Source organism: Camelus bactrianus, chromosome 36 (assembly GCF_048773025.1).
Source record: "Camelus bactrianus isolate YW-2024 breed Bactrian camel chromosome 36, ASM4877302v1, whole genome shotgun sequence".
In the NCBI taxonomy this organism is placed as follows: domain Eukaryota; kingdom Metazoa; phylum Chordata; class Mammalia; order Artiodactyla; family Camelidae; genus Camelus; species Camelus bactrianus.
In genome coordinates, this window is record NC_133574.1 from 8,442,232 (window position 1) to 8,586,410 (window position 144,179).

A 144,179-nucleotide genomic window follows, 5' to 3' on the forward strand; every position below is an offset into this window, starting at 1 on the left:
AAGAGTTTCTCAAAATTATAGAGAGACCAAAGACAAACTGCAGAGTGAACCAAATTTAAAAATATATATGAAGATCCCCCAGTCTCCCCTCCTAAGGTTAACAGCATAAAGCAAAAAGATCTTGCCTTTGATCACCAAGGAAGTTGTCACCCCCTCTCAGGTGGAAAGGACAGTTATTCTTTGAGCAGGACACAGAAGTGCTCCATCGGATTGGACCAGGGCATCTACAGTCATTCAGCAAATGTGTATAAGCTCCTACTACGTACAGGAATCTCCTAACTAGACCCATTCACAAGGTTCTCGGGCTTTATCAGTCAACAAAATAGACATGACTCCCCATCACTGGGGGCTCAGAGTTTTAGTAGAGGAAACAGGCAGCATGTTGGGGGTAGTAAGAGCTTGGAAAAATTAAAAAAAAAAAAGAGTGATATGAGCAAACTCCGGTGATGGCGGTGGGGTGGGAGGCAGGCAGGAGGGAATAAGGCAATCCTGGCAGATCTCACGGAGTAATGAACTTGAAGCAGAATAGATCCAGAGGAAGAAGGAAGAGCCAGAGCCAGAGACCCCCAGAGTGAGGGGGAGAGTGTGGGCGGAGAGGCAGAGCATGCTGGGTCCTGAGGCCTTTGTGAGGTCTTTGGCTCCTAATGAAATGATGACCCGTTTAGTGAGTTTTGAGGGGAGGGGTGATATAGTCCAACTTAAGCTTTTGTGTTTGTGTTTTTTTGTGGGAGGTAATTTATTTATTTTAATGAAGGTGCTGGGGATTAAACCCAGGATCTCTTTTTTTTAACATTTTTTATTGATTTATAATCATTTTTGAACCCAGGATCTCTTGCATGCTAAGCATGCGCCCTACCACTGAACTACACCCACCCCCTCAATGTATGCTTTTGCAGGCTTCCTCTGACCCTGTGTGGATGAGAGATTGTAGGAAAGCAAAGATGGAAACAGGAGGCTATTGGTGTCCAGGAAGGGCTGAAGGTGGCTCTTAGGAGGGCGGGGAGCAGGGAGCAGGTGGTTAATGAAGACAGAGTAACCAGAATTTTCTAACAAGCTGGATTTGCTGTCTGTGTGTGTAAGAGAAAGAGAGAAAGAACATTGTTCCAACATCTGGACCTGGACAATGGGAGGGATGTCCTCTCCATCCACAAGGGATGGGACAAGGTGGGGCTGAGCAGGTGGAAAGGGGATAGTATCAGCTCAGTTCTTCAATGTCATGGTTAAGGGGTGTATTACATATTGCCACAGAAATGCCTAATAGGTAGAGGAGTCTGTTTTCTTTTTCTTTTTAACATTTAAAAAATATAATTTAAATGTATTAATTGTATTATGTGAATGATTTGGGAAGTTTGTTTCATGCCAAGGTATATGTTATATATAGCCAAATGGAAAATATATCAGAAAAGGGGAGAAATGAGGGCTTTCACATAAACTGACTGTCCATAACGTAGGTAAAATTTCAATAAAACCAGTCTTCAGTGCAAAAACATCATCTTGGTGTTACATAAAAATAAATGAAAAAGGATTATGTTGATGTATCATTATTTCATGTTACATAATAGCCCCAAACAAACACACTGTGTAACTATGAGGCTTGTAGAAATACTATTCGCTTTTTTCACATAAATACAGAAATGCAGAAAGGTTCTAAGGTAGAATAAGCACCTTAGTGGAAATAATACAGATTTGAGCATTTTACATGATATATATATTTACTGATACAAAATTTGGAAAAGTCATTACATAGTAGAACATATGTATGAATGTGAAAGCAAGATTAATGAAAAAAAAGAATGTGAGTCTCAGGGATAAAGGTCCAGATGGAAAGGGCAAATCAGGGAGTTTTGGAGAAATCGAGAAATTGATGGCATGCCAATTTCCAAGGCTGGGTTGCTTCCACCAAAAAAATAGCAGAGAGAGAGATGAGAGGCCCAGGAGCCAACCCTGGGGCACACCCACAGTGTATGTTTGGGAAAAGAGGAGACATTGGCAAAGGACCAGCCAGTAGACCAAAAGCAGAAAGCAGACAGAGTGATGGGCTGGAGTTTGAGTGAAGCAGGAACACGGGGGAGGAGGGATGGAAGAGCTGGGTCAAATGCTGCTGAGGGGTTACGCATGATGAGGACTGAAAATTGACCGCTATATTTAGCAACGTGTGGTCACTGATGGCCTTGACAGGGCAGTTTCCATAGAGCGAGGGATCAGGGGAAGGGCCAGAGTGGGTGTAAAAGGGGATGGCTCAAGAGAAGATGCAGACAGTGAGTTTAAACAACTCCTTAAAGATTTGCTGCAAAGACACAGGGTGGCAATTGGTGGGGGCGAATTAGGGTCAAGGAGTGCTGTTTGTTTCTTTTAAGAAGACGGACGTTTATATACTGATTTATATACTGATGGGAGCCAACTAGCAGGAGAACAAAATAGATGAGTTAGTGAAAGAGAGGATGGTTTTGGGAGTGACAACCCAGAGAAGATGGGAGGGATGGGGCCCTGGGGACTTTTCGAGGAATTGGCTTTCGATGTCACCTGTAATAAGAGGTGGGGCACCGAGAGTGAGGTCACAGACAACAGTAGGTGAGCGGATGTGCTGGGAGTTGCTTGTGAAACTTCTCTTCTGTTGGCTTGTTTGCTTGTTCAAAGTAGAAAAGTAACCTTACCAGCTGAGGGACGAGGAGGAAGAAAGAGTTACTGGAGCCATGAGAAGAAGATAAGAAAGAGCCTTCCAGGGAGAATGGGACAGTGAAAAGAGCAGGGGGAGACGGGGCAGTGTGCTCCCAGAAAGTTACATTTTCTCTTTAACGTCCCCAAATGTGTGATGTGGGATTACCCTTCCTGCTGTCTACAAAATAAAAACTAAGTATGGTTCAGTGGAAATGCTATTTCATTCTAAGAGGCTACCTGTTTCTCAGGAATGGCCATCTTAAACTGCAAGTATTACAAAAAATGTTGAAAAGATGAACCTGTGTACCTAAAATCCACTATTTTCTATTAATCTGGTTACTATTTAATTCCTCTATCAATAACTCATAACCAATACTGCCATGATGGATGTACACTGATGCTTAAAAGGAAATGAGATCTGTATCCTTTTCCTAAATTCCATGTCTTCCTTAATATGCAGTTCCCCTTGGAATTTAGGAATGTCTGGTATAAGAAGTGAGAAACAGTTTGAGAAAATCCCGGCTCAGAATTACACAGCACAACCGCATCTCAGAAGTATATACAGCCGCAAAGAATTTTAGAAGCAAAACTCCGTAACTACTCTTAAAGACTTTTGCAAACCTGGGCCTGCCCAGATGTTTCCAAACTGGAAAGGGACTCCAATCACTTGCCTGGTACTGGACCAGAGGCTGGCCAGCCTTTTCTGTAAAAGCGAGAGAGTAAATATTTTCAGTTTTGCAGATCATTTTGTTGTAACCCTGCAGGTCTGCAATAAGAAAGCTAAGAGCACTGGGAGACAGGAAACAAATGGGCATGCCCACACCCTCCCTTCCACTCAGGGCAGCTTCTCTGTGGTGGGCAGTTTTGCCACAATGACTTGCTTCTTTGTTTCCATTGGTTTCTTGTTTCCACCTTACTGCTCAAGCTCAGAAATTCAGGTGGGCCTGGTCCTTCAGCATCCATGCAGAGAGAAGGCTGAGCGGGGGTGGGAACCCCACCTGATGGAGAAGAGAGATTGCTGGGAGGGACACTACGGTGGCCACCATGACACGAGACAATCACACCTTCTGTGGTGAAAGGGAATGAAGACAAGGGAGGGACACAGCAGTGGGACCCCTAGGTCGCCTGCCAGGCTTTCTCTCCCTCCACAGCCACCCTGGGTGCCTGGGGGTGTTGGGATTCAGCTACGGTGATTAGGCTGAAGGGACTCAATATAAAGGACCATCCAGTTCCTCACTAGGTTCCAAACGCAGTCCCTCTAACTCTACCCTCTTAGTTTCTGGAACTCAGCTGGAAGAATACATGAGCAGCCCAGACCCAGAGCCCAAGCCAAACACGACGGTGGTCACGTGGGGTTGTAAACCCATGCTCAGTGGTAGGGGACTCCTTGCAAATCTGCAGAAATCCCTGTTCCACCTCATTCCTGGGGGAAACCGCAGATCTCCTCCTGCTCTGTCTGTTCTTCTCTTGAGGCTATTGTCCTGGATGGATGCAGAGTCCTTGAACCTGGCCCTCCAAACGTACATAAGCAGCCTGTTCAATAAAACAAATTATGCACTTTTTCACATTTGCAAGTTTTTTGATTCCAGAAATTTTGTGGGACTCATTCTCACAGTCTCCTATGCCCCCACCACTTGGTGGCCCTCTGCTCATGGAAACACGATTTCCCACAACTGCAGCCTGCCTCCCAGCTGGTCAGAGAGGATTGTCCCACAAAGACAGGTGTTTGTGAGAATCCTGCCCCCAGCAGAAAGCCTACTCCTGGAGCCACGGACAGGGATCTGGCCTCCTGAGCCGCTCAGCTCTAATTAAAAACCTAAACTGGGGGCCCCGAACATTGCTGAATGAATTTCTGAGTCACCTGGGCTGGAGGGGCCTGATTTTTCTTTCCAGGAATGGATGTAGGGCAGCCTCCATTTTCAGGGCTGACATTGACGATGGATCTAGTTCCCCCCACTGCACCGCAGGAAGGAGAGGCCCTTCCATCCCACAGTTTGAAAACCCAGCCCAGGTAAGTTCTGAAGCAGTGTTTCGCTGCCAGGTCCAGCATCCCTTCAGAGTGGCCTCTGTCCCTGAATGAGCCCCTTCCCTGGGCCTTTCCTGCACTGACACAACCACACCCCAGGCTGTGCCAGAGATCTGGGGCTCTGCGTGTCCAGGGCACACAGTTGGGACCTGAGCCAGGTGTCCCCTAGGCCTCAAGGGGGAGAGGTCTGCCTCTGCATCAGGGGAAGGTGATCCCACATGGCTGGCAGGACGTTCTCAATATGGACCTCCAGGAGCCCAGGGAGCTTTCCCTGCAGGTGTTAGAAGCCATCATCAGGATGGCAGGCCCCTCTTTGTGAAGACCATCCCGCAGTGCTGGGCCCACGTGCTGACCACAGAAACCTACATGCCCCCAGGTTACCCCAGGCAACCTCACAAATTCGTCAGTTAGTGACCTGGGTACCACGGGCTCATTGGCCATCCCATGAGGGTGGTCCTTGCAGGCATGGTCTCCATGTGCTCCCGTTAAGAAATCCCCCTGGGTTTCTGTGGTCACAGAGCCCACACCAGAAGATTCTAGAACTGCAGTGACCCCCACAGCAGTCACCTCCCCTGTGCATGTCCAGGGACAAATGACAGCAATTTATTGCCAGGAATCGTGATGAACAAGGGGGTGGGATTGCATACTAAGTTCAGGATCATGGTAGCTCACTCTGCACCCCAAAAAGCATCCATGAGAAATGTGTGTATTGGGATATATTTGCCCCTAGAAGAGCTGTTCCTCAGGGCTCCTGGGACCCTCCAGCCCCTCTCAAGGTTCTCAGAGCTTGGGTCTAAATTTCTATCTCCCTCCTTTGGTGTACAGCCACCTGTGTCTCGTGATCACGGGTCACTTTATTGCATGACTTGGCATGTTCTTAGTGCTCGTCCTCCACCCCTGCACTAGACTCCCACGATGTTCCCACTGACCCTTGGCTCCCTGGGTGGGTCAGGGGTCCCTAAGTCTGCACCCTTCACTCTCCTCCTCTACCCCCAACCCTGAGGCCACCCCTAGGTGGACTGGAAGGTGTTTGTAAATGAGTCTTGCACAAGGACATGACTGGACAAAGCAGGGCCCCACCCCCGGAAAGCACACCTGCTCCCTTCTCTGAAGAGGACCCCACAGCCCCACATTGCCTCCCAGGGGTCTACTCAGCACACAGTCCCCCAGTTCTGGGCAAGGTGTCTCCCTGGAATCCTTGCTTCCAGGCAGAGTCTCTCTGTCCTTCTTCTGAGTTTAGAGTTGTTCCCATGTTCCTGAGCACCAAGGTGCCCAGCACAGGCCCTTCACTGACCTGTAGAGACAAGGAAGTTATGTGGCCACAGGTCTCACAGGACACACCTGCTGGGACCCCAGGCCAAAGGGCCGTCCTTCTGCCTTCTCAGGTGTGGATCCCGTGGTACCTTTTTGCAGGGGGCCCAAATGGGGAGTGGGGCCCAAAGCAGTTCATGGGGCTCTCTGGGCAGGGAAGACTTGGGCCAGGCAGCCTTGCCTGGTTTCCCTGCTGGGGCACTCTGAAAACCCCCGCTCCTCTGGCTGTGGCTGGAGGCCCCCCAAACTTCAGGGCGGGGCCCTTTCTCTCAGCCTCCACTGCCTCCAAAGCCACGCTTGCGCTGGCGTGGGGAAAGAGCTTTCTTGCCCTTTTGTGGCCAAGTAGCCAGAGGTGGATGCTGCGGGGAACTGGAGAGAGTTAGCAGTTGCTCAGATGTGAGTGGTTAGGCAATTTGACACCTTGTCAACTAGCCTTAAACATTGGAAAGAGGGCTTTCCCGGGAAAGCTGGAAGTTACTTTCAGTAATTTGTTTAAAGATTTCTTTTTTTTTTTCCCTTAAAGACTCATAAAACCTCTCCCAGGTCATTCCTGGTATGGACCATTATCCAGGGATCAATCGGGAAATGCAGGAGGAGAGGGGTGGGGGTAGGGGAGAGGGGAGGGGAGATCAGAGCCCACAGAGAGGAGATGCCCCTCCCAGGAGCCACAAACTGGGCAGTGGCTGCTGGCATCCAGCTCTCCTGTTCTCAGGCCCATTTCATCTGCGGGGTGTTTCCAAAAGAAACAATGGTGGAAGGGCCATGGAGGACACCTAGACCTCCCAGAATAGACAGGGGGAGCAGAGTCACCATGCTGGCCCAGAGCTTGGAGACAGACCTGCAGTGGAGACCACAGGTCTTCTGAGAAGCCAGTTTCAAAATAAAGGCAGTATGCGCTGGAATACCCATTTCGAGCAATTGCTTCATCATAGACATGTAATTTACATAGTTCTTCTCACCACGAAACACTGTGTTCCCAACACGCTACGTGAATGACGGCTTCAACACACATTCATTTCTGAGATGTGAACAAGTGTAGAGCCGCTCTTTCATCCAGCATAATGGGCATGGTTATACCTAGGAACGCTTACCAAGATTTCTCAGCAACAGCCAATTTCGAAATAAAGGCAGTTTGCGTGGGAAAAGCCTGTTGGAGTGAGGGCTTCCCCATACACATGTAAGTTATATAGTCCCCCTCACCATGAAACGCTGTTCCCAACATGCTACATGCATGAAGGCTTCGACAAACATTCAGTTCTAAGATGTTAGCATGTGGAGAGCCGCTCTTTCATTCAGCATAAAAGGCATGGTTACACCCAGGAAGATTTACTCAGATTTCTCAGCTGGTTCCTTCACCCAGATTCAAAATAAAGGCATTTTGTGCTGGGAAAGCCTGTTGGAGCGTGTTCAGAGCTGTTTTGGGCTCTGTCCCAGCTGGAGGGTGCAAACCCCAACCTCCAGAAAGAGGGACCAGGACCCCACCGGCCAGGTGGTGTTGCATTTGCTGGGGAACAGTGATCTTTGGGTTATATATTTTGCAGCTCTCTCTAAAACCTCTTTTGACTTAAGTTTGCATCCTAGTCACCAGTTTCAGGGCAACAGAAAAAGCATATCCTACGTCCCTTTGCACTGAAATCTTCAGAAAAGAGCAAATATTTGCCCATGAAAATACCAGCTGCTCTTCTAAGGCCCCCTAAATACCCAGCAGTGTGGGTGGTGCACTCTTGATCAGGAACAGGATGAGAGGGACCAGCGGTCTTCCAGCAGGCTTGGCCTGGTGTGGCAGCTGCGCTGTGGGTCCATGGTGGGAGGGCCATGCAGGGAATCCTGTTTGAGGGGCCTCTGTGCACGTCTGCATTATGCTCTGAGGTTTCATACAAGGCTCCAGGCATCCTAACTGGTCAGATACAGCCCCCACCCTATGGCTGGAACCACCAGGACCTCAGTACCTGTAACAGGGACAGTGCCCAGTGTGGGGAGAGGTCATGGGACACTCCGGGGGCAGGGGCAGTGGTGCTGGGGAAGGCAGGGGATGCAGTGAATGGTGGAGGGAGCAGGGTCCCTTGCTTGGGGGTGAGAGTTCTTGGGGAGGCCACAGAGCATGGCACACACCATCCCCACCCCATACGCCAAATTCCTAGGCCCGCCAACACAGGGTCTTCTCTGAACCCTCTCACCGTGGCTCGTCTGTAAGACCGCACCTAACCCGGCATCTGGCACCCCTGCCCTAACTCCCTTCTTGGGACAGATCCCGTCTCCTTGGAAACTGCCCAGCAGCTCGAATTCAAGGCCAGGAGCGGGCCTGGCGGATCTGCACTTCAGGTGCCCTAACTGGCCAGCTGTTTGTGCCTTGGCTCAGTCCTCTATCTTGCCCAACGGAAGCCTGGGTCCACGTCCGGTGCAAGGGGAGGCCGCGGATCCCAGGCTGAGCCACACACGGACAGGTGAGGGTGACCCCGCCCCGCTGCCCCGCCGCCCCGCCGGCCCGCCCACTGGTGGCAGCACCGCCCCAGCCTCCGGTCGGCGCCAACTGCAGGTGAGGACGTCTGCTCGGCCCCGCCCGCCCCGGCCCCGCCCAACTGCCCCATAAGCCCCCCCCAGCCCCCGTCCTGGCCGAGCCCTGGCTCCCATTGGCTCCGCAATTTCTGCCCTCTCACGTCTAGCCTCGGGAGGACACAGACGCAAGCGCTAGGGGAGGGCCCCGCGGCGTTGCCATGGCTACATGCGCCGCGCTCTGCGCGGGCCGGTGTGCGCTTCTGGGGCGGGCAGCGGGATCCGGAAGTGTGCAGCTGCCCGGGACCATGGCGGTGCTTGCTGCTGGGGCTGGCGGCTTGCTCGCCTGGGCGACTAGTTCTGGCCTGGTCAGTCGGCGGCCGACATCCTGTCTGGGGCGGGGTCCCACAGACGGTAAACGTACGGCCGCGCCGTTGGCGGGGCCAGTGGACATGGACCGGGGTGGGATCCGGGTTGGTGTGGCTGCCGGGGAGGAGCTGTGGTGCCGGGGAGCGGGTTGGGGCGGGGAGGACAGGGCTGGGGTACAGCCTAGGGCTTTCCTCCCCCTCGGGCACTGGGGCTGGGACCGCGAGTCCGGGTAGCCCTGCTTGGCCGTGGCCTCCAAGAACCCCAAGGAAAGGCAGGCGGAGGACCTGTCTTTTATGAAGCGGGGCCTTATCCGGGTTTTGAAGAGCCCCAGAATCAGATGTTGGAATGCGGTGGTTTATCAGCCTTGTTTATCTGCAGGGAAATTTCAGTTCCATCCAGATGTTGGCTCCTTCAGTAAACCTCAGGAATAAGACAAGGGTCAGTGCCGATTAGCAGTTATCTAGGGCTTGACTCAAAATAGACTGTGCGGGGTGTAGGGATGGTAGATGGGCCTTCCCTCTCAAAGTTGGCAGTCTTCTGGGATTAGAGGCCCCAGTTGAGGATTACATCCTCATCTGCGGTAATGGAGGTTGTGGGAAACATTAACACAGAGAAGGGAGGAGTGTGGCTGCGGTAACTCATTAAAGAAGCCAGGACCCTTGCCTGGCTCTTGTGTAGGAGAGTCTCGCCTAGGGTAGGGCAGCAGTTATCAAAGTGTGTCTGAGGCCCCTGAGATGCAAGACTATTTTCGTAGAAATGCCGGTATGTCACCTGCCTTTTGCACACTCTTGCACTCCCGAGTTTCCTGTGGGGATTTCCAGGGAAAACCTGGTCTGTGATATCACAAAACAGGGAATGTAGAGGCAGATAGAATTCAGCTCTCACCAGTCCAAAAGAGATTTGCAGAAATTAAAATTACTGCTATTTTTCTCATTAATAATTTTTGTTTAGAAAAATATACTTATTTTTTGCTTAAGAGTATTAATGGTAACATGTAGTAGGTTGTTATTATTTTTAAGTGAACTCATAAGCATTTTTTAAAGTTCTTATTTAAATTCTAACACAGGAACTATTGATAGATTTAACCCACATAAACAGCAGCCTTTCGGAGTCCTCAGTAATTAAGAGGGTACAGGGGTCTGTAGGCCAAGAAGCTTGAGAGCCCCTGGAGAACAGGTGCTCAGGTACTAGTCAGGTGCTTAGCGTTGTTAGACAGATGCCAAGATGTCTTCTGCATGTGCTCCCGGACTCGAAGTAATTGGTCACATGGAGACGGGTGGGCAGTGCCTCCACTATACAAACCAGAAGCTGGTGAACGTGTCTTGAGTCTAGACCATGTGCTGTGCAGGGATTCCCATTGAATCTGTTCTATCTAAGCCGGGATTCATGTGCAGAGGCCTGGCCCTGAAGACCCGCTCTCCTTTGCTCCCTGCCAGGTACCTTCTGTGTGACGTCAACCCTCCAGAGGGCTTCAGCCTCCGTAGGAGCGTCTGTATCCACATCGCCTTCCTCCTGAAGACCCTGCTGAAAATGGAGGAGTCGGTGCTGGTGATACCCCCTTGGGGCCGCCTCTACCATTGACAGAGCCTGGACATCCACCAGGTCCGGATCCCCTGGTCTGACTTTTTTGATCTCTCAAGTCTCAACAGAAACATCCCTGACACTGAGTACGAACAGTTCATTGCAGGTGAGATGGTGATCATTTAACTGGGGCCAGACGGTTGTTGTTCTGGTTCCGATGTGAACATCGGGCCGTCTTGCTTCGGGCTTGTCAGTCTGCTAAGGGGTCCTGCTCATGTTTCCCACACTGCAGGTGAATTTGGTCTTTCCATAGTTTTTCTCAGGAAATAGATCTGAAGTGTATGAGCTCTGTGTTCCCTCCCCTCTGAAAATCCTGGCCTCCTGGTAAGATGGAGCGGTGACAAGAAGGCCACTGCCACACAGGCCTTGTCCCAGGAGGACTCGCTCCCTGGGCAGTAAGGGCCATTCTTAGCTGAAGGAAAACACTATGTGAGGGTGTAGCATGGGCCACGTGCTGGAGAAGGTATGTAACCTCTCATTCAGTATAATTTGGTCCTGCTCAAGCTTCCCATTTTACTTTCTGTAAGAGGTAAGAGTTGAAGATTTTCTTTGAATAAAGGTATTTAGAGCTTATCTTTTTTTTAATTGAAATGTGGTTGATTTACAATGTTTTGTTAGTTTCAGATATACAGCTGTTTTGTTAGTTTCAGGTATACAGCATAGTGATTCAGTTGCACATATACATAGTCTATTCTTTTTCAGGTTCTTTTCCATTATAGGTTGCAAGATACTGAATATATTCCCCTGTGTTCTGCAGTGAATCTTTGTTGTTTATCTATTTTACATATAGTAGTTTGTAATTGTTAATCCTAAACTCCTAATTTAGCTAAGTCTGTGAGTGTGTTTTTGTTTTGTAAATAAGTTCATTTGTATCATTTTTAAAAATTCCACATACAAGTGATATCATATGATACTTGTCTTTCTCTGTCTGAGTTATTTCACTTTAGTGTGATAATCTCCAGGTCCATCCATGTTGATGTAAATGGCATTATTTCCTTCTTTGTTATGACTGAGTAATATTCTTCTATATCTAAATACTACATCTTTATCCAGTCATCTGTCAGTGGGTGTTTAGTTTGCTTCTATGTCTTGGCCATTGTAAACATTGCTGCTGTGAACATTGGGGTGCAGGTATCTTTTGGAATTAAGGTTCCTTCTGGATATATGCCCAGGAATGGGATTGCTGGATCAAATGATAAGTCTTTTTTTAGTCTTTTGAGGACTCTCCATACTGTTTTCCACAGTGGCTGCACCAAACTACATTCCCACCAACAATGTAGGAGGGTTCCCTTTTCTCCACAGCCTCTCCAGCATTTGTGGTTTGTGGATGTTTGAATGGTGGCCATTCTGACTAGTGTGAGATGATAACTTATTGTAGTTTTGATTTGCATTTCTCTGATAATTAGCAATATTGAACCTTTTTTTCATATTCCTATTGGTCATTTGTATATCTTCATTGGAGAATTGCTTGTTTAGTTGTTCTGCCCATTTTTGGATTGGGTTGTTTATTTTTTTTTCTTATTAAGTTGTATAAACTATTTATATAGTCTAGAATTTAAGCCATGCTCAGTCTCATCTTTTGCAAAAGTTTTCTTCCATTCCATAGGTTGTCTTTTTGTTTTGCTTATGGTTTCTGTTGCTGTGAAAAAGCTGATAAGTGTAATCAGGTACCATTTGTTTATTTTGTATTTTATTTCTGTTGCTTGGGTGGATTGCCCTAGGAAAACATTGCTTAGATATATATCAAATAATATTTTGCCTATGTTTTCTTCTGAGAGGTTTATAGCGTCTTGTCTAATGTTTAAGTCTTTAAGCCATTTTGAGTTTGTTTCTTTTTTTTTTTTTTTTTTGCGACTCTATTGTATGCTTTCGATTTGTGGTTATCTTTTTTTTCAGGTATATCAATCCATTACTATATCTATTTCCTTTAGACTGATAATCACGTAGGCTCAAACACATGCTAAGAATAATGAGAAAAAAAAAAGAAAGAAAGAGAAAAAAATCTATCTTTTCTTGCTACCGTCTTCCATTACCACCTTTTTGTATTTTGATGTACTTTTTCTTTTTTACATCTTCATGTTTATTGTCTTGTAACTCGTTATTGCATTTCCAACTATGGTTTCCCGTTTGTATAGCATCCTGCTTCCTTTCTGTTTAGAGTAGAACCTTTTAATGTCTCTGTTTGGTTCAATAATGCTGAATTATCTCCCCCCCCTGCGTCTCTGAATCCTCAGTCCAGGGAAGCCAAACCATCCTTGCCTTCATCGGTTCTGGGAAAGCAACCTTCAGAGTGGGAAAGAAAACATTGAAAAATAATATTCTGTGTGTTGCTTTCTACCCTTGCCCAGAGAGTGAGAATCACCTCTGAAGGCAGAAGAAGAAAGTTGGAGGTGCGGGGCACAAAGTCTTTTGTCCTTTTGCTACTGAAAAAATGATTGCTTTTGTAATTAGTGATGATGCCCTTTAAATTGGTGAGATCGAGATTCTACAGCTTCAGCGCCTGTGAATAACCAGCCGGGAGAAAGCTCTCCAGGGCCCCTGCAGTGGGAAAGGCAGCCCCTCTGAGCACCTGTTGTTCTGTATTCTTCCTGACTCCACATGGGTTTGCTAGGCACCGTGCAGGACGATGCAGTTACCCGAGGTGGAGGACGGGGAGACCCCTGCTGGGTGGAGAGCCACAGGAGCCCACATTTGAAGGACAAAGTGAAGAGTAGTGGGGCGGGCATAGGAGTAGAGGATGGTTGAGACCCAGGATGGTGTCCTGGAGTCCAGCAGGCGAGGCTGGCGGGGCAGATGGGGCCCTGGGACTTGGGCAGTCCTTGAGGGATCTGAAGCAAAGATATGAACCAAGAGACTGGATTCGTGTGGGGGTACAGTGCCCCCTGGAGGCCGCGGGGCAGTGCAGCAAGCCCAGGAGGAGTGGGCAGTTCCCCAGAGTTGGGTTGACAGGTCACAACCAATTCACTGGGGACTGAGAGGTACCGAGATATTGTTAACTTTTTGTCCCTCTTCCTGGAAAAAAGCTGCTTCCTTTTGAATAGCCTGTGTCGTTAGTGAGAATTAAAGTCATGAAGCAACATTTCCTCAAAAGTCATCCATTGTGTAGTTGTTAATAAGGGTCAAATGCAGACTTGAATAGACTAAATCAAACATTCATCATCAGATTTTAGAATCCTTTAAAATAAAAATTCTTGCTGTCTTTGTTCTTCATTTCAGGGTTCACTTGGTGATAATAATAGTAACCAAAGCAACAGCAAACCCTTACAGAACTCTGTCGTGCTGTTCCAGGAACTCTGTGTTCACGACAACCCAATGAGGTGGCACTTTACAGGAAGGACAGTCATTAATCACACAGCTAGTAAGTGGCAGAGCTGGGACTTGAACCCAAGCTGTCTGCCCCAGAGCCCCCTCTCAGGCCCTTCACTGCAGCTCATCACTTGGCATGCCCCACACAGGCCAGCATTAAGGAGCAGCGTGACCTTGGCCAAGGCTGCTTCACTGCTTGGTCTCTGTTTCCTCATCTGTAGAATGGAGGTTTGGGCAGTGAACTCTGTGAGCTCAGTGGTCACTTCCTCCAGCTCTGCTATTCTACTGTTTTAAGTTAATTTAGTAAGTATCTGAGCCTCTGAATGGGCCACGCTGGCGCTTTGCTAGGACCTGGGTTACGGAGAAAAGTAAGATCAGCCTGCTTCTCCAAGGAGCCTGTCTCCCTCCATGGGAAGCAGCTGCGAGGCCCAGGCTCCCTCGCTGGCGGTCGGGGGCTGGGCAGGGAAGTATGATAGAAGATGGAGGCAGAGCCCCTCCGAGAACAGTGTTGGCCACACAGCTCTCAGGAACAGGAGCGTCTGTCGAGGCTGCTGAAAGGGGGGTCCTCATGAGGCCAGTAGCCCCCCCAAACTAAGCCCTCAGGACAGAGATCCAGCCATCCCTGCAGTGTCACCATAGAGCCGGTCCATCCTCATCACTGTGCCTCTGTGCTCCTTTGTCCTGGGGCCTCTCTTCCCACTACACCCAGAAGACTCTTCTCCCTCTATTCTCTGAGTGTCCCCTCACTTCACCCGTGGTCCTTGTTTCCTGGGCCACCATCTCTGTAGTTGACACTTTTCCCCCTCACAACCCCCGTTTGATCAGGAGCCTGGGTTGGCCTCCTTGTGCTCACTTTCCCCCTTCAGATGATTGCTCCTCCCCTCGTGGGAGCACCTGGAAAACCCAGATCCATTCCTAGCAGTGCCTGCCCCCCTGGCTTCCCTGCTCATCTGCCTCAGTCAGGAGCACCTGGACCACCAGCTCTGTATTGCCTCGCCTCCTACCATCAAGACTTCAAAGTTCATTCTCCCTCCACCAGCATGTTCATTTTAGGGTCTTCTTCACCGTCAGCCTGAGCCAGCCATCCCCCATTCACCCTACCCACGGGCTCATACCCGGGCGTGTCTCCACCCCAGGTCCAGCCTCTCCCCTTTAAGTGCCCTCCTCTAGCCGTCCAGCTGCTTCTCCACCAGCCTCCCTGGCCCCCCTTCACCCTCACTGGGGCATCATGCGCTGACTCCTCTGCTTTCCTGCCTGTCCACGTTCCTCTTACTTCCACTTCCCCACCTTCCAGCTCTGCATCCACAGTCAGCACTCTCTTTATGACAGACAAAACCCCCTTGAGCCTTGACCTTTTCAGTTCCTCACCAGGCCGACTTCCATCTCGGTTCACCCAGCTCTACTTGTTCTGAGCCTGCAGGCAGCAGGCTCTCCCAGCACAGGTTTCTAAGACTACAAATCAATGCCCACCATGTTGCCACTGCCAGGCAATCCTCCAGGATTTCTCTAGTGAGCACATTTCCCCACTTACCACTCAGTGGTGTCAACATTCTCTGCTCTCTGCACACCTCTAACCTTCCCTCTGTCTCTTCCCTGACTCCCAGCAGATGGCCTTGCCTCCTGCTTCAGAGAGAATGGCATGTCACTGGAAAGGAACTCGCTCACCTGCAGCAAACCTGCTCACCTCACCTTTTATCTGTCCCTCTCCCACCTGGACTCTAGCTGTAGTTGTTCTTAATTCAGTGAGTTTAGTTGACATATATACACAGTTAAAAGCATAGCACACTATTGGCTACATTCTAGGGCTTACTTTTTCAATTTAACATGGAGTGTGTGATTCACCCACTTCATTGCATGTACCTGCAGTTCACTTGTTTTAACTGATCTTAAATGTTGTGTATGTGAAAGTAACACAAGGCAAGGGGAAGCCAGGACTCGGGATGCTGGTTACTTCCTGTGAGAAGAGGCCAAGAGCAGGATAAGACACAGTATGTCACTGTCAATAGTCCTGTTATGATGTTGAGTGATAGGTTCACAACTGTTTCTTATAATATTAAGTTTAATACATTAATATTTCTGACAGGCACCTAAGGTGAGAATATGTCATGAACCAAGACATACAATGGGCAATATTACATCATTATTGTTATGTAATCTTGTTATAAAATATATTAATCATAATCCTACATTGTTATGTGTTATATATTATATAGATGCATGAATTATATATAATGTATATAAATACCTACATATATATTATATACTATCTGATAATAAATAAACAGAACATAATATGCTAGTATATATTACTATTATGTATTATTTAATAAATAATAACATACTATATCCTGTTATATGACATGGCACCTAATCTTTAATCAAATAAAAATATGCCACTATATGAAATGGTAATTAATAAAATTAAATGAAAAAGCCCGCAGCTTTTAACACCAACACCGCTACAGCTGTCACTGTCTTTTCTCTTCCCTTTCATGGCCGAGGTCCTCACAGTGCTATCTGTTCCCCCTTTCATCTCCTTGTCCTGAACCTTCCTCCTCCTCCCATCCGATGCTGCCTTCTGCCCTGTGGTCCCTCTAGTCACCAGCGGCCTCTGGGGCACTGATTTCCGGGGACGGTCTCAGGCTCCAGCTCACCTGCCTGTCCGCCACCTCTGCCACCACTGGTGGGGGCGGGGCAGGGGGCAGAGTGCACCCCTTTTCCTGGAAGAGAACACAGCACAGACTGTGACCAGCAGCAGGTGTGGCCGGGAACTGCAGGACTGGGGGGAGAGCCAGGCTGTCTGCATCCAGACCTGGGGCACTTGGAGTGTGAAGAAGCCCCGTCCTCACTGCCCCTGAAGTGAGGAAAACACCCTCAGGTGAGTTAAAGTGCTTATGACCTAGGTCTGTTGGCTGGAAAGGACAAACGGGCCCCTAAGGGGAGGGCAGTTGATGTTCCAGGCCCCACCAAGGCCCTAAGGGCTGGCGGGGAACCAGGCTGGACGCTCCACTGGACCCGGTGCCCCCACGGAGCTGGGGCCTTCGGGAACAAGCAGAAAGCCCTCTGTCTCTGGGGGGAATGGGGCAGTGTGGGAGCATCCCTGCAGCGAGTCAAGTGACGTCAGGGCCTGTGGGATCCGTTTGTATGGCCACATCGAGCCACAGCAGGAGTGGATTCCTGTCACTCCAGGTGCCATCGGGTCTGAGTGACAGGCTTCAGACCTAATCCCCTGGGGCGCTATGACAGTTATAGACATAGGAGGCTTGGGGAGGCCTCAAGAGGGCGGTACTGGCCTTCCTGCCAAAACGATTACACAAAGATCAATCAATCGATGGGAAGAAAATAAGAAGCATGGTCACATCTGGACCCGAAGCTTAGACGTGGTATATGGGTGACATTTATCGACAATCCAGCGAGGTTCTGGTCAGAGCTAGAGGCCAGGAGAGCAACATGGGAGTGGCACTAAGGAGCATCGTGGTGCAGAGTCTAGACTGGGGGTCTGCAGGCTCCCCCCAGGAGGAGACTTAGTGTTTGGGAGGTGGCTAACGTGCCTGCTTCGTGTCACCAGCAAGTGATGCCACCTGCGGAAAATCAGCTATAATCCTGAGCTTGGTCAGCCCTGGGTGATGTGATAAAGACCCCTACAAGAGGGAGCGCCAGACGAATAGTGAAAGAACAAACAGGCTAATGAGTTTCTTGCCTGTGTTTATCGTGCTTTTGTAGCCAAGAATGAGGAGAGAGTTGAATATCTCACCATGAAGATTTTAACAACTTAAGAGGGTTCCAGGTCTCACTGCATTTCAGTGTCACCCATAGGAATTCAGGAGGTGTTTAGACCCAGTGGAGACTAACGGCCTGTTGGTTCCTCATCAACCTGGCAAACCCACCAGCCCTCTATGGCCAGACCTTGGCAAGTGCCTTCCCTTGTTCTAACAAAACCCTTTCCACCCACGCCTGTGGTATGCTTTTATTTTTTTTTTTAATTAATGGGAATGAAGATACCTTACATCCTCCTCAGACCGTTCCTTAGGGCTTCTGCCCTTAGACCCTGGCAAGGGGGCCCGCTGCCTTGAGTCCTGCACTACAGAGGGTCCCTATGGCCCTGACACTTCCTCTGGCCATGCCCTCCATGGGGTGGAGTTAGCAGGGCCAAGGGGACATGGTCATTGGCTCCATCCCGTGCTCTAGAAACCCAGGACCCCAAATGCCCTGTCTCAGCAGCCCCTGACCCATTTCTAGTGCCTGCACCGGCTCTCCCCGGAGTTCAGATTCCTAGGACTCACAGAGAGGCCAAAGGGCAGCTGTTTGCATGGAGGGTACGAGCAGAGCCCGGACGTAAGGTCTGAGTGTCCCCCTGTGCACATCCAAGGCCCCTTGTGGCAAGGGATGGACCCAGCATTGGGAAGAAAAGGATCAGGCTAGTGATCAGAGTCTGGGGATCAGCTCTCCCCACACGCTCACTTTCTTTGCAGGACTCCCCTGTGTCTGGGAATTCTAAATTTGAACCTGGCCTTCCCCCTTGTAATGAATGTATATTTGTAAAGGCAGGAGTTTAGAACCTACTGCACTAAACATGTTTACATGTATAGGATGTGAGCTCCCAGGTATGCTCTGGCCCCGCACTTCCAAAGGTCCAGAGCAGTTATGTTGGCTCTACTGAGACTGTAAGTGGTAAAGATCATCTCCAGAGAGGAGGGACTCCAGCTTCACGCCCCAAAGTCAGGATCTTCTGAGTGGGTAAAACAATGGACACTGTGACCCTCAATTGTAAATTGATTTAGAATAACGCCAAAGTGTGTAAGATGTGTGTGTGCACATGCGCACACCTGGGGACGTGTGTGGTACATGACTGTGTGTGTGTGTGCGTGCGCGCATGCCTGGGGATGTATGTGGTTCTGAATGTTATGTATGTGTGTGGGCCTGAGGACGTGTGTGGTTGTGTGTATGTTATGGGTGTGTGTGTGTGTGTTAATTGAATCCATGTGTGTGTGCCCGTGGGGATGTATGTGGAGCAGAGCCAGTGTGTCTGCAAGTGTGTTTGTGTGTACATGCATGTATTAGTTTTAATAGTAGAAGCTGTCCTTTAGAATTCTGAAGTAGTAAAAATTGTATGATGTCCTTTGCTGTATAATTCAAAATTAAAATAATCTTCAATCACCAGAAATTTAATCCCCCTCAGATTCTGATTTTTTTTTCCATATTATGTCTTAATTTTACTGATGAGGAAACTGTAGCTTAGAGATGTTAACTGACTCAGCCAGGGGCATGGAGCTCACGAGCCCAGGACCAGGACGCAGTCCAAGCAGTGCTGCTCCAGAGGCCTGGAGCCCTGCTCAAGATCATGCGTGGCCTCTTGGCGGGGGAACAGATTCTGATGGTCTCTGGCCAGCGTGCAGACTGCCCAAGCCGGGGACTCGGGAAGCCGGGCGGAGAGTACCAGACAGCAGACAAGAGTGAAGGGCTGCTCAGAAGTCAGATAGGTTCCTAGGTCTTGGATGAGGAAGGAGTCTCACTGCTCATCCTTGATCCCTTTGCTGGTGGCTAAAAGGGACCAAGGCCCACAAGAGCACTTCTGGGAGCTGCCTGCCAAAAACCTGGAAAAGGACTACTCAGGACTGGCTCTGCAGTAGGAGCAGAGGAAGGAAATGTCACCTCCTGGTGGACATCATTGGTGATGGCAGTAGGAGGGCTAGCAGCCTTGGTATAGAGGTGGCAGGACAAGGTCCTAGTGGATGATCGTTTTCACGTGTCTTAAAAATCATTGCTTCATATATTTTATCCATTTTGTGGTTTACTGTAGGGTGGTAAATATGGTCAGTGTTACTCCATATTACCTGGATTAATTAATTTTTTATTGTTAATTTTCTCTTCAGTGATTTGGAAGCTATATTACCTCTTAATGAAAATTCTCTCTAAATTTTTATAAATCATCTCTTCTAAGTTCGTAACTTTATATGCAATTGGAACATTATTCCTATAAGAGTCTCAAAAATGAAATAATCAATTAGATCCTGTTCCTCAATAATGAAAATTTTAGCATATTTTACCTCTCTGCTGTTCCAAATTGTGTGTGTGTGTGTGTTTGTGTGCTCCAGTTGTTACTTTTTAGACAGTTGCTTTAAGTTTGTTACATTAACAAAGAAAATATAGGTATAAACATCTTGGATTTCATTGCTCACTACCACTATTTAATCCCATATCTTTCCCACTTCTGAGTTATTTACTTATCGGGATTTCCCAATCAACTAGACACATGATTGGCTAATTTTTTTCTAGTGGTGGACTTGGAACACTTACATATCCATATGCAGATTTATGTTCTCCTCATCAACAACTCTCAGTGTGTTGTTCATAGCCCAAACCTTATTTTAAATTAAGGCATTGTTTTTCATCACCAAAAAAAAAAAAAAAAAAAATCTTAACTTAATGTGCTGTCTTTTTATGGCTGGCTAGTCTTGTATGCTGAATGGATATTAATAGAGATTTCCTTAACCTTCCTCCTTCTTTTTGCCATAACTCGAATTCATTGAGAAGCATGTTTTTACCATTTCTCAGATGGGCTTCCACTTTGACTTCGGCTTTAAACCATCACCCCACTCTTTTTCTCCGTGCTTATTCCTGAAAAATTGAGCTCTCTATCGGATTAAAGGTGGTTCCGTCAAAGATGTTTGGCTCCCTATAAAGGTCCAAAGGAAGAGAAAAGGAAAGATTCCTGTTTCTGGTAGTTACATTTTGTCAGGTTAGAGATCTAGTTATCCGTGTGGCTGCGGTGGAATCTGCAATATCTTGGCTCAGAGTTTCCTTTTTCTGGCTTACTAGGGGAGCCGCATTAGCTGGGGTCATGGCGCTCTGGCCGTTGTCAGGATCCCGGGGCTGAGGCAGCCCCTCTCCCTCCTTGTTATTTTGATCTTGCAAACTGGGTCCCAGCTATGTGAACCCTGTGCCTGGCGGCCAGGATTGCCCCCCACGCGACGTGTCCCCAGTTCCTCGGCGACCCTCACTGCTATCAGCTAGTTCCAGTAAGGGTACGAGCTGGCTTCCACTGCGGTCCTTCCTCCTTCCTCTCCAGGCAGGCCCTCCTTTCCCACTAGTTGGCCCTAAGCCTTCTCTCCTGTGCTACATACGCTGACGGAATTCCTCAGGGTTTCCAGCAGGTAGATGGGGCTCTTCTATGTTTGGACCCCTTCAGTGCTTTCAGCGGAAATTTAGGAGGTGGGAAGTAGGAGCTTGGGGGTTCTCCGTATTTAGGGGCTCCCTATCCAGCAGATTCAACTAACTGTGGATTGAAAATATTCGGGAAAAAACAGAAAGTTTCAAAAAGCAACACTTGAATTTGCCATACACTGGCAACTACTTACATAGCATTCATGTTGTATTAGATACCATAAGTAATCCAGAGATAATTTAAAGTACACAGGAGGACACAGCAAAAAAGAAAGTGACAACAAATATATGTGTATATTCATGTATAACTGAAAACATGTGCTGTATGCTGGAATTTGATACAACGTTGTAAAATGACTATATCTCAGTAAAAAAGTTTCTATATATAAAAAAAGTAGAAGGGAGGATGTACATGAGTTCCATGCAAGTTCTGTGTCATTTTATACAAGAGGCGTCAGCATCCATGGATGTTGACGTCTGTGGGGAGTCCTAGAACCAGTGCCCCATGGTTAACAAGGGATGACTGGAGGTCCAGGCTCCTTATCCCAGCCTGTCATGTCCCCACGTTGTCTGAATCCTACCTGTACCACACTTCCCTTGTCACTCTCCTCCAGCCGGCAGACTGCCCTCTGATTCTTGAACATGCCACACTCACTGTGCTTCATGTCCGGCCCCTAGAAATACCCGTTACTTTCTGAGCATGGCTCTGCTTTCACAAAATGGGCTGCATTGTCACTAGAGAAGACAGTGTGGAGGTTCCTTTAAAAAGTGAAAATGGACTTAACTCATGATCCAGCCTTCCCACTCCTGGGCATATATCAGAAGAAAACTCTAATTCAAAAAGTCACATTCACCTCAATGCTTACAGCAGCACCATTTATAAAAGCCAGGACATGGCAACAACCCAAATGTCCATCGACAGCTGACTGGATAAAGAAGTAATAGTATATTTATACAATGGAATACTACTCAGCCATGAATAAAAACAAAATAATGTCATTTGCAGCAACATCGATGGATGTAGAGATAGTCATTCTAAGTGAAGTAAGCCAGAAAAAGAGAAAAATGCCATATGATATCACTTCTATGTGGAATCTAAAAAAAGGCACAAATAAACTTAACTACAAAGGAGAAACAGACCCACAGACATACAGAAACAAACTTATGGTTACCAGGGAGAGAAGGGGATGGGAAGGGATAAATATGGGTATTCGAATAGTGCCCCTCTTGGGGAGTGATGGAAATGTTAGCTATCTTGATAGTGGTGATGGTTTTCTGGGTGTAGACATTTATCAAATTCATCAAATAGTACATGTGAAATATGTGTAATTTACTGTACAGGAATCATACCACAATAAAGGTGCCTGTAAAAAAACCAGAAAAGTTTGGCGGCATTGTGTCCTGCGTCTTTATGTGTCTTCAGTGAGTGGGTCTTCAAGTGTCTGGTCTGCCATATTTTCTGAACCAGAAGTGCCCTGCTTCCCTTTTCTTTGGTAAACTGTCAGTGGGTTGCATTTATTCCCGTGGCTTCAACTGCTCTCTGTCCACTGATTAACTGTCAAATCTTTTCCAGCAAGGACATCTCATTTCAGTCCCAGAAATATACTTATAATTGACAAGTAGACATTCCCAATTGATTAGCCCATAAAAATCTCAAGCTCTGTATGTTTGAATTTACACTCGCTCAGATCTAGGTTTACTTCTTCAAACAATGGCATCACTATCCCATCTGTTTTCCGTGACATACATCTGGGAGTTTTTCTTTACTTTTCCACTCCCTCACCCCCGTCAGTACTACAATTCTATAACTTAATATCCCCCAACTAAGTCCCTGCCCCTCACTCCCCACTGCATTAATTCACACCAATTGCTAGTCTCCCCAGTGCTGTTATTTAGAGTGAACAATCCACTTTGCTCACTTTTAATGACTAATCTGTGTAACTCTCCTCCTTAAAACCCCAAAGAATTCCCTGCTACTTATGTGAGGAAGTCTACACTTCCTGATTTAACGTCACACCTTCTCATCACCTAGTTGCTGCTTTTTTCAGCCTCAGCTTCCGTTAGTTCCCCACAGCCTCTAGCCTCACTGACCTTCCTTCCCTAAGTGCCAAGTGCTCTTAGACACGACCAGGCATCTGCATGAGACATGCAAGCTGCCGAGAATCCCGTGCCCAGCACGCACTCTCCTGGTCTAGAGATTTGCTGGAATCCTTCAGATGTCAGTGCAGAAAGCATTTCCTCTCTGACACCTTCCCTACCTTCCAGAACCCTGCCCCAGGCAGTGCAAGAGCCCCTCTGAACATACAGTATACATGATGCCAAGGGCCTCTTACCACATTGTTTTGAAAACCTATTTAAATTTGTCTCTTCCACGACACACTGTGATCTCCTTGAGGGATGGGGGGCTGTCTGGTATTTGTCTAGACAGCTAATGTCTGGCACAGACCCCGGGCCATCGGAAACAGTCTGCTGACTCATCAAGAATTGTCATCTTTGTGACGTAAGATAGACTACATGATCTCTGATCTTACACCATCCAGCAAGGGTCCAAATAATTTCACATAGAACTACACAGGCAAAATATGTGTATTCTTTTCCTCTTTGTGAGCCCGAGATCATAGGCATCCTGGAACGGAGGTGTCACTCTAAGCTGTCTGTCCCCTAGGCTGGCATGACCAGTTTCAACATATTTTTTAGAAGTTGTAGGGATACGTGTACATCACCCCGTATTACAGCAAATGGTGCTTCAGCCTGAACAAGTTTAATGTCCATATAAAAATCAGAAATCTTCCAAACTGAAGCCTGAAGAAACATTTCCTGTCTCTCCTTCCAGTCTGTCTTCCATCTGCATCCCACATCCCCACTGCTCATCTGCGTCAGGCCACATTCTTCCTAGAAACATTGTCGGTGGGACACTTGGATGAGAACTAATTACAGCAGTCATGAAAATGGCCCAATGAACATAGGCTCTGCACAACAAGGATGTTTTGACGGGAGACCTCAGCCGTGGCCTGCAGGGTCTGTTCACGTGTTCTGCCTGGCTTCCCTGCAGACGTTCTGCAGAAAATCAACCCTGCAGTTAAAGTCATAGAAGGCCCAAGAAATCCAGAAAAATAGAGTGAGATTCATGTCCTTGGGAATATTTTTGAAAACCACCCACTAATAGGAAGAAGAGCTTTAAGAGGTTCGTTTCAGAGCAGATGATGTCCAACTGCAGGTGGGTCAGTTTTGTCATCGTTGCTTGCTAGTTGGTTTTCTGCTGCTTCTTACACGCTGCTGTTTAGAGAAGTGGCCTGAGTCGGCCCTCAGAGCAGAAAGGTGAGCTGGGCCTGGTGACAGCAAAGCTCCTCTGCTGTGTAGTGACCTGCTGAGAAGGAAGGGATGGCCCAGGGCTTCCTCTGACTCTCTCCCTCAGTTATAAACTCTATGAAGGGAAAATGGAACAAAAAATCTTAATTCAATATGGTATTGTCAAAGTATAAATATAATTTTCTTTGGAGGGGATGGTATAGTTCAAGGGGTAGAGTACGTGCTGGGTTCAATTCGCAGTACCTCAATGTAAAAAAATAATAAGAAAAAGTCTTTAAAATAAAAGAAAAATAACAAATAAGAAAAGAGTTCTCAAACAACCCAAGTTTAAAAAGAAAAAATATCTTTTAAAAATAGTAGTCAGCTCGGTCTTTTGCTAGATTAGGAGTTTGGGATTAACAGATACACACTACTATGTATAAAATAAATAACCAACTCCCAGGTCCTTAATAACCTAGTTCAACCTGAATCCTTTCTCTTTTTTCCCCTAAGCAACCCGTGGAAGCATCTGAAATTCTCATCTTATAAAAGAATTCATTTAAAGGCAGTTTGAAAGTTACTGGTTAAAAGAGGTATTTGTGGTTCCATGAATATGGGTCTAGTAAGAAAGACAGACAATAAACTAGTAAGCAAATAAATGTATGACGTACTGCAAGGGACTAATAATTGCCACAAAGAAACATAGAGCATATTAGGAGAGAAAATGATTGAATAGGAAATATGTGCATGCAATTTTAAATAATGTGGTCAGATAAGTCCTCTCTGAGGGTAAAATAATTTGAACAAAGTCCTGAATGAAGCAAAAGAATAAGCCACGTAGGTAACTGACAAGAAAAGCCTCCCAGACCAGGAGAAGTGTAAGTACGAGACTTGGAGTTACAAACACCGCTGTCCTGGTGGGGACCATCTGGGCGGTGAAGATGGGCTGGAGCAGAACGGTGAGAACTGAGGCTGCAGAGACGGGTGAGGGACCGCATCACACAGGGCCTTGGTAGGGACTCTGGATATCCTTCTGAATACAATGGAAAGTCATGAGATTATTTTGCAAAGCAGAACAACTTGATCCAATTCATACTTTAATCAGAACATTGTGGGTAATATATGGGGAATAAGCAATGGAAGCAGGGCAAGGTAAGCTGATGGGAAGCCAGTGGGAAGAGTCTTGCTGACCTGGAGAGAGAAACCGAGGTTGGGCTGGGATGATGGCAGGAGACGGGCTGAGAGGGGACACGATTTGACAGTAACGGTCACAGGCCTTAATGCTCGAGTTGGACACAGACACAGAGTGGTTCAGGGTGATTGGTATGTGATATTTGGGGCTGAGCCACAGTTTTTGTGCAGAGACCTGACAGGAGAATAAAGTGGGGACGTTGACGTCGGTAAGAAGGGTTGGTCGGTGTTTAATTCCCCCTAGAGCCGCATCTCTGTTTCTCTGTAGATGAAGTCAGCAGAGCAGGGATGGCTGTTCCTAATTCTGCAGTGAATTGCGTGTCCTTCTCATCGACAAATTCGTGAGGCCGACCTGCCCATCCAATTGCAACATTTTGAAACTGCTTCTTTCTATCCAGGAGGAGATTTCCAACTAAGATGCCAATCAAAAATTCCCCTGTCCAGAGTTAGAGCTGTGTGCCTTTGGGATGATCTCAGAGATGCCTCCACAGAGGCTATGTGTGCTCTCTCTCCCTCAGAGCACACAGTTCCCTTCAGTCTGCTGGGTCTCAGCAGAGAAGATTTCACAAATAGCCCCTCTCAGGCCCTGGGGACCAACCTCCCGCTTGGCCGAGCTCTGAAAATGAGCACAAGTTCCGGGCAAAGGGCCATCTCCAGGGCACCATCTGGCAGATTACATGAGGACAGTGTACAAAAAAGTGGGAGGATTGATGGTATAAATGGATTTTAATTTTTGCTCTGAATCTGATTCTGTCCTTCCGTTTTGTTAAGGAAGTGTTCTTAGGCCAGACATGATTCTCCTTTTTTCTTTCTATTTGATCATCCAAGAGGTTTAGATAGGGTATTTGTTTTAGGGTAAGGATCTTTAAAAAAAAAAAACAAACTTGCAAATAGCGTCTTGTTAGGCATTTGGACAAGTAAATTCTCCCAGCAGTATTGAACCCCCTTGTTCCTCCAGGGGGTCTCCAAAGGTATACATGTTCCAAATCTGACCCAAAACCAATGAGCCTTTTTTTTTAAGCACTTCACCAGGGACAAAAGATGTCACTAAAGAAGGTGAGAAAAGAGGAGGTCCCCAGCATCCAGAGTCCCTCCCAAAGTGCCCACAGAAGTAAAGAGGAGATGAACGAGAGAAATGGTTTATTTATACGCACGCAGGAGCCAACCAGAAAAGTAACTACCATGTTAAATGGTGAAAGTTAAAGGCTTTTTTATCAACCTAACTTAACAGGGCAAAGGGATAGGAGAGAATTGGCTTCCATGACAGGTTTTCTTCTACATCTATTGAATCTCAGGTGTCTTCAGCTTAAAGTGCTTTTGTATTAACCATGGGTTCCATCTGACTTTCCATTCTTCGAAGTTTGTTTTCCTTTTCAAGATTCACTCATGTATTCTGAGCCCCTGGATTTTCCACGTGAATTTTAGATTGATTGTCAATTTCTGCAAAACACCACCTGGGATTTGGGTAGGCATTCTTTGAATCCTTAGATCTATTCGTGGACTATTGTCATCTTAGTAGAATGAAGCCTTCTGCTCCATGAATATGGGATTACTCTCTGTGAATGTAGGTCTTATTTTCTTTCAACAGAATCTCTCATCTACTGTAGTCTTCAGTGTCCAAGTCTGGTACTTCTTCCTCACCTCTATTGGATGCTGACTCAGAAGAGACACGACCTCCTGGAGAACCTCTGCTGCCACGAAGCTGACATGGAACTGCGTCCTGAGAAGACTTTAAATTCTTTTAAAAATAGGATTAATGTACTTTAATTACTCCATAGATGAGTAATGAATGGGTCACATTAAGATAGGATTTTAATCCTTTTAAAATTAGTAGAGTAATACAGAAGCAGTACAAAAAATTGAAATATTGCCTAAAAGAGAAGAGATTTGTAATTTCCACCCACAGAGGTGACTGTCATGAATGATTTGTTGCTTATGTCTTAGTCTCTGTGTTTCTCAGTATGTCTCTCTCCATCTCTGTCTCTCACACACTCACAATCAGATCAATTTACATCTATATTGATTTCACACATATGTGGTAGTGCAGATGGGATCCTGGGTACAGACAGTGGGTCTGCATACTTCCACCCTGAGGCCTCCCTTGACATTGGGTTGAGACCAGACACCCACTTTTCCAACTGCACAGCATTCATTCATCCACATGAACCAGAATGAATGGACCCCATCCCCTATCCATCAACATTAGTGTTGCTTTAATTCCGACTGTTTCAACCAGTGCTGTGATGAACACCCTTGAAAAGGCATCTTTGAATAGGTGTGTAAGGATTTTAGTGGGATGAACTGTAAGGATCAGAACTTCTGGGGAAGAGCTGCGTCTGTGGCCCTTTGATGTGTCCTGCACCCTCTTGTCCTGAAGAGGAGCGTCCCTTCTTTCTTCCCTCCAGGGCATCTGCTGGAGCCTCTGCCTGCTTACATTGTCACCAGGGCTGGTTGTCACCTGACTAAAGACCCGCCAGTGTGATGGTGACCGGTGCTCTCTCTGCAGTGTTTCCATCTGCCTGTGTTTTCACCTGAGAGGTCAAGCATCTCTAACACAAACTGGCCACCTGCATTGCCTCTCATTGGAACTGCCCATGCCTGTTCTGTTTCTGTTTAGAACACTGCGTTTCAAAAGGGTTTTGGACTACAGGGATGGGAATCCTTTCTCCAACCTTGGGTTATGAGGAATGTATTTTCCAGGTTGTGGTTTGTCTTTCAAGCAGGTTTTCTGGGCTTTTGCTAATTTTTTGATTTGTTTGATTTTGTTTCTGCCACAGGAAGAGCTAAGCATCTCCCTTATGTCTTCTGGCTGTGGTGTCACAGGGGGAAGAGCAGTGTCTACCCTGAGATTATGCACAGAGTTACTAAAAGTGCTTCATTTTGTACATCACATCTTTAATCATCCTGGTTATCCCCTTAAAAAAAATAATAAATTGCTGTTTCAAGTGAAAACAAAACAAAACAAAAAAATCACCAGCCCCAGCTGAAAACAAGTGGGCAGGGACAAAAGAAACCTTTTTTAAAGTTTCATTGACAGGGAACACCAAGGAGAGGTAAAGACATGCAGACAGAAAGAGGACTTGTGGTTGTCAGGAGCTGTGTGAGGAGGGAGGGGAGTGCGCGCTCTGGATCCAAGGTTTCACTTTGATGAAAGAAATAGTGTGAAACTAGATAGTAGTGATGGTCGCACAACATTGTGAATGCCCCTAATGCTCCTGAATTGCACAATTTAAAAGGGGAAAAGTCTATATTTTATTAATGAAACTCTAAAAAGAAAAATAAAGCATGCCATAAATGACGTGAAACAAACAAAGGAAACTAAAGAAAACCAAACAAAAACATCTCCAGAGGAAGGGTCTTAAAGTTTGGGAGGGGGAGGGGAGGGGACTGATGGTGGGATTTTGGAGAACATTTTGGAGAAGAAGGTGTGGATGGGTGCAGAGGGGGCTTTGCCCCAGGGCGTGGTGATGCCTGAACTGGTTCTCCGTTGCCCAGCAGTCCAGCTGCAGATGCAAGTTCAGGAATGGCTGCAGGAGCGGCTGGAGGGAGCTCGGGGTCTCCTGCTGGATCCAGATCGTCCTTTTTTTGGTCTCTGACATCTTCCCCTGCCCCTGTATCCTCTGTAACTATTGGATGTGGAGAGAGTTTTAAGTCTTGTGGAAGAGCTCATGCTGTGGGAGAGGAAAAATTTACACAACTGCCTCCTTTTCCATGTGCCTCTTCAAGGACAGAAAACTTCCCAGAGCTTTCTAGACAGCTCCCACCCAGAAAGTGCCCACAGGATGTGTTCTGTGACTGAATTCTTCCAGACAGGTGGTCTGAGGCCATTTTTTGCTCTGGTCCCAACAGTAGCCTCTGGGGACACCTCCTTGTGTGGCCCAGCCCTCGCCCCTCCCTCACCAACACACATGCATCAGCCCTGCCTTCCTGAACTTTGGGCTCTGTTTTGGGGGCTCCTGGTCCTCCACCTGACTTGCAGTGAGGTGGGCACTGTGCTCCATGTCAGAGCCGGGTGTGCTGAGCAACCCATCATGCCCGGGCAGGTACCTGGGGAGATCCCTGGGTGATCTCTGGGTCAGAGGCATGCCCCACTGATTTGTGGGCCATGGTGGAGGGGACCCCACCATATCCAGACCCACCTGGATCCTGCGCTGGCCCTCAGAAGAGTGGCACATCAGCCCTTCACTTGGGGAGGGGGCGTTGGTGTTCTTATTCATCAGCTGCTGTTCAATATGTGGTATCTGGCTCTGCAATGACAGTGACCAGCATCTGACCCGGCCTGGAAGTCTCAGAGCCCTGCCCGGCCAGGAACACTCCTGCTTCTGTCCACTCGACCCTCTGCTGCCAGATCAGACCGAGACCTTGTTCAGCTCAGACACCCGGGAGGGAAAAGACATACCCAGAATGCATGGGCTCCACCTTGGGCAGCAGGACCCTTCCCGGGCTCTCCACATCCCAGCCAGCCAGCTTTGACCTGGTCTGTGGATGTGACCGGTCCCCTAGGCCTCTGACCTGCTCTTGTTTGAGGCAGAAACCCATCCCCAACATGACTGCTCCACCTCCACCAGCCAGGACGGGGCCGTGGGGCTACCTGGGTGGGATCTGAGTGGTGGCCCGGCCTGGGCGGGCCTGCCCTGGGCCTCCCTGTGTTACCTTTGGGTCACTCTGGCCAAAAGTCCAGAGGCGCCTTGGGTGAGACCTAACCCAGCGCCGGCAGCGTTGGTACAGCCCCTCGCTGCGGGCTTTCCGGGGTCTGCGGCCTCAGGATATTGGGATGCAGCAGAACATGCCTCTGTCTCCAATCAAGTGAGCTGAGTAGGGACTTCTCTACAGAGTGGGTGCCTGGTGACTTTGGTTCCATGTTCTGTTGGGCTCTATTGCCAGGGAAGTGAGGTCACTTCCTGGGGTCCACTTATCCAAGCTTCCTCCTGACACAAAGCTCCCCAAGGGCCTTTCTGGGCTGCTGATCTCTCATTTCTCACTCCATGCCATGTCCACACACAGTGACACCAACTCAGCCCCCCTCATAGCCCTGGGGAGGCCTGGATGCAGCAAGTGCTGCAGCTCTGAAGACACAGCTGGGTTCAGACATGGCTCCCCCTACTCAGCAGTGCTATCACCATGGAAAAGCCACGTGCCTCTCAGGGTCTCCCCAATCTCCCATCAGCACAGTGGGGATCATTCTGGCCCCTGCTTCCTAGAGAAGCCATCCTGTCTCTAGACCTAGAAACACCTATTGCAACTGTCACCCCCATGGGCTGGCATCACAGGGAGCTCGTGCACAGACTTAGCAAATGAAGGACCCCACAGAGGGCTGGCGGAGTGCAGAGCAGATGCCACACAGCCCTGGGTCTGCCCTGAGGTCTGGAGAAAGTCACTTTCCTTATTGCTTGCTTCCCAGCTCCCAGTCGTGCAACTAAATTTAAATACAACCCTGACATCGTCCGCTCTGGCATACAACCTCCTAGATCATTCTGTCATGTTGACATACAGGCCCAGTGTCCCATCTCGGCCTCTGTGGTGGGCTGCCCCACAATGGCTTCATATTTTTTGCCTTCTGTTCCCACGCCCTTGTGTGATCCCCACACCCTCCCCTGGAGGGTGGATGGAGTTTGGGACCAGGTTCTGACATGCAGACTGACTTGTGAAAATGTGCGTGAGTTCCACTCCTTCCCAGCTCCAGTGTTCCTTCTCTCTGTTTCTGTTTCTCAGTGCCTCTCTCTCTGTCTTGTCTCTCTCTCTGTTTCTCTGTCTCCCCTGCTTCTCTGTGTTTCAGTCTGTCTGTCTCTTTTCCTGTATGTATGTGTGTATATATTTGTGTGTATATGTGTGTATTTATGTTTGTGTATTGTTCGGGCCCAGGGCAGGTCACTTCTGAAAATCCCTTGATGATATATTGATTATTTTGAATTCATGTTACTAAAGAAAAATTATCTTTGAAAATTGTGCAAGCACTTTGGTGGGATCTGCTCTAAGGATCAGCACTACTAGGGAAGTGATGTTCCTGTGGCACTTTGATGTATCCTGTACCTTGTTCTGCTGGAGAGGAAAGTCCATTTGCTCTTCCCTCCAGGGGACATCCTGGGGCCTCTGCCTGCTCATGTTGTCACCAGGGCTGGTTGTCACCGGGCTAAAGACCTGCCAGTGTGATGGTGGCCAATGCTGTCTCTGCAGTCTGTCCATCTGCCTGTGTCCTCAACTTACAGGTCGAGCATCTCTAGCACACACTGGCCACCTGCACTGCCTCTAGTTGGAACTGCCTGTGTGTGTTTTGTTTCTTTTCAGAACACTGGGCTTCAAGAGGTTTTTGCACCACAGGGATGTGAAGCTTTTCTCTGACCTTGGGTCATGAGGAAAGCTTTTTCCAGGCTGTGGTTTTTCTTTCCAGCTGTCTTTCTTGGCCTTTGTTTTCTGCTTTAGTTTGGTTTTATTTTGCCACAAGAAGAGCTAAGAATCTCCCTTCTGGCTCTGGTTTCACACTTAGAACAGCAGTGCCTACCACAAGATTATGCACAGAGTTACCAAAAGGGCTTCAGTTGGTACGTCTCATCTTTAATCCATCTGGATTTCCCTCTCAAAATACAAAAATGCTAATTCACGTGAAAACAAACAAACAAAAAATTCACTCGTCCCTACTTAAGATATGTGGGCAGCGAGAAAAAAAAAGCCAACTTTTATATGATTTCATTGATAGGGAACCTCCAGGATAGGTAAAGACATAGAGAGAGAAAGGGGATTAGGGCTTCTCCTGGGCTAGGGGAGGTAGGATGTGGGGTGCGCTTTGTATACAAGCTTTAATTTGAGGAAGTCAATTGTCTAAACCAGTGGTGTTGGTCTCACAGCATTGTGAATGCACTTAATGCTCCTTAAAATTGCACAATTTAAAATGGGAAAAGGCTAAACTTTATTCTTATAAACTTAAAACAAAAATAGAATATAGTATAATAGAAAAGAAAAAAATCTGACTCCATAGAAGATCTGTCCTTTTGGCTTTAACCCTGTGCCCTCTTTTCTAGGCTTAATCTTACTAGTTCTGCACCTTTTGTAAAATAATGTTGCCTTTAGCCTGAAATATACAGGAGAGCCTGTTTTCAAGGCTCTGATCTTTAAGGATATTAACACTTTTGCACTTATATAAAGACGACAAGTTGCAGAATAGAAAATAACTTTTGTTTTGTTAGAGGATTTACAGAGGCACTATGACCTGGTCTATGTAGACAGCTGCAGACCAAGATAATGGCAGACTAATATCTTGGAGAAGCATCTTCCCCAAGTCAGACTTTAGGCTCCTTTTCTAGTAAATAGGGGAGGGGCTGTGGTTGGTTGTTGCAAACTTGTTGGTGTAGGATTTCTTTGTTCTTGGAATCCTTTGCAGCTGTCCACATGGGTCAGATCATGGTGTTCCTGTAAAACCTGCAACAAAACAAACTTTTTCTATTCTGCAACTTGTTATCTTTATAGGAGTGCAAAAGTGTTAATATCCTTAAAGGTCAGAGTTTTGAGAAAAGGCTCTCCTGTTTATTTCAGGCTAAAGGCAACATTGTTTTACAAAAGGTGCAGAGCTAGCAAGACTAAGCCTAGAAAACACGGCAGAGGGTTAAAGGAAAAGGCACAGATCCAATATGGAGTCAGATTTGTTCTTCTCTATTACAGTGCCTTTGGGTGAGAGCTAAGAGAATGATTTCTGGGTGGGTCCTCTACTGTCCCAGGATGGAGTTCAGGCAGGATCCCTGCCAGATTCACCATGACTTTGGACCTGATCTCCCACAGAGAAAGTGACAATTATTGGATTAAAATTACCTGTCAAATTCCCTTCAATTGCCTGTAAACTATACCACAGCAGGGGATGTCCCATTGGCCAGTCAACTGTCAGTCTTCCCTGATGCAAGGGACCAGTGTCGCGGCGGGCTCCATGGTGGCCTGGCCAGTGCACCTTCCTACTTTGCTCTCCAGCCTTGGCTTCCTAACTTTGACCATTCAAAATCTCCCGTCCCTCTTCCCTCTGGCCTGGTGTGAATGAACAAGATACCTGCACCCAACTGGGCTGAGGCCAGGCCACGCACACAGTCCTATGCACACAGCCCACCATCTGCTGTCTACCCCTGGGCTCAAGTGCACCCTCTGAACTCCCCCACACCAAAGGTCCGCTTGCCCAGTGCCTCCGCCCTAGGGGTCCAGACCACCATCAGGACCATCAACCACCCAAGGCCCACAGGCCAGTGGCTGGCAGCCTGGGATCACCCTGACCCATCGGGTCAGTTGAGGAAAAGGGTGCGGGGATCAGGGTGCCAGGGCAGGAATTGGAACCGCCTTCAGCCCAGCCTGCCTCACCCTGTAGCCTCAGACATTAAATATGAAGGTGTACAATAGGCTGGATCCCCCACTGGTGGCAGTAGTCATCATTACTGGAGCCCGGATTTCCCCACCCCAACCACAGGGTGAGGGGTGAGGGAGTGAGCTCAGGGTAGGGGTGCACTCAGAGTGAAGGGGATCCCATGGTGAGGGGGCACAGGTTGTGGGGTGTGGGGCCCGCTTAGAATGGAACTGACCTGGCTGAGAGGTGAGGGGGACAATTTCAGGATGTTGGGCGTCCTGTGGTGAGGCATGAGGGGTAAGCTTGGGGGTGTAGGGGCCATAGGTTAGGACCTAGCGGGTTGGAGTGTCAGGGCAGGGACCTCGGTGTGAGGAGAAGGAGCCCTGTCTTCAAGGTCTGGTGGGAGACTGGGCCTGGCCAGGGGTGGGAGGGTAGTAACAGGGAGGGGAGGGTGAGCAGGGGAAGTGGGGCTGGTGGGGTGTGGCCTGGCTCAGGGCAGTCTTGGTTCTAGTTCAGTGCCAGGACCCAGTCAGTGGCGGGGTGAAGGCTCTGGGGATGGAGACCCAGCGGGACGAGCAGGAGGGGCCCCACCTGGCTCCTCCCGGCCCCAGTGGCCTGGGCCGGTAAAGCAGGAGACCCACCCGGGCAATTTGCGCTGCAGGCGGGAGGAGGAGGGGCTCGCACGCGCAGACGGACAGACACGCAGACGCCAGAACCCGCCCAGAACGCGTGGAAGCTGGCGGGACCCGGTTGCTCCTGGACCAGCTCCTGGAAGAGGAACACGGCTTGGGGTCTGGGCCACTGCTTGCCCTCGGTTCGGCTGCCGCTGCCGGGCAGTTAAGGGGGCGCTGCTGGGGGCGCGCTGCTCGGGGAGCCGGCGGGTGACGCCTGGGCTGTGCGGCTGGGGAGGAGCACAGGGAGGGGTGCGGAGGTGAGGTCCCGGCCGCGCGTCCCGTTAGGACCCTGAGGCGGGTCCCAGCCGCCGCTGTGGTTCGTGGTAACCCCGCTATTAGTAGTTCCTGAACCCCGCGTTTTTCCCGCCTCTTATACCCGGGTTTAGGAGAGCAGGAACAGCCCCGGGAGGTAGGAGGGTGCCGGACAGCCCCGGAGCATCTCCAACTGGCCCTCAGACCATGGCCTGCTCCCAGGAGGCAGGGGCATTGAGGTCGGGGGCTGCCACGTGAGAGCCCCTGGATTTGCTCCCATCTTCCCCGCGGCCTGACCTTGGGGGTGGCCTCTAAAGCCCCCGGTTCGCGGGACTCAGGTTACAGGTCAGGCTGCTCCTGGGAGGTGGGCGCGGTGCGATCATTGTGCCGGGGTGGCTGCAGCAGCAGCAGGAAATGGTCGCAACCCCCGCGCTCTCACAAGGCAGCCGCAATCCAGTCATCACAGCCGCCACCATCCCCTGACAGCACAGCGCCCGCCTTCCAGGAACAGGCTGAACTGTAACCTGAGTTCCACGAACCTGGGGCAGCAGAGGCCAAGCTCACGCCATGAGCTGGGGAGTTTGAAGCAAATCCACAGGCTCTCATGGGCAGACCCCATAACACGCCACTGCCTTCGACCACACCGTGCCCTCCTCCAGGGAGCAGGCTGACCTGGGGACCATGCCTGGGGCAGAAGAGGCTGAGCCCTGGACAGGCCGTGGGGGAGATGAGGGCAAAGCGACCAGCTTGCCAGGTTGCTACCCGTCTCCCAACCTCTGCCCCAGGTTTGTGGATCACTTGTTTCCAAGTCAGTGGGCTCCTGGGAGGCAGGTGCAATGTGGTCAGGAGGCGGGGGCTGCGGGGAGGTGTTCTGCCCCAGGGGGAGCAGGTGGACTTGCTCCCATCTCCCCCAGGGCCAGTCCTGGGAAAGGCCTCTGCTGCCCCATGTTCGCAGGATGCATGTCATGTCAGCCTGTTCCTGGGAGGAGGGCTCAGTGTACTCGGGGCAGCCTCAGTGGCTGACAAGGACTTTAGAAGTGGGCTCTAGCCCAGCATAACTAACTCTCCTTTCTTCTCTTGCTTCCTCAATTGGTGGCTGTATCGGCTTTTTCATTGTAGGTTATTGCTGGATAGTGAATATAGGTTTCTGTGCTATACAGAAGAAATTTTATTTAAAATCTATTTTTATATATAGTGGCTAACATTTGTAAATCTCAAATTGCCAAATTTATCCCTTCCCACACCCTTTCCTTGGTAACCTTAAGATTGTTTACTAAGTCTGCAAGTCTGTTTCTGTTTTTTAGATGAGTTCACTGTGTCTTTTTTTTTCTTTTCTTTTCTTTTTTTAGGTTGTGCATATGAGTGATATATCATTTGACATTTTTCTGTTTCTGGCTCCTTTCACTTAGAATGACGATCTCTAGGTCCATCATGTTGCTGCAAAAGGTGTTATTTTGTCCTTTTCATGGTAGAGTAGTCTTCCATTGTATAAATATACCACAACTTCTTTATCCAGTCATCAGTTGCTACATTTAGTTTGCCTCCATGTCTCGGTTATTGTATACAGTGGTGCTATGAATACTGGGGTGCAGGTAACTTTTCACATTGGAGTTCCCTCCAGTTATATACCCAGAAGTGGAATTGCTGGATCATAGGGTAAGTCTACTTTTAGCTTTCTGAGGGATTTCCATGATTTCCATAATGACTACACCAAACTGCATTCTCACCAGCAGTGTAAGAGGGTTCCCTTTTCTCCACAGCCTCTAGCATTTATCATTCATGAACTTCTGAGTGATGGCCATTCTGACCGGTGTGAGCTGATACATCATTGTAGTTTTGATTTGCATTTCTCTGTTAATTAGTGATATTGAGCATTTTTTCATCTGCCTATTAGCCATTTGTGTGTCTACATTGGAGAAATGCTTGTTTAGGTCTTCTACCCATTTTTGGATTGAGTTGTTTATTTTTTTGTTATTAAGTTTTATGAACTGTTTATATATTCTGGAAATTAAGCCTTTGTTAGTCGTATCATTTGCAAATATTTTCTCCCATTCATAGATTGTTGTTTTGTTTTACTTATGGTTGCCTTTGCTGTGCAGAAACTTATGAGTTTAATTACATCCCATTTGTTTACTTTTGCTCTTATTTCCATTGCTTGGGTAGATTGCCCTAGGAAAACATTGATAAGATTTAAGTCAGATAATGTTTTACCTATGTTTTCTTTTAGGAGATTTATCGTGTCTTGTCTATCTACATCTTAAAACTGTACTCTAGATCTGTGCTTCAGTTTTGAATTTTGAGCTTCTTAGAGAACACCTACTCTTAGCTCATATGTCAGATTCAACATGTCTAAAGCTGGTTTCATAATCTTTTTCTTGCAGCATCTCCACTTATTCAGTGGGATAATCATTCTTCCGGTCTTGAATACCCAAAGGCTTGGAATGGTCTTTGATTCATCTTTCTCTCACCACCCTCCACATTTTGTCAGTTTCTGGAACTGTATGTTTTGGTTTCAAGTGTCTATTCTGATTGCCGATACTCTGATGAAGAGCTTTCATCCCTGATACTTGAATGTTTCCTTCTGTTGAACTCTTGGATATTCTGTCCCCACCTTCCAGTCCACCTACAGTTTTGACCCTCCAACATCTAGAGTCAAGTCATAGACTTACCGCAACCAGATCTCTCAGCCAGGTAGTAGCGGCCCTCCTTCATTTTGGCCTTACGTTATGTGTTCCAATCATTATGTGCCTTAGGCTTCTATGGTAACTTGTGCCTTATCAAAAGCCAGGAGTCTCCAGCATTTTCCTATCCAGTCCTCAGTTACAATAGCTTAGAATTGCCCCAAGAACTACTTGAAGCCCCATCCCCTTCATAGAGTCTTCCCTATTTACTCCAAATTCTTCTAGCTCCTCTTTGTATTCCCGCACTGTTTATGATCGGTAGCCTGTTATCTTGGCTTTGAGTACTGACTTGGTACCATTCCCGGGTGGTTTCCAATGTGTCTCCTCACTTAGCTCGTAACTGGAGAAGACTCCCTTGTTCAGCCTCCTTTATACCCCTCACCCTGCTTAGCATCGGGCAATAGCAGGCATCCAGGCAGTGCTTACCTACTTTATTTATTCACGGGGTGATGGTGTGGAGTATAGCTAATAACTATTAATTTAGTGTTGCAATTAGAAAAGAAAGCCAAGAAAATCCATAAAAATTTATCTCCATGTTCAGTTTAGTGCTTTACCTCAACAGTTTTCTTAATTTTTCGTTTATATTCACATAGTGTTCAGTGCTTGCACCGTTCCCTGAGGCTAGCAGGTGAGATGTCATTATGCTTGACTTTCACGTTACATTTCATATTGGATATATTTGTGCAATGACAAAACCTTCTTTTATAAGTAAACAGCCAGAAGCCCAGAGAGACTAAGAGCCTAACCCAGGGTCACCTGGTTAGTGTTGGGCACAGGCCAGGACCGTGGTTCACATCTTCCAGCTTCTCCTCTTCCAGTGCCTTTTCATTCCAGTGCTGGGAAATGTAGCCCCATCAGCCAAACGGCCAAGTCACATTGCTGCCCACTTACCTGCCTGCGATGGCAATGCTACGAAAAGTGGCAAAAGAAAGGTCAGAAATAGGAGTGATAAAAGATATGAAAGTGCTGGAAATGGATCCTTAACCTCCTCCTCCCTATTTGAGCGCCTCACAAGTGTCCCACTCTGACAGTGCTATTCATTGTTTATAACATAGTCTTTAAAATGAGACTGATCTTTTATAGGACATGCTTTTACCCTGTTCCCTTTCCTGCTAGTAGTCCCGGTCAGGGACAGAACGTGCCTGACTGTGCTGTTTGTCACGTAGATGGGAGGGAAAGTGGGAGAGGGAGCAGGTTGAATTGGAGCTGAGCTTTTTACAGCTCTGTTGTTCTAGGACCAGAGCAGTTCCACTCCTGCTTTCATCACCTCTCCACCTCTGAGCCCCAGCCACCCCCTCCTGCCTGCTTCCCCACACACCAGGTCCTGGGGGAGGATAGGGTGCTGGGTAACGCCCCCTCTGGCCTCCACTCTGGAAGGTGCAGGAATCTGCTTTAACTGTTGAGATGTTTTGGTAATTGGGCATTTCCTGCTTTTCTAGACATCTCCTTTCCAGCTCTGAGAAATTGGAAATGTAACTTTTAGCCATACATGGACTATACTAATGTATTCAGTGGCATTAATGTGATGTTGTCTGTAAGGTGTTCTGTGACGGGATAGGAGGTTTTTTGTCTCACAGGATGCCTCACATCCAATTCTAAAGGCCTACAGGCTGCATGTGTAATTCAAGTTCTTACATGTCTGTAAGGCAGACATGAACATTATTTAGTAATATGACCATATGTTCATAGATTACAGTTAGTCCACCTGTTCTGTATCTAATAAAAGTTTAAATTCCAAACATTTGAAGAAAATTTGCAGAACATGTCTTTTTGCCTGTAACTAGTTGCAAAAACTGAAATCACGACTCTACCAGAAGCCACAGTGTTTCCCAGTAGAGAAAGCCCTCTACTTTTACAACCTCTGAGTAATGCAGTGCTTCTTTGGGTGAGATGAGGGATGCCAGAGTATTTTGTTGGGACACTAGAGTGGCATGACAAGTATTCTGGGACTGGTTACAGTTGAATCTCTGCTTCCTATATCCCGGGCTGATTACAGAGGCAATGTTAGTGTGGTAACCAGCTTCTGAATGCAAGTGTCGCAAGGAAGACAACAGAGAAAATAGAAGGGATATAAAGTAATGGAGGGACTTCAGAGCAGTACAAAAGGTGACTTTGACACCACCAGCTGCTGACGTGAACTTGGCAGGAATTTGTGAGAAGTGGTGGGTGTCACTGCAAGCAGGGGAGACCTGCAGCTTTTGAGGTGAACAGGCAAAGGGGAGAGCAGAGATGGTGGCCCCCTGGGGGCTGAGTATTTGTGTTCTGAATGTGAAAATATCTGGTCCCCTGTTCAATTTTGCAGCCACAACTTCACATGTCTCAGGGCATTATTTCCACCAGAAAACCTTAAAAAAAAAAAAACTCTCTGTTTCCTAAATTGTTTGTTCTTGATCTGAGATGATTGTCCTGTGGTGGGAGGTAAGTGGGCTATGGGGCCTATTACATCACCCACTTTCACTGAAAGTCTTCCTAGCTGCCTTTCACCCCACCCCTAGAGGTACTGTCATTCTGTTATACCTAGACCTGTAAGAAGGGCTTGCCTGAATCCTCACATGAAGAGGGATGGTTATGTGCAGTTTTAAAAAAAAAATTGCTTGGGTCATGTGGTCCTTTGTTCCCTCCATTGGAAATCAGTAGTCCAGAGCAAATAGTATGCATCTAAAGAAACTATGTTATTCCTAAGATGTCTTCAGAAGTTTTGCAGTAGGTTTAAATCTTTGCTTGGTGATGGCATCTTGATTGAAGGAGGCAGCCCTCTTTAGGGGTTTATTTGCTTCCTGTCTGAGAGTTCCATTATTAGCAGTAGAGTGTTCTTAGACAGATTTAGAAAGTTACCTGGTCTGAGAAGCCGACCTTGCCTGCAGCTGGGAATTGGCAGAAGAGTCAGTTATGGAAGGAAGGCTTTAGGATTATCTGGTAGCAGAGTTCTGGGATCCAAGCCCTGGGAAACCTCAGCTCTTGTAGAGTATGTTCTGTAACAATAGGCTATTGGATAATTTTAATACTGGTTATGGGATGTAGAGTTGGGAAAGAATTAAAAGTAAAAGAACCTTAAAAAAGAATCTCCTGGGGAGGGTATAGTTCAAATGGTAGAGCTCATGCTTAGCATGCACAAGGTCCTGGGTTCGATCCCCAGTACCTCCTCCAAAAATAAATAAACTTAATTATCTATGCCCTGCCAAAATAAAAATAATTAAATAATACAATAATAAATAAATAAAAATATTAAAAAAGAATCTCCAAATATTTTAAAGAAGACAGTTCTCAGAATGAGAGATTTTCTGCATAAGACTAACTCTTCACAGGGGAAGCAGGGAGAAGGTGTAACTGCACTTACAGTAACTTAAAAGATAAACCTTATGCTCCCACTTGGCTGTTTCCTGGTGTACTTTCATCTCCCACATCTGCAGTTTTAGACGTGATGTGTCATTTTCTGGTACTCCATTCTGCTTCTGAGTGAGAGACTGACACACAGTCACATAGCGATTGGTAAATTGCGCAAAGGACTTTATTGTTAAAAATGTAGACCTGTGGCAGGGTGCTGCATTTGCAAGTGACTCTCAGTACAGAGAATGCTTAAAAAAATGCAGTGTTATTTCTTCTTTATTCCTTTAAGCCTTTGAGTAGAAGCTTTTCATTGCAGAGTTTCTGGAGTACATCAGAAAAAGCAGGAACTAAAAATAGCTTTAAGAAAGCACCAGTACAGACGTTGCTTATTGTATTGTATCTGTCTTAAGTTAATTCTTTAAAGCAGGAAGTTGTAATTCTCAATTTCTTAAGCAAATATAAACATTATTGACATTAATGACATTCTTTGTGAGCAGAGCTGCTTTTGCTTCCATTCTGAGCCTTCTATGATAGTTCTACCAGTCCTCAATATTTTATTTTCCCTCTGTTGTGAACTTGTTATTAAATTTGAAGCAGATATAAATGCCATTAACTTGTTACATATGTAGATATTCAGTGTTACATGGTCAGAAAGTTTGTGTACATCACATGTATCTACATAATCCCCCCCTTTCCAACTGTGTTCCTGATGAGAGGATGGTGGGAAATGGCATTATGGGGATGTGTCTTACAGTACACAGTGTTTCCCCTGTTCCCTTTACCAGATCTGGATGTTCTTTCATCTTTCAGCTTCTAGACTTACTAGTTCTTTTTCTTAAGCCAGGTGTATCTCATCCCCCTGCACACACACACATGTGTACACACACACACACACACACACACACACACACACATTCTGCCGTAGGGAGTAGCGTGCACCATCCCATTCTCCCACTCCAGCTCTGGACCCACCCACTGGAGGCAGTGTCTTGCACGAATTCATTTGTAAGTTCCTTTTTAAAACTCGAGTGGTCGGGAAATAGGACTGATATCCACACCTAATAGGCAGGCCCTCAAGGACAACTTCTATGGTTAATGCCAGGTTATCTTAATGTTTGAGTACCTGGGTTTCATGGCTTCCTGTACCGCCTATGTGACCTGTGATTCCCACATTTCTGTCTCCTGCTAGACTTTTTCTCTCCAACTCTGGACTCTTACAATCTTCTGCTGATTTGACATCTTCAATTGGAACTCTGATATCTTAAAACCAACATGTGTAAAAATTGAGCTCTTGGTCCTCCTACCCCCCTAAATGGTTCTTTCTGCATCCTCCCCCATTCAGTTAGTGGAAACTTAATCCTTCCAGCTGCTTGGGTCAAAAAACTTGGAGTTATTCTGACTTTCACTGACATACCACATGCATTCTGTCAACAGATCTGGTTTAACACTGCCTTTAAAACATATCCAGAACCCAGCCACTTCTCACCATGGCTCCTGCCTCCACTGCTGCTTCCCTGCCCTGAGCCACTGTCCTCTCCTCCTGCACAGCCCTTCTCAGTGGCTTCCCTCCTTTCATCTCTGACCCGTATCGACTATTCTCACCCGGCAGTTAAGTGAGACTTGAAAACCTAAGTTAGATTGTGTCGTCCTTCTGCAGTGCCTCCTCATTTCACTCCGGGTAAAAGCCACAGTCTTTACAACGTCCTCCAAGGCCGTACAGGATCTGCACTGACCCTTCTCCGCAGCTCCAGCCGTGCCCCCATTCTGGAACATGCAAGGTGCACGCTGGTCTTGGTGATGGTTATTCCGTCCACCTGGGACTTCTCACCTCCTAGTCCTAGTTCTAACCTCAGTCCTCAGTGTGGCCTGCTCTGGTATTTAATACAACATCACCCTCATCCCATACCCTTAACTGTCTTTACCTTGCCCTTTTATCATTTTTCCATGGTTCCTCTTTCCTAACATGCCACCTCCTCTGCTGCTCTGTTGTGTGAATTGTCATCTCCACCCCCGACCCCAGCTAGACTCCAAGCTCGTGACGACATGAATTTTGTTTTGTTTTTTGATCTATTCCAAGTGCCTAGACTAGTTCTGGGTACATAGTTGTCAGTCAAAAATTATTTGCTGAATAAATTAAAAGACTATTTTAAAAATGAAGCATCCTTTCAGGAACGGGTGAGGAAAGGAAGCTACATGACAGAAAATGGTGCAGTAAATAATGATATTTGCCTGTTGTTCTTTGTGTGATATATATACGTGTTTTAGGCTTAATTTGGTATCCCAGGTTCTTAATTTAATAGCTGTATTAAGGTATAATTTACAGGCCATAAAATTCACATATTATAATCTTACAAGTCAGCCATTTTAGCTATTTCTAAAGTTGTGCAAGTGTGTCCTCAAAAAGCTCCCTTGTGTCCTTCCATATGCAGTTTGCCCTCTGCCCAGTGGCACCCTGATTTTATTTATTTATTTATTTATTTATTTATTTATTTATTTATTTATTTATTTATTTTGCCAATCACATCTCAAAAGAATAATTTACACAGCAGTACTAATAAAGCTTTGCAGTTTTAGAAATGACACACTTAAATATGAAATCAACTGTCACTGCTGAATGTAGGTAGCAGTATCAGACATCAGTGAGAATGGACTTGAGTGTCAGACTGGCTGCAGTCTTACCCAGCTTCACCATTTACCAAGTTACCCAAATTATTTTCTGCCTCAAGCTCTTTATCTGTTATATGGGGGAAATAATAGCAGCTTACAGAGTTGTTGTGAGGATTAAAGAAACAGGGAAACAAAATTTAGTATAGTGGCCAGCTTATGTTATTACCCAATAAAAAGCCTTGCAGGTAGAGAGCAAAATTCAAATCAGTTTCTAAAGTATGTGTAAAATATGGTCCAATTCCTGCCTGGTTTGTAAATATGTATGCCTACTGCAGAATGTAAAAGCAGGCTAATTTCCAACAGAAAAGATCATTTCTCAGCATTTCTCTCAAACGTAGTTGCAAAAGCATTTTTATTAAATTTTCTGTGCACATCTCTGACAGAGCTTTGACACCAGGGAGGTAATTATCTACTTTTTTGTTAAAATCATGCTGACCATCAGACAGTGTTTTGAATTATATTTTAGCCTTTATGTTGGGAAATACTGTGAGACTTCTTCTAAATGAATGGAGGGGGCATTCATTGTAGCTCTTGTAGCCTAATAAGCCTGCACTGTTATCTTTTTTTAACTTTTAATTAAAGTAATTAATTTTTTGCAGGGGGTGGTAATTAGGTTTTTATTTATTTTATTTTTAGAAGAAGTACTGGGGATTGAACCCAGGCCCTTGTGCATGCTAAGAATATGATCTTTCACTTGAGCTATACCCTCCCCCCTAAATTATCTTTGATAAGATCTTTTTCTCTGTTTTGTTATTTTCTTTTATGTACAGATGCACAAAGAAGGGTCATCAGAAGCCTCTCAATTCCAAAGATGATAATACTGAAAAACATTGCCCAGTGACAGTGAATCCTTAGCATATGAAATAAGATTGTAAAGTCCTGAATGAATTAAGAAGGTATTGTTACATTAACATACATGTAACCATGGCTCTCTTACCTTTATTTTTCACTTTATAATGAAAATACTCCCCACCTGTCAAGGTTGTTTTGTTTGATATAGGGAATATCTAAAGCCTTTTCTGCAAGTAAGAGAGCAGGTAATTTATCAGAAGTGTGAATGGTGTAATCTGCTCTGTCCAGTATGGTAGCCACCAGCCACATGTGGCTATTGTGAATTGAGATGTTCTATAAGTGGATAATACATCATAGATTTTCAAGACTTAGTACAACAAAAATAATGTAAAATATTTATTAATAAGTTTTAAAAGTGTTAATCACTCTTTTGAAATAATAGTATATTGGATATTTTGGGATAAATATAATTATTACTGGAATTAATTTCACTTGTTCCTTTTTATTTTCTAAATGGGATTACTGGAAAATTGTGACTTGCATTATGTTTTTATTGGACAGTGCTGGCTTCTAACTTATTGCAAATAATATGAAAAGAAAACTTTGATTAAAAATTTTGTAATTGAGTAGTTGATTTACATCATATTAGTTTCAGGTGTACAACACAGAGGCTCAACATTTTTATAGGCTATATTCCACTAAAAGTCACCATAAAATAATGGTTATATTTCCCTGTGCTGTATGATACATCCCTGTAAACTATCCATTTTATATGTAGTACTTTTTACCTCTCAATCCCCTACACCCATCCTGCCTCCCCTCTCCTCCTTCTCTCCATTGGTAAACACCAGTCTGTTCTGTGTACCTGTGAGTCTATTTCTGTTTTGTTATAGTCATTAATTTGATTTAGTTTTTAGATATACATATAAGTTAATAGATAGAATATTTGTTTTTCTTTCTCTGACTTATTTCACTTAGCATAATAGCCTGTAGGTCCATCCATGTTATTGTAAATGGCATTATTTTATTTTTTATGGCTGAACAGTATTCCATTGTGTGTGTGTGCATGTGTATATATGTGTGTGTATATATATATATGTATATATATATATATATATATATATATATATATATATATATATATATATATATATATATATATATATAATATACCACACCTTCTTTATCTAGCCATCTGTCAGTGAACATTTGGGTTGTTTCAGTGTCTTGGCTATTGTAAATAGTGCTGCTGTGAACATTGGGGTGCATGTGTCTTTTTGAATTATATTTTTCTCCAGACTTATGCCCATAAGTGGGATTGCTGGATCACACAGAAGTCCATTTTTAGTTTTTTAAGGAACCTCTATACTGTCCTCCATAGTGGCTGCACCAATTTACATTCCCACCAACTGTGTAGGAGGGTTCCTTTTTCTCTTAAAATATCAAAAAGTCTCTTCCTTTATATACTTTCCTTACAGTTTAGGACACAATTTGGCAAAAGCCAGATAGAATTTAATAGCAGTAAATACAGTAATTTTTTAAATGGCCATGCAATATGGATAGACATGTTATTGATGAGTTTGTTCCCTATTTTTTTAGATGTAGAAATTTTTATAGCTTCACAGACATTTCAGTCTTGCAGAGAGAAAAATTTCTTTGCATTTTGCTTAACTTGTCTGGGTGGTTTTATCGAATTTGGTCCTGGCTTGCAGAGGTGAATACACATCCAAACCTGAACCATTTGAATGTCTGCAAGAATTTAAAAGTCTAGAATGTCAGACCTGGACTATAATTCTGGTAAATGACATCAGTGAGTGGGACTCAAAAAAACTCCATTTGAGTGCAAAACCTTTCATAGTCCAAAAAAGGCTTTGAAATTGTGGCAAAGCCAGAGACTTTTGTGCACCACAAATGGCCAAAAGCTCATGGGGACAACCACAGGCCTTCTGGAGTGCCAAGAGAATTCCATGTGAGGAGTCCAGCACTCACAGTAATCCAACAAGTCCCTGCCAGCCAGAGCACCTTCATTGCTACTGTGCTGTTTTGAGCAAATATCTTTTCATCAGGTTCAAATTGGTTTGTTGTTACTTTTTTGTATAAAAACAATCAAACAACTTCTTGTTCCCTTGGTGAAAGTAAAAGCCTAAACTTTTCTGATTTCTTTTGACAGAGAAAAACATGAGCCTATGAATCTAACCTCATCTGTGATGGTCTGCAGCTGGGAGCAACCAGATCAGTGAGTGTCAGTCCCTTTGCAGCCATGGGCTGGGGGCCTGCATGTTACCCGGATTGCTGGAATGGCATCTGAAATATTTCACCCCAGCCACGCTTTCTCTGTGGGCTGTGAGGGGAGTCAGGCAGAATCTGCACTGTGGAATGTATGTTTCAGATCCAAAGCTAGGAGATCTTTTTTAATAGCCAAAGAATGTAGTCATAAATATATCTATTAATGTGTTTATACAAGAACCTTTTTAAAGATTTTTTATCATAAAAATTTACCCAAAAAAATTGAAAATGTAAGAATAGTGGAATTAAAAATCATCTATACTTTAATTATCCATAAAGAATCTTAAAAATTCTAAAATTTTTTTTGCTCAAATGTAGATATTTTTCCCTTCCAAAAAGGAAAATTATTATTTCAGAATTTTTTGCTTTTTCCTTTTATTATATATTCCATATCAATAAATACAATACTTTTAAATCCTTTTTAATGGTTGTTTAACTCTACATTGAACAAATATGAATAGTCCTCTTCTAGATTTAAGAAAATTTTAAAATTGTGATTACAATACCACTGCAAAAAATATTTTAGTTTTTTTGTTTTTTTTAGTTACTAATTTGGACTAAAAATTAACAAGTTTGCTTTTCTTCATCTAAAACATTGGCAATTCTGTGAATGAAATGTAAGGATTTTAATTAATTTTTCAGTAATTTCAACAAAGAAATTATCTTTAAGGCAAAAATGTATGATGTTTACAAATCTATTTTTATTATATCTTTACTTTTACCAGTGTCCTACGTGTGTGTGTTTGCACACATGCTTTGACTACCATCAAGGTAAGAAAAATCTGTGTATTAAAAATGTAAAAATAGCTTCCTGTTTTGTGTTTTCATTCTCCCAATATAAGTTTTGGATGACAAGCTTGTATTTGTAAAAGTACACACCCTGTGGGAGATGCTGTGTACATACGCTGAGATACTGCACATAAAATTGCCTCTGAAACCCAATGATCTGGAAACCTGTTCCTCAGACTTCAATAATTTCAGCTGTTTTTTGAAAGTCCTCCAAGTGGATGAAAGTATCAACCCAGAGCAAGAGTTTTTCACTGCCCCATTTGAGAAGAGCTGCATGAATGGCTCTTATATTCAGGATAGAGACACATTCTTCAATTCAGCCACCGGAAGCTACATTGTAAGTCTAAACCAAATTTAGCTGCTGTCTTGGGGGTGATTTAGAACCTGTTGTTGAATTATCAGTGACTTAGTTTGGTTGGTTTTGTTTGGTTTTTAAAAACTGCCCCAAAATAAAGGAAAAAAGAGAAAGAAAAGAAGTATGCCTACAGATTCCTGTTAGGATAGTAAACACTGGCTGGTTAGTTACCCTGTATAAACCACACAATCTCTTTTAGAATCTTCTTAGGTTTATTTCATCCTTTCTCAGATCAAGTATCAAGTAAGGGACAATGTTAAAAAATTCAGGATTAACAGGCTTGTGAGCTCTGGGAACTGCAAGGCAGCTTTCCCTCTCCATGGTGTAAGTCAAATGGCAGAAATGAAATAAAGCACCTCATGTATCCTCTGGTGTTAACAAGAAAGAGCTAATCTTCTTGAATTTGTTTCTTCCTGGGTAAAATGAAGATAATATGTCAGAAGGCTACAAGCTCATTTAGAGCAGGAACCATGTTGTCTTGTTCACTGCTGAATCCCAGGAACAGGGAAGGCTGAGTTTAAATGAGTGAATGAATGAATGAACTGTAATTCCCCCAGAGTTACCGTGTGGGGCAGTGTGGATTAGCAGCTAAGAGCATAGACTCTAGAGGGGAGGGTACAGATCAAGTGATGGAGTGCATGGTTAGCATGCACAAGGTCCTGGGTTCAGCCCCCAGCACCTCCTCTAAAATAGATAAATTATCCTAATTACCTCCCCAACCCCCACCTGAATTACCTTATTACCTCCCCACCCCCCCACATAAAAAGAAAAGAAAAAGATAAAAGGAAGCAGCGGCGAAATGCATAGACTCAGGCTGGAACACCTGTGATGGTTTCTCACTGTCGACTTTGTAAAAGTCATTTAGCCTCTGTGTTTATCAAGTTCCTCATCAATAAAATGGGGATAGTAAGAGTACCCTTCTCGTAGAGTTGCTATGGGAATTAATGAATCCATTTCAATGTTAGAACAGCCCTGGCTAATAGTAAGTACTATGCATCTGTCAGCTCTTTTCATAATAAATGACAGATGTTATTATCAACCAAAGAAGTATTAGTTCCTTGTAAGAGAAATGCATGTTAGACCATTTCATTTATCATTTTCTGTAATTCAGGCTTTTTCCCTCTGAAATACCATTTTCTAGCTGTTCACTATGTAGAATGTCACAGAGCAATCCAAAATTCATCTGCCTGGTTTCTTGTCATGATGGCAATACCACAGAGTGTTGACTTTTTTTAGGGACTCTGTCTGAGGTGACAGCAAATCCTCAAATTCAGGAGCACTTCTCTAACTGATAACATCTCTCATGAAATGAAGTTGTTAAAATGTGACTGCTTCAGATGGTTAATGATACCATAAATGCAAGAATATTATATCTAATCTCTTTAAATAAATTCTGTCATTGAAATAAAGGAAATACTATATTATAGAGCTCTATGGCTTTGTTATCTTTGCTATCCATTTATCTGACTCTCTAAGACCAAAGAAAGCAAAGACTGAGATTGATAATTACTACTGTGTGGTACACGTATTTGTGGATGAAGACAATACTGAAATGTACTGTGTAAGATACTAAAACGAGGACACTAAACAGCTGCTTGGTACACATGCATGAACAGAACAGGGAGCTGGGTGCAGGGAGCAGACACTGAGATTCCTGGCTCAGAGACCCAGCATAGCAATCCAGCCCGACAGTCCACATGTTTTATATTTATGCCCCAGCAAAATTAGCAGTGAGATCCTGAAATGAACTTTGGGGACTCTTGCAAACAGCTGTCATGATTACTAATGTGGGACACCAGGATTCTATAGTGTGTAGCTAGCATCTGCACACAATGAGTTCTTTTCCACTAAAGCCTCTTGTAATTGCTGGTCCCACATCCAGGCTGAGGAATCATCTCATGCGGTGTTTGGAAGGGAGGTAAGTGGAGTCAGGACCCATGCTAAGGCTGGGCGGGTGATAATCTGGTTCTAGTAAAGGAGGAAGGAAAGTAGGTCAGGTGGGAAGAAGAATGACTGGATTTAAATTTTGTTTCTTGAGTAAGCTAAATATATAACATTATGTCAAGTTTCTTGTTTACATTCCATGTGCTGTCACAGAATAACTACTGAATTGTGGAGACAAAAAAGCCTGGGTTTTAGAATTAACCCTGCCCCTAACCTGCCAGAGTCTAGGATCTTCTGGGTGTCCAAGGAGGGGGGCTAGACCATCAGGTGTCCCTCCACTGCAGCAGTTTGGGCACATGGGTGGCCTAGTTTTTTGCTATGTAAGACTGGCCTGCTTGTAGGACATTAAGCATCTGCAAGGCTCTCACCAGGTACCCACGGTGGCCCCAGGACTGTAACATCCAAGTGGTCCTTTCCATCCACGTTTGCAAATGACCCTCAAGGGGTTAGTATTAGTCCTGGGTGAGAATTATGAAAAGTTATATGGTACTTCCATCCCTTCTGGCAAGTGAGGGCCCCTTATTTACAAATGACCATGAAGTGTTAGCATCACATTTTATCAACAGAACTTGTGAACACGTGGTGACAGTGACGCTCACCTGTTTGCTTCTGCTTCCCAGTGCAACTTCAGCCTCCATCAGAGGACCTCAGCTGCCCCAGCGAACAGGGCCTTCTGTACAGGGAATGGGCTCCTCCTCGAAGCATAGACAAGACGCAGCCCTTAGATCTCATCAGGTGAGCTGTTGTGGAGAGCACTCCAGTTGGAAGGGCTCAGGGTTGCCCTCATGGCATCTGAGTGTGACAGTCCTCCAAGAGTGTTAACAACCAGGAAGCTCACAGGAGCTCTGAGCTTTGTTGCCCCAAGTTTTTACTGGAGGCTTTATTACAAAGGCATGATTGAGTCACTACAGACATGGCTAACCAAAACCCTAACTGTAACTCAGACCTTTCCTTAGCCCTAACCCTTGAGCCCCTTCCTCTCCTGGTGGTCACTCACCTGTCACACAGCTCAAAGCCCCACTCCTCTAATCACATGGTTGGTGTCTCTGGCTGGCCAGTCCCCATCCTGAGTCATCCCATGAGCACAAGCCATCCAAGGGTCCACCATGAATAACAGAGACACTCCTATCTTGGGAAATTTCAAGGCTTTAGGGGTTGCCGTCCAGGCACTGGGACCAAAGACTTACCAAATTCTTCATCAAACAGGAGTAAATGTTAGGTTTCACTTAAATTATAAAATAAGAGAGAAATTCTCACTGATTTGCTGTATCTGCTGTTCGACACCGTTTCACTACACCACGTGACTGTAATGTCACGCTCAGCATGTGTCTTCTCAGAGCACCAGTGCCGGCTGCTCCCTGGGAGCTTATGCTGCTTGGGCAAGGCTGCTGGGGGGAGGGAGGCCAAGGACAACCGAGCAAACAAAAATAATCGGGCGAATAAGGAACAATGTCAGATTGAAATGAAGGAAGTAACACAGTGTTGAGATGGGAGACTTGGGGGGAAGTGAGTCAAGAAAGCTATCTTTGAGTAGGTGACATGTGAGCTGAGATGGTGATAAGGAGGCTGGACTTTGAGGATCTGGGAAAAGTCACCCCAGGAATAGAGGCAGCATGTCCATTGGCCCCGAGGCACAAATGTGCTCAGCAGGTTTGAGGAGATACTGGAGCCAGCGCTGGTGAGAGTGATGAGACGCAAGGTTTAGAAGGGCATCAGGAGCACGGAAAGGAGTGTAGACTCTAAGTGCAGTGAGAAGCAGTCAAGATTGTTTAAGCACTAAAGTAATTTTCTCTCACATTTTGCAAAGATAATGTGGAGAATGAATTGCAGGGACCCAGGAAGCAGGGAGGCCTGGTCGGAGGCTCTTGGAGTGTGCCAGATGAGAGATGGTGGGAGCCAGGGAGAACGTGTTTGGGGAGTGGAGCTGACAGGATGCAGTTATGGGCTGGCTGTGGATGGTGAGGAGAAGAGAGGGTCAAGGTAGCCCCAGGTCAGCCTGGAGCCAGGTGCCTGATCTTCCTAATCTCAGTGCCCCATGCAGGTGCCCACCTACTTGGGCAAAACTCTTAACCTTCCAAGTGAGGGTTTTTAAACACGGAAGTCTTTTTGTTTGTTTCACATTTTATGGAAAGATTCAAACACGTACAGAAGTTGAGAGAACAGCACAGCCAGCCTGCCTGTATCAGTCACCCAGCTCCAGAATTATCAACTCAGTGTCACTGTTGTTGCATCTTTCATCTCCACCTCCTCCCCTCTCTCACTAAGGGATCATTTTGAAGACAATCCTACATAACTTAAACTTTCATTAGTGAAATGACAAGGTCTCTTTCAAATACAATTGGAATATTCCTTTTTTTTTTTTTTAGGGTTAGAAAATAATTCCATGATTGTCACAAAAATACACTTTTAAGTAGTTTTGGGGTTGAAATCAGGATCCAGACTAGGTTCAGACATTTCTGCTAGCATATCTCTCAACTGGGTTCTAATCTATAATTTTCCTGTTTCTCATTTTCCTTTGAAATTGCTGAGGGGTTTCTCTATTTCCTGACTGGCTGATTTCATTCTCTCCTGTGGTGTAAGACTTGTTTCTCCATCCTATGTATTTGCTTTAACTAAGTGATTTGATCCTCCCCTAAAAGCTTGATCTGATTGAGGTTCAACTTTGTGCAAGAATACTTGTTATGTGAAGTTTTGTACTCCTAGCATAAGGTACATAATGTCCAGTTGACTCTCTTTTTTGTGATGACAGCAGCCAATAATGATTGTCACCTGGGATCATTATTTCATAAGGGATTTTATTTCATGTGGTCATACCCTAATTTCCTCCCTCAATTATCAGCAGGATCACAGACATGAAGAGGCAGTTTCTCATTAACCCGGGTTATCCTGTAGAACACAGTTTTAAAAGAGGATGTTTGTACATATGTAAACATTTAAAGTTGATACATTTTTCTTTTCTTTTTAATTTTTTTTTTTAATGAGGGTACTGAAGATCGAATCTAGGACCTTATGAATGCTGAGCACATACACTGCCACTGAGTGTATCCCATCTCCCTTAAGATTTATATTTATATGATATTTTCATTGTGTTATTTTTGTTTTCTTATACAGTATTTGATGGCAGGGCAATGGGTTTGATGGCTCTTTAATCATTCTTTATGGGCTTTTGGGGTTTGTGAGTGTTTTTGTAAAGAAAATAATTTTCCCACTATTTTAAGTATGTTTTGCTAAGGAAAATATGTTGATCTTTTCCCTGCTCCTGGTCCATGTGTTCCCTTTGTTGCTTCCCACTAGTGGCCCCTTGAGCTCTGTGACAAGTCTAGAATGTCGTTAATCCTGATTGAAAGAGATCTGAAGAGATTTATTCAAGGAGATGAAATTTGTAAACAATGTATTGGGAAGTATTGAGAAAGTTATTCATTAGGGGAAGGCCTGGGGTTGAATTGTTAAGTGCACAGAAATCTAAGCTATGAACCACCAAGACAATTATTAACTCCAGGAAAAATAAAGTAGGGAAGAAAAAAGTAAGCCTAGCAGACAACTTGCTACAGCTGTGAACAGTCTGTACAGAGTCCTAATAACTTAAAGTAAGGATACTGAGCTGGTCAAAATTATAATGTAATTGTATCAAAAGGTTGGAAGAATGAAGTTTTGGGATGTAGATGAGATGGGGATTGAAAGAGAGCTTAATCCTCATTTTCCAAAATAGAAAGTTAAATAGGTGTTACATAAATCTGAAAAAGTCAGTAGGCTGTGTTACATGGATATTAGTCAGAGAAAGGGAGTAATTATTCCAAGAGTCAGCAGTAGGAGCTGAACTGGTTGCTTCTGGCCAGGAAATGGGGCGGTTGTTGGGAACTGCTCCTTTTTACAATCGGTGTTTGAGAACTGTTTGACTCTTTAATGAATGTGTGGTATAACTTTGATAAAAAGAAATCAAAGCTGAATTTTGAAAAATTGATGTTAAGAATTGGGGTGTTTTTGACAGAGAGATATAAGAATCAGACAAAATACATTTGAAGGGATCCTCATTATTCCTAGCCTTTCAGCAAGGATTAGGAGGCAGACATCTGTTTAAGTTTCAGAAATTCTTTCTGACATTTTTACCGACATGTAACATTTGGAAGTAATGAACTCCCCGTCACTGTAAAAATCCAGGCAGAGGCTGCCTGACCAGCTCTCTAACTGTAGCAGGGAGTGTTTACCATTGGCCAGTTAGAACAGGCAACATCTAACATTCTTTCAGTTTTGAATGTGGCATTTTCAGGACTGAAAGATGATAAGAATGTATTACAAAAAGCTTAACAAGAAAGAGTCCAAGACATCTCAAACCCATTGCCAGGGTTTTCTCTGCCAGACACCATCCTGAGCCTGCCATCCGTGAGCCAGGCCACAAAGCCCAGTCACATGAGAATGAACACACTTTGTCCCTCCTATCTGATTTGGCATCGGGCTCAGCCCTTTCCCCCATGGAATGGTCCACGCCCAGGTCTCTGACGATGAAGCTGATCTCACAGCAGCCCTGTGAGCGCTGGTCAAGCCCATGGGGGTACCTGTGTGAAGTTTCCCAGGACTCCAGGCTGTTCTCAGAGCTGAGTCCCCCCTAGGCTAAGCCCTCGGAGCTCATCTCAGCTCCAGACTGAGCCGGAAGCCTCAGAGAGAACTCAGAGCTGAGGAAATCCACAGGTTTTACCCAGCACTGCCGAGTCAGCAGTGAGCCAGTTGAGGGAAGTATCAGGAACAGCAAGACACACCTGAGCCGCCGTCTCATTGTTCCGCCTCATCCCTAAACCCTCTGTGCCTGCCTGTCTGTGTCTGTCTCCCTTTCAGGACCAGCATGGCACCGCTTCATGCCCTGCTTCCTTTCTTCTAATCTTGCCTCCCTGGCCTGTTCCATCTGCTCCAGATTAACTGGGAAACATTGAAGAGTTTTTAAAACCTAGGAACAACAGACGTGCTAGATACAAAGAATACAGGGCAGTATCTTCCTCAGTCACATGCCTCCTGCCCTCTCCCATTCCCACAATGAGTTTTATAAATATTTTGTCAGAGAGACATTGCACTCCCAGTTGTTATCATTATCAGCCATTTCCTTATTATCTGTGGTTTACGATGCATTTGCTCCAGGGACCTTCCCAAGATAAGGCAGGAGCAGATGACTGAGCAAGTTGTTGACGTCCACTTGTGTCAAGCCTGTTAAGAATGATATTTGGGGGGATTTGTTGAATGTGCCAGACTGTCCAGTGAGTGGTGATGATCCCCTGCATCTGCTCCGGAGTCGGCCTCGTCCCCTCCTTTGCTCTGTTCTCATTTATCTCTCTTCAGCAGGTGAACCAGTGATCTGTACTTCTATGATGCATAAAATACTTCTTATTTCATGGTAGATTTCAGGGGCTGCTATGAAAACGCATATGTTTTAAGTGTGAATTGAGCCAGAGGTTTAAACTTAAAGCCCCCTTGATTTAGAATCAGAAATTAATATGATGGAGGGAGGGTATAGCTCAGTGGTAGAGTTCATGCCTAGCATGCATGAGGTCCTGGGTTCAATCCCCAATGCCTCCAATTAAAAAAACAAATAAATAAACCTAATTATGCCCCCCCAAAAAAACAAAGAAAAAAGGGATTAACATGAGGATGAAGCTACAGAGTGATTATGTGTGTCTTCTGAAACTACCTTCTGTCTTTCTGCAGGAAATTCTGTGCAGAGAAGGTCTGAATCTAATTTGCTTGGCTGAGTTATTACACTCAGATCCTCCTACTGGCAGCAGTCATGGGGGTGACTTGCTTTCTGTATGGATATTTTAATCAAAATAACTGTACCTGGAGGTAACTTTATTCCTTGTTACCGTGCTTACTTAACTTAGAATGACATTCTCCAGGAGCATCCATGTTGCTGCAAATGGCCCTATATTGTCAGTTTTTATGGCCAAGTAGTATTCCATTGTATAAATATACCACTTCTTTAGCCAGTCATCCGTTGATGGACATTTAGACTGTCTCCATGTCTTGGCTATTGTAAATAATGCTGCTCTGAATATTGGGGTGCAGGTGTCATCCTGAAGTAGGGTTCCTTCAGGATATTTGCCCAGGAGTGGGATTCCTGGGTCATATGGCAAGTCTATTCCTAGTCTTTTGAGGAAACTCAATACTGTTTTCCACAGTGGCTGCACTAAACTGCATTCCCACCAGAAGTGTAGGAGGTTCCCCTTTCTCCACAGCCTCTCTAGCTTTTGTCATTTTTGGATTTTTGAATGATGGCCATTCTGATTGGTTTGAGGTGATACATCATTGTAGTTTTGATTTGCATTTCTCTGATAATTAGTGATATTGAGCATTTTTTCATGTGCCCATTGATGATTTGTATGTCTTCCTTGGAGAATTGCTTTTCTAGGTCTCCTGCCCATTTTTGGATTGGGTTATTTGGTTGTTTCTTATTAAGTCATATGAGCTGCTTATATATTCTGGAGATCAAGCCTTTGTCAGTTTCATTTGCAAAAATGTTCTCCCATTCTGTAGGTTGTCTTTTTGTTTTACTTATGGTGTCCTTCGCTTTGTAGAAGCTGGTAAGTTTCATTAGGTCCCATTTGTTTATTCTTGCTTTTATTTCTATTGCTTGGGTAGACTGCCCTAGGGGAACATTTCTGAGATGTATGTCAGATATTTTGCCTGTATTTTCTTCTAGGAGGTTTATTGTATTTTGTCTTATGTTTATCTTGCTGAAGAGACTGTATTTATTCCATTGTATATTCTTGCCTCCTTTGTCGAAGATTAGTTGACCAAAAGTTTGTGAGTTCATTTCTGGGCTCTCTATTCTGTTCCATTGGTCTATATGTCTGTTTTTGTACCAATACCATGCTGTCTTGATGACTGTAACTCTATAGTATTGTCTGAAGTCTGGGAGAGTTATTCCTCCAGCCTCTTTCTTTTTTTCTTCAGTAATGCCCTGGAAATTCTACGTCTTTGATGGTTCCATATAAATTTTATTGTGATTTGTTCTAGTTCTATGAAATATGTCTGGGGTAATTTGAAAGGGATTGCATTATATCTGTAGATTGCCTTGGGCAGTGTGACCATTTTAACAATATTGATTCTTGCAATTCAACAGCATGGTATACCTTTCCATTTTTTAAAGTCTTTTTTAATTTCCTTCAACAATGGTTTATAGTTTTCTGTGTATAATTCTTTCACCTCTGTGGTTAGATTTATTCCTAGATATTTTATTACTTTGGGTGCTATTTTAAAGGGGATTGTTTCTTTACTTTGTTTTACTGTTGATTCATCATTACTGTAAAGAAATGAAAATGATTTTGAACATTAATCTTGTAACCTGCTACCTTGCTAAATTCTTCGATCAGCTCTAGTAGTTTTGGTGTGTATCTTTTAGGGTTTTCTATATATAGTGTCGTGTCATCTGCATATAGTGACACTTTTACCTCTTCTTTTCCAATTTAGACAAATTTTACTTCTCTTACTTGCCTGATTGCGGTGGCCAGCGCTTCCAAGACTATGTTGAATAGGAGTGGTGATAGTGGGCATCCTTGTCTTGTCCCAGATTTTAGTGGGAAGCTTTTGAGGTTTTCACCGTTGAGTGCTATACTGGCTGTAGGTTTGTCATATATAGCTTTTATGATGTTGAGATACATTCCCTCAATACCCACTTTGGTGAGAATTTTTATCATAAATGGGTGTTGAATTTTATCAAAAGATTTTATGCATCTATTGAGATGAGCATATGGTTTTAGTCCTTTCTCTTGTCGATGTGAAGTATTACATTGATTGATTTGCATATGTTGAACCACACTTGTATCCCTGAGATGAACCCCATTTGAGCATGATGTATAATCTTTTTTATGTGGTGTAGGATTCTATTTGCTAGTATTTTGGTAAGGACTTTTTTGCATCTGTGTTCATCTGTGATATTCGTCTGTAATTCTCTTTATTGGTGGTGTCTTGGCTTGGTTTTGGTATCAGGGTGATGGTGGCATCATAGAATGAGTTTGGGAATATTCCTTCTTTTCAATCTTCTGGAAGAGTTTGAGAAGGACTGGTATGAGTTCTTCTTTGTATGTGTGGTAAAATTCCCTGGTGAAGCTGTCCAGTCCTGGACTTTTATTTGTAGGGAAGTTTTTTTATTTTTAATTCAATTTCATTCCTAGTGATCGGTTTGTTCAAGTGGTCAGTTTCTTCTTGATTCAGTCTTAGTGGATTGTATGTTTCCAGAAACGTCCATCTCCTCTAGGTTATCCATTTTTTTCCATGTAGTTTTTCAAGATATTCTCATATGATATTCAGTATTTCTATGTTATTTGTTGTAATTTCTCCATTTTCCTTTCTTATTTTGCAAATTTGTGCTCTCTCTTTTTTATTCTTTGTGAGTTTTCCCAGAGGTTTGTTGATTTTATTTACTCTTTCAAAAAAATTGCTTTTGGTGTGATTGGTTATTTTCTCTATTTCTTTTTAATCTTTATTTTATTTATTTCCTCCCTGATCTTTATTATTTTCTTCCTTTTGCTGACTTTTGGGTGTTTTTGCTCTTCTGTTTCTAGTTCTTTTAACTGGTGGGTTAGATTGTTTATTTGATATTGTTCTTCTTTTTTGAGTAAGGCCTGTATCGCCCTAAACTTTCCTCTTAGCACTGCTTTTGCTGTGTCCCATAAGTTTTGTGTGGTTATGTTTTCATTTTCATTTGTCTCAAGGTATTCCTTAATTTCAACTTTGATTTCATCATTGACCCATTGTTTTTTTTAATAGCATATAGTTTAATCTCTATGCTTTCCTTTTTTTCTCCTTTGTTTCTCTGAAGTTGATTTCTAGTTTCAATGACATTGTGGTCAGTAAAGATGCTAGAGATAATTTCTATTTTCTTAAAATTGTTGGGACTTCTTTTGTGACCAAGTACATGATCAATCCTAGAAAATGTTCCACGTGCAATTGAAAAGAATGTATACCCTATTTTGGGTGGTTGTAATGCTCTGAAAATCTCCACTAAATCTAATTTTTCTATTGTATCATTTAATTTCTCTGTTGCCTTATTTATTTTCTGTCTGGAAGGTCTGTCTAGTGATGTTAATGTGGTGTGAATATTTCTGACAATGATTGTATTCCCATCAATTTCCCCCTTTTTCTCTGTTAATAGTTGTTTTATGTACTTAGGTGCTCATGTTGGATGCATATATATTAATGATTGTAATGTCCTCATCTTGTATTGCTCCTTTAATCATTATAAAATGTCTTTATTTATCTTTCTTCATGGCCCTTGTTTTAAAGTCTATTTTGTCTGAAATCAGAACTGCTACACCTGCTTTTTTGGAATTTCCATTTGCATGGAGTTTCCTTTTCCGTCCATTCACTCTCAATCTATATGTGTCCTTCTCCCTAAAGTGTGTCTCTTGTATGCAGTGTATTGAAGGTTCTTGCTTTATTATCCAGTCTGCCACTCTGTCTTTTGACTGGAGCATTTAGTCCATTAACATTTACAGTAATTAATGATAGATGAGTGTTTATTGCTATTTTCAACTTATTTTTGCAGTTGATTTGGTATTTCTTCTTCCTTTCTTCTTCCTTTTGTGGTATGGTAATTTTCCTTTGTATTATCTTGGATTGTATTTAGTTTTTGTGACTCACTTGTAAGTTTTTGTCTTGTAGTTACACTTTTTTGTAAGTCTGTTAACTAATTACTGTAACTGTGTGTACTAAACAGATAGTAATGTAATCTCAAACCCATCCTACCAAGAACAAAAAAATTTAAAAAACAGAAGAAGAAAGAAAATAATACTCTATATTTTCTTGCTTCCCTCTCCCATCAATGATTTATATGTCTTCTTTTACAATTTCATGTTTATTCTATTTGTAATTCGTGGTAGTTATCACCTTTCCACTTATGAGTTCTCATTTCTGTAGCATCGTGCATCTTTTCTATTTAGAATAGACCTTTCAATATTTCGTTTAGCATGGGTTTAGTGTTGCTAAAGTCTTTTAGTTTTTGCTTCTCTGTGAAATTCTATATCTTACCTATTCTAAAGGATAGCTTTGCTGGAGAAAGTAACCTAGGCTGCATCTTCTTTTTCATTCAGGACTTTGAATATATCTTGCCACTCCCTTCTGGCCTGTAGTGTTTCTGTAGAGAAATCAGCTGAGAGCCTTCTCTTGTAACTCACTCTTTGTTTTTATCTTGCTGCCTTTAGGATCATTTCTTTATCCTTCAGTCTGGCCATCTTGATTATGCTATGTCTTGGTGTGGGTCTCTTTGGGCTCTTCCGGTTTGGGAACCTCTGAGCCTTCTGTACTAGGGTGTCTGATTCCTCCTTTAGGATTGGGAAGTTTTCAGTCATGATTTCTTTAAATACCTTTTCCATCCCCTTTGTTCTTTCTTCCCCTTCTGGAACCCCTATTATACATAGATTGGCATGCTTTATATTATCCCATAGGTTCCTTATATTGTTTTCATTGTTTTTTATTTGTTTTTCTCTCAGCTGTTCTGATTGGGTGCTTTCTGTTATCCTGTATTCTAGGTCACTTATTCATTCCTCTGCATTATCTAGCCTGCTTTGTACAGCCTTTAGTTCTGACCTCATTTCAGCCAATGAATTTACCAATTCTACTTGGCTCTTCTTTATAGCTTCTATTTTGTTTTTGACATATTTTATGTCTCTAAACACTATCTCTTTTAGTTCCTTCAGTAATTTGATCACTTCTTTTTTGAAATATTGATCTAGTAGGCCATCAATGTCTATTTCATTGATCGTTCTTTCAGGGGATTTCTCTTGCACTTTTAATTGGGAGTACTGCCTCTGCTTCTTCATAATGCTTATAACTCTCTGGCACTGTGGCTTAAGGAGTATCAGTTATCTATTGTGATCCTTAAAGGAGTTTATTTATCTATCTAAAGTCTTTGTGGGAATAAAACTTAAAAACGAGAGAGAGAGAGAATTTTAAAAGAATGGAGGAAAAGAAAGTTTGAAAAAAGTGTATAATCAATAATAGAAGAGCAAGTTGAAGCAGATTAGGAATCGAGTTGAGGTGTCTTTTAAAAACCTTAATAAAAAGAAGAAAAAAATCAAAACACAATATTTGAAACCTGTGAATAAACAATAACAGATCAAAACCAAGAGAATTAAAAATGAAATGAGAACTATAAACATATAGAACTGTTTAAAAAGTAAAGATTAAAAAGGTAATAGAAAACAAAACAGACATAACAAGATTTAAAAAACAAAGATATGTTCTCCTAGAGACTGTGCACTCTTAATGGTTTTATTGAGAGGTCTTTGTGTCTTCACCCTGTTTCACGAACTCAGCTTGCTCTGTTGGCCCCCTCGTCTGTGCTGCTCACAGTGTCAGTCGGCAAGAAGATCATGCCCCTCCAACACTGGGTCAGGTGCTGCTTTCCTTCACGGTGGCCTGGTGGGTCACTCCCACTCCGGATGCTGCAGTCAGTGCTGTACCAGTTGCTCCATAGGTGGGCTCAACTTCAAGAATAACAGCTTTATGGAGATATAATTCATGTACCATAAAATGCAGCCTTTGAAAGTGTGCATTAGGGTTTTAAGAACATTTCAGGGTTGTGTAGCCATCACTCCCAAAAGGAACCAGTACCCTTTAGTAAGTCACTCCCTAACCTTCCTTTCCCTTAGCCCCCAGCAGCCACCACTCTACTTTCTGCCTCTACGGATTTGCCTGTTCTGGGCATTTCATATAAGTAGAACCATACAGTATTCTGCCTTTTTTGATTGTCGTCTTTCATTTAGTGTGACATTGTCAAGGCTCATCCATGGTGTAGCATATTTCGGTACCCAAATTCCTTTTTGTGTTCAAATAATATGCCATTGTTATAAGTACACCACATTGCTTATCCATCCATCAGTTGATGATGAATAATTCTGCTGTAAATGCTCATGGACAAGTTTTTGTGTGAACACATATTTTCAGTTCTCTTGAGGATATATCAAAAATGGAATTGCTGGGATGTATTCTACTTTTAACATTTTCAGGAATTGCTAAAGTAGCTTTTAAAGTGACTGCACCATTTTATATTTCCAGTAGTAATGTATGAGGAGTCCAGTTTCTCCACATCCTCATCAACACTTTATTACCGGGTTTATAGATACATATTTATATATCATATATCATATATATTTGTCATCCTAGTTGGTATGAAGTGGCATGTCATTGTGCTTTTGATCTCTGTTTCCCTAATGCCTACTGATGTTGAACATCTTTTTATGTGCTTATTTCCCATTCGTATGTCTTCTTTGGAGAAACATCTATTCAAATTCTTTGCCCATTTTAATTGTATTTGTCTTTGTATTGTCACGTTTTAAGTCCTCTTTGTCTATTCTGGATAAAAGTCCCTTATCAGGGAAAATATTGGAAATATTTTCACCCATTCTGTGGATTGTCTTCTTACTTTCTTGATGAAGTCCTTTGAAGCACAGAAATTATTAATTTTACTGAATTCCAGTTTACTTGATTTTTTTCTTTTGTTGTTTGTGCTTTTAGTGTCATATATTAGAAGTATTTGTAATCCAAAGTCCTGAAGATTTTCTCATTGTTCATTTTCTAAAAGGTTTATAGTTTCATGTCTGTGATTTGTCTTGAGTTAAATTTCATAAATGGTGTTAAGATAAAAGTTCAGTTTTCTTTCTTTCCAGGTGTATGTTCAGGTGTCACAGCATCATTTTTGTAAAGATTATTTTTTCCCCATTGGATTGTCATGGCACCTTGTCAAAAATTAACTGGCTACATGTAAGAGTTTGTTTATGGACTCTCAGTTCTTTTCTCTCAATCTATTTGTCTGTCCTTTATGCAAGTACCGCACTGTATGAATTACACTTTTGTTAGTGAGTTTTGAATTTGGAAACTTCAAAACTTTGTTCTTTTTCAAAATTGTTTTGACTATTCTGGGTATCTTGCATTTCCATATTAGTTTTAGTATCAGCTTGTTCATTTCTGTCAAAAAGCCAGAGTTGCATTGAATGTATAGGTCATTTTGAGGACAATTGCCATCCTAACATTAATAAAGCTTCTGATCCATGAACACAGAGGAGCTTTCCATTTATTTTAGGTCATTTTTAAATTCTATCAGTAGTATTTTAGTTTTCAATATACAAGTTTCAGACATTTTTCTCAGTATTCCACATATTTTTCTTAATATTCCTAAGTATTTTATTCTTTTTGATGCTATTGCTAATGAAAATGTTTCCTTCTTTTTATTTTTTGATTATTCACTGCTGTTGTATAGAAATATAATTACTTTTTTATATACTGATTTATGTCTTACAATTTTGGTCAGACTGGGTTATTAATTCTAATAGGTTTTTTTTTTCTTTTCTCTCTCTTTTTTTTCTTTGTGGATTCCTTGTGATTTCAATATATAATATCATGTCATCTGGAATCGAAATAGTTTTATTTCTTTCTTTCTAAACTGGAGGCTTTATTTTCTTTTTCTGGTTGCTTTGACTAGAACCTGTAGTACAATGTTGATTTCGGGAGGAATTAATTCAGTCTTTAACCATTATGTATGTTCTTTGCTGCAGGATTTTCATAGATGTTGTCTGTCAAGTTGAGGAAGTTCTCTTCTATTCCTAGATTTTATCCATTATTCTATTAATATGGCACATTACATGAATTGACTTTTGTATGTTGAACTGCCTTTGCATACCTGGATACATCCCACTTAACTGTGGTCTATTTTATATGTTACTGGATTGGATTTGCTTGTATTCTCTTGAGGATTTTTGCATTTATATTCATAAGAGATACTCTTTAGTTTTCTTGTGATGCCTTTGTCTGTTTTTGGTATCAGTGTGATACTAGTCTTATTGAATGAATTGGGAAGTGTGCCCACCTCTTTATTTTCAGACGAATTTGTGAAGCATTTTTTTGTTTGTTTTTGTTTTTGTTTTTTCTTTAAGTAGTTGATGGAATTCACCAGCAAAGCCATTCGGGCCTAGCATTTCCTTGTGGGAATGTTTTGGATTACAATTTCAGACACTACTTATTGTAGGTTTATTTGAGTTTTCTAATTCTCCTTGAGTTAGCTTCAGTCATTTATGTCCTTCTAGGAATTTATCAATTTCATCTAGATTATCTCATTTATTGGCTATATAATTATTCATGTTATTCCCTTATATTCCTTGTTATTTTTGTAAGGGCAGTAGTGACATCCTTCCTTTCATTTCTCATTTTAGTAATTTGAATCTTCTCTCTTTTTTTCTTCAGTACTAGGTAAAAATTTCTCACTTTTGTTGATCTTTTCAAAGAACCAACTTTTCTTTTTGTTGATTATTCTTTTGTTCATCTATTCTCTATTCCATTTATTTCTGCCTTTAGTATTTTGATTAGAATGTTTAATTCATTTACATTAATGTAATTTCTTATCAGGTTGAACTTACATCTGTTATCTGCTTTCTATATGTCTTTTACTTTTCCCATTCCTCTATTACTACACTTTTTTGGACAATGTAGGCATTTTCAAGTGTGCCATTTTAATTTGTTGTTTATTTTATCTTTTTCTTCTCCTCCTCCTCTTCCTCTTCCTCCTCCTCCTTCCCCTCCATTGCCCTGGATATTATAATTAACATCTTTTTTTAAAGCAATCTAGTTCACATGAATGCCAACTTAATTTCAATAGTACACAAAAAATTTGCTTTGGTATCAGTCTTTTCCCTCCCCCTCCTCATGCTATCACTGTCATACAAATTACACCTTTATGCATTTATAAGTGCATCTACACAGTTTCATATGTATTGTTTTATGCAGTTGTCTTTTACATCAATTAGAAGAAAACACTTACATGTAATACTCTATTTATACTGTTTTATTTTTTTACTCATGTAGTTACCTCTACCAGTACTCATTATTTTTCAGGTGAGTGTCCTTTCATTTACAGCTGCTGGACTATCCTTAATATTTCTTTTAGAACAGGCCTGTTAGCAATGGATTCTTTCAGATTTTGTTTTTGTAGGAGTGTCTTAATTTCTCCTTTAACTTTTTTGAAGAATCATTTTGCTGGCTATAAAATACTTGGTGACAGTCTTTTCCTTTTATCACTTTGACAATACCATCACACTACTTCTGGCCTCCATGGTTTTTGATGAGAAATCAACTGTCTTACTGAGGAGCCTTTGTATATGTTGAGCCACTTTTCTCTTTCTGCTGTCAAGATTCTTTGTTCTTGTCTTTTGACACACTGAGTCTGATGTGCAGATTTTAGATGTCTCTATGTTTATACCATATGGAGTTTTTTGAGCTGCTGGGATGTACAAATTAATGTTTTCATCAAATTTGGGAAGTTTTCAGCCATTATTTCTTTATATATTTTTTCTACCCCTTTTTTTCTCTCCTTCCTTCTGGCGCTCCCAATATGTGTGTATAGGTATTGTTGATGGTGTCCCACCTATCTCTGACACAGTGTTCATTATTTTTTCATTCCTTTTTCTTTCTGTTCCACAGACTGGATAATCTCAGTAGTTTTAAGTTAACTGACTTTTTCTTCAAAAAGTTCGTATCTACAGAGAAACCTCTTATTGAAATTTCCATTTTAGTCATTATATTTGTATCACTAGAATTTCTTGTTGGTTTTTAATATAAATTTTATCTATTGATATTCTCTGTACAATGAGATGTTCACATAATTTAATTCTTTAGGCATGGTTTCTGTTAGCTCTTTGAACATATGTGTAATTGCTTATTTATGTCTTTGTCTAGTAAGTCCAGTGTCTGGGTTTCCACAGGGAGTTTCTATTGACTACTTTTCCCCCTGTGTTATGGCCAAACTTTTCTGTTTCTTTGTACATCTTCTAATTTTCTGTTGAAAACTGGACATTTAAAATATTAAAATGTGGCTCATCTGAAAGCCAGAGTTTCTTCTTTTCCAGGGCTTATCGTTGCTTCCATTGTCATTGCTGCTGCAGCTATTTATTTAGTTACTTTCCTGAACAAATTCTTTAAAGTCTGTATTCTTTATCATGCATGGCCATGAGATCAGTGTGTGTGCAGAAAGCCTAGTTGTCATCACTGTAATAAATGGACAGTGATTTCTTTCAATGCCTGGAGCCAATCATTTGAGCTGTTGCCAGGTGGCTGTGTGTCTGCGTGCTGAGGGAGGCCCTCAGCACCGGCAGGCAGTCTGCAGCTCTTCCGTAGCCTTTAGTTCTTGCTTAGGCAGAACCTCAAGTTCAGCCAGAGTTGAAGGCTTAAGATTTTCTCAGATCTTTCCTTGCCATGTGCCACATATGTGTACGGCCTTCTACAGTTCACGGAAGTTTTTGGAGCTTTTTAACCCTACTTCCACCCCCAGAACGTCTCATTACTCAATTTTGCCTTTCAAAGTTTCCTAGTCAGCATGTAGTTAGCCTCTACTGGTACCACTGCCTCAGGCAGTTGTAATGTTAAATACTCACTGCTGATTGTTTTCCACAAACACTCTGGGGACAGGCTGTTTGCACAGCATGGGTTTGAGATAGATCAAGTACTGACAGCTCTCTGGGGACGGATTTTTTAGGTAACTTCATATCACATCTGCTCCTACCTTGATTGTGAGACTGTTGCTTTTAAAGGCCACCATTTAGGTGAGGATACGGGGATGGGGGTATATCAAGTTACAATGCCACAAGACTCACTATCTTTATGGAGATTTTGCTGTTTTGTTTTTTCTCAAATAAACACTCCCCGGATTGCTGGAAGCCTTGGTTTAATTTCCAGAGTTCTGCAGAGGTTAATTTTGACAAATTTTGCCATTGTCATTGTTTCATAGAGGAGTAAGTTTTCCAACATATTTACTCAGATATTCTAGAAGTGTATCCCATTTGCATTTGTTTTTAACTGAGTTACTTGCAAGACTAACTAATTCTACAGCTCCAGCCCCATTCAGATAAGAGTCCATCTGCATGGCTTCTCCTAAAGGGAGCAGTGTGCAACCTGTTGTCAGTTTGTTGTTTTCCTTATTAAAGTGTAGGGGTTTTTAAAAATATGCTCAGGAATAGCCCTTTGTCATTTTTACATGTTACAAAACTTCCACTAGTCTGTGGCTATTTTTTTCCCTCTCTTTTCGTTGCTTTAATGAAGTTCCCACATTTAAGGATTTTCAGTATAGCAGTATGTGGATGATGTTCACACAGATGAGACATTTAACTACTGTCTAAACCTCACTCTTTGCTCTGATTCACTGTCTAGAACATCTGAACACATCTACTGAACCCCGTGTACCAATGGATGCTGACAGCCCTAATTAAAAAGATGCTTTTTAAGTAAAGCAAAAATATTAAATTTGACACTGGAAAAGACAAATCTCATATTTCCTAGCTGATCTTGCTTTCTGTGATCATTAGCTACATCATGTTTATAGAGCCGACAGGCATATTGAGCTACTGATTTTATTTCATCTGATTTTAGAATGCAGAACACATTTCAGGCCCACTTATAGCTCCATATGTGTAGCTTTAAGGATATGTACATATGATGATGTCTTTATTTTAACTATCTTATTTTATTTTAAGTATCTACTCCTGTGAACCTCATTAAAGAAAGCTTCGAAATGCAGAACTGAAATTTTTCATACCACCATCATCCCGTAGCATCTCTTTTGCACTTAGATGTTTTGTGGCAGAGTATTTTTCTGCTCCCTAGAAATGATCAATGTTGAAGTGGAAAAAATAACCCTCCTCTAATAAATATAGTCCAAATCACACACTTATCTGAAAAATGGCCACCACTTTAGTCCACACCAATCCATCTACTCATACTGACTCAGAGTCCTCAACACAGTCAATCCACCACTGAAGTCACGGGCCTCAGCACACGTTCTATCCCCTCCCCATTCCTTGTTGTTTCTGATCTACTTTTGACCAACGCATCCTGCCAGTCTCTTCCCAGCCTGACTGCAGTTTTTAATTTTTACCTTTGAGTTCCAGGCTGCGCCTAGTGATTACCAGAGAAATGCCAGACACCTGGTTCATCAGGAGGGGTGGGGAGGATTTCAGGAAGTTGTTACCCTAACTCAATTGCAGATCAGTGAGTGGCTGTTGTGACCATTCCTTCTAGATCTCTGCCATGCCAGCTGCATCCACCCCAGCAAAATAAAGTAGCTCCTCCACCACCTCTACCTCCATTCATCTGGGTTTCTGCTTTTAGTGATACTCAGATGCTGCTGATGGGCATTATATATATATATATTTTTTTAATTGAAGTATAGTCAGTTACAATGTGTCAATTTCTGATGTACAGCACAATGTTCCAGTCATTCATATACACACATATATATATGAATTCCTTTTCATATTCTTTTTCATTAAAGGTTATTACAAGATATTAAATATAGTTCCATGTGCTATACAGAAGAAATTTATTTTTTTAGCTATTTTTATATATAGTAGATAATATTTGCAAATCTCAATCTATGATGGGAATTTTTAAAGCCACATCTGGAACCCTTGCTGCAGAAGAGTCTGAGAAATATATTTTCAACCTCATAGCCTTTTGGTTAGGAAGTTGGAATAAAGGCTGAGCTGGCTCACCTAACTTGTCTGCATTTGTGAGTAAAGAGGTCTGGAGTTTCAAGGCCCAGTGAAATGTCCCAGCCCTTCAGTAGCAAACTCTGAAAGCAACCAAAATGCTCCCATCTACCAGAGCATGACTTGTCCTTAGACACTGCTGGACATAACCACCAACGCTGTCTAAGGCATCGTCTTCATCTGGTGCACACTTTCTTTAGATGTGTAATATCCTGATTAACAGGACAAGCTGGTTTGGATTCCCAAGGTCACAGGCAGCCTTCTGCCTGACTTTGGTGTATATATGTTCATTGAAGAGTCCTCTCTCAGATCAGCTAGAGCTGCCTGGTGTGTGGTTTGCCAGAGAAAGTGGGTGCAGTGCTCCCCACCAGAGCCCTACAAGTTGTTTTATTGCAGGAAGAGAGAGAGCAAAAGAGACAGAACAGGAAGTTCTTGTCCAGCCTCAAACACAGTCACTCCCGCCCAGGGCTCTTGCTCTGGGACACACAGCAGTGCAGGTCAGCAGTGATGTGGCCCCGGTGTGCTCCAAAACATGGTGTGGTTGTACTGGGCTATCTGTGTATTTCATGGACCCTGCAATGTTCTCAGCTTTGTGAAATGGGGAACTAAGGAACTCCCACCCATGCCTGTAGCTCCCAGGGTTTGCACCCTTATGGGTTTCGAGGATTTGCTGCTAATTCATTCTTTTTCACCAGGTCATTTCTCGGTTACACGGCAGTCCTGTGACTTCCTTATCAGAACTGCTCCTTAAGTTCGGGAATTAGTGAAAAATGCCATTTTACCCTGTAAGATCATGTTCAGGGAGGAGGAGGAAGACACCATAGATCAGAATTGTTATTTTGCTTTTTTTTGTTGTTGTTTTCATAAGCCGTCTCCTGTTGTCAAATAGACACTGAGCAAATGAATGACTGTTACACTCCCATTTGAAGTATGAGGAAAATGACACTCATGGAGAGGAGACAAATTTCCTGAGGTTCCAAAGACAAAAAGGGATGAGCACAGAATAAGATCCCTGCAAATTTCTGGGCTGTCATCAGCCTTTAGGTCAGTGACAGAGTGCCGTGTGTAGTAGTAAAGTTGTAGCGTGCTTTTAGAAGGGTGCAGATGTTCTTGTTTTTGTTGATACAATGACACTGTTTTGTCTGGGACTCTGAAAAAGAGAAATGGGTTAGAAAATTTTGGTTTCACATCCTTGGTCCTTCCTCAACCTCACAGATATGGACCTTTCCATCTGTAGCAGGATTAAGACAGCCCCAGCCTTCCCATCTCATGAGATCAGTCCTCATTCATTTCATCCCTGCCCACCTGTAGGTGATAAAGCACAGCATGATTTTCTTGCCCTGCTTCACTGATTCTTGTGAAATTAGGTGTTTGAAGAGAGAAACTCATGAAAGGAAGCTGCTTTTTTTTTAATATAAAGTGCAGTAATTTTCTTAGCAGAGAAGGAAATAGAGGATTTTCTTCATTGAAAAACAATAGAGATTTCAAGAGCATCTGTATTTCTGATGCGTAGATGAAAATGACAAAATCTAGAGGGATTACAGAAACACAAGGAAGATACCAAAAGTGCCTTTAAAGAGATTTTCTAAGACTGGGCTTGTAAAGAGACTGTTAGTTGACAGCTACCCTCTTCTCACCCATAGTCCCTCTCCTTAGGTTGGAAAGGGCCAGCGTTTCCCCTGTGTGCAGTCCTGGTGCTTCAAGTGAGTTGTGGGGCAGGGCGGTGCACATGGGGCTGCCTTCAGTTTGTCCATCGTAAGTAACCCCTGGCAGTCAGAGGGCAAGTGTGTTGCAACCTCATGAACCAGCCGCCATGCTCTCCGGGGTGTGTGCCCATCTCAGCTCATCCCGGCTCAGGTGAAGGCAGAGCAGAGAGTGGTGGCAAGAGGTCAGCCATGAGTAGCAGGGAGCACCTGGAGTCAGCTGGGACCCAAGTGGCTAGGAGTTGCAGGTGGAATTCCCAGGACTTCCCACAGCTCGTTCATTCAGCTAATACTTCTCCAGCCCCTGTGATGTGCTGGTGCTTCCGTTGTGAACAGAACCAAATCCCTGTCCTCATGAAGTTGACGTTCTAGTGGACATGAGAAATGATACACACAGAAGCAGATCCAGGTCAGGACACATGAGTGCTGTCTATTTTGGAGTGCACAAGGTGAGATCCTTTGGGAAGGAATGTATGATACAGGAAAATGTGGGGGAGAGGATGGCCATATCCCAGGCCTTATTTGGATCCCTGGGATGCACCTCGCCAAGTGTGGGTCCTTGGTTTGCACAGAAATGAATTCAAGAGAGAGCCACAGCTCAGTAAAGGTAGATTTAATCAGACAGATATATACTCCATAGACAGAGTGGGCTGTTTCAGAAGGCAAGAGACAGGCCATGAGGCGTGGGGGTTGGGTACTCCAGTTTAAAGTAAAAGTAGATACACCGTCCACAGACAGAGTGTGGGCTGTCTCTCTCAGCAGAGAGAGCATCCACGAGGTGTGGGATTGTTAGTTTTTGTGCACTCAGCATCTTCATATGCTAATAAGTGGGAGGAATATTCCAACCGCTTTGGGGAAGGTGCTGGGATTCCCAGAAATTTGGCCACCACTCACCCTTTGACCTTTTATGGTCAGCCTTGAACCTGTCCTGGCACCTGTGGGCGTGCCATCTAGAATCCTGCTGTATTTCGGTGAGTGTGTATTGAAGCTCAAGATCTCCTGGGAGTTGACTTCTCCACCGTCTTGGTGCTAATGGCTGTGCCATTCTCAATGGCTGTGTCTGGCCCCCTTCCCTCCTGTCTCATGAAGGAGCTCTGGACTGATTGCACAATTGCAGAGCAGGGGATATAGTGGAAAGAACTTCATAAGTGGAAGGTGGAAGGCAGTGTTGGCAGTAGAATTCTCAAGTCAATTATAAAGTAAGGGTCTTCTGTTTGCTGGGGGTACCTGGTGTCACATTAGGGAGCGGTGAGCCTTGGGGACATCAGTGAATGGGTGGCTCACTGTGTATACTGTGTTGCTTCTTAGGTGGCCTGAGGACAGTTGGCTTATAGGTGACCCATTCACTGAAGCAGGGGTCTTTTTGGGGATTTTCTGCATGTGAGGCTAACATGGGTCACATGGGGGGCAGGACCGGCCAGTCACAGCTTGGTCCACAGTCACTTAGTGCCCTCAAGGCTTTCATCCCATGGATGCATCACCTCCCCCTGCATGGGGACAAGGGCACAAGTGGCGGGGCAGCTTCTCAGTGGTGGAGGCATTACTCTCCAGACCCAACACTCAACAGCGTGGACCCCTGGTGTTGGCCACAGTCTTGGCTAGATGAGGCTGTTGGGTAGCTGAGCTCATGAGACATGGGTGCCATGCTTCCATCCTCACCAAGAGCTCTAGTTTTGAAGGTTCTGGTCAGACAGCCACAAATACTCCGTAGCCCATAAACAAAGAACAGTCTCTCTCACTCGGGGAAGGGCACACAGAAGGGGAACGGATCATCCCGAGAGCAGGAGAGGCCAAATCAGTCCTGCCATCAGGGATCTGACAGACGAGCCAGCTCAGTTCCTCTTACTAGTTGTTTACTTGGGGGATCTGGGGTATTTGGGTGACCTGCAAGTGTCAGGAAATAATATGCAATTTCAGAGTTCCTGATCTGGTGTTAACTTACCCCATTGTAGCTGTCGTGAAGGGAGACGGAACTTGGTGGACAACAGGCCATGGCCTCTCCTCCCTGGTGGAGCCAGGAGGTTACAATATTAAATACAACTGCGGGGGCATCATATCTACATTGAGAGGCCAGATGGCCTTACATACTCTCATGCTGGATGTCTAAGTTGCAGAGGGAAACTGGATTCCATCCAGCTCTCCAGCCAAGGAGGATACCAGAAGTGGCCTCCGCCACCAACTGTGAACTCTTTGCCTCCACTGACAGCAGCATCTACAGCAACAAGCTGGGCTGACACCTGCGTTTCCGTGTAAACATCCGAGTAGCCACAGCAATGGCCTCGTGAGGGTTGGTGTGCCCAAGGAAGCGGTGTGTGGGACCGAGGGAGGAGTTCCGGGGTCAGACACCGGGCGGGCAGGCAGGCAGTGATGACATCTGTGCAGAGCAGACGCCATGGAACCCAGCCAAATGGAGGTGGGTTTTGGAGCAGGGAGCTTGGTCAGTGCCGTGTTGTTCGTAAGAAGATCCTGGGCTCTGGAGCCAAGAAGTCATTGGCTTGATTCCTGACCCCAACCCTCATCTTGGGCAAATGTTTGAAGCTTTCTGTGCCTCTGTTTCTTGGTGCCCCAAATGGGGACAATAGTAGCAATTACCTCTGAGAGTCAGGATGGCCTTCATAGATGTCATTTCATTACGCTCGGAGCAGCCCACGAGCACGGTTCTAGGTCCCCCATTTTACACTTGGCAGACGGGTAACCTTTTAATCAGTAATCATGCAGCTAGGAATGGTCAGAACCAGCATTTGAATTTGATCTCTGTGTCCATATTATTTCCATTCTCACTCAGTATTACTGGAAAACTAGCAAAGTCAGAACAAACACTGCTGGGAAGTGGGTGCTTAAAACATGTTTGTCATTGGGGAGTGTTGAGTTCACGTTCTCACAGCCTGTCTGAGGCTCCCTGCGTCTCCGGCTGCCCCTGGTGGGGTCTGCAGGGCTCCGGGCAGTTTCTCCTTGATTTCTACCCCAAGGCTCTCTGCTCTCTACAGGTTGATTCTCAAACCTGACTGCTCAGTAGAGCTAATGTCTAAAAACAAAAAAAGGTGGGGAGGGTACGGCTCAGTGGTTGAGCACGTGCTTAGCATGCAAGAGGTCCTGGGTTCAACTCCCAGCACCTCCATTCAAATAAATAAAGCTAATTACCCCTCCAACAACAAAAAAGAAAGAAGTATTTAAAAAGCAAAAAACAGCACAAAGACCCGACTCCAGGCCAGTAAAATCAGAACAGCGGGGGCGGTTCTGGGGTGCACTGTTTTTCAAAAGCTCCCAGATGCTTCCCATGTTCAGGAGGGTGAGAGCTACCCCTCCACACCTCATCTCACGAGCTTGTCCACTCACACCCGTTAACCTTTTGAAACAGGAAAACTACTTGTCTCAGCCTGGAACTTTCTCCCAATTTCTAGACCTTTATTTGCCTACTGGACATCTTTCCTGGAGCCCACAGGCACCCAGTCAGAACTGGATCAGTTGTCTCCTCTCATGACTTGCCCCTCTTCCTGCCCTTCTTACTTTAGGGAATGGCACCTAAGCCAGAAATCTGGCCGGCATCTTTGACCTCTTCCTGCCCTTCCATCACACCTGTGGCCAATGTGTCCACCTGCTGAAATGCTTTCTTCTCTCCTCCTTGCCAGGCCTCAGTAGGCCTTGCATGTACCTGCCAGTAGGTCTCCCTGCCTCTGTCTAGTCTCTTTCTTGACCACCTTACATATCTCCTACACCTTGGAGGCACACAGAGTCCTGTGTGATGTGCACCTGTGATCTCTCCACCTGGCTGCCTCACCTGCCTCCCACAACCTGTGCTCGCTTCTAGAGTATTTGCAGTTCCTGGAAGGGACCTGGCTCTCTTTGGCCTCCCTCCTTTACATATGCAGCTCCCCAGGGAGAAATGGCCTTAACATTATACCTTCACCTGATCACCTCTAGGGCATCTCAGAACTCACCACAGTGGTTCCCTCCTCTGGGAGAGCCTTGGCTACAGTTCCGGCTCTCTGCCCCAAGCACCCTCTGCTGACTGTTATCCAAGCCCTCTTAACAGGCTTCCTTAGCCATCACTTCACAATGACTCCTGTGCACTTGGAGCTTCTGGAAGCTGGGACTGTGTCTTTTTTCTCTTTATTCTCAGAGCATGGTAGAGACTCGGGTATAATGGTGGAGGGAACAGTGGTTATTCTGGAATTTGTCTATAAGTGGTTTCTAGGGGTAACAGTCTGGTTGGAAGAAGGGCTTAGGGGATTTAATCTGAAACCACATTTTCAATTAACATTTCATGTTGTTTTTGTCTACTATTTGAAGTTACGAGTCTTAAAACAGAATAATGATTTCTAAAAATTACTTTACCGAAGGTTGAGAAAAATTGCAGTTTTCCATATTTAAGAATACTATTTTAATTTCGGGTGACTGGGGTGGTGGAAAATAGAAATGCAGGGACTACTAAAGCATTCTCATCTCCTCCCCCCCACCCTCAGGTCCTTTGGACAGAAGAGACAGAGAGATGTGATAAGTCTTAGAGGGTGGACCGTGCACTTCTTTTAAATTATGACTGTTATTTGGTTTTTTTGGGGGGGTTTTTTGCCTTTTTTTTTTAATGGAGGTACTGGGGCTTGAACCCAGGACCTTGTATATGCTAAGCACGTGCTCTACCACTGAGCTGTACCCACCCTCCCCCCTGATATTTGTGTTTTTAGTGGGCATAATGTGATGGTAGCAGGTGCTTTAGCATCAGACAGAGTCACCTGCCCCTGACCATCACGTTACTCCCTTTCCCCTGAGCTAGAGAACTAGATAGTCTGTTTTCACAAGTTCAATAAATTATCTACATTTTCTTTTTTTCTTAAAAAAAGGCATTAACTCATGTTTCTCTTTAGTATCGCCTATAAATAAAATGTGATTTTATTAACCATTAACCAAAGTGTTAAGGGTAATAAATATTAAGTACAGATTTCTGAAGCATCAGTCATCACTGAAGATCCACATTCTGCTGTTCTCTCTCTCTGTTGGTCACCTTACTTCTGGAGATCTGGAAGCGGCGCCAGGCAGAACTTGAGTACAATTGGGACACGGTTGAGCGGGAAGAACAAGTCCGGCCAGAATAGGAGGCGCGGCGTCCCCACGTGGAGACAGATGAGATTACCCAGGAAAAGCGAGTGCTGTTTAGATGCGCTTTCGTCTGTTTACTTCTGGGCTTGTCAGCCTTGGCTGCATGTTGGAATCACCAGGGGACCTTAAAAAATGTTGGTGCCTGGATTCCATCACTGCAAACTCTGATGGTACTTAGTGGCCTGGGGTGCATTCTGGCATAGGGAAGTTTTTAAAGCTCCTCTGGTTATTCTAATGTGCAGCCAAGGTGAAGGAGCACTGCCCGGAATGGTGGATACAGAAGAGAACTGTGGTCCTTCCTTCATAATAACAGTAAAAATGGAAAAAAAGAAAAAAAAAGACTGGTATAAATGTGTAAGAAAAGAGGCATTGATTTATGTCCTTTCATAAGACCAATAAAAAAATGGAAAAAATATTAGCCATTATTACATAGATGTACAAGGAAAGACACATAGGTTTTTATAGTTGATTCCCATTTTTTCACATGTGCCTTCAATATTGCAGCCTCCTTTTCATCATAGAGTAGGTGTCCCTTTGTCTTGAACTAAGTCCTGGTCACTGCTCTCCCTTCCAGTTGGGATGTGCACAAAGCAACGTGTCTCTCATCTTAAAGTCAGAGAAAGGGTAGAGGAAGCAGGGAAACCTTTGCTGAGGTGCCATCAATGTTTGGGCACTGAGCTAGGCATTTTATATAATTGGAAATGTAAATTTATTGCTGCCAATCCTGCTGCAAAATTTAAAAAAATAAAACTATGTATCTTTGTATAAACATTCCAGAACTATGAAAAGATGATTTTTTGAGTCATCTGTATTATTGCTTCTTTCCATCAGCTGAGATAATTTAGAGCTGATGGTACTCGCAGTCAGCAGCAGCAGGACAGTAGTTTGTGAGCATGAATAACTCTTGGAAAGAAAATGCTTTTACCAGGAGCATCTGAAAATGTCTCCAACTATAAACTTTATAAATTGAATCACAGATTTACAGAATGTTGGCACTGAAAATGTCTGGAGGGAGCAGGTCAACGCCCTCTTTTTACAAATGGAAAAAAATGAGGTTCATCTACTAATAGAAGGTGACATTTGTCTTTTACAACGTAATAAGCTTCTAATAATCTCCACTATGAATAGTTCCCATTGTTTACAAATGAAGATGGGGGTCAAAGCATATGTTGGTGAAAGACTGTACATTCAGAGATGAAAGCTGAAACTTAGACAAATTTAGATGTTCATAATGTTTTTAAGTCCTGAGAAACATAAATGTATCATATTGGCAGCATACAAAAAATACTGAAGAAAAGTCATTTTGGTCATTTAAACTGCCAATTTTAAATTTAAAATTGCCAACTAATAAGTTTAAATTTCCATTGCAACATGCTTGTTGAAAAATTGATGATGAAGACTCATATCTCTTTATTGTTCTTCCTTATTTAAAAAATTGTTTAAATTTTGTTTTAGTTTTTTAATTGAAGTATTTTACTTTAATTGCGAATGCATGCTCCATTGTTTAGAGAGGCCAACGTTGTGATAGTGAGACCTTGGGAATGAAGTTGCCTAAATTCATATTTGAACACAGCAGCTTGCTTCCTGAGTGATCTTGGACAACTTAACTTCTCTGTGCCATAGTTTCCTATAAAATAATAAGAGAGTTGCTTCCTCATGGCTGTGGTAAGGACAGGTCGAATTAATGTACAGAATCTACTTGGGATACTGCCTGGCACAGAGGAAGGGCCATGTACTTAGTGACAGCTATTACTACATTACATCTGCTTTTATAATCCAGGTAAATCTTGAGTCTTACTGATTTCATCTCTAAAAAAAATCTAAATATAAAGTCTAAAATGGAAATTCTAAAAGTTCATAGTTGTAGCTACTTATTACATAAAACTCAACCAAGAAACACACAGTGGAGACCAGTTAGCTGCGGACACCTGTGAAAGTTTCTATCCTGCATGGACTCTAAGCTGTCACTACACTCACTTCTGAAATCAAAGGCAAGCTAAGGAATAGAACTTTAAACCTTGGCCTCGTCAGGTACCCAGACCCCTAAGCTCAGACAATGGCAAGGAAACAGTTTACTGTTCACATGTGCATTTTCTAAAAATAGTATTAAAATAAACACTGTACGTATTTTGTTGTGTGTCTGACATCGTTAACAGAAAAAAAAAAAAAAAAGGAAAGAAACCCATGCAGTTACGAATAAGGAGGCTATGTCTGAAAATTATTATTAATTTTTACTTATGCTTAGGATTTAGTGACCAGTTAGGAGAAAAATCATTTCATTGGTGTAATCCCTAGACTGACTAAACTTGTTTTTTTCTTTTCTTAATTATGAAGAAGAGCGTGTTCCATTTACCACCTGGGGAAAGTGTATACATATAACCCTTTATGCAAGTGCTCTTTTTCTGGGCAAGAACCTGCCACAGACTTTTTAAAATCTAACTTGAAATGCTGAGACAACTGAAAATCAAGCTGGGAACTATGTAGTCTCTTAGAGAAAACTGTTTCCAGAGAACATCTGAGCCAACGCAGGGAGCCACTCTGGAGGTTCCACAGTGTCTTCTGCTCACGGTGCTTCCCCCAATTCCTTTCACCTTATTTGTTCAAATCAGATCAGTGGTTTAGGATTCTCCAGGGTCTGATTAAGAGACCAGATGGAGGCATTAAGAATTCTAAAATTTTCCAAGAGTAAAAACCAAGGTAAAATGTCTAAGAATAGCCTAACAAAAGGATAGTAGGAACTATCAAAAACAAAATTAAAACATACTGAAAGACATAAAAGAAGCTTTAAACACATGATTCTAGATTAAAAGACCATATCTCCAAAATATCAGAACTTATAAAATTGATTTGGGATTTATTGTGAATAAAATTATATTAGTAATATAATAATAAGATAATGAGAGTTTTACTAGCTCAAGAATAGCCAGATTAGAGAATAGGACAGGAAATCCAGATATGGGCTCTGATATCAATAATAATTTAATATACAAGATGGAAGGCATTACAAATCAGGGAGATAAATAAAGGTTATTCAATAAATGGAATATTTGTTAGCTACTTGGGGGGAAAAGAAAAGATTGAAATCATACAGTGAACCATATATTGTGATAAGTTCCAGAAACATTAAAAAAATTAACACAATTAGAAAAAATCTAGAAATAAATATTGATGAATATACAACATCTAGATATGCAATAAGTTTCAGAGGAAAATATATAAAGATTTCCATGCATCAGAAGCATCCAAAGTATAAACAAAATACCAGAAGATGTTATTTGTTAACAAATCTGACAAGGGGCTACTTCCTTTAATACATACAGAGTTCAGATCACATCAAAGATAACACCAAAAAATCTCAGAAGTGTAGAAGGCAGAGAAGATGAACACACATTTACAAAGGAAAAAAATAGATGTCAGGCCGCAGTGGTAATTCAGTCAGTGCACATCAAGTGACACAGCTCTGTTTATGAGGATGAAGTCCCAGTGGTCACCAATCCCATGCCTAGGCTATTGGATAGTATTTGTAAAGTATGGTTGATTTACAATGCTGTGTCAGTTTCTGGTGTACTCCTCCAGCCTTCTTATAAAGCAGCCTGGGAGTTCATATCAAGAGTCAAAAATATTCATATGCTTTAATCCACTAATTCAGCTTTGAAAAACTTTTAATCAGGAAGTATTTCAAAATGGCTTGGAAAAGTCAGTATGGATGTAAGTCACAGACATACTTTTATATGTATATATATATATATATAAAATCTCAGCCAAAATATTCTTCCAACCCTTCACATAGTAGAATATTATGCAGCCATGAAAAAGCGTGTCCATGAAAATATTTTATGATATGTTAAAGTGTTATGCTTATGATAAGCTTGAGAATAAAATTAATATATAAAATGATTTTTAATATACAAACAATGCACAGTTCTGAAGGAATTATGTCTACAGGCAGAAGCATTTTTCTTATTTTATTTTTTATTCATTTTCAGAGTTGGAGTCTTTTGATTGTTGGTGACAAAATCAATCTCCAATGGGTTTAAACAACAACCAAAAAATGGGGTTGGATGGGATTTATTGGTTCCTGTAAGTGAAAACCTCAGGTATGATGTCTGGCTTCAGTCAAGGAGAGATACTGTAGCCCAGATGATGTCAAGGGCTGGTTTTGTCCTGTCTTCATTCTGTGTCCAGGGGTGTCTCAGCATGCTGCTTCTAGGCACTCAGCATCCCAGATCACACATCCATCCAAGCCAAGAGAGATATTTTTTGGCAACTTCCTCTCTTGATAGAGGAAGCTCATCATTCACATGGGCACCAGCATGTATCTCCTCACATAACAGTGGCTCTTACTGGGTTCTCTGTCAATTCTCAAATCATGTGCGAGGCCAATAGAATGAGGGGCATTATTTGTCTTAAACCAACTAAGATCTACCTCTGGTTCTTCAGAAAGAGTGGGTCAATCGAGCTTAAATCACAGGACTAAAAACAGAAAGGAGGTTATTTATCCTAAAGCAAAACCTGGGTCCTCTTCTAAGACTGGGCACAGATCCAGAACAGCAGTTCTGTCCACTACTGAGTAGTTACAAATCTTCTTTAATGAGCAAATATTAAAGTTATGATCAGAATAGATGATATGTAAGAAGAAACTTGAGGAAGGAGAATGGAAAGCTTTCCTGTTTCCTAAGAAATATTGAACCCATTAAGTGCTTGGAAGAAAAATGGAAATGTGTCAAGTTTGTAAAAGTTCTGAAATGAATTAGAATTAATTTCACAGACCATGTAGGAGGCAGTACTATACAGAGTTAGTGTGTCTTTGGGCTCTTTGAGTATTTCAGTTTTTTCACTTAATAGTTGCTTCATTTGGGGCAAATTGCATCATCTCCACGTGGCTCTATTTCCTCATCTGTAAAAGAGATATAACATTACCTTCCCCACAGGGTGATTGTGAGGATTTAGAATAACAGATGTGTGCTGAAGTAATAGTAAACATTTAAAGAATCTTAACTATTATGATTACTTAATACATAATTAAAAATTATTATGCAGACTTTTTAAAAATGCATACTATTTAAATGGCCTATATGTGCTGTACAAGAGAGGAAGGCTCAATATACCTTCTATAATACATTTTTCTCAGCCTTAACTAATTTTCACATTTAATCACACACATACCAAAAAGTTATTGCTTTCACAAGAGTGAAGCCTTAACTGTGAAGAAAAGGATAATGAAAGAGGGTAGAGGAGGAAATAAAATGCTTTCTCTACAAAGTGATGGCTTAAAAACTAAGAAAAACACCTTTTTAAGACTTTGATCACCATATTCTTAGCTAATACTTAGGTAGAACTTTTCACGTGCCTGTGGTTAATGTTCTAAATTTTTTCAACTGTAGTAAATAATTGACTCATCACAATAATCCTATAAATTGCTATTATTGTCCCCCCATTATATGGGTGAGGAGATTGAAGCCCCTAGAGGTTAAGAAATTTGCACAAGGCCCCACAGCTAGCATCGGAGCTGGGATCCAGATGCAGGAGTGTGGCTCCAGGAGGGGCTTGTAAACACTCCCTCTGCTCTCCCCGGCAGGTGCAAGCCAGCCTCCCGCTGTTACTGTAAATAACATGATGTGGTTCACTTAGTCTTGAAATTGACATTCTTTGTAGCTTTCTCTCTGGGGCAGCCATCAGGAGCAGCCAGGGACACTGAGTACATGCTTCTGGACTATGACCAAGAAGGTAGATGGAAGGAAAACAGTTTAAAGTTTAAAAATGGGACCTTTAATCTACATTCTTTGGAGGCCAGAAAATTAACCTGCCTAGTAGGGAACTGAAACCCTATCAGCCACGTGCAAATTATGCTTCAGACACCCCCGTTGCCCTTGGGTCCACACAGTCAGTACAATGGATCAGGGACATGAATCTTGTGCAAATGCAGGGAGTAGGAATACCTGCCATTTTAAGATCTCAAGGAGTATGAAAAGCATGTGAAGCTTCCATCAGCAGAGACCTGCTGTCACTTCCAGTGTTTCCCTCAGGGCATGTCCACAGCTTCACTGGTCCTATTCAGAATGAAGACGACAGCTAGCACCTGCTGACCCCTGAATCAGTGATAGGTTCTCCCTTGAAAGGAAGCATATCCCCTTCATGGGTTACAACTAGTTTGTAACTTAAGTAATTCTATAGATGTAGAAGGGATATTTTCATTGATTCTGTTATCACAGACTTGCCTCCAAAAGAACATGCCACCAGTTACTCCATTTTTACCCCATTTAAAGATATTCTTTAACAGGCTTCCTTCTTTAGTACAGTTTTATGTTTACAGAAAAATTCACAGAAAACGGACTTCCCATATACTCCCTATGACCTGCACACAGCTGCTCCTGCTGTCAGCATATTACATTAGTGGATGCACTCATTCTTTTTGACATCCTTCATTCCTCCTCCCCTAAAGTTTAACATGCCTGATATTCATGTCTCTTGTGGCATTTACGTGCGATTTACATCACTTCTCACGTTTATGTGAGGTTTACAGCACATGCATTTGTCTGTTTAAGCGTGGGTTGGGGGCAAGTTTTCTGTGTAAAAATACGATCATTAGTGAGTCTCATGCTGCTGGGTTTTTGGGTTGTCAGGTCCTGTTGACCATTGCTTCAGTTATTGGGATAATTGTCTACAGACTCTCAGTGTTCATTGTATTTTCTGCAAAACTTCCTGAGAACCTGAATGGAAGAGACCCAATCCAGAAGTGCCTGACTGTGCAGGTGGGCCACGCCCATCACTGCTTCCCTCATCAGTTTTATCATCATCGTTACCCTGAACGCCATATATGAGAAAGTGGCAATCAAGATGACTGAGTCTGTTAAGCTCCTTCTGCAGCTGAGGTCATTTCTACACCAGTTTTAGAACCAGGTCAAATCAGAGACTTTATCTTTTAGGCACTTCAATTCCAGTACATTACAGTCTTTAGAAAACTTCAAGTGTAAACGTATTTTCTCTAGCCAATATGAGAAGTGAATTAGCTCCAGCTTTGCTTTAGTAAAAGGGACAAAGCAAGCATTAGAATGTCCAAGCTGTATGTAAACAGTGCTGAACAATATTTTCAATTACATTAGATCATGTACCCTATTTTTGAAAGTAAATAGTCTCTTTATTGCAAATAAGTGGAAGAGGGTCATGGTCCCAGTGGCAGATTTGCTCGTGCGTTACGGAGAGGACAAGTAATCACAGTGTTATGTGTCTTCCCCCCATGCTGTTCCTGTTAGTGTAGCTCCATTCACATCATCTATGGCTTCTATAACAAATGTTTCTTCTGTCTGGCTTTATCCCAGCCAGCGGCTTAGCTGCCCAAGTTAAGTGCTTCCGACCCGCTGCATGTGGCTGGGTCGTTCTCCCAGTGGTCTGCTCAGCGGTCATCTTCTGAAAACACTAAGACCAATTCAAATTCTGAACTAGGAGGATGACTCGTTTTATGTTCCCCAAATGCTTCTAGCAAGTTGCCCCGTGTTTTGTTTGTTTTCTTCAATAGTCCTACCTTCCTGCCGTTCAGGGAGACAAGAGAATATCATTTAGCAGGATGTTCAAAAGTAGTTTTCTGTCAACTTACACCTGACAGAGGACAGTTCTTGCCCATTGGATACTGTTGTGACTATAAATTTTAAGGAACTGCTGACTATTTTTTTGCCTTGTGGGATATTGTGTTCATAGTGGGAGAAACTCCTACCATAGTGTGTACACTTGGAATTAACATAGTAGCTATGTTAAGGAATTCAAAACAGCTTAAATGAAACACTGTGAATTGTGTATATATGTATAAATATTTGGTGTGTTAACTCATGTATCTGTGGCTTTGATTAGGATCTAAACGCCGTTCACAGTTTTACAGACTTAACTTTTCTTTATTCTAGCTGCAGAGCCCCCAAGGACCAGACTGACTATGAGAACAGCCTAACCATGAAGGTGTTCTTGTTCCAGTTTGTCAACTACTACTCCTCGTGTTTCTACATCACATTCTTTAAGGGCAGATTTGTGACTCATCCGGGAGATCCGGTGTATTGGCTGTGAAAATACAGAAATGAAGACGTGTGAATACAGCTTTGTGTTCTGACAGTCTAACCGTTTCATGTTTTCTCTTAGTTGCCCAATGAAGAGTGTCTTTACTCTCTGTTCCTTAGATTTTTTTAGCCATAAAATAATGACTTTATTTCATGTTAGACCTATCTAAAATTTAAATGAGATATTCTTTCTAATATTCCACTGTGACCCAGGTGGCTGTCTCCTTGAACTGATGACACAGCTGACAATAATCATGGGAGGACAGTCCATCTGGAATAACATACAAGAGGTGTTACTTCCGTAAGTACTAAGTCACGCGATCTTGGGGTGAGAACGGCCCACCCATCCACGTCATTTTCCTGCGTGCCCATCTCTAAAACATGGGAGACTCTCTGCTTATTAAAGGTCTCCAGATAAGATGATCCAGCCAACAGTGTAAACGTACCTGCTGTTTAATAATTATGCTTAAATACCTTCCTTTTTATGTTTAACTTAAATCCCCAAGTGCTATAGTTTCTGCTTATTAGCCCATCACTGGGGACTGACTGATCAGAGCCCTTTGAGAGATGGCCCTTGTTGGGGCCGTGAACTAAGTTTTCCCACAACTTCCCACGACTTTCTCCTCCTTTAATACATGCATTTAAAAATCCATAACAGGAATTTGTTGAGTGCCTAGTATGTGATAGTCACTGTATTAAGTGTTGTACATATATGTGTGTGTGTGCATGTGTGTCTGTATATAATTTAATCCCCCAAACAATCCTTATTCTTATCTCCCTTTTGCAAATGAAGATTCTGTGGCTTAAAGAGGGTAAGTGATTTGCCCAAGTTCTCATTGCCAATAAGAGATCACTGTGGGACTCAGATATAAGACCCTATCTCTCTGAATCCATGTTCTTCTAAGAACAGAGGCACAGGGTCCTAAGGCACAGGGTTACATAATGTTTTAAGAGACACTTGTCTAAAATAATAACTACAGAGGTTTTGACTTACTGTTCTCTTCCTAAAAATGAGAAAAGCAGATGTTAGCTAAGGTCACACTGTCATTTTGATTTTCACATAAGCCCAATCCCATATCAAAGTGGACAGTCCAGTTTTATCTGCAATTTCTGCACATTTCAAGAAGCTTACTGTATTCGCTTTCTGTTGCTGCTGTAACAGGTATCCCCAAACGGCATGGTAGTAGGAAGAAAAAAGAAAAAGTGTCCACTAAACAACACATATTAAACCTCGTAAGTTTCTTGAATGCAGAAGTCTGCTGAAGTCAAGGTGTTGGCAGGGCTGTTTCTGAAGGCCCCAGGCGAACCTGTATCTTTGCCTCTTCTGGCTTCCAGAGGCCACCTGCGTCTCTTGGCCTGTGACCTCTTTTCTCTCTCTCAAGGTTGGCATGGTTGTGTGCCTCTGAATCTGATTCTGTGGTCACATCTCCTCTCTTCTCTCCCCTCTTCTGCCTCCCTCTTCCTCCTTTAATGACCCTGGTGATTACACTGGTCCCACCTCTATAATCCAGCTTGTCTCTCTTAGAGTCGGCTGGTTAGCAACCTTAACCACATCTGCAAACATAGCCCCCCTTTGCCAGGGAACCTGACCTCTTCATATGTTCTGGGGATTAGGACATGTACATCTTTGGCAGGGGACCATTTTTTCTGTTTACCACACTAACCTTTTTAAGATAATTTCTGGCTTTGAGTTTCTGTTCTGTTCTCTTACTGATGGAGCATGGAGGAGAAACTCAAACAACTTGAATTTTGAAATAAAAAACCTCCATCATTTTAAAGTCTTCCATGCCACTATAAAAAATTTATTTCTTTAACTTCATTTTTTAATTATTAAACTATTTTAAACTTTGTTACTTTTTAAAACTTAATTTTTTTCTTATCATCCTTCATTGTAGGCTCCAGAAACCTGCTGTTCTGCCCACCACATCCAACTTCCCTTTCATTGTTTTTCATCCCTTCCCTAAACTTCCTTCTCCCTTATTACCAAGTTTCTGTCCATTCTCTTTATAGAGCAGTTAAATTCTTTTCTCTTTCTGTTTTTGCAGAGTGAACACCTTTGGGTGTCAGTGTGTCCTTCCACATTTCTTCACAATGGCTTCGTCTTTCAGCTTCAGTATGAATTACTGGGGTCTGTCTCTAAACAAAGGCTTTTCCCTTGTCCCCCAGCATACCACGCTCCTCACAAAAAGATTCTGATCTTCTCTGTAAAATGAATCTTTATTTTTTTCCCCCACTGTGCAGTAGACAACTCTTACCCTGAGCTCACAGCTAGATTTTTCCAGAGGAGTAAAAGTAGGTCATGGGCAAATAATACTATTTTTCTCTGTGAAAGGAAATAGATCAGATAGAGGAGATACTTAACTCAGGTTAGTTAAAAACATTTCCTGAAGGAAATAGGTTAATTATTTAACTCTAAATTTTGATGAATCTGGTTGTCAGTGAGCTATTTTAACCAATCAAGGAGAAGGATATATTTCCTAAATTGGTACTGAGCAATCCATGTGAAATGAACCTTGCTCACATGAACTAGTTTAAAGTAAAGGATGCATTATGGTATCTGTGGTCTGTTTATGCCTTCGCTTAAGTAAGCACATTGTTGTAGGTTCCAGTGAGCTGAACTTTGCCTCCATGTATTTCTACTCTGGGCTAAAATATTTAAGGAATATGTTTTGAATTATGTTTCCCTTGTTTGAAAACCAGGAATGCTGAGTGGTAGCCAAGTTCGAGAGTGGCTTGTGTTTTCCTCACTGCCTCTTCTCTTTGTATAAGGTGCCAGTTTCCTTCTTACTTTTTCATATAAAATCCTAACATACCAAAGATCTATCAGTTACTGTTGCTGCACCAAAACTATACCCATCCTCAAAAATACATAGGGAGGGAAAAGAAAACTTATCAAAGTTAGCGACTATTTTCGTGCTATCTAAATATGTCCAAAGGAACATAATGAAATGAATTTCACCATAACTCACCTGCCTCCACCCCCCAATTCCATGTGGGGTTCTTGAGTAGAATTCTGGAAGCAAATGAAGAACAGTGATGCTGTGATCCAGGCTCCCTTTGGGGTCTCCCCAGCACTTGGATCGGCACCTGGTATATAGTAGGTCTCAGTCCGAGCCAGCTGAGTGAGTGACTCACAGGCATCGAATGCATAACATCAGTGAATTAACAGCATTGTTTGTAGGACTCAGAGAATAACTGAGAGCCCTATGGCCTTCCCAGCCTCACATACAATTTTGATAGTGGGGTCATTTCTGTGAATTTTATTCTGTACTTGACAAAAGGCTAGTACAAGTCCAGGGTTAAGCAACTTGCCCTGGAGAAATTTTATGATAAAATATTAAGAAAAATAGTTAAATGCCCAAAATGACATAGGATTGTCCTTTGGTGTTTAGATAATGTATGGCTGTAATTTTCTTACTTTATATGTTTTCTACATTTTCCACCGTGGGTATGCACTACTATATAATAAGAAAAAGCAAATGTTTAAAAGAGAAAATCTCTCTTCTCCAGATATGACTTGGTTAGAGGATGAGTCAGAGACATATAATAGAATCTTAAATATAGGTGTTCCTCATTCACTCTTTAAATCCAGGAACAGGAAACTCAGGAATGAAATGGATTCAGAGAATCAAAGGTATTTGTATTCAAGATTAGCAAGTGGGAGTGTCCTCAACAGAAATGGTGATTATCTATAGTGCAGAGATTAAATGTATAATGAAGGTACAAAGACAACATGAGGTAGAAAGTGCCAGTTGGCAAGCACTGAGTAAAGGGCAATTTACTAAGATTATGCTAATACGTGTGGTCAATTCCCAAGCAAATGATTGTGTAACCCCTGCTAGAGGGAGAAAGCTTCCAGCCTTGGCAGGGGAGGAGGGAGGATCCAATGTCTGTATTTTTTTAAATGTCTACAGTTGCTTCTCATATGCAAATTGATATCCCTGCAGGAGAACCATAACCCAACAGAAAACCCAAAAGACCGAGGACAATGATGGGTAGACGACAGCCCAAGCTTTTCTGCCACAGATGAGTGGTTCCACTCAGGAAGACTGAGCAAGCGGCTCAGAGTCTTAGCTAAGAAGGTCAAGCCAATCGGGGCTGCTAATACGACCTAATGCCATTGGCGGGAGAGGGCAGTTCAGCACAAGAAGGGAGCGCCAGATGAGTTAGCATGGAAATTCCATCCTGGATCCAAACCGTGATGGATTTGGGTCCCGGAGGGTAAAAGCCCTGCTTCCCTGGGGCATGGACCGGATTCCACAAGAGGCTGAGACAGGAAGTATGAGGCAGAGAAAAATTCCCCCAGGAGACTCCCGAGTCTGGGTGCCAGGGAGGGTGATGGACGAGAGCGGTCCCAGCTCCACCCGCACCACAGGGCTCCGAGGGGCTGTGGAGCTGCACGCTCCCGGCCGGACCTCAGACCTGACTGCAGTGCTCCGGGCTGCGGCCTGGGGAGCGGCTTCAGCAGCAGGTGGTCCCCATCGTTCTCGTAGGTGCTGTACTGATGCCCACCCCTGTGGCCATGGTGTCCCCGAGCCAAGGGTCTAAGTGACTTTAGCCCTATTTACAGGTGGTTAGCCTGTGCTGCTCAAAAGGAAGATCCCACACTGGGTTTTGATGTGTTGGGGGGGTTGCTAATACCTGGCCTGCTTTGAATCGTTTCATCCTGACAGCAGCCTGGTCAGTGGAAGTTTCATCTCCCCATTTTATTTCAACTTTTATTGTTGAAAGTATAGTTGCTTTACAATATTGTGTTAATTCTTGGTGTACAGCATAGTGATTCCGTTATATATATATATATGTATATTCCTTTTCATATTCTTTTTCACTATAGGCTATTACAAGGTATTGAATGTAGTTCCCTGTGCTATACAGTAGGACCTTGTTGTTTGATGCAAAAATTTCTAAACAAAGTATTTGCAAACTAAATCTAGCCATGTATATGACAGAGTTGAGTTTTATCTCAGGATTTAAATGTGGTTTTGGTCTCCAGGATCTCTTTATCAATTTATCGTAAGTAAAGAGCCTGTGGACCCCTTCTCAGAAAAAATGATTTAAAATCATAAGATTTAGAGAATAAAGAAGGAAGATAATTATACTGAAAAGCAGATACCAAAATATAGAAATGGGCATTTGTGATACAGTAATATCTGAATTATTGGAAGGACGTGTTGAATAAGAAGATCCAGTGGTGGGTCTACTAACCGCAACATTCTGCCATAGCTGTGAGTGTAAATCATCTTCTGAGATCTGCAACAATTGCATTTTGAATGTAAATAAAGTTCAATAACAAATAAGCCATGAAGCGTGGATTCAGACTCAGGGGTATCTCGATTCCTTATCCCCACCACTTCCCAGAGCTCCCTCTCTTCCCCTAATGTCATTGAAAGAAGTGGGGAAAGTTTGTGAAGCGAAGGACATGTTCCATTGCAAAGAAATCTCGTAGCAAACCTGGGAGCATGGCCAGGGAAACTTAATGCTGAGATCAGAGGCAGTGGGAAACCTAGCAAGGGCAGCTCTTTACAAGTCACACCATATACTCTGTGTGTGTCCACGTGTGTGTGCATACAGACGTGTGGGCATGTATGATGTATACACCTGCCTTTCGTGTGAAGCCGCCTCACTGTCCAAATTTGAAATCCATCCAAATGTGCAGTGCAGTCAGCCGAAGCTCCGCCAGATGCTAAGTTGTCTGTTGTTGCTCTGTCTCTTCTGCTGAGCTCCACGAGTAAGCCACACGCCAGCTGTTGCTTTCAGGGACAACAGCACTGTAGGCTACAGGTCCATGCCTTGTTTCACTGCCAACTCCGAATTCCTTTCAGGACAAATTGCCACTTGAAAAAGGGGGAAGCATTCAGTTGTCCCACAAGCCTCTGAGTGAGGAAAAAAGATAACCTTAGAGACAGCTCTGTGGGACAGCATCCAGGAGGGGGCAGAGCACTGGGCTGCGAGTCGAGGCTGTGTTTCTTTCAAGCTCTGCACTGACTTAGAGGCGGCATGTCACTTCTTTGGCCCTTGATTTCTTCAGCTTAAATTAGGGTCTTGGACCTGTTTGATCTAACGTTAGAGTATCACTTTTCTGCTCGGTGACCCTCCATGGCTCCGCAATTCCTTCAGAGGGAAAAATGCCCACATCCTCACTGCAGTCCCTTAGGCTCCACCCCCAAAACCACCACTTATTTCTTATTCACTCTGGCCCACACCAGCCTCCATGCTGTCTGTCCAGCGTGAGGGACCTCCAGGCCTGTGATCACCGTTCCCTCTGCCCCTCCTCTGCCTGGCCCTTCCCTCCGTCTTTGCCTTATTCAAAGGTCACGGCCCCATCCCCACTCCTCCCTCCCACACATTCCTCGCCCTCCTTTATTTTCCCCGCAGCACTTACCACCAGCTCACAGACCCTGTATTTCTTTCTTTTACTTATTTTCTCTGACGATTTTCAGACTGGAAAGGCCATGGTGGATAATAGCAGAGAAATGGGGGGAAAAGGACAAATGAGGGAAGGTATCTTCTAAAAGCTAAAATGCCCACTGAAAAGGAGTTAGGAGATAAAGTAGCAGTCGTTACAATTTTAGTAAACCCAAGGTATGTATTCAGGACTAGTTTTCACAATATTTGGGGGTAGGGAGGCAGCAATAAAAAGAAATGTATCCTGAAAACAAGAAAGTAAATTCTTGGGAAGATGATGTGTCCAGCTTGAAATGTCAACAATACTTTTATGACCTTGGTCTGATAATATCCTGCCTTATAATTTGATCTGTTTGGCAGCTGGGTCATGAATCTAATGGTGCCACAGTTTTGGGAGCAGAACAGACCACCCCACGATGGGAACGGGACAACCATCTGTATCCCATGGGCAATCTGGGGTTATTTTATGAATACCTTGAAATGAGCAAGTCATCAGTGGAGATTTCGGTGCTGTCGGCTATACTAGAATATGCTTTGGGTCTCAGAAGCATCGGTTACCGAGCCAAACAATGACCTATCATACCGAAACAGATCCCGCTTTTCTCCATTCAATGCAATTATGCAGTCAGGCTTTCGAACAGGGTGCCTGTGTGTATCTTTATCAATGTTTATGTTGTACAAAGCTGAAGATTTACTGCCAAGGAATGAAATGGAATACTCATTCAGGTACGTCTCCACCATTGATTCTCAGATCCTTCTGGTCGTGTCGTCTAAGGATGAACTCAGAACCGTTACTAGATGTGAGTCAGCTAGGGCTGCAGCCCGTGTGGCACAGCTGTTGGCTGATCTCCTTCTAAACAGAGTCATGTGAGCCCTCCAGCCTGTGCAGAAAGCCCGCAAGAGCGTCCTGCCTCATGGCAGCAAGGGTCACAGGGTCACCCCTTCCACATCTCACACCTGCCTTTGACATTGTTCCTATTTCTTCTGGCTGATGGTTTCTGCCTGGTTCCTTGAGTGACCTAGCACATCACTGGCTTGAATTCAGGATGAATTTGCTGATCTGGGGTATTGGTTGAGCACAGGTCCCCTCCTTCTCCAATGTCTTTGTCCATTTCTGTACATTTGCTTGGGCTCTGTTTCTCTTTGGTTGAACTTGGTTTTGAGCTCTCGGTTGCCTTTAAATGGTTGCATCTCAAAATAGATTTCCATGGGAAACATCAACTTTTCTATTATGCATGGAGCACTTTTATCTACCAGAAGGCTGATGATGTGCACGTTTTGTTTCTAAGCCCTTTCAGCTCACCACTGCCTTAAATTAGTTTTTTTTTTTTTTTTTAAGCTTAGGAGACAGGAAAAGATTTTGGTCAATAGGCTTTGCATTTATGCATGCATGTTCATGTCTGCAAAGGCACCCCTTTGTGCTTCCTGTTTATAAGTCTACAGATAGAGGGAGGTTTTTTTTTTTCCTAAATTACATTCTATATATAAAATAATTGCTGTTAAAAATATACGTTATACATGGAAACGCATCTGGTTCCCTCGGTGAGTGAAAGGTCATCTTGTGGCATCTTCAGTCAGTTATGCTTTGTGACCTGGTGTCTGATTTGAGTTTCATCTTTGCTTTTGTTGTGTTTCATGACCGGTTTCCTTAACGGGTGCAGCTGCAGTCCCTGGTGTAGAAGTTATGTTCGTTTATTCTGCTTATTTTCAAAAGGACTATAAGCTAATGACCTACTATTACAAAATGAGTCATAATTGCAAATATGTCTTATTGGGGCTATTATCAACATTAATAATAACAACAACATTCTGGGGACAGCATATCATTTGGTATTTTAACACACATGGAAAAAGCCTTGGAAAAAAGTTATTGTTCTAGTTAAGTCAAATAAAGGTCATTGAAAGGAAAAGTTGTACAATTTCGGGAGAAATTGATAGGACTTTTAGAACTTTATAGTCTCATTAAAATACCAAATAATTCAGCCTCCCCCTACCCTGCAAAACAGGATGGAATAACAGCTATTCTAGAGAGATTTTTCAGATTTATTCATTTTCCTATTATCTAAATAATCCCTAACGAATTAGAAAATTCAATCCATTTCTGAGAGTAGGCAGTCTGTTATTCTGTATTCAACACTGGACTGAAATTTATTTTGTGTTCTTTTCGTTCATGGGAGATAGAATTTCCAAGTGCTTTTTGAATTATTTTTGTTCCTCTAAAATAAAATGCCTTTGGTGGTGATCCCCTGACCTCAGTTTCCTCCTCCCAGTTTTCCCCATGATCATTAATGACACCCCACCTGCCTTTTTAGTTATGCCTCTTAGCTGCTGAAGGGGAACAGCTTCTGACAGATGACCCTGGAGCCCTCCACCCGTGCTTCGTTATGCCTCGCACCCAGCCACCAACCCTAGTCTCCTTCGCCTGAAGTACCTTTCTCTGCTTTTCTGCCTGGAAGGACTCTTGCCAAGCCTTGGCAGGAAACCCTCCACTTTTTAGAGATTTTCTGCTCTCCTCTCTAGGCATGAATTGCAGTTGATTCTTGTCTTCATGGTGCGTGATTGTGTCCGTGTCCATTGTGCTCCCCGGCTGGACTGATCCTGACGGAGGCATTAGTCAGGCTTTTCACCTTCCCGTCCATGTCTGGAGCACCACAGCCTGGACCCTGGTTCTCATACGTGTTTAAGTGACTTGAGCTTGGAGTTTCAACACACTTACATACAACTGCTAGATGAGTTGGCGGTAACATTGCCCCTAAGGCCCCCACAAGGTTCTATATGGCATATGTTTTTTTCTGAGTGAAATTTCTCTTTTATTTCTTTTAGTGAATTCCCCACTGTCCTTTGAGATTATTAGAGTAACCCTGAGTTGTTAACCACAATAGCTCTCCCCCCACCAGTGAGTGATCCTGCTGTCTGAGAACTCAGACATGGGACATAAGAGAAATGATCTATCAGTCTTAAAATCTGGAAGCCATAGATACCATTTTGTACTTAGAGCACCCACAGCACGAACACCAGTCTCTCAAGAATTTGGCACTGCCTTCCCAGAGGGCGGGTGCCGTAAGTGAAAAGCAGTGAGTGATGAAGTGAGAGCTCTTCGTCTCTGGTACTGCCTCTTCCACCCTTGCTGTGTTAACTTGATCTTCCCTTCATATATTATATCCTCCATTTAATTTACTGCATTTAATATCAGTTGTTCTTCAACATCTCCTTGCACCCGCCCCCTTCATTCCCTCTCTCTCCAGTGCAATCCCACCCACGCCGCTCCTGTGCTCTACAGGACCAGGTCTGACTCCCCCACGCCCTCATCTCTGTTCTGTCTGCCCACCACCTGCACGACATTTCCTTATCTCCGCAGAATGAACTTCCCAAAATGACAGCTGAGTAACTGGGGGGGATTGTAGACCTTTTATCTCTTTACTGATTCATTCGTTTATCCATCCAACAAACACTGAGCACCTGCTATGCCAAACACTGTATCAACTGCTGGGGAGACGAAGACAGGTAAGACTTGGTGTCTGCACTCCACAGGCCAGGCGAGACTTGGCGAGTAGTTGATGAATTGCTCAGCAGGTGAACACAAATTGGACTTCCTAGAGCTGGAAATATTTGAACTGAATCTTGAAAGGAGAAAGGAAGTTAGCTGTCTAATATGTGGCAGAGGGAGTGGACACTTTATGCAGAGAGGTAGAGACATATAAGAGCACATGGCATGAAGCAGCTTGGCCAGACTGAAGAACAAGTAGGGCTAGAACAAAGGATCCATAGGTGGGAATATCAGGTGCACAAGGCCTCTGTCACGATGGGCCTTGTGTGCTTAGACTTGAATGTATCCTTAAAGAAACAGGGATATATTGGAATATTTGTAAGCAAGAGAATTGCATAATATTTATGTTGAAGAAGATCTGGTTATTCTGGCAGCAGAATGGAAGATACTATTTTGGGGGGGAGGCCCATATTTTGGTGGGAAAGGATATTTCGGGGACCACCCCAGGTAACCCAGACAACAAGTGGCACAGACCATAGAAATGTCAAGATAAAAATTCCTGAAGAAGGATATTTTGCTTATGAAGGCACTTTAATTGCATAGCTTTCTGTGACTTGTAATAACTTCATAGACCCGCTGAATGTGCTGCACTCACCTTCCCAGACTCAAGGGAGCTTGCTCACTTGCCTATTTTCAGTGTATTTCCTCCAACATTCTCTATGCATAGCTTTCCCAAAGGTACATTTCTTATTTACATTTAACTTGTTAGATACATCCACAATATTCTTTTTTTAATCCTCAATTACAAACCATCTTCCAAGATTATATTATTTCAACACTGAGAGTGAATAATATGCTTCAAGATTCCCAGGTTTATCACCAGCAAATAACTATGGTTGGTTAAAGATTTTTAAGTATGTTATTCCTACTAAGGGTATATACATGAAAGAAACAGGTTGTAATTATTCTTCTTCCCAGAGATTTTATATTTGTCTTTTGTTTGGATTCTTTCACTGTTGAACATTATTATTACCATGAATGTCTTTTCTCTTTGGGATTTAGTTCACCATTTGCCTCTCTTTACAGGATAAAAGAATATATGTTGTCCTTCCATCCATCCACCACTCCATGATGTGTGTCCATTACTTCAACAGGTATGCAGTTTGGGTTACCACCTTATTTGTGGTCTCTTTTCCAGTGGCCCTTCTGTTGGCTCTGGGGAACAATATATTGGAAATCAGAGTGGATACGTGGAAACTTGACTAACCAGTATAGCTGCATGGTGCCAGAAAAAGCCCAGAACATCGCAGCGTGGCAGCCAACCATGCAAGGAACAGCAATTCTGGCTGTGGTGACCAATGTGAGTAAAAAGGCTTCACGGGCTGAAGACCTTGAAAAGTCCAAAAATGCATTGGCGTTGCTTCCTAAGGAACCCAGTGTTGGGTACTGTTTAATATGAGAGGGAGTTGCTAACACTATCATCATTATAAACAACATAGTTGTTGTAACTGTATTTGTTATTATTTTTAATATATTTTCTTTATAATTATTATTTGTGACTTACAAGGGCTCTTACAGAGACAGTTGTTAAGAAGCGTGGCCATTGTACTGTTGCTGAAGTGTTAATTCAGTAGAAGCATGGTAATAGCATTAATAAGTACCCACCCTTTTGATCCTCACATGACTATAAATGTCACCCAGCAGTGCTTGTATAATGGAGATAGAAATCTACCCGTTTAAGAGTTTGTAGAACCTAAAATAAGAGCAGTCATTCCACCGTATTTTACCATATATTTCACACTATCAGCTTAAAGTAGGAACTACCTGATGAGGCCATATAAACACTTTGTGCCTCCCCAATCATTCATTACCTTCCTGGTCCCCTGGGGCAGAGGTTCTTCCAGAAGGTTGTCCCATCTCTCCTCCCCACCCCACTCGGCCTTTGCTACCCACTGTTGGTCATTATCTAAGAATCCTCATTCCCTGCATGTGTCTGAGCTGTGAGGGAACAGAACTCAGCTGTTTACAAACTGTATTGACTATGATCAGTCTGAACAGTCTCTCTCCTTCCCTGCCCCCATCCCCACAGGGCAACAGGGGGCTCACAACCACAGCGATTCCCATGCCAGCCCATCAGGGCACCTTCTTCCCTAGAAATATTCTTACAACCAGGGCTGCTTCCTCCCTCACTTCACTGCCAGTTTCACTCCCAGGTTACAGTCCCCAACAAAAGGCTATCCCAGTTTGAATTTCTTAACCAAGTCACATTGACCCTGAGTACCTGGCATTTTCCTATGAGCACTCATAGAGACAGAACAGGGCCTGGCAGTGGCTGCTGGCCAGGTTCCTGGGTGAGGGGACTTGCTGGGTCCTTCAGGTTCTGCAGTCTGGCCCGAGCTTAGCTCCCAGCACGGCGTCTTCCCATCTGCATGATTTCGGGCCAGGCTTCAACAGTTCAGAGCTTCATTTTATCATCTGCAAACAGAATAATTCCATGCTGCATATTTTAAGACTGTTATGTACCACAAAGGGTGCTTAGGGAATTCAGTGAGTCAATACATGGAAGTCACACAGCCTGGTCCTCAGGGAATGTTAGTTATCTTCATTATGAACCATTGATAAAATTGGCTGCACAGACTTGCCCAGGTATCAAAGCTGCAGGCACAAGAATTTGACAATGTGTCACTGTCTGGATCATAGTCACAATTTTACACAGTAAAACAAGCTACCTGGGACCACCCAGCTGTCAGCCCACCCGACTCCCCACCCCAAGAACCCTCAATTTATCTGATTTCCTTCTACCCCTACTTTTTGGAGAAAGTTGGCAAATCACACACAGTCAATGACTGCTAGGTTATGTCCATTCCCATCCACTCAAATTGCCCCATTTTCAGTATCCACTGTGCTGCAAAACATAGACTAATGTTCAGAAATATGACAGCAAGGCCTTTCCCGTTCCACAGTCAGAGAAGTATGAATCTGTCATGTTTAATAAGTCATATGACACTAAGCAAGGCAAGAAAACAGGCTCCTGTGCTTTAAGGAAATTTTTAGCAACGATGTTCAAAACTAAAAGTGTTTTTGTTTGACCTTCAGCTAACCAGAAAATTCAGTTGACTCCTATTACCCATTACTCAGGTGTCCTGGTTTGAGAGTATTAGGCACTTTTTCCTCATCTCCCCAGCATGACTTTGCTCATCAGCACAGATGGAGTGTCTCCAAGGCTGCTCCGTGTGCATGGGCATGTGCGTGCACACATGTGCACCCACTGATTGGTGCCACTGATTCATATCCAGGAGTTGTTCTGTCTTATAACTCAGGCATTGCTTTATTATACCCTAGAAAACTGCTTTTAGATCATTGATTGAACTATAGACCATCCTCTTGCCCACATTAGGAAGTGACATCTTCCAAGACACAGGTCCTGTGTGCTAGCATATATGTATAAGTAAGAATTAAATATGTATGTCATCCCCTCACATAGTTAATTTGTGCCTTCACAATTGAATGTGCACAGTAAAGGCTAACTTCCCATAACAAGAGAACTTTTAGGAAGAAAGAAGAAGGAATTAGCCACCAGGGAGAAGACAGGACATCAAGCAGGAGTTTGGTATAAAATCATTTATTATAAAGCTGCTCTGGCTCAATAAATAAGTGGAATTGACATTGTTGTATCATGCCAGAGCATCTGCTATTGAAGACCGATTTTAACTTACTTTGATATAAGTGGAAAATTGTGTCAGAACAGCATGGGAAATGAAGCACATTGCATCTATCTGTACTCCTGAAGTGTTTCTCAGAGCTGCTCAGTTTTGAGAAAAACTATCTTGTCAGGAGACAACAGACTTATTTTCATTGTTGGAATTTTTGTAGTTTCCAGAAGCACATCTGCAGGTGATTCTGTAAAAGTCTAGAGTTGACTTAAATAGCAGAAAATTTTAGCCTATTGAAATCTAGGAGAAGTGAAATAGTTTTGCCTACCACCACCACCACAACCACCACCACCAGGCAAGCACGTGAACACCCAGAGAGATTTCACATCAGAGGGGATGACAAAGCTGGTTCTATTACCGAGGCCAAACTTGTTCTGCTCACCGCACAACAGTGATACATAAATAAATCAGGAGACAAGGTTTTGGGGCAAGGAATAGTAACTTTATTCAGAAAGCTGGCAGACCAAGAAGATGGGGGACTAATGTCCTGGAGAACCATCTTGCCCAAGTCAGAATTCAGGCTCCTTTTAAACTAAAAAGGGGAGGGGGTGTGGTTGGTTGTGCAGACTTTTTGCTGCAGGCATTCTTTGTACTTGCAGCCATCCATGTGGGTCAGGCTATGGTGTCCCTGTAAACCTCCAACAAAACAAAGGTTATTCTCTATTTTGCAACTTGCCATCTCTGCATAAGTGCAGAAGTGCTAACATCCTTAAAGGTCAGAGACCCGAGAATATGCTCTCCTGTAGCCTTCAGGCTAAAGGCAACGTTGTTTTACAAAAGGGGCAGAGCCATCAAGATTAAGCCTGGAAAACAGGACACAGTGCTTAAAAGTAAATGAACAGATCCAATATGGCGTCAGATTTGTTCTCCTCTATTACACTTCCATTTGGGGAAGTTTTGCAATAAAAAATCCCCTTAGCTGTTTTTCTTGCTTTGCCTGAGATTTCGTTTGTTGGCTTGTGGTCTCACGGTGTCTAAACTGTGTATTCAGATGAATACTATTAAAATCATATGGTGCAGAAAACATACCTGTTCTGCTTCAAAAAATGACTGAAATATTTAGCTTTGTTTATTCCCATAGAATTTGGATTGAATCTATTCTCGACTTTCTTCTTCCTTCAAACCAGTTTTTTACTGGAGGGTTTAAAGCCCAAATTAAAGAATTTTGGAGAAAACTCATATAATTCATAAGAGCTTTACTTCTGAATTTAAGACTGACCCATATTTATACTTTTAATCAAGGAACACACTAAACTTTGTTAGTCAATCATTTATGACGTTTTTAACTTTGTCCATGTAATCTTTTGGAAGTTGAGAGGCTTAGACACTTGATCTAACAAAGCAGGTATCATTGCTTGACTCTGTGAATGGAACAATCCCAGTATAGCTTCCTGCTAGTGTATTTTATTAAAAATAATAAAGAATTCTTGTTCTCTAATAAAGCAAAAGACAAAAGCAATACTGAGTGTTTCAAATAAATCAGACTATGGGTTGACTTATCTAAACAAGTCAAGATAGTATAGGGAAAAAAGTATGAATTTGAAGGAAAATATATTTTATGCAATTAATATTCTATTTTTAAGAAGCAAATGATAAAAATTTTTTAATCATTTATCTACAAAGGAGTTATATAATGCCAACTTATTTTCATAAGTGTTACATATACAAAAGGTCTATCTAAATCTACATTATTAAAGATTAAATTATACCAAATAGATCTCCAAGGTTGATTGATTTTCATGATATTTCTAATTTTTGAAAATATAACTTACATATAACATATCCAAGCAACTCTTGAGTTATCCACAGTGACCTAGTATACAGTTAACCTTACTGTACTTAAAAAATGTAATAGGCAAGGATCAGACCCTTGCTTTTGAACTGTCACTGGACTCCTAGATATTCCGTTAGGTTAAAGACCAAAAGCAAAGTAACTATTCTACTTTAAAGCAGTTGCTCAAAGATTTTAAGACATTCAATATCTATATCCAGTTTACAGGAAAGAATTAAGTTTTCTGAATCTTAAAAAAAAAAAAAATCTACTGCTGAAAATGAAGTTCTGTCATGTCTGTTGACCATAACTATAAAGGCTGTAAATTAATGCTCCCCTTACTGTTTTCCTCCCAGCATAGGCCATGATCACCGCTTTCACACCAGGCACAATATCCTGCCTGGTGTATTACTGGTCCTTCTTCGTCCCACCCTAGGGGTCCACCTGCATGACACCATGGAGGGACACATCAACAAAACCCTCTGCTAGTTCAGCATCATGGACTTCAAAAGCAGAAGCAAGGAACATCCATACATTAGGCTTCATAACCATACCTCATGCAGGTAAATTCTGTTTACAGGTGTTTAAAAATGCATTTCATCATTTATAGGATGTTTATTGTAATATAATTCTGTTTGGTATCACAGCTGCCAGAAGTGTTTTTTTTTTTCCTAGTTTTCTTTTCAATTAAACTTAAAAAAGGAAAAGATATAAAAGTTAATAGAGACTAGGGTTAGAATCTTCAAACCAAACCATAAAGCAACATTTTATAATGAGAGTTTCAAGTGGGTACATTGAGATGGATCCAGGAGAAAACTCTATTTTTTTTTTTCTGTTTTATATCTGAGTGCTTTACTTTGTGTTAAAAATGTTTCTTTTTTTCTTCTTTTTCTCTTTTTAAATTTTTTATTGAGTAATAGTTGTTTTACAATGTTGTGTCAAATTCCAGTATAGAACACAATTTTTTCAGTTATACATGAACATACGTATATTCATTTTCACTTTTTTTTTTTTTCACCATGCAGGAGAAAACTCTCATATGTTAGAAATGAAGAAACTCTTAAGAGTTCCAAAAAGTAAGATAATTCAGTTGATATGAGTAATGTGTTATTTAAGCACACCCTGATGATCCTGAATGATGACAAACTAGCACAGTCACTTAACAAAGCAACACAAAGACAATGTAACCTGGTAACCACTAGTTTGTTCTCTATAAGTCTGTTTCTTTTTTGTTATATTCACCAGTTTATAATTTGTTGTAATTTTTAGATTCCACATACAAGTGATATCATACAGTATTTGTCTTTGTCTGACTTATTTCACCAAGCATAATACCCTGCAAGTCCATCCATGTTGTTGTAAATGGCAAATTTTCATTTTTTATGCCTGATTAGTATTCCATTGTATGTATGTGTGCGTGTATATGTGTATATATATATATATAGATATACACCAAGGATCATATGGTAGTTCCATTTTTAGCTTTTTGAGGAACCTCCATACTGTTTTCTACAGTGGCTACACCAATTTACATTCTCACCAACAGCATATGAGGGATTCCTTTTCTCCATATCCCTGCCAACATTTGTTATTTGTGTTCTTTTAGATGACCATTCTGACAGGTGTGAGGTGATGCCTCATTGTGGGTTTGATTTGCATTTCTCTGATTATTAGTGATGTTGAGCATCTTTTCATGTGCTTGTTGTCCATCTGTATGTCTTATTTGGCAAAATGTCTATTCAGGTCTCCTGCCTATTTTTCACTTGAGTTTTTATGCAAATATAGTTTATAATGATATATGTAGCAGACATTAAAGCTCCTAAATATATGAAGCAAACATTGACACAATTGAAGGGAGAAGTAGACAGCTCTACAATAATAGTAGGAGACATCAATAACACACTTTCAATAACAGGTAGAACAAGACAGATGGTCAATTAGGAAATAGGGGGCTTGAACAACATTACAGATCAGTTGAACTTAAGAGATATATATAGAAAACTCCACTTCACAACAGCAAAACACATTTTTCTCTAGTACATATGGAATATTCTCCAGGTTACACTATATGTCAGGCCACAAAAATGTCTCAATAAATTTAAAAAGATTGAAATCATGCAAATAATCTTTTAAATCAAAATGGAATGAAACTAGATATCAATAGCAGAAAAAAAAAACCCAGGAAGATACACTAATGTGAGGAATTAACACCCTTAAACAACCCATGAGCCAGAGAAAGAATCATAAGAAAATTTAGGAAAACTGAGTCAAATGAAAATGAAAACCTAGCATATAAAACTTAGGGATTCTGTAAAAGTAGTACTAAGAAGGAAATTTATACCTGCAAATGCTTATATTAAAAAAAGAAAGATTCCCAACTCAACAATTCACACATTAAAGAACTAAAAAAGAAAAAACTAAATGCAAAACTAGTGGCAGGAAGTTAATAAAGATTCAAGCAGAGATATTCAAAATGAGAAAAGAAAAGCTACAGAGAAAAATCAATAAAACTAAGAGTTGCTTTATTTAACACATAAACAAAATTGACAAACGTTTTGCTAGATTGACTATGGAAAAAAGAGACAGACACAAATAACTAAAATCATAAATGAAAGAAGGGATATTACAATAAATTTTACAGAAATAAAAAGTATTATTAGAGCATTATGAAAAATTGTACACCAACAAATAGCATATCTCAGATGAAGTGGACAAATTCCTAGAATCACAAAACCTACCAAGACTGAACCATAAAGAAATAGAAAATCTAAACATCCAAAATTGGTTAGGAGATTGAATCAGTCATCAAAATCTTTCAACAAATAAAAGCTCAGGAGCAGAAGACTTCACTTGTGAGGTCTACCAAACATTTACAGAAGAATTAACACTAATTCTCCCCCAAACTCTTCCAAAAAATTGAAGAGGAGGGAACATTTCCAGATTCATTTTATGTTGTCAGCATTACACTGATACCAAATCCTGACAAGGACACTATAAAAATTGCAGACCAATATCCCTGATGAAAATTCTCAAGAAAGTATCAGCAGACAGAATTTAACAGCACATTTAAGTATTATACACTGTGAACAAGTGGAATTTATTATTGGAATGCAAGAATGGTTCAACATACAAATATTAATCAATTTAATATACCACAGTAGCAGAATAAAGGTGAAGGGAACCCATGATCATCTCAATTTATGCAGAAAGAGCATTTGACATAATTTAACAACTTTTAATGATGTAAACCCTCAACAAACTAGGAATAAAAGATAACTACCTCAACATAATAAATGCTACATATGAAAAGCTCACAGCTAACATACTCAGTGGTGAAGCTGAGAGCTTTCCCTCTAAGAAAGGTTAATAAAAAAACTAAATTCTTCACAAGGAAATTCACAAAATACCGTTATATAGAATAATATTCAAGATTCTCTATATCTTCTTTATAGACCAAAAAAAAACACCCCCAAAACAAAAAGTTTACACCAGGAAAATAATGATAAGTGTCCCTGGTTGAGGACAACAATGAGCAGGAGACTAAAGTAGACAGGTGACTAGATTGTATAGTAGGAAATATTTAGAACCATTACATAAGATTTATATTTGTCAATAGACACATAAGTTAATGGAACAGAATAGAAAAGCCAGAAATAGCCCCCACCCAAGAACAGACAACTGATTTTTGACAAATATACAAAAAGCAATTTTTGAAAAGTCTTTTCAAACAATGGTACTGGGACAATTGGATATGCATAGAAAAAAGTGAACCTTGACCTAAGTCTTACACCTTAAGCAAAAATTAACTCAAAATGAATCATAGACCTTCATGTAAAACATAAACTACAAAACTTTTAGATGATTTCATAGGAGAAAACATGGGGAGCTGATGCTGAGTGGTGACTTCTTAGACTTGACACCAAAAGCATGACCTATAAAGGAAAAGAAATCAGCATATTGGACTTCATCAAAATGAAATTTTTTTTGCTATATGAAAGAGCCTGTTGAGAGGATAAAAAGACAAGCTAGAGCAAGGGAGAAAATATTTGATAACCACACATCTGACCAAGGATTCATCTCTTAAGTCCATATCAAAACTCCAAAGTCAAATAAAGAAATAAAGACAATTCAATTCAAAAAATGGGCAAAAGGCATTAAAAGGCATTTCACTAATGATATAGGATTGGAAAACACACAGATTTAAAGATAGGTTATATTAGTAGCCATTTATGGAGGAAGTGAGCTTTAAGCCTGACCTCAGATAGAATTTCATAAATTAATAGGAGTGTAAAACATAAGCTCAAAGATCCCAATGGATCCCAATAATGTTCTTTCATCTACCATTTTCTTTTAAAGTTTAAATTTTTCTGCAATAAACTAGCATTATATCTAGTATAGTTCTGTTATATATATGTACATAGTTTATATATTTTTTCAGTTATTTAGGAATACTTGAACAGTATTTCATTTTATTTGAAGTTATTTACTTAGAAAATTTTACATATGGTAATGGTTTTTAAATGTCTTATGTTTTAGAGATAAACAAATACTAAAGTATTGTCTAATAAAATATTATGCCTTTTTTAAATAACCCAGTGAGGGATGGAAGAAAGTGTGTGGGAGTGTGGATGAAGCAAGACTGTGGAAAAATTGAAAGAGTTCAAGTTGGCTGAAAGGTATATATTGGCTCATTATAATATTCTAATTTCCACAACTTTGAAATTTTCTACAATAAAGATTAAACTAAATTAAAATATATGTACATGCATATTTCTATGTGAATAGGAAAATAAAATCTGAAAAGATACATGTCAAAATGTTACCCATGGTTATCCCTTGCATGTAAAATTGGAGAGAAGGAAAGAGAATTTTCTATTTTAACTTTACAGATGTTGAGATTTGCACAATGAACATATTTTTAAATTAGATACAATGACAGTGAAATTCATGATTGCTATTTATAATTAATCCCTTTAATCAGTGGATTATACATTATAGAAAGTTTGCAAGTGTGTAAAACTTTAAGAAGGCTCAAATATTGCTAGAAATGTACAGAAAGAGAAACACATAAAACATATTGATGAAGCTAAACTCGAACTTCTTGTCTACAATGTGATCCAGATATTATGATTCTTTTTTAAAAGAAAATAAAATAATCCAAATGCACTGGCTCATCCACCAGATATACTTTTTTTTTTAAGGCATAACAACAGAGTTGGGAAAATTACATAGTGGAAATATTCAACAATGATCCAGAAGAATGAATTTACCTTGGGCTCAGTTCCTGAAATTTGAGTCTTTGAAAATACACTTAATTATATTCATAACCACTAGGGCTCAGTGTCTTCTTTAAAATGTGAAATTAATGATGCACTTTTTAGAAAACAAAAAGATCACAAAACTTATTCTAACTTGGCGCTAGGTAGATAAGAAACTGTCTTTGGGACAGTCTCTGGTCTTATCTAAAACAAAATGCCAGGGAAATTTGTGAAAGATAGGGATGGGTCCCCATTAAGACACTTCTTTTATTTACTCCTGAGATGACTGAAAAGAATGTTGTTTGTAAATTAAAAACAAAACAATACTGCCCCTAGTGATGGATTTATATTTTCAGTCATTATTCGATTTTTTTTTTCAAATGGAGGGACTGGGAATTGAACCTGGGACCTCATGCATGCTAAGAACGTGCTAAATCACTGAGCTATGTCCCCCAGCCTGAACGGATGCACTTAGAATATTGATGTTCAAAGTGATCTCTGATATAGCTGGGTTAATATCTATCCATTACAGCCCACATTTTCTTGCTCCAGCACTGGTTCCTGTGGCAGTTTCTGCTGATGTGTCTCTGCTCTAGTGAGCCATGTCTCCCTATATTTCCCTGTATGTCTCTCCAAACTTGGAGGTAGCAGCTTGCCATGTGTCCTCTCTTTTCTTATGGATCCTAGAAGAGTTGCTGATTTTTCAATCCATTAAACTTTTTACTTATTGTTAGAATGAAGTAGTTACTTCCAGTCTCCTGGCATGTGGAACTAGAAACTGGAAATCTTTCTTAAGTTTTTGAACAAAGAAATATGGAAAAAGGTCCAAGTCTGTGGGAGTCAACTGAGCAAATAAGTTACAGGATTCAGCTGAGGCGGCTGTGCTGGTCAGTGTGGGAGAGAAGTCACAACAGGAGGAGAGGAGGGTGATTGGTTAGAGGGATGCTGAGGCTCCCTGCGACCACCAAGACACTAGATTTCCAGCTCTTTTGGCCAGGCAGTTTTATGCAGGAGTCAAGCAGATCAGCAGCCCTGCACAGAAATATTTTGTTGACAGAACTATTCGAATTGGATGAGAATAGTTTGCCTGTCAATAAGTATTGAGATAAAAGATACTACTGAATGCAGAGCAATGTTCTAAGGTTGGAAGTAAAGAGTGGCACAAGAAGGAGAGATGCTAAGGTTTTCAATAAAATCATAGGTCCACAGATGAGAGTTGAAAAATGTGCATTTTGGGAGCCTAAGAGTTTTGGACATGAATCAAGCCAATTTACCCAATCATTAAATTCAGAGGTTTCTTTCTTTCTTTTCTTTTCTTTTTCTTTTTTTAAGTAGTCTAAGTTACCTCTAAGTTTACCTCCAGGTTTACTTCAATAAACTTGATGTGTCTTTCACAAAAGTGACTATAGCTCACTTGTTTGGTGTATGTTTGTGTGTCTAAAATATCACTTTGAATTTACTTTTCTACTTCATTGAGTGCCTGTATGTGCTGGATTCTCTGTGCTAAAGATACAATGGAAAATAATCCAATTTCCAATTTCCAGAATAAAAATTCTTATCACTCTGTAAGTAAGTAAGAAGAGTAGGAACATACTAACATTGGAAAGATTTTGTCCCATGGAATACTAGCTGCAGATACAGCGTGGTTCTTGATTTATTTATTTATACACTGTTTTTCCTGACCAATATTTTTATTCCACTTCTTTATGGTCCTAAGTTGCCTAATTAGTCAAATTTTATGCCAGCTACTTGAGAGTGAATGTAGAAGTGGAAGGTAAAGCAGACAGTCACAAACTAGCTTCTAGGTAAACATATTGCCCACTGGAGATTTTTCTTGTAAGAACCTTAGGGTATTCACAAGCTAAGTCACCTAGGGTATTCAAAGAATAAGGTGATAGTCCAGTGACATTAATAAGTAGCCACTGCATGCAATCTGTTAGGTCTTAGGAATTAAGTAATACAGTCACTCTTCTTCTTTTGCCATAAATATCAAGAGGAAACTTGACAAGTTTATAAAAAGTAAGTTTTTTACATCTTTAAGAGAATAAGGTATTACATGGGAGATATATCAAGGAATTATGTATTTAAAGTTTCACAGAAAGGTGATACATGAGATAATGTTACTGAATTCCTCTACAGTAAATGGTGCTGGTCTTATGGATTTCAGAAAGGAAATATTTATGTGAATTAGGCTGGAAAAAGACACTCCCTAGAAACACTTACCCTGGTTTCTCAGCATGCTTCCTAGAGCCGGTTTCAAGTTAAAAGCAGTTTGTGCTGGAAAACTGATTTGGAGCAATTTACTCCACTTTTATTACAGGTAGACCATTACCCCTAACCCAGAAACTCTGTGTTCCCAACAAGGTAGGTGAAGGGTGGCTTACACACATATTCAGATCCCAGAATGTGAAAGGTGGAGAAGCGTTCATTGAGCTAGCACAAAGAGCAAGGATACTTCTTGAAATACTAACCCTGATTTTTCAACATATTTCCTAGAGCAGCTTTTAAGGTAAAGGCTTTTGCACTGGAAAACCGAGTTGGAGCGATTGCCTCCCCTTACGTATATAGGTAGGCCAGTGCCACTAACCGAAAAACTCTGTGCTACAAACAAAATAGGTGAACAATGGCTTCCACACACATTCGGATCCCAGAATGGAACATGTGCAGAAATGATCAATTATCTAGAAGAAAGGGCAATGGTAAATCTATAAACACTTATTCTGATTTCTTAGTATGTTTCCTAGTGTGGTTTCAACATAAAGGCAGTTTTCACTGGAATATCAAGTTGTAGGGAGTGCCTCTCTCTCTATTTATATAGGAGTGACCTATACCCAGAAACTCTGTGTTACCAGCAACATAAGGGTAGGATGCGTTCCACACACATTTGAATCCCAGAATGGAACTTGTGGAGAAGTGTTCATTCATCTAGCACAATGGGCAAGGGTACATCTAGAAACACATACTCTGATATCTCAGCATGTTTCCTAGAGCCAGTTTAAAGGTAAAGGCAATTTGCATTAAAAAACTGAGTTGGAGCAAGTGGGTCCCCTAATATATATAGGTAGGCCAGTGTCCCTAACCCACAAACTCTGTGTTCCCAGCAAGGTAGGTGAAAGAGGGCTTCCACACACATTCGGATCCCAGAACGGAAAATATGGAGAAGCTTTCATTCACCTAGCACAAAGGGCAGTGTACATCTATCAACACTTACCCTGATTTCTCAGCATGTTTCATAGAGCCAGTTTCAAGGTAAAGATAAAATGCTTTGGAAAACTGAGCTGTAGTGAGAGCCTCCCCTAATATATATATTGGTAGGCCAGGACCCCCAACCCAGAAACTCCATGTTCCTAACATTGTATGTGAAGGATGGCTTATACACACATTCAGATCCCAGAATTGAACATGTGCAGAAGCGTTCATTCATTTAGCACAAAGAGCAAGGGTACATCTAGGAACACGAACCCTCATATCACAACATGTTACCTAGAGCCGGTTTCAAGGTAAAAGATGTTTGCTCTGGAAAACTGATTTGGAGAGAGTGCCTCCTATTATATGTATAGATAGGCAAGTTCCCGTAATCCATAATCTCTGTGTTCCCAACAAGGAAGGGGAAGGACTGCTTGCTTACACATTCGGATTCCAGAATGGAACATTTGGAGAAGCATTCATTCATCTAGCATAATGGGCAAGGGTGCATTTAGAAACACTTATTCTGATTTTTCAACATGTTTCTTAGAGCAGGTTTAAGGTAAAGGCAGTTTTCACTGGAAAACCAAGTTGTGGCCAGTGCCTGAACTTACATACAGTTAGGCAAGTGCCCCTAACCCAGAAACTCTGTGTTCCCAACAATGTAGTTGAAGGATGGTTGCTACACACATTCAGATCCCAGAATTGAACATGTGAAAAAGCTTTCATTCTTCTAGCACAAAGAGCAGGGATACATCTAGAAAGAATTACCCTGATTACTCAGCATGTTTCCTACTGCTGGTTGCAAGGAAAAGGCAGTTTGTGCTAATAAAACATGTTGGAGTGAGTACATCCCCTAATATATATAGGTAGGCCAGTTCCCCTAAACCATAAACTCTGTGTTTGGAACAAGGTAGGTAAATGATGGTTTCCACACACATTAGGATCACAGAATGGAACATCTGCTGAAGCATTCTTTCATCTAGCAGAGTGGGCAAGGGTACACATGGAAATACTTTCCCTGATTTCTCAGCATGTTTCATTGAGCTTGTTTCAAGCTAGAGGCTGTTTGTGCTGGAAAACTGAGTTGGAGTGAGTGCCTCCCCTTATATATATGTAGGTAGCCCAGTGCCCTTAACACAGAAACTCTGTGTTCTGAACAAGGTAGGTGAAAGAAGCTGTCACACCCATTCACGTCCAGAATGGACCATGTGTAGAATTCATTTATGTAGAAGAAAGCGCAATGGTACTTCAGAAATACTTACCGAGATTTCTCAGCATGTTTTCTTGCATCAGTTTCAACTTAAAGGCAGTTTATGCTAAAAAACCGAGTTGGAGAGAGTGCCTCCCATTATATATATATATAGGTAGGCCAGTGTCACTAACCCAGAAACACTGTTCTACCAACAAAGTAGGAGAAGGACAACTTCCACAGTCTGTCAGTCCAAGAATTGAACATTGGAGAAGAGTTCATTCATTTAGTACAAATGGCAAGGGCACATCTAGAAACAGCCTGATTTTTAAGCATTTTTCCTAGAGTCAGTTTCAAGGTAAAGGCAGTTTGTGCTGGAAAACCAAGTTTGATTGGGTGCCTTCCCTTATATATATATAGGTGGGCTAGTGCCTCTAACCCAAAATTCTGTGTTCCCAACAAGGTAGGTGTAGGGCAGATTCAACAAACATTCTGATCCCACAATGGAACATGTGGAAAAGCATTCATTCATCTAGCACAAAGGGCAAAGATACATCTAGAAACACCCTGACTTCTCAGCATGTTTCCTGCAACCAGTTGCAAGGTGAAGCCAGTTTGTGATGGAAAAGCGATTTGGAGCAGGTGTCTTTCCTTATGTATATAGGTAGGGCACTGACCCTAACCCAGAAACTCTGTGTTCCCAACAAGGTAGGTGAAGGGTGGCTTATACACACACTCAGACTTAGAATGGAACATTTGGAAAAGCATTCATTCATATAGCACAATGCACAATGGTACGTTTAGAAACTTAGCCTGATTTCTAAGCATGTTTCCTAGAGCCGGTTTCAAGGTAAAGGCAGTTTGCTCTGGAAAACTGAGTTGGAGCGAGTGCCTCCCCTTTTATATAGCTAGGCCAGTGCTACTAACAAACAAACTCTGTTATCTGAACAAAGTAGGTGAGGATGGCTTGCACACACATTTGGATCTTATAATGGAAAGTGTGGAGAAACATTCATTTATTTAGCACAAAGAGAAAGTGTACATCTAGAAACAATTACCCTGGTTTCTCAGCATGTTTCCTATAGTCAGTTTCAAGGTAAAGGCAGTTTGTGCTAATAAATGACTTGGAGCGAGGATCGCCCCTAATATATATAGGTAGGCCAGTGACTCTAACCCAGTAACTCTGTGTTCACAACAAGGTTTGTGAAGGTTGGCTTACACAAACATTCGGATCCCAGAATGGAACATGATGAGAAGCGTTCTCTAATCTAGCTCAAAGGGGAAAGATATATCTTGAAATACATACCCTCTTTTCTCAGAATGTTTCTTTGAGCCGGTTTCAATGTAAAAGCAGTTTGTGCTGTAAATCGAGTTGGATCGAGAGCCTTCCCTTATATATACAGGTTGGCCAGTGCCCCTATCCCAGAAACTCTGTGTTAACAAGGTAGGTGAAGGACTGCTTCCAAACACATTTGGATCCCAGAATGGATAATGTGAAGAAGTGTTCAATCATCTAACACAAAGGGTAATATACATCTAGCAACACATACCCTGATTTCTCTGCATGTTTCCTAGAGCTGGTTTCAAGGTAAAGGCTGTTTGTGCTAGAAAACCGAGTTGGAGCTAGTGCCTCCTCTTATATATATATAAGTAAGCCAGTGCCACTAATCCAGAAACTCTGTATTCCCAACAGGGTAGTTGATGGACAGCTTCCACACATATTTGGATCCCAGAATGGAACATCTGAGGAAGCGTTCCTTAATCAAGCAGAAAGGGCAATTTAGAAACATTTACCCTGTTTTCTCAGCATGTTTCCTAGAGCCGGTTTCAAGGTAAAGGCAGTTTGCTCCAGAAAACCGAGTTGGGGCCAGTGCCTCAACTTATATATATAGGTAGGCCAGTGCCACTTACCCAGAAACTCTGTTGCCATCAAGGTAGATGAAGGACGGCTTCCACACACATTCAGATCCCAGAATAGCTAATGTGCAGAAGCGTTCATTCATCTAGCACAAAGGGTAATGTAAATCTAGCAACACTTACCCTGATTTCTCAGCATGTTTCCTAGAGCCAGTTTCAAGGTAAAGGCAGAATGCTTTGGAAAACCAAGTTGGAATGAGTGCCTCCCCATATATATATATAAACAGGCCAGTGCCACTAACCCAGAAACTCTGTATTCCCAACAAGGTAGTGGAAGGTAGGCTTCCACACACATTCGGATCCTAGAAAGGAACATGTGCAGAAGGGTTCCTTAATCAACAGAATGGTCAGTGTTATATCTAGAAACCCTTACCCTGTTTTGTCAGCATGTTTCCTCATGCCGGTTTCAAGGTAAAGGCAGTTTGCTCTGAAAAACCGAGTTGGGGCCAGTGCCTCAACTTATATATACAGGTAGCTCAGTGCCCCTAACCCAGAAACTGTGTTTCCAACAAGGTAGATGAAGGATGGCTTCCACACACATTCAGATCCAAGAATGGAATATGTGCAAAAGCTTTCATTCATCTAGCACAAAGGACAAGTTTACATCTTGAAATACTTACCCTGATTTCTTAGCATGTTTTCTACATCCTGTTTCAAGGTAACAAAAGTTTGCACTAAAAAACTGAGTTGGAGCAAGTGCCTTCACTTATATATATAGGTAGGTAGTGCCCCTAACCTAGAAACTCTTTGTTCCCAACAAGGTAAGTGAAGGACCATTTCCACACACATTTGGATCCCAGAATGGAACATGTGCAGAAGCGTTCATTGATTTAGCACAAAAAGCTAGAGTACATCTAGGAACACTTATCCTAATTTGTAAGCAAGTTTTCTAGACCTGCTCTCAAGGTAAAAGCACTTTGTGCTGGAAAACCTAGGTGGAGTGAGTACCTCCCCTTATATGTATAGGTAGCCCAGTGCCCCTAACCTAGAAACTCCGTGTTCCCAACAAGGTAGGTAAGGACGGCTTTCACACACATTCAAATTCCTGAATGAACAAGTGGATAAGCATTCATTCATCTAGCACAAGGGGCAAGTGAAACCCTTATCCTGATTGCTCAGCATGATTCCTGGAACAGGTTTCATGGTAAAGGCATTTTATGCTGGAAATCTTACTTGGAGCAATTGCTTCCCTTTATGTATACAGGTAGGCCAATGACCGTAACCTAGAAACTCCATGTTCCCAACCAAGTATGTGAAGGACTGTCTCCACACACATTCGGAACCCAGAAAGTAACATGTGGAGAAGCTTTCATTCATCTAGCCCAAAGCACGTGGGTACATCTAGAAACAATTACCTTGATTTCGCAGCAAGTTTCCTAGACCCGCTTTCAAAATAAAGCCAGATTGCTCTGTAAAACCGAGTTTGAGTGAGTGCCTCCCCTTATATGTAAAGGTAGGCCAGTGCCACTAACCCAAAAACTCCGTGTTTCCAACAATGTACATGAAGGATGGCTTCCACACAAACTTGGATCCCAGAATGAAACATCTGGAAAAGCATTCATTCATCTAGCACAAAGGTAAATGGTACATATAGAAACACACTGATTTCTCAGCATGTATCATGGAGCCGCTTTCAAGGTAAAGGAAGTTTGCACAGCAAAACTGATTTGGAGTGAGTGCCACCCCTAATATATATAGGAAGGACCATGCCCCTAAGCCAGGAACTCTGTGTTCCCAACAAGGCAGGTGAAGATTGGCTTACACACATATTCGGATCCCAAAATGGAACACGTGGAGAAGCATTTATTGATCTAGGACAAAGGTCAAAGATACATCTAGAAACACTTACCCTGATTTCTCAATATATTTTCTATGACAGGTTTCATGGTAAAGGCATTTTTTGCTGGAAAATCGAGTTGGAGTGAGTCCTCTCCTTAAATATATATAGGTAGGCCAGTGTCCCTAACCCAGTAACTCTGTTCCCCACAAGGTAGGTGAAGACCTGCTTGCACATACATTTGGATCATATAGTGAAATATGTGGAGAAGCGTACATTCACCTAGAACAAAGATCAAGGGTATATCTAGAAACATTTACCCTGATTTCTCAGTATGTTTCCTAAAGACAGTTTCAAGATAAAGATAGCTTGCGCTTAAAAACCGAGTTGGAAAGAGGGCCTCCCCTTATATATATAGTTTTATAGGGCCCCTAATCCGGAAAGTTTGTGTTCCCAACAAAGTAGTTGAAGAAGAGCTTCCACACACATTCAGATTCCAGAATGGAATATGTGGAGAAGCGTACTTTCATATAACACAAATGGCCAGGGTACATCTAGACACAGTAATCTAGATTTCAGAGCATGGATCCTAGAGCCTGTTCAAGGTAAAGGACTTTTGCAATGGAAAACCTAGTTGGAGAGAGTACCTCCCCATAGATATGTAAGTAGCATAGATCCCCTAAGCCAGAAACTCTGTTACCAACAAGCTAGCTGAAGGACGGCTTCCACGCACATTCAGATCTCAGAAGTGAGCATGTGGAGAGGCATTCATTCGTCCAGCATAAAGGGCCTGGTTGCATCTAGAAACACTGTCTCTGACTTCTCAGCATGTTTCCAAGAGCCGGTTTCCAAGTAAATGCAGTTTGTTCTAGAAAACTGAGTTGGAGCAAGGGCCTCCCCATATATATGTAAGTAGCGTAGGTCCCCTAAGTCAGAAAGTCTCTGTTCCCAACAAGCTAGCTGAAGGATTGCTTCCACACATATTCAGATCGCAGAAATGAGCATGTGGAGAGGCGTTCATTCATCCAGCATAAACGGGCTGAGTACATGTAGAAACACTGTCTTTGATTTCTCAGCGTGTTTCCTAGAGCCAGTTTCCAAGTAATGGCAGTTTGGCGTGGAAAACCACAGAGAGGCGAGAGCCTCTCCATACATATCTAAGTAGCATAGTTCCTCTAAGTCAGAAACTCTGTGTTCCCAACAAGCCAACTGAAGTACGGCTTCCATACACATTCAGAACTCAGAAGTGACCATGTGTACAGGCGTTCTTTTATCCAGCATAAAGGGCCGCTGGAAATCTAGAAACACTGACTCAATTCTCAGCAGGTTTCCTAGAGCCGGTTTCCAAGTAAAGGCAGTTTGCACTGGAAAACCAAGTTGAAGGGACTGCCTCCCCGTAGATATATAAGTAGCATAGTTCCACTAAGCCAGAACTCTATGTTCCCAACAAGCTAGCTGAAGGACAGCTTCCACACAGATTCACATCTGAGAAGTGAGCATGTGGAGAGACATTCATTCAGCCAGTAAAAACGACCTGGGTACATCTAAAAACACTTACACTGATTTCTTAGTATGCTTTCTAGAGCCAGTTTCCAAGTAAAGGCAGTTTGTGTGGAAAACCATGTTGGAGTGAGTGCCTTCACATAGATATATAACTAACGTAGATCTCCAAAGCCAGAAACTCTGTGTTCTCAAAAATCTAGCTGAAGGACGACTTCCATACACATTCAGACCTCAGAAGTGAGCATGTGGAGAGGAGTGCATACATCCAGCATAAAGGGCTTGGGTACATACAGAAACATCTACTTTGATTTTTCAGCATGTTTCCTAGAGCCAGTTTCCAAGGGAGTTTGCGCCAGAAAGTGGAGTTGGAGTGAGTGCCTCTGCATTGAATTGTAAGTAGCGTTGTTCCTCTTAGTCAGAAACTCTGTATTCCCAGCAAGCTAGCTGAAGGACAGCTTGCACACACATTCAGATCTCAGAAGTGAGCATGTGGAGAGGCGTGCATTCATCAAGCATAAAGGGTGTGGGCACACCTAGAAACACTGACTCTGATTTCTCAGCATGCTTCCTAGAGCCGGTTTCTAACTAAAGGCAGTTTGTGCTGGAAAACCGAGTTGGAACAAGTGCCTCTCCATAGATATGTAGGTAGCATACTTCCTCTTAGCCAGAAAATCTATGTTCCCAACAAGCTAGCTGAAGGATGGCTTCAACACACATTCAGAACTCAGAAGCATGTGGAGATCCGTTCATTCATCCAGCATAAAGGGCCTGGGTACATCTAGAAACACTGACTCTGATATCTCAGCATGTTTCCCAGAGCCAGATTTCAAATAAATTCAGTTTGCACTGGAAAACCAAGTTGGAGAGAGTGCCTCCCCTTACACATATAAGTAGCGAGTACCCTTCACCACAAACTCTGTGTTTCCAACACGCTACATGCATGATGGTTTCCACACACATTAAGGTCTCAGATGTATGTGGACAGGTGTTCTTTCATCCATCATAAAGGGAATGGTTACGCATAGGAACACTTACACTGAATTCTCAGCATAGTCCCTAGAGCCACTTTTAAAATAAAGGCAGTTTGCACAGGAAAACCCAGTTGGAGTGAATGCCTCCCCATAGACATGTAAGTAGCGTAGTACCCTCACCACGAAACTCTGTGTTCCCAACATGCTACATGAATTACGGCTTCCACACACATTCAGATCTCAAATGCAAGCATGTGGAGAGCCATTCTTTATCCAGCATAAAGGGCATGGTTACCCCAAAGAACACTTACTTTAATTTCTCAGCATGGTTCCTAGGTCCAGTTTCAAAATAAAGGCAGTTTGCGCTGGAAAACCCAGTTGGAGCGAGTGCCTCCCCATAGACATGTAATGGCAACCCAGAGTTTCCGGGTTAGGAGAAATACGCTACTTACATATATGTGTGGAAGCACTCATTCCAGTCCCGTTTTCCCAAGCAAAGTGCCTTTCCCGTCAAATGGGTTCTAGAAAACATGCTGAGAAATCAGATTAAGTTTTTCTATATGTACACATGCCATTATAAAAGATGAAAGAACACCTCTCCACATGCTGCATTCTGGGATCCAAATGTGTGTGGAAACTCTCCTAGCTAGCTTGTTAACAACACAAAGTTTCTTGGTAAGGGGAACTACGCTACTTTCATATCTATGAGGATGCAGTTGCTCCAGCTTGATTTTCCAGTGCAACGTGCCTTTCCCATAAAACCAGCTCTAGGTAATATGGTGAGGTGTCAGAATAATTGTTTCTAGATATACTCAGGTTCTTTATGCTAGATGAAAGAATGCCTCTCCACATGCTGCATTCTGGGATCTGAATGTGTGTGCAGGCTGTCCTTCACTAACTTTCTGGTAACAGAGAGTTTCTGGGTCAGGGATCTTCTTTATTGACATATCTATGGGGAGGCACTGGCTCTAGGTCAGTTCTCCAGAGCAAAGTGCCTTTCCTTTGAAACCGGCTCTAGGAAACATGCTGAGAAATCAGAGTGTTTCTAGATGTACCCATACCCTTTATTCTAGATGAAAGATTAATATCCACATGCCTCATTCTTGGATACGAATGTGTGTGGAAGCTGTCCTTCAGCTATCTTGTTGGCAACAAAGAGTTTCTGATTTTGCGAATCTACTTTATTTGCATATCTATGTGGAGGCACTGGCCAAAACATGGTTTTCCAGTGCAAAGTGCATTTCTCTTAAAACCGGCTCTAGGAAACTGGCTGAGATAACAAGAGTAAGTGTTTCTATATATACCCAAGATACTTTATGCTAGAAGTAAGAACACCTCTCCACATGCTCCATTCTGGGATCCAAATGTGTGTGGAATCTTTCCTTCAGCTAAATTGTCGGCAACACTGAATTTCTGGGTTAGGGGAAATACGCTACTTACATATCTATGGGAAGGCTCTCGCTCCAGCTCCATTTTCCAGTGCAAAGTGATTTTCCCTTGAAAAGGCTCTAGGAAACATGCTGAGGAATTAGACTAAGTGTTTCTTGATGTACTCATGCCCTTTTTGCTAGATGAAAGAATGCCACTCCACATAAACCATTCTGGGATCCAAATGTGTGTCAAAATTTTTCTTCAGCTAGCTTGTTGGCAATGCAGAATTCCTGCATTAGGGGAACTAGGCTACTTACATATCTACCATAGTCACCAGCTCCAGCTTGTTTCTTCAGTGCAAAGTGCCTTTCCACTGAAACCAGCTCTAGGAAACATGTTATCAGTGTAAGTGTTTCTAGATGTACCCATGCCTTTTATGTTAGTAGAAAGGACGCCTCTCCACATGCTCCATTCTGAGATCCAAATGTGTGTGGAAGCCTTCCATCAGCTAGCTTGTTGGCAACACAGAGTTTCTGGGCTACAGGAACTTCAGTATTTACGTATCTATGGGGAGGCATTCACTCTAGCTTCGTTTTCCAGTGCAAAGTGCCTTTCCATTTCAACCGGCTCTAGGAAAGATGGTGAGAAATCAGAGTATGTGTTTCTAGATGTACCCATGCCCTTTATGGTGGAAGAAAGAATGCCTCTCCACGTGCTCCATTCTTTGACCTGAATGTGTGTGGAAGCCGTCCTTCGGCTAACTTGGCAACACAGAACTTCTGGGCTAGGGGAACTTTGATATTTATATATCTATTGGGTGGCAGATGCTCCAGCTATATTTTCCAGCATAAAGGGCCTCTCCCTTGAAACTGGCTCTAGGAAACTTGCTGAGAAATCAAAGTAACTGCTTCTAGATGTACCCATGCCCCTTATGCTTGATGAAAGAACACCTATCCACATGCTCCATTCCGGGATCCAAATGTGTGTGGACACCGTCCTTGAGCTAGATTGTTGGCAACAGAATTTCTGCGTTGGGGTAATATTCTACTTTCATATCTACATGGAGGCACTGGCTCCAGCTCAGTTTCCCAGTGCAAAGGGCCTTTCCCTTGAAATCGGCTTTAGGAAACATGCTGATAATTAAGAGTAAGTATTTCTTGATGTACCCATGTCCCTTATGCTAGATGAAAGAACGCCTCTCCACTTGTTCCATTCTGGGACCCAAATGTTTGTGGAAGCCATCCTTCAGCCAGATTTATGGCAACACAGAGTTTCCGGGTTGGTGGAACTACGCTACTTAGCTATCTATGGTGAGGCTCTGGCTCTAGGTTGGTTTTCCAGCCCAAAGTGCCTTTCCTTTGAATCTGGCTCTAGGAAACAGGCTGATAAATCAGAGTAATTGTTTATAGATGTACCCATGATCCTACTGCTAGATAAAAGAATGCCTCTCCAAGTGTTCCATTCTTGGAACAGAATGTGTGTGGAAGCCATCTTTCAGCTAGCTTGTTGGCAACACAGAGCTTCTGGGTAAGGAGAACTTCACTACTTACATATCTATGGGGAGGCACTTGCTCCAACTCAGTTTTGCAGTGCAAATCGCCTTTACTTGGAAACCGGTTCTACGAAATATGCTGAGAAATCAGTCAGTGTTTCTGGATGTACTCAGGCCCTTTATGCTGCATTAATAAATGCCTCTCCACATTCTCACTTCTGAGATCTGAAGGTGTGTGGAAGCAATCCTTCAGCTGGCTTGTTGGGAACGCAGAGTTTCTGGGTTAGGGGAAGTACACTACTTATATATCTATGGGGAGGCACTCATTTCAACTTGGTTTTCCAATGCAAACTGCCTTTACTTGGAAACCAGATCTAGGAAACATGCTGAGAAATCAGAGTCACTGTTTCTAGTTGTACCCAGGCCATTTATGCTGGATGAATGAACACCTCTCCACATGCTCACTTCTGAGATCTGAATGTGTGTGGAAACAGTCCTTTAGCTAGCTTGTTCAGAACATGTGATTTGAATCCTTTGTTCAATCTCATCTGCTTTTATAGCCACGTTTAAGACTCTTTATTGCTGCAAACAGTGGGTTCATGTGTCTGTGAAACTTCCTTCTCTTGATTGGTTCCTATGTAGTCATTCTGTACTCCCTAAGTACAAATAGCTTGGAGCCGAGATGCAAAGCCCTCTCTACCTTTGTCTCCCACATCACAGCAGTTGTCTTCTTTTTTGTGCCCTGCATATTTGTGTATCTGAGACCTGCAGCTACTTTGCCTATTGATAAAGCAGTTGCTGTGTTCTACACGATGATAACTCCCATGTTAAATCCCTTAATCTATACCTTGAGAAATGGCCAGATGTAAAATGCCACTAGGAAATTATGTAGTAGGAAAGTAATTTCAGGTTATCAATAAAATGTGTGTGGAGTCCAATGTTCACTCAACTGATGAAAAGATCAAAAGGATGTTATTTGGGATTTCAGCAAAGAATACCTATGAGATAAAGACAAAAATTAACCACTACAAATCATTGATTCCGCACAGAGGGGATAAGAAATGGATGCAAGAAAAGGGAGAAACACCTAGCCCAGGACTAAACTTTGCTTGAAACATTCTAGTAGATTGGGGCTTAATATTACTTGTTTCTTTAATGTACATTGATTAGTAAGCTTTCATTGTAATAAAATAAAATAAAAACATCTTGTTATTGAACAATAATCTTTATAACAATCCAAAGTAGGCACTGCTATTATCTACATTTTGCAGGTCAGGAAACAAACACAAGGGGGAAAGTTCCAGAACAGAAATATTAAAGAACCAGTAACCAGAATCTAACCGACCTCTCAGACCATGTTCTTATGTCACTGTCATACACTGCCAGACAATATGATAGAAAGGTAGTGCAATTATACTATTTACCATTTATTGAGACAGGACTGTGCTGGAATATATAATGTATGTATGTATATGTTATATAATTGTATGTATTATTATTATACTATTATATACAAATTATTTATTACATATAACTAAATTCTAAAACTTTATATTAATAACTTTTCCCATTTTAATATATTGTAGTTGACAGTCATGTGTTGACTGTAACCACTTTAGGAGTATAAATGCAATGGACCATTTAACCTCCAAGGGGTAGTAAAGCATATTACACCACATTTCCAAATTTCTTTGTAGCATTCAGAATCATTTTCTATCACTCGTTTCACCATCTTATGCTGATAACCCATCAGAAAAAGTAGTGATTCAATAAAATAATATTTTAATACCAGGCATGAATTTAAATTTATAACATAAATAAATAGTCATACTCCATAAAGTACTTACCTACTTGATAATAGTAGTTTCTACAAGTAGCACAATGTCTGGTTCACAAAAAATGCTGAATTAACAAAGGCAGATATAATGCATGATGAACAAATTTAATAAAATACATTCTAAGTAAGATAGAGAAAGAAAAATACCATATGATGTCACTCATATATGGAATCTAAAAAAAAGAAAAAAGACACAAATGAACTTATTTACAAAACAGAAACAGACTACAGATACAGAAAACAAACTTAGGGTTACCAGTGGAGGAAAGGCAGTGAGAAGGGATAAATTGGGAGTTCAAGATTTGCAGATACTAATAAATACATAAAAAATAAAGTTAAGTTTCTACTGTCTAAGAGCAAGGAACTATATTCAATATCTTACAGTAACCTATAATGAAAAATAATAAGATAACAAATATATATATATATGTATATGTATATGTATGATTGAAATATGCTGTACACCAGAAATTGACACATTGTATACTGATGAGACCTCAATTTAAAAAAATACAGAGCAAAAAATTACTGCTGGAGACTAGGACACTTTTTCTACATTTATCTTTTTCAGACTCTAAGAAGAATTCTAGCTATATTTCTTTGAGAAACCACAATTTGTTTCACCTCCTGCTTAAAGTATGAATAAGAAAGAAATTGAAACTGAGGATGTCATCATATGAACAAATTGGTTGCTTTGATATTCTCCCTGCTCTTAGCCAGATTTCTTCATTTTATGAATGTGAATAGGATTCTAAGAAGCAAAAAATGGTGTTTGTAATCTTCATTTTCTATGTGGGAACCATGGTGGGAAATTTGCTTATTACTGTGACCAGCAAGTCCAGCTGGACACTTGGGATTCCTCATGTACTTCTTCCTATTTTGTCTTTGATTGATACCTGCTTTTCAACTTCCTCAGACCCCAAACTAATTGTGGATGACATCTGCAAAGAAAATCATGTCCTACAATGAGTGCATGACTTAAGTCTTTTCACTGCATTTATTTGGCATCATGGAGGTCTTTGTTCTCCTCCTCATGGCCATGGATCACTATTTACCCATCTGCAAGCCCTTGTGTTACCCAGGTATGATGAGCTTCCAGGTCTGCATCATCCTGATTGTTCTTGTATGGATAGGGTCTTTTACACATTCCATGACTCAGATTAACCTGGTCTTGAGATTACCTTTTTGTGGGCCCAATTTGATTGATGAATTCTGTGATATGCAGCCCTTGTAGAAACTTGCAGGCATGGATATTTATGTGATGAAACTGTTGGTGGTGTTTAATAGTGGGGTCATTTGCACAAGCAATTTTGTAATTCTGATAATTTAATACACAGTTATCTTGCATTTAGTGCAAAACCACAGTGCAGAAGGGAGGATAAAAGCTCTCTCCACTTGCACGTCCCACATCACTGTAGTTGTCTTATTTTTGGTCCATGTACATTTATATATATCCACTCCCCCAACCACATTCCCCACAGGAAAGATGGTGGCAATATTTTATACTATTGCAACATCCTTTCTCATTCACTCATCTACACGCTAAGGAATGCAGAAGTGAAAAATGCCATGAGAAAGTTATGGCATATCAAAATTTCATCAGAAAACAAAAGATGAATTGAAACATAGTTTGACTGAATCTGTACAGATATCAAACATGAGGGTGTCTGATTATTGTGGGAAGGACATATAATCATATATGATTGTGAGTTGTTATCTTTTTGAGTCTACATGCAAAATGAATGACAAGTCTTCTTATAGTTACTTTTTTCCTTTTTTTAAAAAAATTTTATGGAGTTATAGTCAGTTTATAATGTTGTGTAAGTCTTCTTATACTTTAAGTGGCCCAAACTTACCAATTCAGACTGTGTCTCCAGTCAAAGTTTATTCAAATAAATTCAGAAAAATGGCATTAAATTTTCTTATTATCAATTCTTTTTTCCTTCTGGGACATTACAAAGTTCAGTGTCAAACTGGTGTCACAAAATTGGCATGTCATGCATATGTAGAGTCATATATATAAAAAAGAATGGACATACCATGATTTGGTCATAAATTCATTTAACTATACCTCCATTACACCACATGCACACACACACAATACAGTGGTTTATGATTATTTGCATTCCAGAGAAATGAATGAATGAAGGTAAGATACATAGAAGAAAATAAAATAAGCTAATCTGTTATTGTATATATAAAATTAAAATAATAGAGTAAGAAGAAGTCATAAAGGTAAAGAAAACCTAGGAGTTTGTGTGGTTCAAAGTACTTGAAATCAAATTAAAACTGGGAGCATTACATGATTTTTTAAAAATATCTGGGACACAATGTCCATCCAATGTATAATTTTGCAGTTATCACTTATGTTCCAAAGTGATTTACCTAAAAGAGAAACTATAAATTCTAAATATCTTTTCATTTTAGGAAGAAGTAGAGTACCTGATATGTGTCAAGTGCTTTTTTGTTATCATGCTTTCAACTCAAAAAAAAAAAAAAAAAAAAAAGGACAAAGTTAGGTACATCTATTGAAAGTATACAGATTAAAACTCCAAAGTCCAGAGAAGTAAATGAATCTTTGAGGTTATTTTGCTAAGTACCAAAGCAAGGTTTTAAACCACTTCCATATGTCTTCCAAGTCAGTAATATACACCTCTACTCGACTTTATCCCATAATTCAAACATCTGCAAAATGGCCTAAAACACAGGAAACTTTAAGAATTGATGCAGTGATCACAAATATCACAGGAATTGATGCAGTGATCACTGTCCTTGTTTTAGCTTCAAGATGGGTAGCAGAACATAAAGATTAAGAATATGAGCTCTAGACTCAGACTGGATGGATCCAAATCTTGGCTCTGCAACCTTGTAGCCCTGTAACATCAGGAAATACAGATGAAATTTTGGCCCTCAATTTTTCTGTGCAAATTAGAAATGAAAATAATCCATATTTCATTGGCTTGTCATGAGGTTAAAAATGATGGCACACATAAAGAACGTTGAATAAATGAGACAACATAGCATGTGCTATGTATTTTCATTAGAAAATGCATTTTCATGAATATTTACTGAAATTTGTATTTTTATAATAACAGCCATCTTATATATACATACTAACAGTACTTTTCTTATGTTGAGGTATGTGCTTTCTACACCCTATATTCTAAGTGGTTTTTTTCTTTTCATGAAAGGATGTTGTATTTTGTCAAATGTCTTTTCTGCATTTATTGATCTGATAACATCATTTTTATATTTTATTATATAAATGTGGTATATCACATTTAGGAAGTCAAGAATGCTTACTTGGGAAATTAATGTCTCTTCAATATATGGTATTGGGAAAACTGGTTAACCACAGGCAGAAAAATAAATTTGCCTCCACCCAACCCACACTACTCACAAATATTAACTCAAAATAGACCAGACATTTAAACATAAGGCAAATCACCATAAACTCCTAGAAGTGAACATAGGAAAGAGGCCCCTGGACATTGGTCCTGAGAATGATTTTTTGGATATATTAAAACACAAGCAGCAAAAGTGAAAATAAACAATAGGGAATATATCCACTAAAAAGCTTATGCACAGCAAGAGAAACAATAAAAAGAATGAAAAGAAAACCTATAAAATGAGAGAAAATATTTACAAACCATGTATCTGATAAGAGGTTTGTATCCAAAATATATAAAGACAGAAACTCAATAACAAACAAACAAACCAATTAAAGACTGAGCAGAGGACCTGAAAAGATATTTCTTCCAAGGAAGGCATCAAAATGGCCAACATGCAGGTAAAACAGATGTTCAACCTCAATAATCAGGAAAATGCAAATTAAAATAAGATTCCACCTCACACCTGTTAGAACGTCTATCTTCAAGAAGACAAGCAGTAACAGGTGTTGGTGAAGATACAGAGAAAAGGGAGCCCCGTCCATGTGCACTGTTGGTGGGAATGTAAGTGGACTCAGCCACTTTTAAAAATAGTATGTAGTTTACTCAAGGAATTAAAACTTCAACTGCAATATGATACAGTTATCAAGTTCAGGGTGTATATCCAAGGAAATTAAATGAATATCTGCACTGCCATGTTGATTACAGCACTGTTCAAAATAGTCAAGATATGGAAACAACCTAAGTATCAGCCAATGGATTAAAAAATGTGATATATATATATATATATATATATGTAATATATAATATATATAATCTTGCATCATATGGTATATTTGTCACACCTAATTCATTGATGTCAACACATTTGTACATTAAATACATTAAAAGTATTTAAAAAGTATTGTATTAAAAGTAAAAAATATAAATTTCAACTAATAATTCTGTTTTTCTTCTCCAGAATCTATCCAGGATACCACATTACTTTTAGTTGTCATATTTCCTTCAGCTGCTCCAAACGGTGACAGTTTCTCTGACTTTTCTTATCTTTGACGATCTTGACAGTTTTGAGAAATACTAATCATACATTTTATACAGAAATCTTACATTGGGGTTTGATATTTTATTCAAGATCACACCGGGGTTATAGGTTATTGGGAGAAAAACTGCAGGGGTAAATCACTCTTTTCACCACACATCAGTAGCTACATACTCTCAGTGTGACTTACCACCACTGATGCTAACCTTGATCACCTGGCTGAGACAGTGTTTGTCATGTGTCTCCTCCATAGTTACTTTTTCCCCACATTCCACACTCTACCTTTTAGAAATTAGTCACTATGTACCATCCATAAAAAAAGAGATGACTCTTTGAGAGCAGAGTATCTACATAATTATTAGGAATTATTTTTGATGTGAGATTTGTCTATACTCCCCTATCATTTAGTTATTTATTCAATTATTTATGTCATTATGAACTCATGGACTTTTATACTGTGAGTTACAATTCAATTCATTGTTAGTTATTTTGCTGCTGAATTATCTTTCTATCTTTGTCCACTGGAGGTACATTCACTCAGCTCCTGTGTCACACTGGCATATTCTCATCACTGTTTGTGTCTTTTCATTATTCCTTACTGTCTAGCACTACAAGATGCTCCATGTCATCTTGTCCATTCACTACCCCAGACCTAGAATCAGCCATTTATTTAAGAGGTCCTAGTTTATTTTATTGGAGGACAGTATTAGGAAACAAGACCTGGGTACTAGAAGACAATTGTTTTTGATTTTAGTCAAAAGATGTCATTTATGGCACAAATGAACATCTTTGACTGCAAGCATAGTCCACCTTTATTTTTTCATAATCTAATAATGTATAATAAATGTTAAGTTCTTTATAACATCTGTTTTTCAATTGGAATGGGAGGCACACTTTAGGGAATGACTTTCCCCAGACTCCTATATTTTGCATCATTCATACTTAAATAGTCCTTCAGGGAATACAAAAGAGAAGCATTTTTTTTTCAGTCAAAATCTCGTGTGAGAGTGGATTTCAGAAAGTTTGCAATGAATCTGGGATCAACTCAGATTGGCATGCAGGTCAGAAGCTAAGCCCCTTTGTGAGATCATAGAGATCCTGCCTCCCAGTGAACATCCTAACTTCTACATAAGCTCTTATCATAACTGGTAAGTTTTCTAAGGCACTTGCAGACGTGTAGTTTTAGGGAACCTAAAAGTGTTTTACAATCTCGAATGAGCAGATGGGAATAAAAAGGTGCACACAGCACCTGATGGAAATAGGCACTACTACTGGTAGACGTGGTGTGAGAGATAACCAAATAGAAATATTGCTACTTGAGCGTTTCAGGAAATGCTCCATGAATATGATGATTTTGCTGTATATATAGCAGAACACAATTCTCCTTTATCAGTGGGTAACTGAGTACAGAATGGTGTCAAACACGATTGAATTGTATCTATGGGAAATTCTCAATTCATTCAAGCAACAAATATTTACTATTAAACACCTACTTTTTTGTAAAATCTTAAATTTGGCAGTAAAGAGATAAAACTCTCTTTCCTTGTGTTACTTCATTCTAAGTTATGCCATTCTTACATTATCATTCATATACATATAAGTTAGTTAAATATACAAGTGTGTCAGTGTCCATCTGTATCTGGATACAGATAGATATATGGATAAATATAAAGACAATTACGGCATAATAGTTGTTAGAAACTGCAAACTAGTTTTCATTTCTGATTGCTGAAGAGTTGTGAAAAACACGTATTTTGAAAACTTTTTGAAATTTGTTGAGCTGACTCACCATCTCTCATTCAAATTCCTAGATCTTAATATTGCTCTAAGAATTTCACTATCCCTACTGCCTACATTAGAAGATAGCTGTTGTAGTAATATGCAAATATAAACAAATTATTTACTAAGATAAAGTTTTTGAAAGTTTTATTTTTAATGCAGCATAATTATGACATGTATTAAAATATTACCAAAGGGAATATTTTAAAAGGTGGGTCATCCCCCAACTTTGATACCAAGATGCAATTTTCCCATTCAGAAACCACAAATTTCATGCTATTTTGATGTGCTCCTAACTAAAAGTAATTTATATGAATGTATCTGTATGTGATCTACATTATTCTGCTGTTGATACAAATATTACCATCCTAAGCACAGTTTTGAACTCTTCCACTTTACAGTGTATTTTAGAAACTGTTGCATATATATCTGCTTCATTTTGGTTGATGATTGATTCAGCGATGAGTTGGTCCCTGATTTATTCAGCTCACTTCTGATAGGCACTGAAGTTGTTTCCTATCTTTTGCTACCACAAAAGCGGCTGCAGTGATTACCTTTGTGCCTGTGAATGAGGTTATCTATAGCAAATAGAATCACTAGACCTATGACTGTATACAGTTGTAATATCATCAATGTTGGAAATCACTTCATAAAGACTGCTCCCACTTAAATATCTAGCAAAAAAGTCTTGAGATTTTTTCCACATCATTTTCAGCACTATTTAAAAGACTCTTATTAGAGGATCATTTTGCTAGTTCAATGTGTAGAAAGATATCTGTTTGGGATTTAAATTTGAACTTATTTAACTAGAATGAAGTTGAGCATATTTTCATATGCTTAATTATTTTTAATAATGTTTCTTTTGAAATTAGTTATTTTGCTTTAATTCACGTGTGCTGTGTTTTAAAAGACTGATCTCTGAAATTCACTTATATTTGAGTAAATTATGCTTTTTTCTGGTATTTATGCCATAAATATATTTTACCAGTTTGACACTTATGCTATGCTCTTAACTGCACTATTATTTGGAAAACATTTGTGATGAAGTACATAAAAACATTTGCCCATCATTTGGTATATATGAATAAATAATAATTTCTTTCCTTTTTCTATCTTCTCTTACTGAAGTCAGGGTTTGGGACACTCAAGAATATAGATCCAAACAATTCTATTGAAGTTTCTATAACTTGGGGCATCCTGAGCTAATTTTCCATATTTTCTGGTGCTTAACAGGAATAAAAGTTGAAATACTATTCAGATGTATGACAAATGTTCTCACTCTATTCATCTTTGTGCCGTAGCATCTCCTTTTGTTTTAAGAAAATGTTGAGAGACTCAGAAAAATAATGAATAAGGGGAAGAATTTAACTTTGAACAAAACAGTATGATTTTAAAAGTACAAAGTTTAATGATAAAAGCTGAATTTGTAACAGTAAACAACTGGAAATGTTTGAGAGGTAAAGTAAAAAGAAATCAGCTTAGTCAAAGGCAAAAGATTAAAGTAAATTGCAAGATGTGCTGAACCAACTGAGTGTTCATTGCTAAAACTATGTTTCTCTTCCGTTCACTTACTTCTCCCTCTCGCCCCCTCCACCCACTTGTGTGTGTGTGTGTGTGTGTGTGTGTGTGTGTGTGTGTGTGTGTGTGTGTGTGTGTGTATCTTCAGGTTTAATTAAGGAAGCTTAATTAACTATCAAATATTAAAACATAATTCTTTGAATGTTCAGAATATTTACTAGAAGTTATTTTATAAATGGCCTAGCAGGTTCAAGTAATGCGAAAGCATATTAGGGTAAGTCATGCATAAATTTTCGCTTTTTTTTAACAACATGTTATCTTACTAGGTCTTAGCTGAAAACTGGGAAAAAAAATTCTGCCCAGGAAATTATCCACATGCCAAATCCCCTAAAGTCATGTTTATTATACCTGAAGAATCATTTATTTTCTCATTATTTAAATGTATCACTGTTTTCATAAGCAATCAGTTAAGTAGACAGAATAAATGTCATGATTTTCATTTTATTCAGGAATAAACAACATGGAAAGTAAGTGATTACCCACTGGAAAGTGGCAGTTCCATGAATGAGCACATGCATTTGACCTCCAACTATAGTATTCATGTCTTAATTTTTTTTCCTTTGCAGATTTATTACTTTTAATCTGTACTTTCTCCACTTTGATTGAAACAATGCAGCCAAATAACAGTGTAACTGAGTTCATACTCTTAGGATTGACACCAGATCCTATGAGGCAGAAAATGGTGTCTGTAATCTTCTTCATTTTCTATGTGGGAACCTTGGTGGGGAATTTGTTTATTATCGTGACCATCAAGTCCAGCCAGATACTTGGGAGCCCCACGTACTTCTTCCTATTTTATTTGTCCTTGGCTGATAACTGCTTTTCAACTTCCACAGCCCCTGGACTAATTGTGGATGCCCTGTCTGCCAAAAAAGTCATATCTTACAATGAGTGCATGACCCAAGGCTTTGCACTACATTTCTTTGGCTGCATGGAGATCTTTGTTCTCATCCTCGTGGCTGTTGCCCGTTACGTGGCCATCTGCAAACCCTTGCGTTACACAACTATCATGAGCCGCCAGGTCTGCATTATCCTGATCACTCTTGCATGGATAGGGTCTTTTATACATTCCATGGCTCAGATTGTCTTGGCCTTGAGACTGCCCTTCTGTGGACCCAATCTGATCGCTATTGCTGTGACTTGCAGCCTTTGTTGAAACTTGCCTGCATGGACACCTATGTGATCAATCTGCTGTTGGCAACTAACAGTGGGGCCATTTGCTCCAGCAGTTTTGTAATTCTGATGACCTCTTACATTCTTATTCTGCATTCCCTGCAAAACCACAGTGCAGAAGCGAGGAAGAAAGCTCTCTCCAATTGCACTTCACACATCATTGCAGTCATCTTATTCTTTGGTCCACGTATATTTATGTATACACGCCCCCCCAACCACTTTCCCCATGGACAAGATGGTGGCAGTATTTTATACTATCGGAACACCCTTTCTCAATTCGATCATCTACACACTGAGGAATGCAGAAGTGAAAAGCGCCATGAGAAAGTTATGGCATGTCAAAATCACATCAGAAAGAAAAAGATGAATTGAGGGCTTTGTTTGATTAGTTATTAAGTCATAGTTTGGCTGAATCTGTACAGATAAAAAAACATAATAGTGTATCTCGTCACTCCTCCATACAATCTTTTACACTGCACCAGATTTTCTTACTTCTTTTTGTACCTCTGTCCTCAGATTAGTAGCTTCCCTCACATTTTCAGCCTGACTCTTGCATTGCCTGAGAGTTCTGGCATGACTGGTTGTAAAATACAACTCACAACACGGTCTACACTATGCTTGATAAGAAAAAATACATTTATATAATCACAACCTTGCAAACACATGATCATCCACAAAGAAAATGTAGCTAGTACTCTATAATTTGCAATCCCCACTATCATGCATTTCAAATTAGGTCTCTTGTTTTCTCTTGAATACTTCCAGAGCAAGAAAATTAACTTTATGTATCAATCAACTTCATTATGACATCATTTTATTTTTGAAATATTGAATATTATTGAATCAAATGCTATTTTATATATAATGGCATTTTAAAATAATTTTCTTATTGTTTCCTTTGGTTATTAAGATAACTGAGACTATAAATATATATATATATATATATAGTATATACTTATGTATCTATAAACATAGTGTTACAAACACCTTGAGATCTTTATAAATTATGTGACTGATATGACACAAATTATAGAACACTAGCCACATTTTATTTATGGATGATCATACATCTGAAAATAAACTACAATAATAGAAGTTTATAACTCAATGAGGCTAAAAAGTAAAATAATTTATGTCGACTAAAAAAACTTAAAAATATAGGGAACATGCAACATATTTTCTGAAACTGAAGTACTGAAAGGTAGAACATGGTATGAAGAAAAAAGTGTATTATGTTATTTTATTTAAAGTTGGGTTATATCGGTTAAATATAAGAAAGCACACAAGGCATTCTGGAAATACTCACTGTGCTTGTCTCTAGTTAGTGGACTTAGAAAAGACCCATTTCTGCAGCAAGAAGCTGCTTTCTTTTTTTTAACATTTTTTATTGATTTATAATCTTTTTACAATGTTGTGTCAAATTCCAGTGTTCAGTACAATTTTTCATTCATTCATGGACAAATACACACTCATTGTCTCATTTTTTTCTCTGTGAGTTATCATAACATTTTGTGTATATTTCCCTGTGCTATACAGTATAATCTTCTTTATCTATTCTACAATTTTGAAATCCCAGTCTATCCCTTCCCACCCTCCACCCCCGTGGCAACCACAAGTCTGTATTCTCTGTCTATGAGTCTATTTTTGCCCTGTATTTATGCTGTTTTTGTTTGTTTTTGTTTTTTAGATTCCACATATGAGCGACCTCATATGGTATTTTTCTTTCTCTTTCTGGCTTACTTCACTTAGAATGACATTCTCCAGGAGCATCCATGTTGCTGCAAATGCCATTATGTGGTCAGTTTTTATAGCTGAGTAGTATTCCATTGTATAAATATACCACCTCTTCTTTATCCAGTAACCTGTTGATGGACATTTAGGCTGTTTCCATGTTTTGGCTATTGTAAACAGTGCTGCTATGAACATTGGGGTGCAGGTGTCATCCTGAAGTAGGGTTCCTTCTGGATACAAGCCCAGGAGTGAGATTCCTGGGTCATATGGTAAGTCTATTCCTAGTCTTTTGAGGAATCTCCACACTGTTTTTCATAGTGGCTGCACCAAACTGCATTCCCACCAGCAGTGTAGGAGGGTTCCCCTTTCTCCACAGCCTCTCCAGCATTTGTCATTTGTGGATTTTTGAATGATGGCCATTCTGACTGGTGTGAGGTGATACCTCATTGTAGTTTTGATTTGCATTTCTCTGATAATTAGTGATATTGAGCATTTTTTTCATGTACTTTTTGATCATTTGTATGTCTTCCTTAGAGAATTGCTTGTTTAGGTCTTCTGCCCAATTTTGGAATGGGTTGTTTATTTTTTTCTTATTGAGTCAAATGAGCTGCTTATATATTATGGAGATCAAGCCTTTGTCAGTTTCATTTGTAAAAATTTTCTCCCATTCTGTAGGTTTTCTTCTTCTATTACTTCTGGTTTGCTTTGCTGTGTAGAAGCTTGTAAGTTTCATTGGGTCCCATTTGTTTATTTTTGCTTTTATTTCTTCTAGAAAATTTTTGAAATGTATGTCAGATTATGTTTTCCTCTAGGAGGTTTATTGTATCTTGTCTTATGTCTAAGTCTTTGATCCATTTTGACTTGATTTTTGTATATGGTGTAAGGGAGTGTTCTAGCTTCATTGCTTTACATGCTGCTGTCCAGTTTTCCCAACACCATTTGCTGAAGAGACTGTCTTTATTCCATTGTATATTCTTGCCTCCTTTGTCGAAGATGAGTTGACCAGAAGTTTGCGGGTTCATTTCTGGGCTCTCTATTCTGTTCCATTGGTCTATATGTCTGTTTTTGTACCAATACCATGCTGTCTTGATGACTGTAGCTCTAAAGTATTATCTGAAGTCTGGGAGAGTTATTCCTCCAGCCTCTTTCTTTCTCTTCAGTAATGCTTTGGCAATTCTAGGTCTTTGATGGTTCCATATAAATTTTATTATGATTTGTTCTAGTTCTGTGAAATATGTCCTGGGTAATTGGATAGGGATTGCATTAAATCTGTAGATTGCCGTGGGCAGTGTGACCATTTTAACAATATTGATTCTTCCAATCCAAGAGCTTGGGATATCTTTCCATTTTTTAAAGTCTTCTTTAATTTCCTTCATCAATGGTTTATAGTTTTCTGTGTATAATTCTTTCACCTCCTTGGTTAGATTTACTCCCAGATGTTTTATTACTTTGGGTGCTATTTTAAAGGGGATTGTTTCTTTACTTTCTTTTTCTGTTGATTCATCATTAGTGTAAAGAAATGCAACTGATTTTTGAATGTTAATTTTGTAACCTGCTACCTTGCTGAATTCTTCAATCAGTTCTAGTAGCTTTTGTGTGGACCTTTTAGGGTTTTCTATATATAGTAACATGTCATCAGCATATAGTGACACTTTTACCTCTTCTTTTCCAATTTGGATCCCTTTTATTTCTTTCTCTTGCCTGATTGCTGTGGCTAGGACTTCCAGGACTATGTTGAATAGGAGTGGTGATAGTTATAGTAATGGGCTAATTTACAAAAAAAGGTAACCATAAGCCAAAAACTTACAAGGGATTCACAAAAATTAAATAAAACCCATGATAATACAAAGGAAAATAACAAACCACAAAAGGAAGAAGAAAGGAACAAAGAGGATATACCAATTCAACTGCAAAGATAAGTTCAAAATGACAATAAACACACATCTATCATTAACTACTCTAAATGTTAATGGACTAAATGCTCCAGTCAAAAGACATAGAGTGGCAGACTGGTTAATAAAGGAAGAACCTTCAATATGCTGCATACAAGAGACCCACTTTAGGGAGAAGGACACATATAGATTGAGAGTGAAAGGATGGAAAAGGATATTCCATGCAAATGGAAAAGCCAAAAAAGCAGGTGTTGCAGTACTGATTTCAGACAAAATAGACTTTAAAGCAAAGGCCATAAAGAAAGATAAAGAAGGAAATTTTATAATGATATTACACTCATTAATATATATGCACCCAATATAGGAGCACCTAAGTACATACAAGAATTACTAACAGAGATAAAGGGGGATATTGATGGGAATACAATCATAGTTAGAGATTTTAACACGGCATTAACATCACTAGAAAGATCTTCCAGGCAGAAGATAAACAAGGCAACAGAGAAATTAAATAATACAATAGAAAAACTAGATTTGGTGGATATTTTCAGAGCATTACAACCCCCCCAAAAAAAGAGAGTTGATTCTTTGAAAAGTCAGACAAATCAACAGACCCTTAAAGAGATTAACAAATTTAAAAAGAAAAATCAAATCAGATAAAAAAAATAAAAGGAGGAAGCGATGTTACAGCCAATGCCACAGAAATTAAAAAAAAAAAAAAGATCACAAGGCTACTGTGAACAACTACTAACCAGTAAATAATCCAGAAGAAATGTCTAATTCTCTAGATGATAGCAACTTACCGAAACTAAATAAAGAAGAAATAAGAAGACAACAAAACAATAACAATTGGACATTGAATTTGTGAATCAATTGAATTAGTGAATCAAAACCTTTCAACAGAGAAAAGCCCAGAACTAGATAGCTTCACAGGTGAATTCTACCAAACACTTAAGAAGAATTAATACAATTCTTCCAAAAATAGAGGAAACAATTGCAAACTCTTCTTTATGAGGCCAATATCACCCTGTTTCCAAAGGCAGACAAAGGCATCATAAGAAAGGAAAATTACAGACCTATATCCCTGGTGAAAGTAGGCACAAAATCCTAAACAAATCACTAGCTAGCTGAAAGACACAGCACACTGAGAGTATACCCCATGACCGATTGGAACTAATCCCTGGAATGTAAGATTGGTTCATCACAGGCCAATTAATTAATGTGTTACAGCACGTTAACAGAATAGAAGTTAAAGACCTCATTATCATCTAAACAGATGTAGCAATAATAATTGATAATATTCAACATTAACTTTATGATAACAATTCTCACCAAAATAGGAATAGTAAGAACTGAACTTGCTACAGTGAAGGTCATAAATTAAAAGCCCATAGCTCACATCATACTCAATGGTGAAAAACTGAGACCTTTTCTTCCAAGATCAGGAATAAGGCCAAGGTTCCCATGTTCACTACTTTCATTCAATATAGTACTATAAGTCCAAACCAGAGCAATTAGGCAAGAAATAAAAGGCTTCCTAACCACCAAAGGAGAAAAAAATTACACCTGCTTACAGATGACATGATCTCATATGCAGAAAATCCAAAACACTCTACAAGAAACAATTATTGGAACTACTAAAGAATACAACAATTTTTATATTTAAAATCAATATAAAAAATAATAATTGCTTTGATATACACTGACAGCAAATTTTCTGAAAATGAAGTTAAGAAAACAATCCCATTACAATAGCATGGAAATAACACTTAAAAAATAAACCTGTCAAACAAGGTAAAATATTATTATTATTACACTGAAAACAGCAAGTCATTAATGAAAATAATTAATGAAATAAAATAAATAATGAAATAAAAAGACAAAATAAATAGGCACATGTGCTCATACTTTGGAAGACTTACTATTGTTAAAATGCCTGTGCTTTCCAAACTGATCTGCAGAGTTAATGCACTCCCTATCAACATTCTGATGCCATTTTTCATAGAAATTAAAAAAACCCTAAAAATCATATGAAACTACCAATGTCCCCAGTTGGCCAATGCTGCATTGAGGAAAAAATAAAAATAGAGCTATCATGTTTCCTGATTTCAAAATTTATTAAAAAGCTACAACAATTAAAGCAGTATGATAGAGGCATAAAAACAAATGCACAAACCAATGGCACACAATAGATACCCAAAAACCCAAGCATACACCATAAACAGCTCTTTGACAAGTAAGCTAAGAATACACACTGGGGAAAGGAGAATCTCTTTAACAAATACACTGAGAAACTGGATAAGGAAATCATATGAAAGAAATTGAATCCTTATGTTACACCATATTCAAAGTGGATTAAAGACTCCAATGTAGGAACTGGAACCACAAAACTCCCCGAGGAAAACAGAGGTGAAAACCTTCATGACATTAGGCTTGGCAGTCATTTCTGGAAAAGACACAAAAGCAAAAGGAACAAAGTCAAATTTAGGCAAGTGAGGTATCACTAACCATCATAAAGGAAACCACAAGCCCGGCGGAAAATCAGCCTACAGGATGGGGGACACTATTTGTAAATCACATACACAATAACAGATTAAAACTGAAAATATACCAAAAAAATCCCACAACTCAACAGCAAAGAATTAACAAATGAATTAATAAATGAACAGAGAACTTGAATAGACTATTCTCCAAAGAAGACACAAAAAACTGCCAACTGGTATATGAATACATAGTCAACATAATTAATTGTCAGGGAAATGCAATCCAAACTACAATGAAATATCACCTCACTTGTAGTAGTATGGATGTATCAAAATAACAAAGATCAAGTGTTGGCACACATGTCAAAAAACCAGAACCCTTGTACACTGCTGGTGGCAATGTAAAATAATACAACATTAAGAAAAACAGTATGGTGGTTCCTCCAAAAATTGAAAAATAATATTAGCATATGATTCAACTTTCCATCTCTGGGTCTGTATATACAATTGCATTGATATCGGGAATGCAAAAAGTTAGCTATATTCTTATTTTTATTGTGGCATTATTTACAATACTCAGCATATGAAAACAACACAAGGCCTATTTTACGAAAGCTAGTCAATAAATATTTGATGAAAACAATTATTTCAATAAGTTATTTCCTTTAATATGTCTTTTTACTAACATAAAAATAAATTTGAAAAATATAAGATATATATTCAGTTTGCAAAAATAGCTTGATATACATATTAATCATCAGACCAGTTGCTATTCATCTATTGTTCCTTGGTGGGGGATGTCTCAGGTTTTAGACATCATAGTGCCATCTCTGGATTGTACCTGCACAAAAAAAATTGGAACTAGGAAGACAAAGATATAAAGGCCTGAAAAGTTTTTTTCCTAATGCAGGGGTGCATAACTTAGGGCCCTGGGTGGGAGCATAATAGTTTCTTGGTGATCTATTTTCTCCTCTACCAGTGATATAATTTTTCCTTCTTCCTATTCTCCACCTCTCTCACTTTTTCCTTTTTCCCTGATACTTTTTTTTTCAGACAGAGGAAAATAGTAATTACAAACAAAATCTTTGTATCTGGTTCCTGAGTATGTGATGGATTAACTTGCTATTCTTACAGGCTAACTGGACAAATAGAAGTTGAGTTATTACATCTGGGATGAAGCTAACTAGGGAGAAACTTTGGGGAATTAACTTTCTATTATGCTAGTACCTTACAGCATTAAGTCTTAAAATATTCCCTTTGGAATGCAAAAAGGAATCTGTTTTTTTCCCCAGTGTTCTGTATGAAAGCTAGTAACAAAAAAGGATAGGCAGACTTGATGCTAATTCAGAGAGTCTTCTAACAGTAAGTAATAGATTATTTTCATCTTTATATTTTTTTTTATTTTGGCTATATGAAATTGGGGCATATTTGTCTACTTACCGTGCACTATGGATAGGAGATCCCAGTAAATTAATGATACTAATGTGGATTATAGTCAGCATAATGCTAAAAAAGTGAGATAAATATTACCTTTTATGGGGTTACAGGAAATATTTAAGTTAAAAGATTTTACTGAGCATCTACACTGTACAAGGCATTGGGTTGGAACTGTGGAGAATAACATCTGAATAGCACATAGTTTTCTGACATACTTATTCCAAAAAAGAAGCTAAAAGAAGCATACACATTCTTGTTATAAACAACAATACAGACTACTATAAGAAAAGTTACAGAGAAAGACTTTAGAGAGCAGAGGTGTGAATTTAATTTCTCATAGGCAATAACTGAAAGCCATCCAGAGGACATTTCTTAGAAGTGTGGTTCTCAATTTCCTGGAAGGTTGAATCAACTAGATATGGAAAGGCATTTCAGGAAGAAAGAAGAAGGCAGGCTGAGTTTGGATACTCTGCATGTATTTATTTTGAATCCCTGGCTACAACATTACTTCCATCATGGAGACCCCACCTAATACACCTGCTAATCTTTACATGCTCACATGGCATCATGAACACACCCTGGTTACACAAAGACTTCCACATGGTTCACTTGAGAACTACAGTCTTCCTTTTCTAGATTGTGAAGTACTGCAGATTACAAAATAGGTTAATAACCCCTCTTTCAAAATACAATGTGCATCCCTGAAATGTACTTGAGGGCACAGGAAATGTTTTTCAAATAAATTACTTAATACTAAAGTAGTCTGAATTATTTGGAACATCAATACATAAAAATGGGCTTTATGGCTGCAGATTTGGGTGGAGACATTTAATGTATTTTTGAACCCACTGATTAAATATTTGATAAGGACACACAATTATTAATGAGCCAATATGACCATATGTGTTTATAATTCTTAATTTATCTTAAATCTGAAAGTCCAAAATTAAAAAAAAAGTAAGTTTGTCCTGGAAAGTGATAGGAAATTAGACTTGATAACATACAAACCAAAACTGTACACTCAATGCAGTGGCCAACATCATGAAATACTGAAGTGACACAGACTTTTACATCAAATTGCTTCCAATGCCTGGCATATTTTCAAGTGTCAATACTTTATAATACATCACTCTTTTAAATTAATAAATGAAAGGATCTCATTGTGATGATTAATAAGACTCAGTTTCCTTATAGATTAGGATTATGCACAAATCTAGAGATTTTATTTTTTAATACTTGGAAACCCAAACTGAAAAATTCACTAGATGTTTGCTCAAGAGTTTTTGTTTGTTTGCAGAAATGAAGGATATTTCATCTCTGTTGAAGGGAAGACAATTCACCACAGGAGAGGAAAACATATTGAAGGGAAACCTTGTGCCCATGTGATCAATCATAATCTGTGCTCTGGCTGCTTACAACTTTCAAGGCAATGTACTGAAGACTAGATGGCATTTAGGAGAAATACAATGGAATAAATAAGTCTTTCAGCTTATATTTAAATGCATTACATTTCAGTTTATATTTTTACTTGTATATAGCACCACTGCCAGCATCATTCTCACAAGAAAGAACTAAAGAAAAAGTTTGTTTGTTGGAATAACCCCATGATAATATTTCTTTCCAAATGTGAGAGGGGAGAAAAAGCCTTCATTGAAAGAAATTATCATTATTTCAAGTTGAATAATTATTTGCCAGGACAAAAACAAATTAAATGAAGAAGTCAGTTACTATCTTCTATGATTCTTTTTGAAACCTACATTGCCCTCCCTTTTCTGACTTTCTGCTCTGTTCTGTGTATGTGGGGTTTTCAAATACTTGAATATTACAAACTCTCCTGGGAATATAACCATGATCAGGTCCTATACCAACTGCTGAGTGACATCTTCCCCCAAAAAAAAACCAGCCCAGATCTAACATTCTTAAGTAAAACCTTGAATTTAGAAAACATGAACTATTTATTAATAAATAAGCAAAGTTCCTTTCATTTAGAAATGTAACAAAGAAATCTGAGTACTCTAAAATGTGCTTTTCACATTGGAGAAAGAAAAAATAGTAATGGGCACTTTTGAGACATTAAATAACTGAGAACATTCATTCTGTTCATCACATATGTCAAGGACTAAATATAAACATGCTTGAAGTTTGCAACAGATTATTTAAAGGCAACATTTCATTTTACAGACTGGAGAATCTTGCAGAGAGTTTGTGCTGAATGTATGAGTATACATATTTATATGAAATTATATAAATTTATAAATAAAATACTTTTTATAAATATGTATAACAAATATGAGAAGTAGAAATGCATGGGCAAATATGATATTCTTTAAGATGTTAAGTGTGCTGTATGACTTTATATTTATATCATAAACCACCAAGGGCAGTCAAATATATCTGTAATTATGAGTAATACACAATGTCAAACATGCAAATCAAAGCCATATTAAATATGGCCAAAAATAACAAAGGAAGTAACAAAATGGAGTCTATATATTAACTATATATTCATAAATTTAGTCAGAATCACATCACATCTATCAAGGTATTATATTTGAAGAATTTTATAGGAAAGTTTAACATTCACAAGCTTATATGAGACTCATAATGATCCTATGAAGTCATCATTGCAAATTGAAAACAAAGTGTTATTACTAAGAAACCAACATATAATATACATTATTAGGAAACTCCAGCTGGAACATCCCTGATAAGCAGTACTTATTTTTACTTAAAATATTCCATAATATCAAATAACACACCATATATTAATTTCTTTACTTTTTCAGATAATCCATTTTACACTCATCCCATCTTCTCATTCATGAAATCATGAAGTTGAAGAATAATGTGACTGAGTTTATTCTGCTTGGGATGACCCAGAATCCTGGAAGGAAGAAAATAGTATTTGTCACTTTCTTGCTTTTATATCTGGGGACACTGTTGGGTAACTTTCTGATTATTACTACTATCAAGACCAGCCAAGCACTTGGGAGTCCAATGTACTTCTTCCTTTTCCACTTATCCTTATCTGATACCTTTCTCTCTACTTCAACAGCCCCTAGAGTGAATGTGGATGCCCTTTTGAAGAAGACCACAATCTCTTTCAGTGAGTGCATGATTCAAGACTTTTCATCCCATTTCTTTGGCTGCCTGGAGATCTTCATCCTTATCCTCATGGCTGTTGACTGCTATGTGGCTGTCTGTAAGCCCCTTCACTACATGACCAACATGAGCCATTGAGTCTGTGGTGGGCTGATGGCCCTGGCCTGGGTGGGGGCCTGTGTGCATTCTTCAGCTCAGATTTTTCTGTCCTTAAGTTTGCCTTTTTGTGGTCCCAATGTGATTGATCATTATTTTTGTGACCTGCAGCCTTTGTTAAAGTTTGCCTGTACAGACACCTATGTGACCAACCTACTCCTGGTGTCCAACAGTGGGGCCATATGCACAGGGAGCTTTTTTGTGCTGATGGTCTCCTATGTTGTTATCCTGCATTCTCTGAGAAACCACAGTGCTGACGGGAGGAGAAAAGCCCTCTCCACCTGCATCTCCCACATCATCATGGTCATCCTGTTCTTTGGTCCTTATATATTTATATACACATGCCCTGCAACCACCTTCCCCATGGATAAGATGATAGCTGTGTTTTATACAATTGGGGCACCTTTTCTTAACCCTTTGATTTATACACTAAGGAATGCAGAAGCAAAAAATGCCATGAGGATGTTATGGAGAAAGAAGTTGATCTCAGATGACAAAAGATAAATGGAAGCTTCATAGTTTAGATTGATCTAGAAGAAGCCCCTAGAGAATATTATCTCTTATTGTGGCATTAATGTAATCCTGTCATAGGGCATTAGCATTAGTTTAATTCAGGAAAATAAGCATAGTAAACACATACACTGATTAGTGTTCAGTCAGTGTTATGTACAAGATGAGACAGCACCAGCTGTAAACATGTATACAAGGTCCATTGCCACAGATGTTTTCCACTGCTTTGTTTCTGCCTCTGTTGCCTGCCTAATATTACATTGCTATTTATTTAATATTTTCCATGCCCTCCTTCATTCTAACTTCTGGTCTCCTCTGTGTATAGTTATACATTTAAATGCTCATATCCACAGCCTGGCAGACTTTCCCTCTTTTAAATGGTTTTATTAAATATTTTAGTCACATCTGCCTCATCATAGACCTTCAACTTGGTGGCTCTTCCTGACTCAGCAGAAAGCACTAGATTCAAATAATACAGAATTGTAATGTTATAAAGAATAGTAAGAATAGTATAAAATCTAGATAGTCTCCCTTTCATTTCTTGGTGTTATACTTTGAATTCCTACCATGTGTTTACTGAGATCCTTCTAACAGCTACAGAATATGGAGATAAAAGTCCACCTTTGAAGAACTTCTTTGACCATAGGAAGGCTTTGACTACTGAGTTTATACTTATAATGATATTCCTTTGGAAAAATGTATGTTTCTAATTTGACTCCTTCTAAATTTAGGAGGTATATATTTTCTCTTGAATTATACAAATGTTAGTATTTTGTTTCAATGTTGATTTATTGTAACTGTAAAACTGATGGCCCAAATTAAGGGTGATATATTGATATGGTCCAGAAGTAGAGACTGTAAGCAGTTGACGTTGATGAATATTAACATATTGATAGATTAAAACAAATAATGAAATAGAGGAGGATCTTATGCTTTGAAACACTAATATTTATATGATGAATATGAATTATAAACTCCATTCAGCAGTCACACTTCTTGGTATTTACCAAAAGAAGTTGAAATCTTATGTCCACATAAAAATCTGCACTCACATTTATAACAGCTTTATTCTTAATTTCTGAAACTTAGAAATAATCAAGATATCCTTTAGTGGGTGAATAGATAAACTGGTATATCCATATGAATATTATTCAGTGCTAAAAAGAAATGAGCTATCAAGCCATAAAAAAACATGATGAAAACTTAGACGCATGTTATTAAGTCAAAGAAGCCAATCTGAAAAGGTTACATACGGTATGATTGCAATTATGTAACATTCTGCAAACGACAAAACTATGGAGACAGCAGAAAGTTCAGTTTTTGCCAAGAGTTAAAGTGGAAGGAAGAATCAATAGGTGGAGAACAAAGGACTTCTAGAACCATGAAACTATCTGTGTGGTACTGCAATGGTGGATGCATGCCATTATATATTTGTCTGTATCTGTATGACATACGACTCCAAGAGTGAACTCTAATGTAAACTCTGGACTTCCAGTGATAATGAAGTGCCAGGGTAGCTTTATCAATTGAACAAATGTACCACTCCTGTGGGACATTATCAATGGAGAAGGCAATGCATGAGTGGGACAGGGGGTACATGGGATACCTCTATATCTTCTGTTAAATTTTGCTGTGAACCTAAAACTGCTCTAAAAATATAAAGTTTTAAAAAATGTCAATAGAGAAGATAAAATTTAATACTAAACAAAAATCATCTACTCAGCTTAAAAGAACACAGGAAAGAAAGAAAATAAGTCATAAAGGGGACAAAGAAAATGTAAACTGCAATAAGATGATTTTAAATCCAAAAATTTTAACAATTGCATTAAATGAAAATACATGACATTAAAAGACAGAAGTTGTCAGACTAGATATAATAGGATAATCTTCAGCAAAGAAAAGTAGTGGACTAATGATAACACATCAACATGATTACTCTCAGAAACAGACTATACAAATTAGTAAGTGCTGTGATTCAATTTGTATGCAGTTCTAGAACAGGCAAAACTGAACAGTGACACACACAAGAGCTGTGGTTGCATCTTGGGGGATTGACTGAATATTGGGATGGCAGAACTTTCAGGGTTAGTGAAAGTATTCTGGATCTTGAATTTGTTGATGGTTACATGAATATATGAATTTATCAATATTGATGAATATAAATATCAATCATATGCTTAAAATCTCTGTATTACATTGTATGTAAAATCTATCCCAGAAAAAGTAATACAAAATAAAATTACTATCTCTAAGTCCCAATAAAAATGTTTATCAAATCTAGTGATCATTTCTATAGGAAAAAAAAAAAAAAACAGAACAGCAAGTGTCATTAAGAATTTCATTCCCATGAATAAAATATGTATAGCTATGTTTAAATTGGTACATGATAACAACTTTTAATAGTTACACTGGACTTCATCAAAATGAAAAAATTTGTGCTGAAATTTGTGCTATCAACAAAGTAAAAAGCCATCCCACAGTTTTGGAGAAAATAACTGCAAATCATATACCTAATAAGGAATTTGTCTCCAGACTATATAAAGAATTCCTACCACTTAATAATAAAAAGATGATAACCTGATCAAAAATTTGGCAAAATATATGAATAAATATATGTCCACAGAATACATACAAATGGCCAAAACTACATTAAAAGATGTCAACATCTTTACTCATTAGGAAATGTAAATGTAAGCCATAATGAGATACTACCTTGTACCCACTAGGATGTCTAGAATAAAAAATTACAGACAATCATAAGTGTTGGTGAAGATGTAAAGAAAGTGGAGTTTTCTATATTGCTGGGGGTAATGTAAAATGATGCAGTCACTTTGGAAAAAGGTTTGGCAGCTTCTCAAATGGATAAAAATATAATGACCAATGACCCTGCATGTCCACTTTACCCAAGAGATATTTACCCAAGAGAAAGGAAAGTATATATTCACAAAAATACCTGCACATCAATGTTCATAGCAACATTGTTCATAATAGCCAAAATGGAGAAACAATCCATACATCAATCAACCGATGAACGGATAAATGTCATATCCATACAATGAAATCTTACTTGTGATAAAAAGGAAAGAAGTACTGATTCTTAACACAACAGGGATGAAACTTTAGGAACATTATGCTAAGTGGAAAAAGTAGGTGATTCCTTTTACACAAAATGTCCAGAAAAGAAAATCTATATAGATTGTTTGGTTAAGGTTGCTGGTGATGGTGGTGTAAAGGAAAAATGAGTGACTGCTAATGGGTAGGGACTTTCTTTTGGGGGTGACAATAATGTTGCAAAATTAAATAATGTTGATGTATACTAAAACACCATTAAATATTATACTTTAAATGAGTGAATTACATAGTATGTAAATTATATACCAATAAAGCTGTTAAAAATAAACAAATGCTAAATCTAGTGATCATTTCTACAGAATAAAAGACCATATAGAAGCTATCATAAAAATTTCCTTCCCACAAATTGATTCTATTAAAATCAATACATGAGTGACTTTTAATTCCTAATTATCATGATTAAGATTTCAAATAATCAACATTATGCTATATAATTTAATTTATACAATTCATACAGAAAGATTCAGAAATTTTATTATTGGGAAACAAATAGCATGTAGCATGAGAAAAGGCCACTTGTTTCTAATCTGGAAATAGTGGCCTGTGAGCAACACCATGGACATCTGCTTCAGCAGCCAAGTGCAGAGCACAGTGGTGCCCAGTGGGAACAAATGTCCTACATGCTGCTGGAGTCCCATTGACTGAGGTGCCTCAGGGTGTAAAAACCTGAGATCTTGAACCTTCCACTTCTCTGAGCCTTTGGGCTGAGAGAGTCATTCCCTTACCCATGCTCCAAAATAATAGTGTCCCTTTGACTGGAGAATACACAAGAAATTCACCTGAAACAGGATCCTCAAAAGATTGATGTTTGCTTTTCAAAATTAGATGGCATAATCTTCATTATCTCCAGACCAATAAATGACTCAAAGATCAGCATAATGCAAAGGAAGCTCTGAATGTGAAAGGAAATAACCTGCATCCCAAAAGTATTTGCAGGACTACACAAATATGAACTTGTGTGAGCTGGGAGAACATTTTGGAGAAATGAACCTTGAAAGTGTTAGATCTGAGTGCTAGGAAGAGCTTAATTCTGGTAAGGACACTCTGAGTTTTGAGTGGGAACTTGGGGTTCAGCACTTTGGCAATAGCCTTTGGCAGGCATATCCTTGGAGTCTGGACAAGCTTGTGTGTTATAACAAATTCCTGGAGGCAGATAAGTTTCCTGGGAGAGAGGAGAGACTGACAAGGAATCAATCTGCCTGAGGAACTATGTGTTGGGAAAAGGGGACTACTCAAACTTCTTGAGAAATACTGGATATAATATCTGATCCATCACTGTTACAAGAAGACCTAAAATACTATTACAATCTTCCAATTAAAGTAAAAGCTTATAAAGGCCACGTTGTAAATTAAATTTTGGTGCAAGTCTGCCTCAGAGAAGGTTTGATGTGTCAATGAATATATCCTGTAATTATTTCCCTATTCTTCAAATATATCATTGGAATATATGGATACTTAGCACCTGGAAAAAACTTCATGTTGATTACTTTCCAATAAGCGCCCCTATATCACGGATAAAATAGAAAATCAGAAGCAAATCATTTTAAAAGGAATTTCAAAGATAAAAGCAATCATAAAAGATATGAAGGATTCAAATTTCCCATAATAATGCTATTTAATTAATTGGTCTGATTCATGCAAAAAAAAAAAAGATGGATTATAGCATGTAACTATGGACTACTATAATCTCACTTAGGAAGGATCCCCAATGGAAACTTCAATGCAAAATATATTAACTTTACTATATTAAGTTTCAGAGTCTCTAGCAATTGGTCTGTAGCCCTTCTTCAAGCCCACACTGGCTGTTGCCCTCCAATGTCAACAGGGCAGCACAGGAATCTGGACTAACCATCCATGGAGACTCTCAACTCCAGACCCCACTGAGGGCTACTAAGGCAAGAAAACCAGGACCCAATCAGTGTGCCATACGTAAACAAGAAGGACACTGAGATGATGCCCTTACCGCTCCCAAAAAGGGAAAGAAATAGCAGATCCCATCCACTATCCTTGAAGGCAGAAATTCCAAACAAATAAAAGAATGAGAGAGCCAGAGGAGTCCTGAGCTGGCACTCCAGTTGC

At 40.9% G+C, this 144,179-nt stretch overlaps 1 long non-coding RNA gene and 3 pseudogenes across 1 annotated transcript; all 4 read left to right on the forward strand.

The window, feature by feature from the left end:
- Positions 1–8,718: 8,718 nt before the first annotated feature.
- On the forward strand, positions 8,719–28,620 carry LOC141576136 (uncharacterized). The gene is made up of 3 exons (XR_012504367.1): positions 8,719–8,902; positions 10,294–10,544; positions 26,976–28,620. It is a non-coding gene; the product is annotated as an uncharacterized LOC141576136 (long non-coding RNA).
- An 11,085-nt stretch (positions 28,621–39,705) lies between these two features.
- Positions 39,706–98,762, forward strand: LOC141576080 (anoctamin-6-like; annotated as a pseudogene).
- Positions 98,763–127,094: 28,332 nt separating this feature from the next.
- LOC141576162 (olfactory receptor 4C11-like) lies at positions 127,095–128,024 on the forward strand (annotated as a pseudogene).
- Positions 128,025–137,965: 9,941 nt separating this feature from the next.
- LOC141576137 (olfactory receptor 4C16-like) lies at positions 137,966–138,962 on the forward strand (annotated as a pseudogene).
- Positions 138,963–144,179: the final 5,217 nt, after the last annotated feature.